Below are 127,738 nucleotides of genomic sequence, written 5' to 3' on the forward strand. Positions count from 1 at the left end.
GAGTTTGCAGGAGCTGCAAGTAGATGTGGTGGACTGAAAGCCATCAGACTAAAGTGAGTCACTAAGCAGCAGGTTTGAGAGCAGGAAATGTTAAAACAAACATTGTTGAATTGGCTAAAGACTGAAATCAAAGCTGAAGATTGTTTTCCTGTTCTTCAGGCCGAGCTATCATTTTTTTCAGTCCCATTTTCTGCCACTGTTATCGCTAGAGGAGTAGCTCCTGAAGGCAACTCGACTGGGATTGCATGAAGGGTGGGTTTGGATTAAATGTGAGGGAGAAATTCTTCCCTGTGAGAATGGTGAGGGTGACACAGGCTGCTAAGAGAAGCTGTGGCAGCCCCTGGGTCCCCGGCAGTGTCCAAGGCCAGGCTGGACGGGGCTTGGAGCACCCTGGGATAGCGGCAGGTGTGCCTGCCCATGGCAGGGGGGAGGAATGAGATGCACTCCAGCACTGCCCACAGCCGAAGCGCTCGGTCGCTGTGTGCCTGCCCCGGGCCCGGCGTGCGCGGGGCGGGGCCGGCGGGGGCCGGGCGAGCGGGGTCGGCGGGCCGGGCGCGGAGCGGCGGCGGCAGAGCGGCGGCAACGGCGGCGGCAGCGGCAGCATGGAGCGGGCACAGAGAATCTTCGAGGGACCCAAGGTGGGCTGGCGGCGCTGCCGGAGGCGCAGGGCCGGGAACGGGGCGTGCACCGGCACCGAGGCGCTGCGCACGGGAGCGGCGAACGCGGCGCGCTCGGGGCGGAGGTGCCGTGCCCGGGGCGGAGGTGCCGCGCTCCGGTCGTGCCCCGGGGCTGAGATGCCGTGCCCGGGGCGCAGGTGCCGTGCCCGGTGCGGAGGTGCCGTGCCCGGTGCAGAGGTGCCGTGCCCGGGGCGCAGGTGCCGTGCCCGGTGCAGAGGTGCCGTGCCCGGGGCGCAGGTGCCGTGCCCGGTGCAGAGGTGCCGTGCCCGGTGCAGAGGTGCCGTGCCCGGGGCGCAGGTGCCGTGCCCGGGGCGCAGGTGCCGTGCCCGGTGCAGAGGTGCCGTGCCCGGGGCGCAGGTGCCGTGCCCGGTGCAGAGGTGCCGTGCCCGGTGCAGAGGTGCCGTGCCCGGGGCGCAGGTGCCGTGCCCGGGGCGCAGGTGCCGTGCCCGGTGCAGAGGTGCCGTGCCCGGGGCGGAGGTGCCGCGCTCCGGTCGTGCCCCGCAGCCGAGCGGCCGCACCTGCTCTCCGCACCCCGGGGCTGCAGCCGGCTGGGAGCTGCGGCACGGCCGGGCCGCTCGCTGGGGATGTGTCCCCCGGGACAGCGCTCCGTGCGCGCTGTCACCCGGCCCGGTGCTCCCCGCAGGGACGGGCACGGGCTGTCCCGGGTGTCCGGCGTCCCGCACATCCCGCCGCCCGAGCGATGCGGGTCAGGCTCATCTCAGCGCCCGGCCGGGGACACGGCTCCGCCGAGCTGGGGATGCACAGGTGGCCTGGCTGGGGAAGGGGCAGGCTCTGAAGGGCCCTGCATCCCAACCACTATCGTAGTCTGCTAAAACAGATGTTTTTCTCTTGTGTTTTTTATTTTGTTTTGGGGGTTGATTTTGTTGGCTTTGGGTGCTTTTGTTTTTGTTTTGGGGGTTTTTTAGGGTTTTTTTTTTTTGGTTTTTTTTTTTTTTTTCTCTTACACATTTAGTTCAGTTATTCCTCAGATACCCATGACACCACTTTGGAGCACTCTCTGACAGCAGACACCAGTCTTTCACTCTCTCCACATCCTGTATACTACATCTCTAGCAGGACCATACGGTAATGTGTTTATTATCTAGACTGTAACCTAGGGGAGGAAGAAGATGAAACATCTGTGGTTAGCAATAGTCCTGTATCTGATGGAAGAGCCTGTGCTGAAGGATGGCTCAGCTCTCAGCTGTGGTCTGGGTAAGGTGCTGTACAGGGAGCAGGTCTGCCAGGTTGGGCTCTTGTGGGAAAGTAGGAGTCAAGGCAGAGGAGACCAAGAAAAGTGATGTGAGAGTTGTGGTTCTGTCCTGGGAGAATGAGTGGTGGCAACTGCTTGTGGCTTTTCCAGAGAAGAAGATTGTCTCCAAAAACATGGCAGGATTGGGAGATTTTGCTGCTGTTTGCATCCTCTTCCACTCCCAAACCGTTTATCTCTCAGTTATGTTTGCACCAGGAAGGTCTCACATACTCGGAAAGGGTGGTGTGCACAGGTCTGATTCCATCACTGTGGTTCCCTTTCTAGGAACCTGATCCATGCAATGGCAGGCAAACCTTGATACCAAAATCCAGGGAGCATTGGCAGCTGCTAATGGTTTAAAGCCTTTTTAAGTCCACTTCAGTTTTGGGAGATGGTGGTACTTCATCAGCTCCACTAAGAAAAAAGGCTGCTGATTCACTCCGGTGATTTTAAACTTTTGGTCGAGAGAAGCAACTTAAGTTCTTCTTTCATTTGTGCTTCCACTTTCCCAGTGTATGGGAGACTGGGATACCAAAGAGAAAAAGGATACCTTGGAAAAACTGCAGGGTTTGACTGCTAAGATCAGGCTTCTGTTGTCTGGCTATTGGCAATTATAGGACTGGTTTTCCTGACTCAGGCAGTCCCTTTCAGTCCTGTGAACCTGCTAAGTCAGGCTTGGGGAAAAAAATGGGCCTGAAGTCAGTTATTGAGCCCTATTCATTCCTCTGGATCCTCTGCCATTGGGAACGATCAGTTTTGTGTTTTAGAGATGTTTCTGGTAACTGGAGCAGGTTCTGCCCCAGCTGAATGTGGGGCTGGGGCTGCCTCTGCATTTTTCAGGAACTCGCTGACTCCCAGTGACTGCAGTGATGAACAGGGAGCTATGGCAGGACAACTTTGAACCCTGCTTATCATAGGCCATAAAAGAACAGAGAAGTTTGATGTTCCTTTGATGTCAACCTTTCTGTTCCACAGCCAGAGTAGAGACCGTGTCCTTGCTTACTGCCCTCTTATTGTAGGCCAGCCCCATGTTGGAGGCTTCAGGACATGTGGCTGTCTTCTCCTGCAGCTCCGTGTGCCATGTTGTGGAGAGCAGAATGGGATAGGGGTTTCTAGGGTCAGCCCACTCAATCCAACAACTGGTGTAGCTCGTTTAATAATCATCAGGTGGCAGGGGGAGGGTGTTCCTGCGGGGTACACTGTGTGTGTCACCTCTCACAGAAGAGTGGCTGCTGACCCAGCCTGGGTGGTACCAAAGGTGCCTGTGCTGGCTGTACACAGGGGGTCTGGGTGGACGTCCTGCCCCACTCCCTGTAGCACTGCAGACTCTCCCTGCCTATCATGGGGACTGCGAGAGCACGATGGTGTGTCAAGGATGATGCTGGATTTGGCTCGTCCACTTCTTGTGCACAGCCTGACCCCTGACTTGGCACGGTCAGAGCCTGGTGCTGCTGAGACTGCGCTGAGCTCAAGCCAAACCTTACACAATGGTACCTCGTGTGCTCAATTCTTTAATAATGGAGTACAGGGTTGCTTTTGGATAACCTTCCCAGATCCAGGTGGCAGTAAGAGGTTGTCTTGGTGCTGCACAAAGTGCCAGGACTCTGTTTACTGCTCTGAAGCGGTGCCTTGCTCCAGCCAGGAGTGGGTGTGAACTCTGTGATGGGTTGGTGGGCACATGGCCCTGCCACCCCATGGGAGCCATCACCTGTGATGACACACAGCCACCATCACCTATTAATGTCACCAGGAGATCACACTGAGGTCAGTGGTGTAGTTGGTGCTGGGAGTGGGGTACTAAAGGCTGCTCAGCACTGGAGCATCCTCCTCTTCTTCATCCACCAAACCCATCAATCATTGTCCAGATGCATAGAAAGCACAAATATTTCTTGCAGTGGAGCTCTGTGGGGCTTGTAGTCTCCCATGTTTCTCTTTTAAAGGCTCACCCGTTACAGCATGTGACAGGTACATCTCCCAAGTGCATTTGTGGTGTCCTCAGGTTTGAGGATAATGCTGTGCTACTTCCACTTCACAACTCTCTTGAGCTACTCTCATCTCTTGCTTCTAAATGAGCATTTGAGATGAACTTAGGATGAGGAACTCTTTGTTCCTAACAGCACACTTCCTTAAAACCAGACTTTGGGGAACATGGTTAATTGTTTTTTGCAGTGATTTGTCATGCTTATCAAATAATTGACAAATTACAGCTGTAATTACCCTAGTTTTCAGTCATTGAGATTAATAGAATAAGCCTAAATCATCACATTTCAAGAGGCTGATAAATAATCCTGGGCAAAATCACTGTTAAGGGTTTTAAAATGATGCAACTTTATCAGCTGCCTGATTATCTATTAACGTCTGCTGGAAACCTCACAATAAAAGGGGCAGACTGACTTTGGTCACTGTATATATTTTTAAAAAGACCCTAACACCACGTAATACAGAAAATCCTTCAAGTGCCTTAGCTTGAATGGCCCTTTTTATGCCATATAAAGGGCAAGCTGAGCAGGTAACTGCTCTGCCATGGTCCACTGATCAAACCATAATAGAGAAATTGTGTTGGGTCGTCTGTGGATGAAAATACTTTGAATGTTTGGCTAACTTTTCCCCCTTAATTTCACTAAAATGAAAATAATCAGACTTGATCTTGGACTGGAACATACTTGTTTGAGACCTTCATTTTGTGTTTGAATTTATTTTTGAAGCTTATTACATCTCAAAGAAAACATTACAATATTTCCAGAGAAGTCAAGCCAGAGCTCTTAAGACTTCTCCTTTTTAAAAATCTGAGCCAACTTGCTGATATCTGCACTAATGAGTCATGTGCCATGGTTAAGCAAAATTTTTTTTGCATAAAAGTGTAAATTGCTGGGTTTGCTCTGATGGCCTTGCTGGTGGCGGTCTGTGCTGAGGACACACAATTTACAGCCTTTTGAACGTTCTTTGAAACCCATCTGTCTGCCTTTCAACAAGTCTGGAGCAAAACTAAAAGTTTTATTGCATTACACTCTGGGTTTTTGATGTGCTGGTGGGAGGTCAGTGGAGGTGCAGGAGGGACTGAAGCTGGTCCTGAGGGTCCTCACTGTACGTGGGAGAAGAACAAAGCTCCTTCCTCAGGAAAGCGTTGGAGAGTTCTGCTGCTTTCTTGTTCTTCATCAGGGCAGGTGGTGCCACATCCAGCTGGGCTGTGAGAAGGGAACTTATCAATCTGGTCTAGTGGGTGGCATTTCTGCCCACGGCAAGGGGGCTTGGAACTAAATGACCTTTGAGCTCCTTTCCAGCCCAAACCTTTCTGTGATTCTATTATCAGTGGTCCTGGAATGGTTGAAGGCTGCTGCCCAGTGCTGATGCAGCCTGTGGTGCTGTTCATGTCCTTCACCAGGTGTTGAGATCCCAATATAATGTATGTGCTCATGCTTTCTCTACAAATAACTTGGAAGGTTTTGGGTGGGAGACCACATGCACTAAGGAGCAGAGAGCTCTGGAAGAAGCACTGGGCTGCTGCATTCACCTAATTTCTGCTTGTTCAGGCATTGTCCTCTGGAGCCACACTTCAGAGAAAACTCTTTCATCCTTATCTGGGTACTTTCCTTGGCTTAAGGCAAGGTCGTGTCACCCATTTGTATGTGGAAAAGACTTGTGCTTTGTTTACCCAAAACAAACACGCAGGAAGAGAGCTGAAATGTAATCTGCGCTGAGCAGCCTCCCACGGACCTGGAAGCCCTCAGGGTTTGCAAGCAAGGTGCCTGGAGCAGATGAGCTGCTGGGTTGTGCCTCTGCTGATTGCATCCTTATCTGGAGCCCTGTAGGCACACTTCCATCTTCTCTTGAATGTCCTTTGGCCATCTGAATAGCATAGAATAGTTCACAGCTGCAGAAAACCCTGCTCTCAAGCACAGGTCTTGGGGAAACCCAAAACTTTTTGGGTTGAACAGCATTGTACACGGGTTTCTTAGCACTTGGTTTAAGTGTCTCCAGACACAAAAAAAAAAAAAGGCTGGCAGGGGACACAGAGCCTGTTGCTGATATTGGAGAGGAACTCGCTGCTTTACAAGCATCTGACCTGCAGAAGAGGCAGGAGGAGGTGACTTACATAGATGAAGGATGCCATGGAATCTGCTTTCTCACTGATGGAAATGTCATGTTGGGATGTTCTTGCAGGAAACACTTGAAAAGTGAGGGAGAAGACCTCAACAGGTTGAGGTTGCTTTGTTTCTCAATCCAATGTAAGCAAATTTCAAGCTTGTAACTCCATCAGAAAGTCATGAGGGCTGTTGAATACCTCAAGGGGTGGATCTTGCATGGTTTTGAAATAAGAATTGGAGCTCAAAAGTGGAAAACATGCCAGGCATCCACATCTGGCATGCAGACCATGTTTGTATCCTGTTATTTTATTTGCTGCTTTGAAGGACATTAGTCCTCATAAGCAGGATTGCATAACTCAAGGAAGGGGGAAAGATCAGGTTTTGCCCTTCTTAAATCTTCCCCTCTGTAGATTCAGATGGTATCTTAAGGGTAGGAGCAGTGGCAGGGATGTGTTTTTACAATCTGCTATCAGTGGTGTCTGTGGCCGTATCCATGACCCCTGGGCCAGCTGATTGCCACCAGCCGTTTGATCTATCCTGAGCCTGCCCCACCTGCGTTTTGCATCCCACCAGTGTTTCAGTTGCAGCTTCTTGGCCATCACGTGGAGATGGCCTGAGCCCCAGCACTGTCCCTGCCCTGCCTTTTGCAGCAGGAGTGGCCAGTGAAAGCCCTGGCAGTGAATCAGGTGCCTCTGCCTGCAGGGCAGGTGTGCAGGGCTGTGTGTGGGGATGGGAGCGAGCTCCTGGGCATCAGTGCACGCCCCAGAGATGGGCACTGCCAGCCCTGTGCCAGGAGCTCACGTCACCTGCTCTTGGACACTTGCAGGCACTGCTTACTCAGTTTTCTCCCAGCTCCTCGTGGTTATTGTTTGATACATACCCTGACGCCAGAGGGTTTATGGGTTTTAATTAGTAACCCTGGGTAGTTTAGTTACCCATGCAAATATCCAGTCCTCTTCTGAATCCTGCTCCTTTCTTACCCTTGGCACCCTGCAGCTATCATCTATGCAGGAAAATGCATAGATGTTGTAACTAAATGTCCACGATGTTATAACTAAAAAGAACCTTGTGTATTAAGTTTCTAATCTACAGTTTCCTTTAAAAATACAATAAAATCAAATATGTATTTTGTAGACTATTCTGTTACTTAAAAGAAAACATTTCTGGAAAGATGGATATCTAACTGAAACATTTTACAGCTAATATTTTCCTTCCCAATTCGACTTCCAAATCACATTTGTCATGTTCCTCCAAAAGCCCCAGCTGGCTAATGGAAAAAGCTTGCTTTTGCTTTTCTGGCTCTCTTTCTCCAAAATCCAATGTTTCAGCAATAGTGGGGGAAATAGGGCTTCAGAGTGAAAAGACCTGAGTTACTGTCCCATTATTAATGAGTAAAAATTTAAGTGTTTTATTTTGAAACCTTGTTAGCTCTATGGGGCAACTTGTTATTATTATTTTTTTACAGCACCTTTGTGCTGTGGGACTGACCCCTTTTGTAGGATTAGAGAGCCTGTAAGCCCTGATAATACCATGTAATTAACAACCCATCAGGAGCTGATTCTTGGAAGTGAAGTCAAAGTTTTCGTGTAATGACTCTTAGCAAATTAATTAGGGTTTGGCTTCCTGTGATTTCAAGGAGGAAGCAAACGGAAAAGTCAAGGTGTTTGGAGTTTGCTTTTTTCACTCCTCCTGAACTCTAAATAAAGATAGGGCAGTTCTTCAAAATTACTGGAAACAGAATGAATTTCTAAAGATTCATTAAATGTGTGAGCTGCAGCAAAATACTTAGACAATACATAGATATTGAAAAATAAACTTTATAATTATTATATTTAAGAAACGTTTATGGGTCATGACTTTGTCCCTGTATTGGCTACATTTATACCCATATGAGCACCAGTTACTTCTCTCTGAATTATTGTTGCAGCTCAAGAGTACCTGACCCATTTCTCTTATTGCAGGTAGAGCTTCACGTCCACCTGGATGGAGCCATCAGACCAGAGACCATCTTGTACTTTGGCAAGTGAGTTGTGGGGTTAAATAAGCTCTGGGAGCTGCAGTACAAAGGCATCCTCCCTTCTGCTTCTCCAGGTCTGTGACAGAGGAGCTCCTGCAGGCAGCAAACCTGGCTGGTGCTGGTTCTGTCTCTGCCCAGACCTGGCTGCACAGTGTGAGGACACTGAGCACACCCCAAAAGACAGGGGGGGCTTCCCTGCTAGCCAGGAGTGTGACTGAGGTGGTCATGGGTTTGTGAGCAGGGCAAGTTCAGAGGAGCCACCATGAGAAAAGTCCAGAAGATGTCTCAATGAGCTGCCTGCCTTTGAAGTGTACCCAGGACACAGCAGAGGTGCTGTATTCTCATTTCTTTTTCCACATTCCTAATCGCAAAACCAAGTGGAATGGCAGCAGGCCAGGAGTGCTGTATTGGTGGTGGTGGTGCTGCTACACGGTTTGAGGGGAAAAACCAGCTTGGGTGCCCTTGCCTGCCCTGCTGCCATGTGCATTTGAATCCCAGGCTGTCTGCCTGGGGTCAGCAGGCAAGGGGTCACGCTGGTGTGGGGGTGACCCAGGGAAGCACTTGGCAGTGCTTTAGAGAGAGGTTGTTTCCTTGACAGAGCCCATGTGCATCTTCCTTCAGTGTAGATGGTGTGGGAAGCATGGGGTGAATGATTAACCTGTGCAAGGGCCTGGCTCCACAGTTGTAAGCAAAATAAACAAGATTTCTCCCAGCTGTCACTGATACCCTGACATCAAGAAGGTGGCAAGGGGTAGGGGTTTCGGGGAATGGCTTTTAAGCACAGCTCTGGTATTTTGGGGAGGAAGTCAGTTCTGAGGAGGATGGGAACTGGTTCTAGCATCCTGAGAGCCCAGCAGATTCCAAGGCAGTGCAGTCCTAGGGAGTAATATTCTTTCTGGAGTAGCTTTTTCTGCAGGGCCTGGCCATACTTTTTGCTGTGTAGTCAGAGAAAGGAGAGTGGGTCAGGGCTGTCCATCCCATGTTTTTGCTGGATGCTGGCATGGTGAGCTCAGGGTTCCTGCTGGTGGGCTGCAGGGCTATAATACAGGTCCAAAGGAACAGAAGAGTTGGTGCTGACTCCCTGAGGCTCTGCTGGGTCCCTCTGCCTGCAAACAGAAAATGCCAGTGTAGTCCCCTAGGAGAATTGTAGGAGCCCTGAAACCCAGGAGGCACTGGCTGTCTGGGGATCCTGTGCCAGGATCCTTTCTTAGGGCAGAAACCTTCATTGCCAGAGTGTGTGCTGAGTTCCCTCTTATTTTTAAACAGCCCTGGCATCCCCCTGGGCTGCCAGCCCTCGGTTGGAGCAAGGCTGTGCTATTCATGGCCTCTAAAACTTGCACTCACACACAAACCAGTGGGGCAGGGCAGAGGGCTGTAGGAGTCTGACTGCCTTAATAACCTCACCCTGGGCACAGAATACTGCTTGTGGTCTATTTTTAAAGTTAAACGCTGGAAATAATTTTGCTAGGTGGTGTTTGACTATGTAGACAGAGCCCCAAGCTGCTGGGATGCACAGCCCCCCTTGGGCAGTGCACTGATGAACTCAGCTGTTTTTAGAAACTGTGTCTCCAATTCTGTCAGGTCTGGGTCAGTCTTTGCATCATTCCTGCTCAGCCAAAGGGCTCAGAGGTGTGACAGACCCCTCAAGGGGACTGGGTGTCCCCAGGAGAGGTGCCCTTCTGTGGTGGGATGGTGTGCATGGTGCTGCCCGTGGCTGGAGGGAGCTCTGGGCAGGACACTGAGGTGGCAGTGAGGACAAACATGTTCCCCTCTGGCCACTTTGCTTCCAGAAGAATCCCACCTACAAGGAGGGTTGGGTGGGGCAGCAGCAGCTCCAACAGCCACACTGGCATGACCCACCAGATCTCCTCATCCAGAGGCGTGGTTCCAGTGGGGATCATCCCAAAGCACTGCCACTGATGCCTGCAGGAAGGCACTGCTTCAGGAAGCACATGAAAGAGGTCAGGGAAGTGGCTTTGCTGTAGGAAACTTTCCCGTGGCAGGTGGAGGAAGGTGCAAGTCGGTTCCTGGAGCAGAGACTGATGTGTCAGTGCCATGGAAAGGGCAAGGCAGGGAGGAAAACCGATGCCTTGGCAGCAATGAGTGTTCCCTGCTGAGTGCCAGCAACTTAATCTGTGCAGATTGTATGTGAGGGCTGAGCACGGGGCTGGTTTCCTTCCTGGCTGAGTGGGGAAGGAGCAATGTTTACCAAGCCCAGGAGCGGGGTCCTTTGGTCTGTGTCCCTGCATGGCTCGCTGGGATGGGTGCTGGCAGCACAGCACTAAAGCTGTCTGTGGTGTTTTGTCTCTATTAGCAGAGTTCTTCCATCAATCAGCTGTAATTCGTTGTGGCAGGAAAGAGGATTAAAAACAAATGTCTGGTTATTATTCCAAATTTGTTTTGGCCTGTGCAGGGTACCAGAGGGAGGGGGGTGGCAAAGCCTGCTCAGGAAGCTGCAGCACCCTTGGCTGGCAGCCTCCTCGATCTCAGCTGTCACCACCCCAGGAACACCTTCACCCACTCAGAATTCCAGCTGCTCCTGGGAAAGATGGCCTCTTCCCTCTTGGAAGCACTTATGTGGGCATTAGCGTGTCTGTCCCTTCGGTGAGAGCAGTGGCTGTCCTTTGTTCCTGTGTGGGAGGAGTTCCTGTCACAGGAGATGCCACCAGGATGCTGGGCTCAGGAAGCAGCTCGCTCGCAGGAGCTGCTGGCACCAAACCCATGAGCCACGACACTTCTGCCTGTGTGATCCCAGGCCTTGAAGCATCTCCTTGATTTTTTAGTCCTTTGTGCCTGCATAAGTGGAAATTAACTCTTCTAAAGAATTTTGGCAATTCTGCTGCTAGGTCTAGGAGGTGCCAAGAAATAATCCAGAGCCCCTTTAGACGAACTCCTTCTTAAGCTTAAAATGTGCCCTGGCTGTGTTCCTGCCGGGTCAGCCTGGGCTTGTGTTTTGGTTTGTTTGTGCTTAGCCTGTGTTTTGGATCGCCTTCCTCTCTGCTGAGATTCAGGGCTCCATCCGTGAGGAGATTTTGGAAGGACAGTGTGTGCTGTATCTTTCCTGTGAGGAAACGATGGTTGATGCTGTCAGCTTTGGATGCAATTGGTGTATAAAATGGACTGATTAAAAATGTGATAACCTTCCCTGTCAGTAACATGTGACTTCGTTTCCAGGAAAAGAGGCATCCCTCTCCCTGGGAATACTGTTGAGGAGCTCCTGAAGTATATCAGCTATGACACACCACTGTCACTTCCCGAGTTTCTAGAGAAATTTAATTACTACATGCCTGCCATTGCGTAAGTACCCTGCTTTTGCTTTTCCCCCCTCAACCCTTGGCAGGATCCCTTGGCTCAGCCTTGGAGGTCCCCTGTGGGCCCTCCATCCCTGAGGTCCCACTGCCATCCCTGCAGGGGTGACCGTGAGGCGGTGAAGAGAATTGCCTACGAGTTTGTGGAAACAAAAGCAAAGGAAGGAGTCACCTACGTGGAGGTCCGGTACAGCCCTCACTTACTGGCCAACTCTGGTGTGGCTCCCATCCCCTGGGGACAAACTGAGTGAGTGATCCTGCTGTGCTGGGGAGCTGGTGGGTGGCTGGTTGGGCATGGAGAAGGCATCCCCATGCCAGTCAGCCACCGTGCGTTCAAAGGCTGCTGTAACAAACCTCCTTTCTCCTCCCATGCAGTGAGAGCCAACATGCTTCCACCTCTCTCTCCCATCAATAGGGTTTTTCATCTTAAACACCTCTGTGTGCTGCAGTGTTTTAATGTCCCTTGCTCTGGGCACTGAGTTCTGCATGTGCAGAGCAGCTGTGCTCAACCTTCTGGCTGAAGCCCTTCCCTGTGAGAGGGAAAGAAATGTCCACATATGGACTGCCTGACCACAAAATGGGAGTTTGAGCTGGCAGAGGTGGTGGGTGGTGTTTGAGAGGGCTGGTGGTCTGATCCCTTCCTTTCATGTCATCCCCTCTGTGATATGTGCCTCTCATTAAATCAGTGCTGGGCTCTGGGGCCCCTCCCAGAGTGTGCTGTGGTAGGTGCTGAGCCCTGGGCTTGCCCCTGCCTGGCTGCAGAGAATTGTGTGCCCTAATGAGATGCTCTGGCAAAGAGGGGATTCCTCTGCTCAGGCAGGATGGGCACCCAGTTTCCCAAGGCCTTTCTGAATCTTGGTGCCATCTGTGCCTGCTTCAGTGCCTGGTACCTGGTAAATGTGGCCGTGGCATGGGTGTAAAAGGTGCTCTCGGGCTCTGCCTGGTCTCATTGGGCAAGTGGGGCCTGGGGCAGCCTGTCCTCCCGTGGGGATGCTGGGCTGGACCTGTGGCTCCTGCCTGTCTCCCTGGCAGTGTCTGGCCTCTTGCTGATGGCTTTTCTTCCCTGCAGGGGAGACCTCACTCCAGACGAAGTGGTTCAGCTCGTAAATCAGGGACTGAAGGAAGGAGAAAGGGATTTCCACATCAAAGCCAGGTCTATTCTATGCTGCATGCGCCATATGCCAAGTAATGTATTGCAGCTGCCCTGCTGCTCTGCTCCCTTCCCTGGGGCTGGGGGGACGTCCCTGGGGCTGGGGCCCTGCAGGAATGTGGGGACAGCCCCAGTCTGTGGGGCTGGTGCAGCACCAGACAGTGCTGAGGAGATTCTGGGGGTCCTCTGCTCCTTTCACTGTAGGGCAAAGATCTGCTGGATACAGGAGTGGGGGTCTGTGGGTACAACCAGTATCTGAAGGGTCTTGCTAGAGGCACAAAAGGGGAGCTTCTGTCCTCTCCTGGGGGAGCTGTGGTCTCTGCTCCCTGCACAAAGGCCAGAGCTCACCTTGGGCCAGTGAAAGCCATTGGCACAGTGAGCACTTGCATCTGCCACGAGTGACTGGAGCTCTGAGAGCAAATGGTTGTGGAAGGAGGACCAGGCATGACATCTCGCACTTCCCTGCTCATGGTCCTACAGCAGGATGTTCCTTCCTTAGCCTGGGTCATGGGGCAGCCAGAGAATCCACTGGCAGCAGCCAGTCTCTGCTGAGTTAAGCTGTAAACACAAGCCAGATATACTTGAGGTATAAATATAAGGTATATATAAAATGTTTTTTATAAAATCAGCAGCTCTGATGAAAAACTTTGTTGGTAACAGGTGCCGTGACCCAGAATAGGAAGAAAACCCAATTACCAGCACTTCAATGGGCTGCTGAGTTTCACAAGCATCTTCCTCTAGGGAAGGATGCAGCCAGCGAGAGGCTGTGTTACAGTAGCTATTTTATGTGAAGATTTTATTCTGAGTATCTTCATATCTCACACCAGATTTATTTAGGCTTAGTAGGGTAGATGGTGAAAAGATTTTTCCTAGTGAGTACATGATTAATTTGTGTCTAGAAATGTGAAAAATTATGTTCTTGGAAGCTGGTAGAATCTTGGTAGATTTGATAGTGGAGTTTTCTTTTTTTTTCCTGCTTGCACAGTCACCACCAAACAATACTTTGAAAACTTGATCCTTGTATTTCTGGTTTCTAGGGAAAAAATGTTTTTCTTTGTAGAAACTGGAGAGCTGTAAGGCACAGTCACAGTGATCTGCAGTTACAGTCCCTGCCAGTGCACAAGTGGTGAAGGCAGGAGCATCTGAGGGTGTGTGCAGCCTGCACTTCACTGCAGGAGGGATTGCTGGTGGCATTCTCATAGGGCACTAGCTGATACCCAGAGCCAATGGTGTGCTTGATAAAGAGTCTTTAGCAGTGCATTCAGGATGTGCTGCACAGTGAGAAGCCACCCTAATTGTAATTAATGAACTGTTGAGAGAAAGGAAGCGATACCAGCCAGAACTGTCTCATATTAAACTTGTGAATAAAATAATGACTCTAACCCAGCGAGCTGGAAAATTGTGGGAAAAAAAGAGATGATGAAGTTGCACACATCATTCTGGTGTGTTCATATGATTTGGGGATTTTCTGTACACAGAAGGTGCCTGTTAATTATTAACACAACTGTTTATCTCTGTTTCTTGGCTTTTCTGCTAGGGTTAAGTGCTATGTGAGCTGGTAGATGCAGTTTCTCTCTCAGAGGTTATCTGTCCTGATCTGAGAGAACTCTCAAGCAGTTGTTTGCCACTTGTTAGTCTCTTTTTCACTGATGGCAAATAGATAAAACTTCAGCTCCTTCCTGTCAGGAGTAGAATCCTTGGGAGAGTCAAGAATGCCCTACAACAGGCTGTAGTACAGGGGCCCCCCAGAGATCCCTCCCAGCCCAATCTCCTCCCTGACACAGCTCATCTGGTGAGGCAGTTTCTGCCTTTACCCTCACCTTGCCCAGCCAGGGAAGGGATGAAAGCTCAGGAGTTGAGGGATTTCTCCAACACATCACATTACAGCCCCAGGGCAGTGCAGTTCATCTTACCTAGAGCCAACTGCAGCAGTCACCACTGCTTGGAAGTTTTTAAATTAATTTTTTCCCCTGCTTGAAGTGAACAGAAGAACATGATGAGAGCAGTTTTATAGCTGGTGAATGCATTTGATTTCCCTTTCACTGATAACAGACTGGTCAGTTGACAGCTTTTATCTGTCTGAAGATCACAGAAATGACAGAGCTTTCTAGGAGTTTGCTAGCTTTCTTTTTAAGCATCAAATTTTGAGAAAGACTAAAGAAAATAGCTCTAGCCTTCTAGTTATAGGACCATGATTTGTTTAGAAAAATGCTGAAGGTGTGACCCTTATGAATGCTTCCTCCTGAATCCTGGTGCTGCCTCTTCCAGGCTGGTCTCCAGAGGTGGTGGAGCTCTGCAAGAAGTATCAAAATGACTCTGTGGTGGCTGTTGACCTGGCTGGAGATGAGACCCTGAAGGTGGAGGATTACTCTGAGCATAAGAAGGCTTATGAGGTTTGTGGAATAAGTTTTTAAGAAGAAATTACAAGAGGAATATATATCGAGGGGATGTGTTTGAAGGGACACCTTTCAAACTGCAAACAGCTGGGACAGCTTAAAAATTCGTTGCAGCTATTAAAAACAGTTAAATAGAAAAAGTATTTGTTTATATTTCCCAAATTATTAATGGCAGGCATCATTGCTAAAACATGGCCATAGAGCTGGGGCTTGGCACACTGTGGGTGTGACATGAGTGGCATGGAGCCCAAATCAACCCCCACCCCACTGCTGTTGGCTCCTGGGGCTTGGTGAAAGCACAGCCAAGGGTGGAAGAGACTGGCCATTCCAGTTCGGCAGAAATCACCCGAGGAGCAGAGCAGAAGCTGCACATTTGCAGGGCTTTTATCTGATCACCTCAAATGCAAACACTGGAATGGCTTCAGGAGCCTGATCCCAGGCTCTCACCGGACCTCAGCCTTTGCAGTGGCTCCAAGGGAAGGGAAAGCCTCACTCCTCTTTGCTGGTGGAAATTTGGGGTTGTTAGTTCGCACCATCAGTGGGGGAGAAGGTTGTGCACCATCACTAACAAAAAGGGTGGTGGTTTGCAAGCAGTGCTCAGGTCTGAAAGTACATGGGGCTTCCTTGGGGTCCTCACTCCGTCAGCGGGAGCTGATACAAGGCCGGTGTGCACTGCTGTGCTGAGTGAACGGGGTGATCGTAGACAATGACACGGGAACAGGGGTTCATTAACTCATGGGAAGGCAGTCTCATCCTGCCCTGGTGGGCCAGCAGTACCCAGGTCCAGCCTCCTCTGTCTGAAGGATGCAACACCCCCCTCCCATCCATATTAAGTAACTGGAAAACACTCCTGAGTGCAGAGCCCTGAAGGAACATCTGTGAAGAGCATCTGCTGCAAGATGGGGCTTGCAGCCTGTCTGCTGCTCCCAGCAGGGTGGCCCTTCTCCAGCAAAGCAGGAGCCAGGCTTCCCTCCAGGCTCCATGGCTTCCCAAAGCCCAGGTGGCCTGTGACCCCCGACAAAGAAATTTTCAGGATGATCATGGAGCTGCACCCAAAGCTGCATTCACAGGGTCCTTAGGGCTTGGCTGCTTCCACCCCCAGCCCCTTACAGTGTCAGAGCATTTCTTCATCTCTGCCCTGGGGTGCTTCAACACCTTCGCATATGGCTGCAGCTAGCCAAAAATGTAGAAGTTCCAAAGCATGGAACTGCTGCAAGTTTCATGCAGAAAGGCAGGTGGGTAGAAGAAGAGGAGCTTAGAGCTTCCTGCTGTCTGGAGAGGAGGCAGTGGTGAACTCACCCAGGGTTAAAAGCCTGTGAAGAGCCTGGCTGGGCTCCAGTGGAAGATAACCAGGATTTTTAAGTGTCTCTCTATGTGACATTACCGAGCTCTTGCTGCCCTTGGAGTGCAAGGCTCGTGATCTGTGGGCTCTTGGCACAGGAGCCTTGCTGTGCCCCCGAGAGCAGTGCCAGCCTCAGAGCTTGCTGTCCTTGCTGCAGGTGATGGGACAGGAGCACGTTCTCCCTTGTTTTGCAGGAAGCTGAGAGGTGTGGGATTCATCGCACCGTCCATGCTGGGGAGGCCGGCCCGGCTGCCATGGTCAAGGAGGTAGGAGGAGTTCCTGCCTCAGGGCAGAGAGGGACAGGGTGTGACGTGCCCTGCACCAGGCACAGAGGCATCCAAGTCCTCCCCATATCCATAGCAAAGTGACCCTGGGTACATGGGTGTGGGAAACCAGGGCACAGGGAATATTTCTCTATCTGCTCTGAGGGGTCCTGGCCCCCAGACAAGCACTGACTTTGACCCTCACTCCTGGAGAAAGCTTCCAAGACTTCAGGATAGACTAGAGTCCACAAAAGTATGAAATAGATTATAGAGAGTAGCATAGCATGTCACTTGGGTGAGAAATTTAGGTTTTGGGATTTTTAGTGTGTTCTAGATGGGAACAAGATGGAGGTTTTAGGGCAGAGGCAGGTGGTTCTTCTTCACCTTCTTCCTTCTTCATCATGGGTTTGGGTGATCTCTTGTAATTGGGCAGAAAAGTCTGCATTGCAGGCTTTGAGGGATCAGTTATTGGGTTAGAAGGGAAAATAATCTAGGTGTCATTTCTTAATTGGATAGTTTAGTCATAAAAGACCTTGTAACAAGAAATTGTTGGCCATTTTTGCGGTGCTTTTCCAGCACGCAGAGTCTGGTATAGACAGTGTGCAAAACTTCAGATAAGATAACAATAAACAAGAAGCTGAAGACCGAAAAAGCCCCGTGCATCTCCTTTTCCTGACACAGAACTGCTCCAGGAGAGTTTCCCCCAACCGGGGAACCCCCAGGGAGAGGCCCAACATGGGGCCAAGAAACAGATAATGGGCACAGATCCAACCTGATGGCTGGAAAAGGGCATCCCAGGAGCCAGCCCGGGGGTGTGGGCTGTACCTGCAGTGGGATGGGGGCAGGCAGGGCCTGAGCTGTGCTTGAGGCTCTGAGTGGTTTTCCTGTGCTCTCTAGGCAGTTTATGTCCTGAAGGCTGAGCGTGTTGGCCATGGATACCACGTCGTGGAGGACCCTGAGCTCTACAAGCAGCTGCTGAAAATAAAGATGCATTTTGAGGTAAGGATGTGTGGTGGGACTGTGACAGCCAGGTAGGTGCTGTCTCAGTGGAAAACAAGCCCTCACTCGGGCTGTGCTACAGCCAGGGACAGGACCTGACACCCAGGTGCTGACCATGTGTACAGCGATGTTGTGTTTATGCCAAAAGCTCCACAGGAAAAATGTTAGGGACCAACCTGTCTGTTCGCTGGGATGTGCTGCTGGGAGCACTGGTGCACACAGCAGCTTGTGGGAGGGATGTAGCAGAAAGAATGGATCCTTGTGTGACCAAGGATAAATTCTGGATTTATAAATTCACTGATTTATACACCTCAAGCCTGAAGGCTCATCCTTGCACAAATCAGGCTGCCGTACCAGAGCAAGTCTGCTTAGAGGGTGGAAATGCCTGGGAGTTACAGTGCATGTAGGGATTTCTTTTGCTTTTCCCCAGAATGGCCATATCCAACTAATAGAGGGAATATGTGCTTAATGCAAGTGGTTTTGTAACTGTGATTGGCACAGGGTTGGTGACTGACTGGCCATGGTCAACATCCCACGGCCCCTGTCACAGTCCTGTGGGCTCCTTGCATCCATATCCTGGGACACGCACTGTTCTGTCAGAGTAGTGCTGAGGGGCAGCTGTGAACAGAGCTCTAATCTGGTTTTACCAGTGTGCTGAGCTGTCTGTGTCCACAGCTGGGGTTCAGATCCATGTGATTGATTCTGGTTCTCATGCTTAACTCCCCCAAACAGGTCTGCCCTTGGTCCAGTTATCTCACTGGAGCATGTTCTCCGGACTTCACCAAACACCCCGTAATACAGTAAGACTTCTCAACTACATGCAATCTCAAATAACCAGGTTTTGGGTTGATTACAGCTGTTTTATTGCTTTACAAAGCTAAGGCACATCTAATTATGTAGGACAATGTGGCACATCCATGTACCTTGGCACGGGAGAACCTGGTGCAGCTGGAGGGGTGTGGGGGTCCCTTGGGGAGGCTGTCCTGTCCCTCCTGCCCAGCTCTGAGCTATGGGACATGAGAAGTACACCCCAGCTACTCCTGGCAGGTCAGTGCAGAGCCATGGGGGGACAAGCTGAGCCTTGTGCTTTTCTCCAGCAGTGCCAGCTGCAGAGACAGCCCTGAGGTCTTTGCTTTTGCTGCATTTCACCCTGAGAACTGCACAGTATCACACTCAGTGTTCTGCCCAGCAGTTCAACCCGATTTCCTTACAGATTTAAGAAGGATCGTGCCAACTATTCTCTAAATACGGATGACCCCCTCATCTTCAACTCCACCATTGACAAGGACTATGGCATCGTGAAGGAACACATGGGATTCACTGAAGAGGAGTTCAAGAGAGTTGTAAGTCAGCCTTGGCTGGGTGCTCTGCTGGTGTCTCAGTGAAGCCCAGAACAACATGCTATTTTTTCTTTATAAGCTGAAGAATTTTTAATAGAAACCAGAAAATTCTGCTCTGGCCTTGTAAGCAGGAAAGTAGGACCAGGCTCAAAGTACAAATCCCAGAAATTCCTGAGTATCTAAAGACCTTTGCTTTGTGCTTGTCTCATTTCTCCTGGGATTGCTGCTAGTGATGGACCAGAGCAGTTGGCATAAAATAAGGCCATGGAAATGAATCTGAGAGTGGAAATTTTACACTCTCCCTTGCCTGTTGCTGCTCAGAGCCAGGAGCTGGGATGTGCACAACTGTGTGTTCATGTCTGATGTGTCTTAATGTCCCTGTGTTCCCCCTCTGCCTCCTCAGAACATCAACGCAGCCCAGTCCAGCTTCTTACCTGAGAAGGAAAAGCAGGAGCTGCTCAACAAGCTGTACGAAGCCTATGGGATGGTCCCCAACGCATCGTGACCGTCCCTGGGAGCCAGCGTGGAGTAGGGCTCTCCTTCACCAGTGCCTGACTCTCCTCTGTGCCAGTGGGAGCACTGGCAGGAGGTGCCCAGAGTCAGTCTCTATTCCTGGCAGCCCTGTGTTGACCCTTACAGTGCTCATCAGAATCAGACTATCACACACCTACTTGTACCCCACAATCTCCCTCCTGAATGGATATCCAGCTTCCTGTCCTGCTGCTGTGCAAGCAGACTGGATCTGCCTGCTGGCCTGACTCCCTTCTCCATCTGCTGGCATTTCTGTACTGCAAATGCAAACAGAAGAACCTCCCTTATGGTTTTCACCCCCCTCTTTCCCTGTTTTACTTGTCCTGTCCCACTGACCTGCCTGGCCCTTGCCTGCAGTGCAGAAATAACCACTTTCAACTCTGGCTGTGGCCTGGGTTAATCTTCACCTTTCCAGGGAAGAGGTGTGCTAGTGCTGGCAGGGAGCAAGCAGCCCTTTCAGACACAGAGGCTTTATTCTTGTCCCTGTGTGTGGGAAGGTCTGGTCTCAGCTGTATTTACCCAGGGTTAGTCTTGTACTAACAAGACTGGAACAAGAACAAGCTGCAAGCTGGTGCCCCTGCCTGTGCACAAGTCTGAAGGGCATTTAAAACAAAATGCAATTTTTTTGGCGTCCTTTCTTGGAGAAGAACTCCCATGCATCAGGCCTCCCAATGTCACTGCTGCAGGAGTGCACACCTTGGGCTCAGGCCCCAGCTGTGCTCACAGCTGGCCATGACCATGCTCGCACATGCAGAGGAAGTTGGAACCTAATTTTACTGCTTCAGGCCAAAATCTGCCTTCTGGGATTTTTCCCACTTTTTTACTCATCTTGGAGAACTCCTGTGAACTGCAGTTTGATCTTCCTCTTACCTTTGTTTAGGATTTGGAGAAAATGTGACTGATTGCCTGGTTTAACAATTCTGCCCTCTTTCTGATTTGACACAATCATTAGGCACTCTTAAGGCTGAATAAGTAAATTAACTTGGACCCAATGTCGCACACTGACTCAGGTCCTGTCTGATTGCTTCTCTCACTCAATTATGACACTGGCTAGAAGTCAGATCTTCAGTTTGGTGTAGAATTTATACAGAGAAACTCACCAAAAATCCCTTAGTGATTTTATGGCATTATAGTGGTTTTACTCAATAAGCAATAGAGCTGTGCATCCAGAGATGAGACCATTGTTTTCTTACCTGAGTGTGTGGTGTGCTTTAGCATCCCAGGGCTCTGCCAAGATGCTCACTCCAAAGATACTGTACCAAAAAATTGCCTTTGAAAAGGGGCCATGGTCACCATTGCCACGGACAGACCATGGACTGGTCCAGCCTCAGCCAGCAGTGATGGTCTGCTGGGAGTATTTGCATTCTTTCTGGGCTTCCATATTGGTCTTCAGAGTAAAATACTCATCTCTGAAGTACGTGGTGCATATATACACATAGATAGGTAAATGAAGATGAGAGAGTGATTTTCTTACTTTTATAAAGCAAAAGATAAAGTATCACTTTTAAGGACATGATTGTGGTAAGAAACAGGTTTTGGGTAATTTTTCTCCAACAATTGTTTCTGAAGAAGAGTTGCTTGTTTGGATTCTGGACAGTTGATTGTTAATCCTGTTTAATAAAATAACAAATTTATATTAAAAGAGAAATCCTTGTGCCTTTCTGTTCAAGGGTGACTGTTAGGGACTGTGGCCTGTGGTCCTCAACCCCTGCTAGACCACAGGGGTTCATTGATAGGAGTGATGGGGGCTTTGGTAGCTTGATTGCTGCCTTCTCCTGTTGCCAGGTTGGAGCACTTTGGCAGCCAGAGGGAAGCCTGCTCCCTTGCCAAGCAGCCCAGTTGGATTTATGGATTTGTGGCTGCAGGTCGTTCCAACCTCCCCTGTCCTTTTCCCTTCTGTAATCCAAGGGGTGTGAACCATTGCTAGAGCAGCAATGCCATCACAGGGTACTCTCACCTTTCCAGGTGTTTATCAGAAGTAGTCACTTTTTTCCCTGTCTCCTGGGTTTTGCACAGTTGGTTGATGCTCAGAGCCAAAGAGGGGCAGTCTGGGCTGCTGGGCTACACTGTCAGTGTGGGCAGGGGAGTGTTTGCCCAAAGGTTTTTGGGTTATTTAGTGCTTGGTTAGGCTTTGACAGGTCTGGCATGTCCGTGTTCAGCTGAAAAGAAGGGCAGGGAGCATCCTTGTGCTCAGCAGCTTTGCAGATCAGGATGTGGCTGGATTAAGGCAGTGCCCTTGGTCTTTCTGCACAGTCAGTGACAGTGGCTGAGCTGGCTGTCACTTGCAGGGGGAACCTGATGCCTCTCACCCATCCCCTGAGAGGAGCTGGCCAACAGATCCTTTCTCTGCCTAAATATAATTCTGAAACAGATATTTTCTGACCAGGGAGAGCTAAGATTAGCCCACATTTGACTGTTGGAGGTCTATGTGGTGCTCAGTCCTTCTGCACTGCCTTTCAGCTCTGTGTGTGTCAGCATGAGCCAAAATTACTGTTCTGTGGTAAGGAGAGCTGCAAATGGGGCTTAAAGACACAGCTGTGCAGTCAGCCAGGCCCAGGAGCTACCTGCTGGTTTGCCCCTGGGCACGGGAAGTGGGAGCAGGCTCTTGGCTACTATCCAGGCATGGCTCTGCAATGACACCCAGCCAGTCCAGGAGCCCCTTGCCAAAGCAGCAGCCATGGCCCCTGCCTGGCTGCCAAATCCTCGTTTCCTGTGGGGGCTGGAGCTGTGGGCCCCTCTGTGCTCGCCCCATGGCCATCACTTCTCACAGGCAATTCTCCCTCTGTCTGGCAGCCACTTCTCTGCTGATTTATGGCCTTGTTTTTGGCTGATAAATATCAAACTTGTAACATTCAGTTCTTCTCCAGGCTGTCAGGGAGATGATTTGTCACCAGTGGAGAGTTTCCCAGGTCAGCTCTGCCCTGTCCCTGTGCTGGTGGTCAGTCCCAGTCAGGCAGCTCCACTGGGATCAGTGAAACACCAGCAATGTTCCTGTAGTTCTGTGCTGCAGAGGGAAAACACCTCTTCCCACTGCTACCAATCCTGCTGGTTCCTGGGCAGTAAACCTGGGAAAGTGGGGGCAGACTTTTATAATCTGTGCCCAACAACATCTGCCTCCATCTGTGTGCTGCAAACCCGTGGGGTTTCACAGACCCACACTCAGGGGACTCTCCTTGCACAGCTCCGTGTTTCCCTATGAAAGCACCCTGCAGCTGCAGGCAAAACAAAGGAAGAAGAAACATCCAGGCAGAAAAAAACACCTTCAGTACTTGAAGGCTGTGTCATTTATTCCAACAGCTTATGTAGTTTTATCAAACCATCTTTAACACAAAACATGTCTCCTTAAAGACAGAAGGGTGTGAGATCCTACCAGAGATCATCTCAGCTAACAGCTTGCAAAGTTAAGCCTGAATGTCAACAGTCAAACCAGCAAAAGGTTTCTCCCCTCCCCTTAATAACATCCTGAAGTGTTAAAACCTGAAGAAAAAGATGCCTGTGGCTGGTGCTGCTGGGTCTCCAGGTGGGGCTCCTTCCCACAGAGCTGTGCTTTGGTCCTTTCCTGATGCTAAGCAGCAGCAGCACAGGTGAGTGGTGTCGACATGAGGGCAGCAGGACAGGTTGGGTCCTTTCCCCACTGCCCACCCTGACGAGGGGCCATGTGGACAATCCAGAGGCCAGGTCTAACATGCAGATGAGGGTGAGGCTTAGAAAAACCAATAACCTTAATTTCTAATCTATGGAAACAGAATAAATAATAGTCTAAATCTGCAAAGGAGGAAGGTACCTTGGACAGAAAAATCTGGTGTGTCTATTATTACTGAAACTGTTTTTCCCCTAAGAGAAAATTGCAGCTAAGGCATCTCAAGAATGGCTCATATCACTACAACCATGGCAGTGTTGCTCTAAACCATTAGGGATGGAGGCAGAAGTCTTTAGGAGGTGCCAGTCCTTGCAAGTGTCTTGTGTTTCTCTACACAAGCACGGTTCCAGCAGAGGCATTTGACAGACAACTTGCTGTTCCAGGTTGGCTTTTGTCCACAGATGCAACAAATTCTTGTTTAATGTTCACAGCAAGGCCCTCCTCCTGCCCATCCCACACCCTTTTTGCTCTCATGGGGAGGGGCTGCTTTCTTGCCCCTTTGGTCTTGCTCCAGGGTCGCTGTCAGAAGAACTGGCATCTCTTTGGTTTTCTGCAGAAGGGAGGATTGGGAAGAAAGCACAGTTACACCCTGCTGAAGATACAAGCCATCAGTGATTGCTATAGCTGATTTCATCCAGAGAGACAAAAGATTTTTGCCTGAGGATCTATCACTCCCCTCCTGTGACCAGATACTTGGCTCCATCCATGGGAGTGCTCAAGGGCAGGCCAGGTCTAGTGGAAGGTGTCCCTGCCCATGGCAGGTGGTCTTTAAGGTCCTTTCCAAACCAAACCATTTTCTATGACTCTATGATTAAGAGTATTGGGTTCTCCCTCCACATTCCAGGAGTACAAACACCTCTCAACTCTCAACACACCTGACAATGCTGAGAGGGAGCCTCAAGGTAGGGATGTGCACTCACCCAACTTGCAAGTGCTCCAGAACTGTCTTCCTGACAGCCTGGCAGCTGCCTGAGCTGCTCTGGTAAAGCAGCTCCAATTTGTGCTTACTATGGACGGGTGGATAGACACATGCTGGTATGCTTGTGCTGAAAGAAGCACAGTTGGGGTAATGAATGTATTTTAAAGTGTTTTTATAGTTACAGGTTGTAGGCTAGAGGAGTAAGAAAGTAAGGGGGGAAACTGAGTTTCCCTTCTGCAATGATAGTCTATGTTTTGTTGCTTATTAGTGAAACAGAGTGGCAGCTTTGGACAGAGGATTCAAGCTCCTCACAGCAGACACTGAGCAGGGTGATGCTGCTGCCACATTTGGGCTGAAGGGGAGGGTTTGGAGATGGCTGCTGGAGTGAAAGTTATTTCTGTTGTTATTTGAAATACTGCAGAACTACTTAAAGGTTGATTTTTTCACAACCAACCAAAATAGAAGAAACAAACCACAGCCTGCCCAATGCATGATTTTTATAAAGCCTAAGGTATAGCTGATGTATAACTTGCTCTGGGAAGGGTCTTGGTCAGTGCATGCCTTGTTTAAGCACCAGTGAGCAAAGAGCCTGGGCTGGAGCGTGCAGTGCTCCTTTGCCAGGAACCAGGGATCATTCTGCTCACTGCAAGCACCCCTTGACCTGGAGAATCTCCCACCACATGAGCATGAAGGCACTGACTGAGCAGTGAGGAACGGGATATTCCTCCTGAGCATCAGTGTGATGCTCCTGGAGACAGCACTGCTCATTTGTGCTGCCATTTGGTGCCTGCTCTCCCAGCCTGTGCCAGGAGCTGCTGTGCCAGCTGCTGCTTACAGGTGTGTGTGCGTGGGGCAGCTCACCTGCTCCTTCAACGGCGAGGTCGCCCATGTCCTCGGTCAGCTTGCGCATGCTGATGGTGGTTGCCTCTCGCTGGATGTCATGGACAGCGTTCCTCCGGCCAGCCCGGTCGCAGGAGATGAAGTCGGTGTAGGTGCTGGACTCTACCTCCATTGCATCTCTATTCACGTGGAAAATGCTGTGGAGAAAACACAGCTGTGAGGCCCAGGATGCTCAGCATGGCTCCCTCCAGGTTAGGTTACACTGTGGGGTAGCATTACAGCGTGAGAGAACAGTCCCTGTAACTCTGCTCCAGTTCCTCTGACAGCAGGTACTGAAACGTCAGGTATCACCTCCCTCATGTGGGGCAATGTGTGGGGAAACCCACCATGCAGGGTGACCCACTGTGCCAGGTGAGGGCAGGAAGGCAGGAAGGATCCATCCCAGATGCCTGACTTGTTGTGCCTTCCCCCTGCAAAGGCAGACACGGTGTTTGTCTCTCCTTTGAGTGTCCAGCCTTCTCCTTTGGGCACACCAGGTCACTTGCAGCAGCTTTTCCCTGCAAAAAGCATTACAGAGAAAGCCCTGCTTCCTTCTCCGAATGCCACGGGAGCTTTTGAACACATGCCAAATTTGGCTCACTGCTTGGGGGATGGGGTGGTGATCCAACCTGAATTTGTAATGGGAAATGATGGATCCCCATTGGAAAGTTGGGGGAGCAGGGAGTATTTTATAGGTACGGGGCTTGGAACAGTATTGGCCTTCGCTGGCTGCTGGATGTCACTGAAGAAGCGTTGGGCTGGACTGCTGCGAGATAAACACTTTACCATGTGAAAATCAGCCCTTCTGCGAGACATTTGGATCTCTTCATTCCAGACTTGTGCCAGTGCCAAGTGCACACCATGAAGAAAGGCCTGGAGTGGCCACTTGTCACAATGCAAGTTCTGCTGTGAGCCAGCTCTGAGTGCAGCTTGATGAATCCTTAAGTTGCTGGGTTTTCATTTTGCCTGCTGGTTTCCCTTGCCAGCGCTTGCACAGCACACAGAGTGCAGGGACTGGGGATGGTGCTGTGAGCATCCTGGCTGTTGGGCACAGAGCTGGCAAGCACACAGTGCCTCTGCTTGGGAAACCTGGAGCTCTCAGTTCCTGCCCCTGTATACCCTGTTTGGCACTTAGCTTGTTTTACCGCGTGGAATCAAGAAATTAATTGCTGTCTTATCTGTGCCTCTGATCACTGTAAAATGTGCCTCTAGCCCTGCTGATTGCTGGCAGTGCTTGGAGCAGGCCCCGATTAGAAACGCTCGTGTGCAGTGAAAACAAATTCATGCACATTTAATGCACGTTCACTCGCTTTTGTGCCTTGGAGTTAATGACCCACAGAGGAGTTTGCTCAGCTTCCTTTACAAATCCTGCTTGATATTGATTTCCCTGCCAGGGAAATCTGTTGGCAGATTCAGGCACCAGTCTGAACAGGAATCACACTCCTCACTTTAATCCCTGGTGTTATGGCAATAGAAAGGATATGCAGGTGAAGATGGGATGAAAGAGGTTAGAGTCTCTCTGTTCCTGAGCTGAGCAGGGTGCAATAACCAAAAACCCACAGAAACCCGGCATGTTTTGGTAGCCCCAGGGACTCCTCTCCTAGAGTGGATGCCAACTCAGGGAGTGCTGGCCCCAGCTCACTGGTGGGATGTGGGGCTTGGCCCACCCAGATCTTGCAGGAGATCCTGTTTGCCCAAAGCTAACAATTCTTGTGAACACCTGCCTCCTCTACAGACTTGGCATCCATCTAGCTCCTGTTAAATGAGCCCTGGGAAAAGCTGCATCCTTTGCCCTAGGAAAAGATGCCCCAGATGTTTTTCCTCATCTTCTCTCCTTCCATCCTGGTGTGCCCTTCCCGGGATAAGGCACCTACTCTGGATGCAGCTCAGTGAGCAAAGTGCCTTTTCCCCAGGACAGGACAAGCATCCAGCATTCCCAGACAAGTTCTCACAGACTCTGCTGACCTTCTACAGCTGCCAGAGAGAACCCATAAGGACTCGGGAGGCTTCCCTAGAAGAGAGGCCGACAAGCCCACGTCCGTCTCCAAGCAGTGAGGCCGTTCCAGAGCTGATATGCTCCAGAGTCCTGCTGCCCTTGTACCAGGGGCAGGACCCCCAGGTCTCCCCGAACTGGGGAGCAGGAGCCAGTCCCAGGGATGCAGCATTTTCCCGGTGTCCCTTGATGTAGCTGCCAATGGTAGTGGCAGTGCTGTGCCAATAATTGTATCCCCTCACACGGGAAAAGGATGGGATCCTGATTAAAAGGAGAAGGCAGCAAGTGTGCAGCTCTGGGTCCCGACGTGGTGGCCGGGAGATGGCGCATGTGACTTATTTATTTCCGAGGCTGGGAGGGCTCCTGCCTTCGGCTCTCCATGCAAAGAGCTGGAGACAGGCAGATTTAACAGCGAAACTTTGATATTTGAACAATTCCCCCGGGATTTTCAAGGTGGGTGGCTCTCAAAACCCTTGCAGGCAGATCCCTCCCCGCTGGCAGAGAAATTCCAGCCTCCGCCTCCGGGAAGTTGTTGTGCTGAGAGGGTGATGGGAGCAGTTGCCTCGATTGTGATAGGAAAACCTGATTTTTCCAACAGCATTTCCATACTTCCAGGCACAGATCCCACAGTTCTGTGGGTTTGCACTCAGTAACTGCTTTTAAAATCTTTCAGGAACTGCAAAGGAACTACCTTCCCTTTTGCCTACAAAGTTCAGTGGAACCTGAGACTGTCACTGTGGACAGTCACTCGGGGGTGGCAGGGGGGGCAAAGGGAGGTGCATCACCTGCTGGCTCCCCACTTTTGGTTTTTCATTCTCCCGTGGACAGGAAGATGGGCCTGCTATTGCCAGCCATTGCAGGAATAATCCCATGGCACACATATACAACGTGCAAGGGTTTCCAGGGCTCTTCACAGAAGTGATTTAGCTTGTCCCTAGAGAGTCCTTTCCTGCCCTCCCTTTCCTCTCTGCTGCTGGTGGTAACACAAACAGTTCCCGTGCCCTCAGCACAGCATGCCAGCCTGCAGGGATGGGGCAGGGAAACTGGGATCTGCTGCCTGTTGCACATCCCACAAAAGTTTGCTACTTGGAGGGAGACTGTGTCCCCTCTGCCATGGGGACGTGGTGATGCCTGTCCTGGGGCAGCTGGCCACAAGTGAAGAAGCCCCTCACAAGCTGGCACTGACACCAGGTATGTCCCCAGAGCTGCCTCTGCTCCTGTGCCTGGTTCTGCCAAGCCTGCTCTTTGGTTTGGACTTATTTTTCTGTGGTGTCTTGTGAGTACTAAAAAATCTGAGCTGTAATAGTCTTGGTTTTGCTGGTGGGGACTTGGCTTCCTGAGTGGTTTTGCTGTTGGATTGCAACTGGGCTTGCTGGCATTTTCCAGGGAAATCACCCAGCAGCTGACAGAGCAGCTGGCTCAGCTCTGGGGGCTGAAGCTAAACCACTCCTAGTCATTCTGGGGCTGAGTTTTGCTCATTTAAAAGCTGGGTGCTAAGAAATTAAAGGGCTAAATGCTTATTCTGCCTTTTGGTAGAATAAACTGAGACATTTCTTTTGGTTCAGCTCCATGTCCCATTGGGTTCCACTGACAAGCCTGCATTTAATTCCTGTGTCCCTTTTGCCTCCTTCTCAGCATGGATGTCAGGGACTGCAGCAAACATTTTCTGCAAACAAGGTCAGAGTGGCAGAGAAGTGACCTGGGCACACCTGGCAGGTCACCCTCAGCCCGGGGCTCTGCCCAAAGCTCTGCCATCCCAGCAGTGTCCAGGGCTGATCCCTGGGATCAGGTGGATGCTGCAGTCACACCCAGCCCTGACTCCAGTTTCAAGGAAACCCTTCACACGATACTGCATCTGTCCCTTGTCTAGGTTCAACCTCTTGTGGCTAGGAAGGGCTATTTTTGGGTGCTGGTGCTGGCTATCAGCAGGCTGGGCTGAACTCAGCCATTTCCCCCTGCCAGCTTTATGCCTCCTGCTCTGCCCCTTAACCTCTCACCTTTCTCAGCGTTCTCACCTTGTTCTCTGCACAATCCATGAGCCATGTGGCAGCTTAGGCCCCTGCTGGGACACCCTTGTCCCTTCGGGCAGCCAGCACAGCTCTGCCCTCCGTGCTGTCCCCGGGACACCTGAGGCAGGGAGCCCTGTCCCTGAGCCCTCCCTGTGCCTGCTGCAGGCAGTTCCCAGCTTCAGGAGCCCTGGCACAGTCCCCTTCCGAGATGCTGCAGCCCAGCTTTGGCCTCGTGCTGTCCATTGCTGGTGGCAGCTGGGAGCAAGAGCTGCAGGTTTTGGTTGGAGACAGCTCCCTCATCCCACAGTCCAGCCCAGGACACGCTCTCCCTCCTGCTTGGTGGATTTATCACTATCCAAGCTTCTGGAGTTTTAAAGCTCTGAAGCTGAACAAAACCTTGCCAAGTTTCTGGGGTGAAATTCCAAAGTTCTGCTTGGGAACAGGGATCTGACCCCTTTTTCTGCTCAAGCATCACATCCCACCACCAAGGCATGAAGCGGTGCAGTCGCCTCGGAGCTCTGCACATTGTGCAGTGCCCCTTGCCCTTTCATTCCAGGGTACAGGGACTATTATTAGACCTCTCCTGCTGGGGCCGGATCCATAACAACAGCAAAACATACTCAAGAGCCCTGCTGGGCTTTTAAAATATTTACAGTGTAGGATGGTTTACTAAAGAGGGGGGCCTGGTAGAGCACAAAGACGGAAGCACCGGGATTTCTGTGCTCCCTGTGGGTTTGCTGTGAGGTCTCCTGCTGGGAGAGTCGCATCCAGCGAGGAGAAAAAAATATCCCATAGGGCTGAAGCCAGCACTTGAGGTCAGGGGGTTTCCACCAACTGTCTGACAATATCCAGCTGGAATTTCAGCAAATTTTCCACTGGGTCTTGTCTGGGAACATGCGTGAGGGGCTGTACATCAAAGAGGAAGGGCTCTGTAATGATGTTATTGGGGAATTTTGTGACTGTGCTCTAAAGGCCTTGTTATGTCTTATGATCCCTATGCACTAGAGCTCAGATCATATGGCCAGAAACTGAGCTGAAGATGCAGCTGAGGATGAAGATGCTCCTGTTGGGAGCCCAGTCTGGCTGCCACAAGCTGTGTAAGGCTGGTGACAGGGTCTGCACCAGACACAGAGCTCCCCTGCTTTCCCGTTGGCTCTGTGCTCTCCACAGTGCGGTGGTGATGGCTCTCACTGGCCAGAGCTGGTGTGCTCCAAACTGCTGAGCTCTGAGTTTCCTGGTTTGCTGAGAAAATAGGCAGGAGCAGGGCAGCAGCCTGATCTCCTACCAGGGCACATGTGTCCATCTCCTGTGCTGAGCAGCTTCTGTCCAGGCAAGAATAGCACAGAAAAGCCTCACCAGACTTGAGTGATGAAGAGACATCGAGTTGGGTCCAGCACATCCGTATTTATGGAAAGTTTTTGCTGTGGGATTCCTTGTAATAACTCTGTGCCCTCAGGCTCTTACACTAAATATGATAAATTCAGCCAGGACAGACATCACAGCTGCTCCAGCCACTGCAATGGTTTTGCAGGAACAGAGCTTCCAGCATTCTCTAGGACTTGCTGGAAAATTTTAATTCCTTCAGGAGGAGAGCAGATACAGCTGAGGTTCAGTGTCCACAAATAGATCCCTTTTCATTTGGCCTGGTTTTACAGTATAAAGATCATTTAATGCCTGTAGAACTGATAACCAATTGCTAAGCCCCGTGTTTAAGATTAGGCTTAGACTGACTCCTCTATGACTTCACAAACTTTGTATTTAGCTCTGCCAAGCTCCCCAAACTCCTTCCCCTCCCTCCCAGCCTTCAGCACATCCCCACAGCTCCCCACTGCAGAGTCCTCACTGTCCAAGGCACCTCCTGCTGTCCCACATCCTCACAGCCACCGCCTGGCTTCCCGCTGATGTAAGAAGTGGTCCAGCTGGATTTCAGAATCACAGCTGACCCCTGGCATGGGGCAGGGCGAGTCCTTGTGTGCTCTGCTCTGATCCCCAGGGGAGAGGGGAGCTTCAGGGAGGTAGCAGGGCAATGCTCAGCCCCAGTGGCCTCCTGTTAGCATCAGGACGTGTGGGTGATGGTGGGAGAGCTGCCTGTCCGTCCGTCCGTCCATCCATCCATCCATCCACCCACCAGGAAGGACCCCAGTGCCCAGCTCTGGCCGTGCAGTGCTGCCAGCCTGCATCCCCATGCCTGCAGCAGGCAGCATCCCTCTGTCAGTCCCCCTAATGCATGGGTGCTGAGAATCTGTTCCAAAAATCCTCCACCACAGGAAGAATCACTGTTTGATGGAGCCCCTCTGCTCCTCCTCCCCTCACTACCGAGCCTTGATGCAGCTTAAGCCTCTTCTGCAGCTTCTAGCTAAGTTGATTAATGGAAATAATTGGTCTCTTTGTGCATCTGGAGACAGTTGCCGTGACAGCAGTTGTATTTTTGTTTTGTTCCCAGGTCGAGCTTGTTTTTCCCATCTCTCAGCTTCAAGGTGCTAATGAATCTGGGCACTCTGGTTTACCCCCCCCCCCAAAAAGACACACATGCCTCTGAGGGATGGGTGACAGTGGGGACAAGGCATGCTGAGCCCCTGGCTGAGTCCTAAAGCCAGGCCTTTAGGACATGGCAGGCTGGCACCTTTCTCCCTGCCCATTTTCACCCCCTCAAGGCAGGCTTGTACTGGATGGACACAGCACTGTGGCTTTGGCATGGCAGAGAGAAGAGAGCCAAATCCCTCGTGCTCACCCAGAGCAGCCATGAGCACCCACAGGACCCTCTGGCTGCTGCAGGGACCCTCTCAAAGCTCTAGGGAGTCTGGGGCTTTGAATCCCTTCTGCATTACTTTTATTTTCTCACAATTTCTTACTTATTTGCCTTTATGTGTCAACGTATTTTTACACAAACAGTTGCATGGAAGATCTGCTCGTGCCTGAAGCTACAAAGCAGACAAACCACAAACCAGTGACCCTTCAGCTGCAGAAGTGCCACAGCTGCTGTGGCAGGCAGGTCCCATGTATCCCCCCCCTTGTGATATGCAGTCACCCTCTCACACCCAGGCCATGGGGTGAATTCCTGTGCAGTGGGGATCCCCTTCAGGCTTGGCTTCCCTGCCTTCCTCCAGACTGTTCGTGAAGAAAAGTCCCAACTGGATTCCACCTCAAAGGCTGGAGAATCCCCAGCAGTCCCACAGCTCAGAAGAGCTGATCACACTGAGGCATCGACCTCTGAGTGAACATCACCTTCCAAAACCCCACTTGAATTCCTGGCCCAGGGATGCTCCACCCCAGCACAAGCTCCCCAGTACCTTGCAGGCTTCCCTGGGTAAGGAGAAGTCAAACAAGTGCTGAGGAGATGCAGCTGGGGCTTTTTTCTAGCACAGCTGCCCTTGTCACAAAAAGAGGAAGGCAAAGCCACAGCAGCCTTGGAGGGTGTAGCTGTTTCTGGGCTGAGGGAGATCTCTCTACAGGGCAGAACTAAGGAAAGATGAGTCCTTATTTTTCTTCCTAAAATGAAGCATAGCTATGTAGTCTGGCTCTTCTTTGTGAGGAGCTGAGCTCTGCTGCTGAGGGAAAGCAGGGCTTGCATGACTGGGGAGGGGAGCTGAGCTTGGAAGAGGAGTTGTGAGGGCTGTAACTGGGCAGGTTTGGCTGCTGCTGCTTGGGGAAGCTCTGCTCAGCACAGGGTGCCTGAAGCTGAGCCACCTGCCTTGCCTCTGCCTCGGTGAGGCTTGCACAATCCCATAGGAATTTGCATCCAGCATCCAAAGAGTCCTCCTGACTCAGAGCAGTGTAAGGGGCTGAGAGAAAGGCTGCGAAGCCTCCTGGGGTGCGAGCCCTGGCAGCTCCCAGGTGCCTAAAAATAACCAGGGCACCTCTTAAGAGTGTCAGTACAGAATGAAGCTGATTAGCAAAACCAGGCTTAGCCCTGCTGCCTGGAGTTGGCTGCCCTGTGTGTCTGCTCCACTGCAAAGAAAGCCACTGCTGGGACCCTCCCCCTGGGACAGGACAGTGCTGGCTGTGAAAGGGGGATGGGGAGATCTGTCTTTGGTGGCTGGGATGGTGCTATTGGTGTTTGCCATACAACAAAAAAGTGTTGGGGTTCAGGACAGGCTGGCAGTGAGGGGTGGCTGAGGCTCCAGGTGGTTCCATGGCTTCTGCTGCCCAATGGAACCAGGGGCCCCTCTGGCTGTGCTGCCCTGCTGGGACCCCTGTCTGGGCAGCAGGCCTGCACACCTCCTTTGCTGAAGATTTCTCTGACAAATGCAACGTTTCCTAATAGCAGGAGACAGCAGCTCCTGATCCTTCCTGCAGGCAGGGTAAATCATTCTGCCTGAGTCCCCAGGGATGCGACATCTAAACCTGAGCTGAAGTCTCAGGAAAGGGAAAGCTCCCAATAAAATCAATTGCCAAGTATTTCATGGGCTGCTGAAGTGCAGCACAGCAGGACACACCTATGTCCCTCCCTACCACACGTAGGGAAGGTGCTGGGTGCAAGAGATGAACTGCTCTGAGGCACCTGCAGGAGGAGGGATGTCTGTGTGCACCGAAGAGTCCTGAGATCCTGCACTGCAGAGCTCACCCAAAACAGCCCTGGGAGCTCTGTGCAAGGGCCAGCACAGCACAGGACAAGGGAAAGCAGTGATCTGGGGACAGAGGGGATGCTCTGAGTGCAGGAGCCACAGGTGAAACCACAGAGAGGACTTGCCATCTATGCAGGAGCTGTGAAAGGTTAAACTTTAGGGGTTCCCTGGATCTTGCTGGGCTGACTCCACATCCAGAACAGAACTCACATCCTTATGGACAGGCAAACAACATTCCCCTGCAAAGCATGTGGGCAGCCTTTAGCAGGATTAGCACAGCACATCCCCATCGCTGGCAGGGAGAGGCCATGGAGCACAACTGGCACTGGGGCTGCTTGGGGTCAGAGCTGCAACGTGGCTTGGTACAAGGACATGGCTGTGAGGTGTGGATAATACAGCAGGAAAGTCATTATGGCAGAATTGCTGGTATTTTTTCTCCTCTTAGCAGCTTTCTAATGTATAGTAATTCAGAATACAGAGGGAGGTCAAGTGACTCAATGCTACAGGAAGGAAAAAACCCATTTCTGTTTGCAATATTTCCCTGTGGATAAAAGCTTTATGAGCCATAGTGTGAGTCCCTACCTGATCTAGAGGACTTTCCTTCTGGACATGACTTCAAACACGCTTCATGCACAGCAGGACAACAGCTTCTGGGAAAGAAGAAGAAAAAAAAGTAAGAAAACATTATCTATGCTTGTTTTGGGAAGCATAAAGCTCAGCTGCTCTTCCCACTCTCTGTGACCAGGATAGCAGAGGGGTGGCAGGGCTCTGCCCAGCACTCAGATGGAGCCTGGCTTGGTGGACACACCAGCCCAAGGGCTGTGGGATGTTGTGTTCATATGGCACCTCCTCAGGAGGGTTTGTGCTAATAGACTTGGACTGTTGTGTTAAAGCACATGGAAAGTCCAGCACAGAGAAGTCATCTTTGGTTTTGCTTCTTTCTTTGCCCTCCCACAGGTGCTGGGAGCACTGAGACAGCTCATGTCCTGACCTGCACTGCAGGGACCAGCAGCTGCCTCCAGACTATAAATGAATATTGGTTTGCAGCTCTGCTGCCCTTTAAAGAAGGGAAACTCCCATATCAGCTTCTCTGAGGTGAAAGGGGAAGTTTAATCTGGTTCTGGTCACTTTGCTGGGTCTGTGTTCAGCTCTTTGGTTATCTGCTCTTTCTGCACAGCTGATCCTCCTCCTGCTGTCCCCAGGCCCTGCTCAAAGACATTTCCTCTGTGGCCTCAACATCTGTGGGTGCTTTGCAATCCCCTGACCTGCAGAGCCCAGCCAACAGGACACTTGCTTATTTTAGCAGCTGTTTCAGCTTTCCGACTATTTTGGAACATCATGGACTGTGTTTTTCCCTTTGTACCAGGAACAAATGTTAGCAGAACAGAAATCAAGAGATGAGCCACTTAACCATATAAGCAGTAGCTCATCGAGCAATTCATCTGTCTGGTCCATCTGGGCTGAATACCACTCTAACTGGAACTATTTCCCATCATTTTCCAAACTGGGACAAATCTACAGTGTTTCTCTTTATTTTTTTGACCCACTTTCAAAACTTTGTAGTTGGAGCTGACTACTTGCTGGCTCTGGCCCTGCTTCAAGGACAGGGCACTTGCTGCTTTTATGTGTCAGTTTGCCCATCTGTTAAATGGAGCTATTAATACTCCCTCCCCCTGTTAGATGCTTCGAATATTTTAAAGCACTTTCAGCTCTGCAGATGACAGGCTTGCAGAAGTGGAAAATGCTAATTATGATCATGACAGGAGCTAAACAAAGACACAGGGATTTAACAATAAACTTTTGTTAGTCTTAACCCCATTTATAGCAAAGTGCTTACTGGAAACACTGGACCGGAAAAGAAACAGTATTCCCACAACTCTGGGAATATGCATTGCCCTTTTCAGGCACCAAACAAGCAAACAAAAGCAGGAAGGAAGAAATATAACTTTGGAAATCCACAAGTCTTTATTTTCCTCCTTTGCCTTCCTGCCCTGGCTTGTGTGTTAGCTGCCCAAACAGTTAAACCTCCAGCACTTCAGCAATGTTGCAAAATATCTCAAAACACGTGAACCTCTGCCAAGAGAGGCTTAAAGTAGACTGGAGCAATGATGCTCTGAAGTAGAAGTTATCACTGAGCAGTGCTGTTTGTGATGGGACATGATGGGAAACCCCCATTTTCTCTCCCAAAAACCAGCTGATTTTGAAGACAAATATTCTTTAGCAGCTGGTATTGGCTTTCCAACCCTGCAGGCCTGGCTCTACCTAGATGTTCCTTCCCCACAGCCCTTGCTTGGGCATCTGGAGTCTGCAGATTTGAAGCTGAGCCTCTTGCTCCATCCCCAAAGGCTCATCCTCTTCTGGCTCACCTGGTCCTGCTGCTCCCAGGGTGATGGGCAGAGCTCCAGAGGCCCTCAGCACAAAGGCCAGGCTGTTTGGAACTTTAATGGTGGCACATGGATTGGCTACAGTGAATTGTTAAAGAACACTTTGTTTTGTAGTTTAGTCCTGGAACACATCAAGGTACCATGGATTATTTCGAGACCCTAGTGGAAATGTTCACTGGCTAGATAGCATCCATACCCCATTAGAAATGAATTACAAGGGCATCAGCATAGAATTATACAATAATTTAGATTGAAAAATATATTTAAAGTCATCAAGTCCACCACTAAGACATGTCCCTAAGTGCCACATCCACGTATCTTTTTAATATCTCCCGGGATAGTGACTCCACTGCTTCCCTGGGCAGCCTGTTTCAGTGTTTGACAGCCCTTTTGGTGAAGAAATTTTTCCTAATAGTCAACCTAACCATCCCTGGTGCAACTTAAGACTGTTTTCTCTTGTCCTATTCAATGTGCACGATTGCACATGTTTGAGGTTCAGATTCCCTCCGAGGCGATCAGCTGTTACCCAAAACGAGCAAACACATGAAACAACCTTAGTTCTCTCAGCATTGCTTCAAAATGAATGCATGGTCAAAACAACCCACACCCCAGAATGTTTTTTTGGCAGAATTCAAGACTATTCTACACAACAGCTGTTGTGGTGCTGCTTTGATCCAGAGAGGAAATCCTTCCTGGTTGCAAGCAAGGTGACAGCAGCAGAGAGAAGGTTGTTCTTGTGTCTCCTGGCTGCTGGGTAAACAACAGGCTGCATGCATGGCTGAGCAGGGCAGCAGCCTGGTCCTCCCAGAACAGCCAGACTGCCTCATTTAGTGCCCTGTCTCCAGCAGCAGCTGGCATCCTCGTACAAGAAAACCTCTAATTGTAATGGAATGCTTTTCATAAGTCACTAATGACTCTGAACCAGGAGGTGTTACAATCCTTACAATGCAATATCCTCTTAATCATACCCAGGATTGTTTTGTTACCGAGATAACTACCTGATATCCATTAAAATGCCTTCGGAGCGCTTTGCTCCACCGGTAGCTCATGGCAATGAGCACCACAGATTAATTACACTTTGTGGGAATGGTAACTCCAGTAAAGTTGGTGACGCTCTGGTGGGGATATGTTTGGCTTATGACATCACTGCAAATATCAACAGAAATGGCATTTCGGTGCCGCCAGGGAGTTCCCCAGCAGGGTTTGTTACCAGCAATGTGCCTGCATGGAGGAGCTGTGCAAAGAGCACCCGGCCTCTCTGGGCTCTCCTGGGAGGGGAAGTGCTGGGGAACTCGCTGTGGAAACCAGAAATGAGTGGTGTAAAGTACATATTCCCTTAGGCTCGAAGAGAGTGAGAGTTTTGAAGTGGGGCCCAGGGCAGTTCATAGTCCAACTGCTGCTCTTCCTGCTTGTGCTGCAGGTTCCAGGCAAGGTCTGGAGCAAACTCAACCTCTCTAACCGCCACCATGAGGAGCCTGGGACAAGGCTCATGAACACATAAACCTTCCCTTCTCCTTGGCTGGTGCTGGCTGCTGGCAAGCCTGGGGAGCAGTTTCCCTTATGACTTGTCTTTTTCTAGTCATGAGCAGAAGACAACTAGAAGCAGTGGGCTTTTTCCCCTCTCATACTCCCTGAAATGGGTATTGTGATGGAAAACTTATTTTCCAGTTCAGTCCATATAAAAAGCTTTGGTGACATTAAAGAAACCCCTAAGGGTGTGGAGGAACAACTGGAATGTGAAAATGGGAGCGATCAGAACAGGGTGACACAGGCAAAGAAAAAGCCAGGTTGAAGCTTCTGCTGTTCCTTATGGCTTTGTAGATTCACCCCCCCGTTCTGCCACAGACCTGTGTGAGCCCAGGGAAATGATCTGCTTTGTATGAGGCCCATGTAAAACAGGAATGTTGCTGGTGCTTGGGTGCCCAGAAAGGCTGGAGGCATTAATGCACAGTAGTGTGCTGCAGGAACTGGATCTGAAATGTGGGAGATCAGGAAATGTTAGCAGATTGGAAAACGTCTTCCATAGTTATTTTGGGTGGCAAGGTTGTGTGCCTGTGGGTATTCGTCTGAGTGGGATAAAAAGTACATTGATTTTTCTTTGGAATGAGAGGAAAAAGCAAGACTCCCCATCCTAGCTCGTCATGAGCCCCTCAGAATCAGCCTTGGTGCAGAAGTGCCAGGTGGTTGGAAGATGCACAGCTCTAAACATTCCTGGGTTTCACCTCTTTGTGACCAAGCTGCCTGTGTACTGTAAGTAATGGTCTCCAGTTCTCTGAAGCATCGAAGTTTACACTCTGTGGAAAGTGTCCCCCAGAACGATGGCATGGGGTGCTCACATCCCTGTGGAACTCTGTCTGAAGGACTCAATGCTTTGTTCTGTGCCCAAGGTACATTAGGCTCTTTTGGTATATCCATGTTTATAAATGGCCATTTAACCTACATCTGTATTATAAACAAATAAAGCCATTGAGGATCTCTTCATGGATCCTTCTTTCTTAAACACCATCACTCACAAGAGCTGAAAGGTGGCAAGTTCTTAGCTGGGTGGCCACACATTAGCGGGATGGCTCTTTCAGCCAAGAGTCTCTGAAGCCAAGCACTGCCCCACACCGACCGAGCCAGGCACGCCAAACAAACAGCCCAGAGCTCGAGGGGCTGTCACCATCGGAGAGTCTCAGCCACCCAGTCAAGCCATACCCACCCCACAATGTCCCGTCACCCTCGCACTGCAGCAGCATCCCCACTGCGGCTGCTTCGTGCTCACTGACCCCAGCCTGTCCTCCTCCCGGGTTGAGTCACAGCACAGCCACTCAGGGCATCGCCTCTGGGTTCACAGCTATACTTGGCTCTCGATCTGCAGAACCATTTACCCCTTCCAAGCAAAGGGAAATTTCCCAAACACGCCTTTGGGGCCAAGGCATTACATGCATGTGAAAGCTCCCCACCACGGCTCGCTACCAGCTGCTTAGGGGAATCCAGAGAGAGGAAAGACACACAGCTTCGAGGTGGAGGAATTTGCAAAGCCTCCTGAGAATACCACCACACAGCAGTTCTTTTTTTATCCCAAGTCTTTGCCTTTTCAAACATTTGCTTGGAAAGCCGGATGCCAGCAAGTCTCCGAGCCTGCTCCTGCTGCCACGCTCCGAAAGCTCTGCTCGTGCCCGCAGTTGCGAGGGGAGTCCCGGGCAGCCCCACGGCTCCTGACATCCCGAGGGATGGATTCCCAGCACGGCTCCGCGCTGCCGGCCCGCCGGGTGCCTGTCCCATTCCCGTGCGAGCACAGAGCAGCCCCCGGGCTGGAAGGGATTCCCTCCGGCAAACCGCTCAGAATAAACAGACACGTGTTGGAAATGAGGCCAGAATTCCCCACGGGGGTCACTGATCCACGGTGCTCTGTGATTTCTATCCTCTGAGTCTGTTCTCCCTGCTAGCCCTTCGCGGCGAGCGCTGAACCGCGTTATTTCCCGAGCGAAACAGCAGCCACCTCCCTGCCATCAGCCTGCGAGAGGCTTCTCCCTCCCAACAGCAGAAAAGCCGGGATGCAGCTCTGCTTTTTGAGCCCACGGTTTGCCGGCAGCAAACCCCTCGCTGTTCGCAGTCGGGCGGGTAAAAGTTCACCGTATCTCCGAACAAACCCCGCTCGTGGCGCGGCCGTGGGCAGGAGAAGAGCTCCTGGCTGCACTCCCGGGCAGGTGTCCTCGTCACCCACCGCCCCAGCCCCTCGCCCCCAGCGCAGCGAGCACAGCCCTACTCACAGCCCCGGCTCCCGCCGCTTCCAGCTGCCGAGCCCCGCGGTCCCGTCGCCGAGGAAGGGATCGCGGCTGGATTCCACCCTCCTGCCGTCCCTGCCCGCTGTGGCGACCAGCCGAGCCGGCCAGGAGCCTCGCAGCCAGTTCCAGACTTGCAGTTTCCTTCTGCTGGGAGCTGCTAAATGAAGTTGCACTTGTGGGGCCAAGGGGCGTGTTCTCCTCCCCTCGAGTCAGTCCCTGCCTGCTGTAATCCAATGCTCTGCCCGATGATGTCAAGCAGCTCCCGCTCGGCTCCTACCTTACAGTCGGCAGGAGGGATCCGTTTCCTTTTCACAGCGATCTTTGTTTAGCTTCGGCTTGTAACCCCATCCCCCGGCAGCTGCATGTGCCCGAGCATCCTCCCTTCGATGCTCAGCGCTGGGGCTTCTGCTGCCGGGCGCTCCCTCCTGCCTGCTTCTCCCCCAGGTTTCCCACCTGCATCCCACCCTTTATCCTCTCCACCAGGGCCTGGCCAGAGACACCATCACACCCCGTGCAGCCTGAGCTATCCCACCAGGTGTAGCACGGTGAAAGTGCCTCCCAAGATAAACCCAGCTTTGTGTTCTTTTGGAGTGCTTCTTGCTCCACTGCCTCCCATGGAGTAAAACCCAGGAGTACTTCAGCTCATCTGCCCCTGAGTGCCAGCTGTTTTCGGGGCTGAAGTGCAGAGCTGGCTGGTGACAGCACCTGGATTTAAGGGGGAAGGTGCAAAGGCAGTACCCCATTTAAAACACACGCCTTTGTAGCCACCCTGCTGTGTGAAGCACGCCCTGGGAGCTCTCAGGGAGCTCGAGGTCACTACAGAAGAAGAGGAAATTTTGGACGCTCCTGGTACCACATAGACTGAGGAATGTCCCTCTAGCTGTCATCACCTCCTGGTGTCAAATCAGCCTTGCAGACCTCACCAGGTGCCTGAAACCAAACAATCAAGATGGTTGCAGTCATCCTCTGGGCCCGAGCTCCTGCCTGGCCCCAGCAGTGTGGAGGGAAGGTGTGTGAGCACACAGGAATGTGCACAGTGCTGCCTGCTCCTGCCTGAACGTTGGCTGGAACAGGGCTCGTTACTGCTAACAGCTTTGCTGAGAGAGTGGAAGATTTGCTCCATCCCTGCTGTAAGAACACTCAGGTCCTTGCAACTCAACTGGGGAGCACAAAGGGTGTTTGCCAAGGAATGGATCCAGTCCCACTCAAGCTAGGCGAGTTTTTGTTTCAGGTTGCATGAAAAATGAGTGGTGTGAGCCAGGAGCACTTTCCCAACTCACTGTCTCACTGAGCACCAGACAGGCACAGAAGCTGCATCTCTGCATTCCTGCAGCTCTCCCATGACAGATGGGACCCAGAGCCACTCAGTGCCAGGTGAAAAGCATCAGCCTCTCCTCCCACCTCGGCACCACCCTGTGCAGTTGGACCTTTTCCACCTCTGCTGCCATCACCACCTCCAGCCAGAATCTGTGTGTGGTCAAAAACGTGGTGGTTGCTGTGAAAGATACCCACAGGATCAGAGGAAGAGATAAAACCACCAACAGCAGCAAGCAGCACAGGAAACACCCTGATGGCAATACTGCGGCACAGATGAAGGGGAGCGGACCTCAACAGAGCAAAACACACCCATGCTCTGTGCATCCCTAAATCGACCTTGTGCAGCCTCCTGACTCAACTCAGTTTTAGGTCAAAAGCAGCCCCAGGAAGCCCACTTGATTTCCTGAGGTGCATTGCTTGGCAGAACTCATCTCTCTCCAGCCGTTTTGAGTCACACATGGCTGCTACTCACCCAAAAGTAGCAGTAAGGGATTCACCACAATGCCCTGCCTGTCTTCATGAGATGCCCGGGAGGGAGGAGTGCTCTGCTGTGCCAAGGGCCAGCACAGCCTCAGGAGACTGCTCTGCTGGTCTGGCCGAGGCTGCAGTTTTCCCTTTACTCCAGCTTACATTTGAAAAGGATCCAGAAGGTTAGAGCTTCACACTAACACTTGGACCACAGGGTTTGGAGGCCAAGTCTGGTAAGAATGCAAGTGCTACACCAGTTACCCAGGCATTTCCTTGGCAGAATGTGGTCAGTACCATTACAGAACAGACAACAAAGAACAATGGCTACAGCCAAGTCCTTTGGAAAGCCAGGAGCTCAGTGCATATACTTCTAAATTAAGACATGTCTTGTCTTGCTAAAAGCTCCCAATCCTATGTGTGGTCCTGGAAACAAGCCCCTCAAAGCATCTACCACAAAGTCCATCCTTTTCTGTACACACTTGTGTGTCCTTACAGGGACTTTCTTATCTAACACCATCCCCTGCAGGGACTAGTCAAACATTTTCCATCAAAACATTTTTAAGTAAAAAAATGCAGTTTCAGTTCTTCTACAGACTGTATTTTTTTTTCCCACAAGTGGGAGAAGGGGTGGAAGTCCCATGATGCCAAAAAGTTTGCCTGAAATCCTAACCTCTTAGAATAAAAATGCATGGCTTTCAGTGTATTCAGACTTCCTGTTCTTAAGCAAAAGCTGACATTTTACAACAATGCACCCTAACTTCTAGCTGATGCTCGTGCTCACCATCTCTTGTCCTGTTGCTTTGTCCACCATAAGACATTCAGCCCGGGGTGATGGGCAGATGTTAGAGCTGCCTGGCGTGGCTCGCCCTGTGTGATGGGTGGTGTCACAGCCTTGAGCTGACTGACTCAGCTGCAGCCACAATTTAGTGGCCCTTGCTTTACTCACATGTTTGTTTTGGTGAGGCTGTTGTATCCATCTGCCTCATACTGTGCTGTCCTGCGTAGCCCAGGATCGATGGTGATGCCATTACCATTCTGGACAACTGGAGATTTGGTTCTGCTGCTTTTGACCTTGCAATTGGTCTGCAGTGAACCGTGAATTTTTTAGTTGTGTGCCACAGAGTGGGATGTAGAGAGCAATGCCCCAGGGAAAAGATGGTCTTCTGCTGGCTGGCAGCCCATGCTGTGGGTGCCACCTTTGCTACTCTGGTGCCACATGGGATGGGAGAGCATGGCTCAGGGAAGAGCAAGAGGCTGCCCTGCAGGTTGACTGCCAACCTTTAGCTGGAAGAGGGACAAAACCGAAGCAATCTTAGAGGACAAATGTCAAAATGAGGTGAGAGTACCCCCAAGGGTGCAAAGTAAAGAAGCCCAGCCCGAAGCAGCACTGCTGTGCTGGACTGCACGCTGCCTGCCCCGGCAAGGAAAACCACCAGCACAAAGGACACTCCGGGAAGCTCTGGAGCCCAAGGAGACAGGCTGTCACTTCAGAAGGATCTGACCTGCCTCTGACCCGAATGTTTTTGCAGCCTAAGCCTCGCTTCCCCGAGAAGCCCGTGCTGCCAGGGTTAGAGCAGCGCGGTGGCAGACGCTAGTGTAGCACGCAGCCTCCTCACGTAAGAGCAGCTTCCCGCTGCATTTCCCAGGCATTGAGGTCTTTGTGTCACTTGATGTCATCAAGATTGCAAGGAAATGTGGAATGGCACAAGATACGCATGGAAAAAATGGGACAACCTGTTTTTTTTCCAGACTTCCTCCCATAAAATAAATACGCTAAATAAACTATTTTTGATTAAAAAAAACCCCACAGAACATATTTCACTGATGTGCTGGGCTCCTCGAGGCAAGAGTGGATATCTTAAGCCATCAAATAACAGATTCACTTGGAGATTCATGAGAAGAGAAAACAACAAGTAAAAGCAGCTTTAGTGACAAGCCACTCTTTTTGCTGTCAAGGGAGGGACAGAGTTTGCTGTTGATTAGGGAAGAGAGGGTAGATGTTGGGATGTCTGAATGAATTACCCAGTGTTCAGACCCATTTTGTTTTTATAGAAGTTGCTCATCCAGAAAGGTTCAACAAGTGAAACACATAAAAGCTTATAATGAGGCTAAACTCATTAGTGACCGCCCTCCAGGGCCCCCCATATTAACGGGCAGTGTTGAGGAGTTGAGCAGGGCTGTGGGGAGCCCCTCTGGGCACTGGGACCGTGGGGACACGGTTGTGGCTGCTGGCATGGTGGCTCTGTGCGGGGCTGGCATTCCAGCAGGGCAGAGCACACTCAGAAAACTGTTTACTTTGAGCTGAAGCTATTTTTAGCTGCACTAATCTGTGCAGAGATGATAAAGCTTTTCATTGCGAAGTGAGTGGCTGTGCTTTGCTTCTGGGCAATTTCACTCCACGAGCTCATCCCTTCCCCCTTCCCGGCCACTTCTTTCCACTGACCTTATCTCCTCTGCCTCTGTGCCAAACACCTCCAAAATTTTGTCCCAGCTAGATATGTGGGAGTCTCAGCCCACAACTTTTTTTTTTTTTTCATTTTTCCCTAGGGAACCGCTTCAGTTTAGAAAATAAATGAATTTTGTGTTCCAAGGCTTTGGTGGAAGGCATCATGGACATGCACCTTCTCATCTTTCATTTCTGCAAAATCCCTTCTGTCCAAAGGCTCTTGCAAAAGAAGTCACTTGACAGCAAAAGAAAGAAGTCACTTGACAATTACCTCTTTGCAGCTGCAACAAATACAAGCAGATCTCCAGCTCAGATCTCATTGCAAGCCAGAGTCCCCAGGCAGTGAGAGACTGCCTACACCACGTTTTTCCCAAGGGGTCCCACAGCTCATTCCAAAGTCCCTCTGACACTCTCTATAAGAAGCACTTTACCTGCTGCTGACAGGAGCAAGCACGGTGGCTGGTTCAGGGCACAAAGGCTACAAAACATGCATAAATCCTGCTTGGTCAGGGCTTTGTTTGTCTAAAGGACTCCAGAAGCTTCTCCAGTGTAAACCCACAAAGGTCACACATCAAGCACATGCTTCATCAAAAAATCATCCCTTGTGGTAAAAGCTTTCTTGTCTGGGACACAGCGTGAATAATGTCTCTGTCGGCTCCGTGTGTGTTCAGAGGGGGGAAGAACATGCAAGTATTAATTAAATAGGTTCATCCTGCTTGCTAGGAAGGGTCAGATATACAGAAAAAGCTAAAAATGATTGTCAGGATGAGAAGGTGCAGTAGGAGAGGTATTGCTTAAGCTGATCGTGACTGACTCGTCAGGTGTTACTGACAGGTAAGCAGGAGATGTCCTGAGGTCCACAAACAGGTACTTCTTCCCTTTGTCCCTCTGATTCTGACAGAGAATGTAGCTGAAGAAATCAAGGAGCAGGCTGAGTTGGCAGCTGTGCTTCTCCCTTTTGAAGAGCAAAGGGGTTTGCTGATAAATGAGAAGCAAATAGTCATCTCTGTCAGTGTTTAAACACATGCCAGAGCCACCCTGCCAACAGCTGACTGTTCACCGGTGGTTGGCAACCAGACAAGGATTCCTGTTGCCCATGTGCAGCAGACAAGTAAATATTTTGATTCCAACTTGTGCTCTCAATTAAATGGGCTTTTATATGACTTTATTCCACAAAGTCTGCGAAGAGGACTCCTGCTCTGGAATAGTGAGGGATCCAACTTGTGTCACTCTGTGTGAATTGAAGGACTGCAACCTTCAGAGTTCCCCATATACACTCACACTCTACCTATGGCTGGGAAAAAATTCAGCCTAACCTCTTGTCAAGTTTCCTTGCTTTCCATGTTGGGGAGCACATGTAACCAGATGCCTTCTTGTGAAGCAGCTGACCCCTGCAACAGGCAGGATGAGCCCAGCAAGGCTGCTCCTGTGTCCTGTGCTCTCCCATGCCCTCAGACATGGTGCCATTTATCTATTCTAGCTCTTCCCGAGGCCACAGACCCTGAGGTCAGGGAGGTGCAGCATCACTGTGACTTTGTCTTGAGTGCAGCAGGAATTCGCAGTGCTCCATGAGAAGAGCTCCGTGTTCTGGTCAGAGAACAAAATATTCTGTTTGTGCCAACAGTGTACATCAAACAAAAACAGGGTTTGGCTGGTGACCTGGGAGCATTTCAGTCGGGCCCTGCACACAGCCCTCTGCTCCCAGCACCGTACTGGCAACATGCCCTGGGTTTCAGGTGTTGCCCAGGTGTGCAGGGGATGACACAGGGAGGTGTAAGATGTGGTGACAGGGCTGCCCTGCATATTGGGTGTCCCAGAGAAGGGTTCTGCCACCCCACTGGCTGAGCCCTGTTCTTCCTTACCAGCTGTGGGCAGAGTAGAGTGCTGGCTCCTGGGAGGAATGCAGGATGCTGTGGGACATGGGATTTGTCAGGAGGCAGAGCCATCAGTTCTCAGTGAGTTACAGCAGTGTCTCAATCTGAGATCCCTGCTCCTTCCTTACTGAAGTAGTAGATCCTAAGGCATAGTCCCAGCCTCAGAAATCTTATTTCTTTAAATAGCCAAGACAGGCAAAATTAAAGCAAAAGAGGTACCTGCATGATCATCTCTTTTTGGCAGGTGCTGGTGGAAGGACAGAAGGCTAAATGACCACTACAGGACCGATTTTCACTCAGCCCAGAACATCAACCATGTCTGCTCTGTTACTGGAGATCCTCCATGGCCATCACAGATGGATGGCCTGATGCTCTCGTGCATTTGTGCCAGCAGACAGACCTTCCTCACCTAATCATGGCCAATCTCACTCCCTGCTGCTTTGAGAAGTATTTTGTGTACTGCTGTTTATGTCATGACTATTCTCTTATAGTTATTCCAGGATTTCCAGTTTTCAAAGGGTTCTTCTTACTCTCTTAGTTCACCATATTTGTTTCAGATTCTTACTTTTTTCCAAAGCTGTGCTGGGTTTTCCTGGATAGGTGTTAAATTTTCACTTTTATGCAGGATTATGGCTTTTTGGAGACAGAGTTAAAAGTTTTCATACAGACCCCTGTTGCCACTCACTTTTGTGGATTAAATAATTTATTTGTACAAAATCTCTCAAGCAATTGTTCTCAGCTTTGTAAAACTTGGCCTGATAAAGTATCAAGGGTCTTTATTCAGATTATCCATTGCAAGAATAATCTAGCAATAGCATTTAAATAGACATCAGCTTTCTGGAGCTACAAGCTACGTCCCAAATTAGATGTCTCACAGGAAGGTCTTGCAGAAGACCCTTTAATAAAAGCCACTATCCAGGCTCTCTTGGGCCAGAAACTTTCATTCATATTTGATCTAAAAGTCTGTGTTTGGGGCTGGTTCCTTGCCCTCTGAGTGAGAAGTAAATGCCAGTCACCACCCAAAGTACCCTTTGCCCAAAGTGCTGTGGTGCCCAAAGGCTCCTCACTCACACAGCAGTGGTGGCAGTGATGTGACCTGTCAGGTATGCAGCAAGCCACCAGTGTGACAGTTGTGCTGTTATTTCTGTATGGACAGACACATTTCTCTGTCTGAACCCACTTTGATGTGCTGCCCATCCTGCTGAGGCGTGTGCCAGGGAGAAGCCTCTACAACACACTGGACACCCGCACGTGTCCCGTGCCAGCGCTGAGCTGCTGACAAGGGGGACGTGGTACCAAAGAGGCGTTTGCAGTGCAGAATTGTTACACAAAAGGGCCTCAGCTCTCCATCTCTATGGCAACCAGCAGGAGATCTTGCAGGTCAGACAAGAGGTGTGTGCTCCACTGTAGCATTACCTGCTTTCCTGCAGGAGCGAGGGCTCAAACTGAGTGACCAGGAGGGAAAAGCCACTTTATTTGGGCTATGAGTTATGATTTATCCAAGTCTCCAGGCACTGTAATTTATCATTAATAATATAATCAAACCTCATCTGTCTTCAAGGATGAGTTGAACAAGAATGTAGCCAGCTAGGCACCTGGAAGCATTCTTTTATGCCTCTTCATTGCAGGGGAAGTTCATCCCTATCTCTCCAAGAGCTCCACCAAACACACCACTTCTTTGTTGAAGACAAAAAGTCACCAGCTTTTCAGTATCTAAACTAATTTGGGAAGCAAGTCTGCTAGATGTTGTGTTACTGGTTAGCAAGAAATTGTATGAAACTGAGAACTAGAATTAATAGAATAACTGACCTGCTTTTCCCATCCTTATTTGCACAAGAGAGAAAAACAGACTCTTTAATCTACTGGTTTATTAGATAAAATTAAGATGCAGAATTAGAGAAACCTGATCAATTTGATATTGAAATGTTGGATGTTGGAGGGAGAAGTGTGTGATCCCATGTGCATGACAATTACTATTTTAGAGTAAGCCACTACATGATAGGGTTCTTTACCCTAAGAAACAATATGGAGGGGTTTGTGTGCTCTTCTGTGAATTTCATCCCAATTTGCTGCATGCTGACTTCCTCGTGTAAGCAGGTCATTTTTGGCAAGGCTTGTGGAATATTTACCACTATTTGTTCCACGGTGCTTCCAACAGGGACACCACCACAGTCCAAACAACTGAGCTGTGCCTGCTGGCCATGGATCCAGCCCAGCAACACCCAGGAGCTGGCACTGTCAGTGATGGTATCCACACAAGCCACATTTGGGAAGCAGTTTGGAGTCATCTTTAATCATTCAGCACTTTCTCTTGGGTTCGTTTAGTTCCAAGCCGGGTAATTACAGCCTCATTATTTTTCTTTTTACAATGAAGACAAGGCTGCAAGCCAGGCAGAATAATTTCTTCTGCTACCGTTGCCAAGATATGATAGCACATCTATGCTGTAAGGAATTTGTCATGGTATCAGTTTTATTAATGGTAAATAATGACTCTTCAGTTAAGCAACATCTTCACATCAGCTGGTGCCTAACCATAAAACACTAAGCAAATCTGAAAACCTACAGACAGGTAATTGAGTTGAGATTCCCAGTGCCCAGCATGTTTCTTGCTGACCAGTATGTGTCAGGTTTTCCACGTTATTTTTTTCACTGAAATTAATACCTAGCTACATTCAGACTTTAAAACCACAAAAGCTCATCTAAAAATAAGACATCAAAGTTCCCGTGACAGTAAAGAGAGGCCAGGACTAAGGGAATGGTGGTAGATCAGGTATCAGGGAGAAATTCATCCTGTCTGTCCACTTTCACTGGCTGGAGGGAGAGCTCAGTTCTTGCAGGGACTATTTCTCAGCCAGAACTCACTGTTAGGGTGACATACACTGAAACACACAGGGGCATTGCTGTGATGCATCTTGCATCAAATCGTTTGAAGACTGTAATGATACAAAGTACATGTTTGAAAAAAACAGCTTTGAAAAGAAAATATCCACTGGAATTGTACTGTGGGCCTGTCCAGGCATTGGGTTCTGCACAAGCCCTGAAATACAAGGTAGGAAATATAGTTATACCAGCACATCTTTTAATTAAAAATTTTAAGTCGTCCTGTAGAGTCTGAAGAAATTTCTGCCATTATCTCAAAAAAACAACAAATTCAGAACTGAGCTATTATTTGTAACAGGGGAAAATGACTCTGCTTCTGCCACTGAAACACCTGTGTACGTCATGCTGAGCACTGTGACCTGCTTTGGTTTCCTATGGACACGCTCAGGTTCGCAGGAACACGACACACTTAACGTGTGCTTTGAAACGACTGCGTGCATTTGCAGCTCTGTTTTCTCAAGTGTGTTCTGCAGCAGGAAGCTGGTTGTAAGATCTCCTGATAAACCAACACTCAGCCCTCAGTTCTTCCCCTTCCTTCCCTTCCAGGATTAAGATTGTGGCTGTTTCTGCCCCCAGTGCACGTGGATGCTGTGAATGCTGAGCCTTGCCAGCTCTTGCCTTGCGCTGCCTTCTGCAAAGCACTTGATTTACACCCTCGTGGGCAACAACTCTATTGAACCCAGAGATGTGACTAGCATGGCATTGTATTATTAGACTTCCCCAGTGCACTTTTACTTCTAAATCATCCAGGATGGGAAAAACAGTTAGATAAAGGAGAATGTCATGACTCATTCCCCAATGCCACAGAGGTTCAGAACAACCAGAAAAGAGTTAACAGCACAGCCACCCCCCGGTAGTATTTCAGAGTTTCTAAATACAGAGTTCCTTTCTGAGCTGGATGCCCATTTTGGTTATCTTAAAAGTATTTCTGGAACTCTTGGCCAACTTTAAACAAACAAACAGGGAGAAATATTTGTGAAGATAACATGGCTGAGGGTGTTTGGTTACTGAGTCTTTCTAAGTTATAGTTTTTAGACTATTTCTTTAAAGCTTGTGAATAGGAGAAAAAAAGTGCTCTGGAGATGTTAAATCACACAACCATCCCAGCTATGGCTTTGGAATAACAATCATTCAACTTAGCAAATATCAAACGTGGGAAGGGATTTATCTGACGCATCTATATGATCATGTGAACTCCTTTCTCAAGGAGAAACAGTCTCTGCTGGAGACACAAGAGGAAGGAACTGTTTTGCCTTCTTTAAAAAAATATAACAACATAAGCAACTGTAACATGCTCAAAGCTTCCTGGCACAAATGCAAAAATGCAACATCTGAAATGTCAGCTGGGAGGATATACATGATTTAAAAGATTTATGAGAAAGAACTATTTCACTGGCTTCAGAGCATCTTGGAAAGCAGCAGTGGGGGGGAGCAATGGAAAAGAAGGGGAAAAAAATCTCCAGCTAAGAGAAATTATCATGGCCAGTATCGTGCTGTATTGCTCTTTTTAGTGCAAGAAAAAAAATGGGTCAGGCACTCATAGGATCTTAAGCTGCATTTAAAGATGAATGAACGGACTCTGCCATGACTCTGAGATATGCCCATTTTCTCATATTGCATTTTGACTCACATAGTCCTGTTGCTCACCTAAAGCCACACAACTCATTGCTGCTCAAGGCAGGATGAAATCAAGAAATTCCTGACTTTTCCTCCCACTCTTGTTTCACTTGAAGCTGTTTTGCTGATACACAAAGGCTGGCCAGCTGGATTTCAGTGCAGGCTCTCAGGGGAGAGATGGGGGCACAGAGACAGGGGAAATAAATCCTGCCTTAATAAAAAGATAATATATCAAGCAAGGAAAAGGCATGAAACCATTTGAAACTATAAACTCTGCAAGATTTATAAGTGTGCTTTGGCAATGCTCAGATGGAAGATTGGCTTGCTTTGTGGCTACCCACTCTTGAAATGGGTACTTAAAAGCATGGTCCTCAATGCCCTGCACAGCCTGAGGTGCTCCAGCACCAAAGGTGAGCCCAGCTCAGCTCTGCCAGGGGAACAGGGGTTGATGCTGGCTCTGCTGTGCTGGGATGGAGGAAGGTGCCAGCTCCAGCAATGCCTCTGGCTCCAAGGCTCCTCCTGGGACAGGTACAAGCAGCTCACATCAGCACAGGGCTGGGGCTGATGCAACGATGCCAGCCCCTTCTGGGTCAGATCCTGCACCCCTGGGGGCCCTGTCTCAGCACCCTGTGCTGTTTGCAGGGTACCACATTCACCTATCATGAAACTGTTCACTTCCTCCTCCTGTTTACCAGCCATCTGTTGCTAGTGCCTTCCATGTTCATTCACAGATGTCACTGCAGATCTCAGTTTATATTTTATTGTTATGGGTTTTTTTTATATAAAAGCTTTTATTTAATTTTATTTAAATACTTTTCGATACATTTAAGTTTCACAAATGCTTCCATGAATAATGAGATGAAAGAGCTCAGTAATATCATTCCAGTGTATTAGATTAAGGTGAACATTTTTCTCCATCTGTTTCACCAATAACCTGAACTAATGCAGTTTCCAGACCAGAGCACATGATCTTAAGTGAACTGAAGACAGTGAAAAGGTCCCTGGTGACATATAAAGACTTAGAGGAGACTGAACAAAGGTGTCCTATAAAATAGATTTCTGGCCAAACAGAACTGGAAAGACACAGAGATTACAATTCCTCTATCATAACAGCAGTGACTCATCCAGTTGCATAGTCACTTGGGGTGAAAAAGAAAACAGTTACTCAATCTCTCAGGGATTTAGACACAGAAGAATATATTATGCAAGTTTTAGCTGCATTACTAATGGCCTTGAAGCACACAACTCTACTATGAGTCTCACTCAGCTCAGATCACAAATAAGATGACTCACGTATCCATGACATGATAGGAAAATAGAGAGCCTAAGAAGTGCAGAGGCAGGTGCTAATACAGTCACAGAGCACGCAGTCAAGGGAAGAAGAGATTTATAAAATCATGAGCAAAGGACTGCAGAGAAATCAGCTTGTGTATTTGGAGACTCGAGGGCATGGATTAGGTTGATTTTTCCTGGTGTCACCTCAGGAGGTCGTGAGCGTGAAGCCGGGCTGTGTGCAGAGATGAGCCAGGCCCCTGGCACCACTCACCTGCCCAGGGTGTCCCCAGGGTGTCCCCAGGGAATGGCAGCAGAGCTGGCCTTGGTCTCTGCATGGCAGCGCTGAGCGAGCCCCTGTGTGCACAGCACACGGTGAGATCACACACCACTGAAAGTCACCCACAAACTTAACAATATTTATACTTGGCAGGACTTCCTGCCCTGCTGGTACATCGTGATTTTGTAGAAGCTGTTAACTCGGATTGTTTAAAGACTAATTAAAGCTGCTGGTGGTGCCAGCCATAGCAGTATTTTGCCCATTATCTCATGACTTACCTCCTCATGGATGAGGGCTTTCACAGCTGTTCTCAAAGCACTGGTTAAAATCTGAATGGTTGGGCAGAGCTCAACTCAAATTCTGGACTAAACAGCTGGAAAATCAGTTGTTCCAAGAAAACTGCAATTCTTTATGCTCTGGAGCTCAAATCAAAGCACAGATGTAAATGTAGCTTAAAGCTAAACAGAAGTCAAATAATTAGGAGGATTATATTAGAAAGGTGATGCCAATACATCTAAATTTGGAAGTTTATGCAGGCCAGAGCACAGTAAGATGTTTAGACGTGAATATGAGTCAAGCCAATGCTACTGTAAAAACACAGACAATGTCTGATTATAATTTTTTAGCTTTTACAGCCTGTAAACTGTAAACTTTACAGTTTGGCACAGCCATTCCAATTTGCAGTTCCCATTACCTGACTGAAAGATTCTGGATGGTCAAAGGATTATTCAATTATAACGTGTCTGTGTGATCTATTACCTGTAAAAAACCAGCCCGTGCAAAGCAGGAACCCTCATGTACTCAGGGGAACATCAGGAAAAATTCTGCGTTTTTGTTATCACAGAAAGGAGACCCTTGAGAGTAACAAGAATAGCACTAACGCACAAGCTTGAGTGACAATTTTTTATGAATTCAGTTACACAAAGGAACTGCGGAGAACTGCTTTCAAATGACTAAATCTGACACATTTCCTTTAAATATTACCTAATTCCAAGGGGTTTATTCTAGGCATTTCAACTCACATATGTATGGGATATAATGTATAGATACAGAAGGGATGCACCATTTCTTTCTGCTGTCAGAGCTGATTTACAAACCAGAGCAGGGTATTTTTGCACAAACCAGGATAACCTCCTGCCATATCCTGTCTTGTTCCCAGAGCTGACAGTCCTTAGGCTGACTTCATCCTTATCTCCTGTTAAACATGTAGGGGTTTAGGTGATGTAATGCAGAATCAGAGGGGATTTGTGCTGGGAAGTAAAATGAGCACTTGGAAATCTCTTGTTACGTGGACAGTGGAAGGAAAAAGCTTTTTATCTGCATCCCTTGTCTCTGCCCAGCATAACCCAGTGGAGGATCACCAGCACTTAACAAAACTGTCTCGTAAATTTCCTGAGAAGAAAACACTTGCAGGTTCAAGATTTACATGAGTTTCATCACTGCATTACTAATACACAATATTCCAATGTATTTGAATTATTTGCCCAGGATTACTGGGAACACAGGATTTGTGATTGTGCCTTTATTCTGCATATATTCACTGGAACAAACAGTGAAGGAGCAGGGATATGGCAAACGCTTTCTTACAGATCCAGCTGGTGCAACCAGAAGGGTAATAAAAATACATTAGCAATAAATAAAGGCTCATCTATTATCTGAAAGAAGCACAGTTCCAATGATTTATGGAGTGACCTTTTTCTGAAAGAAGCCTGGATGTCCTCATGAATAAGGCTGATTGCAAGAGATGATACTGTTAACATAGCGTTCGTATATTCTGAGTGTTAAAACTGCTGTGGAAAATAAGTGGCAGGTTTACTGGATGCTCTTTGTCATTTCTTGGCAATTTTAGATGGCAGTAAAGCTGTCATTCTGATTATTAATGCCTTTCTCTGATGGAAGCAGGTTTTTTGGACAGGGACTGTGTGAAGGGTCTGACGGAGTGCAAAGTGATGTGCAATAGCTGGAACTGCTAGAGCCAGAAAATATGCTGTAAACCCAGCTGGTCAGTTCTGCCCCTGCCCTCTGATATTGTGCAACACTATGCCAATTAAAACCAATGCAAACTGCTTTCCTAAACCTCTGTCCAAACTTTTGTCAAATCCTTGTGCTGTTACATCATCACTGCCAACTCTCATCCATTTCATTTGCTCCCAGACTTTTGTGAGGAGGAGTGAAATCACCCAGCTGTCCCTCTCCAACACCTCCAGGCTGCAGCCTGTGCAGTGTGCTGGGAATCCAGACCCAGGGAGGCCCCTGTGCTCTGGGCAGCTGCAAAACAGCTGTCACAGCTCCTCCACCTTCCTCTTCTTCCATGTTAAAGGAGCCCACTTGTAGCTTTTGCAGCTGTGCACCTTCCAAGTATGAACTGAGCCTGGTGTGAACTGCAGCAGAAGTGTCTCCTTGAGAAACTCCACCTCTGAAAAGCTCCTGAGCTTTCCCACTTCCACCCAGAGCTCTGTTTAACACTACAGGCCAAAATTCATGGACACCCTTCAATGCTCAGCAAGTCATAAAGGAAAAGAGGGGCAGCAAAGTGGTATTAGGAAAAGGTTCTTCATCCAAAAGGACAGGCTGGGACAGGGTCCCCAAGGGCAGGGTCACGGCCCCAAGCCTGCCAGAGCTCAAGGAGTGTTCGGACAACACTCTCGGGCACACGGTGGGATTCCCGGGCCTGTCCAGGCACGGCTGTGAGCTGGACTCCACGATCCTGACTGATCCGTCCCAGCCTGGAGCCTTCTGTGTGATGTGAGCCTGGGGCACAGGCGCTTGTCTGTTATCACGATGGCTCCAGAGTGCGAATGAGTTACAGATTCTGCCACGGCCAAACAGCTCCAAGAGGCTGAGCAGGGCCGCGGCCCTCCGGCAGGGCAGGTGACAGCAGTGTCGCCAGCCCCTGGGCCACGGCCATGGCTCGCACCACGATCCATACAGGCTCGACACGAAGCGCCAGACGGCTTCCCCGTCGCTTCTTCCGGCATCCCGGTTGTGGCGGTGGCGCCGGTGAGGTCACGGTGACGCGGGTGTCGCTCACACGGCCGTGACGCCTGTCACCGCGCCGGGTGCGCCCCGTGGGGCCCGAGGGCTCAGAGTTACCCGGGGCACGAGCCGCGCCAAGGCGCCCTGCGGGTTGCTGGTGCCCAGGGGAAGGGGAAGGCGGTGTGCTGTGTCACAGTGCCGGGCGGGGCGGTGCCGGTGCCGGCCCGGTGGCGGCCCGGTGCCGGCCCGGTGCCCGCCCGTGCCCGCCACCCGCGCTGCTGCCATGGCAACGGCTGCGCGCCCCGGCACCGCCGAGCGCCCCCAGCGGCCGCGGGCAGCTATGGAACGGCCGCCGGGCCGCCCAGCGGCCTCACTCATTGGCTACCACGCTGTAGGAACCGCCCACTCACTGACGTTTTGACCAATCAGCGTCCTCCCTTCCCCTCGGCGGAGGCGGAAGAAGTGTTGATAAACAACATCGCCCCGCCCCTGCTCTCGCCGACCTTCCCGCTCCTCCCACTGGCGCGCGGCTGCATCGCGCCTTCTCATTGGCGGGCGGCCTCCTCCGCGCTGGGAAACAGCCAATGAGCGGCGGCGGCGGCTCGGGGCGGAGCGCGGCTGGCGCCGAGGCCGCGGGCTGTGGGCGGGAGCCGGAAGCGGGCGGAGGGCGGCGGCGCCATGGGGGCCGTGCTGGGGGTCTGCTCGCTGGCCAGCTGGGTGAGTGCGGGGCTCCGCTCCCACCCCAAACCTGCCCCTTCACACCCCGGACCTCCCCTTCCATCCCGGGGAGCGCGGCCGGCCCGGAGCGGTGCCTTCGCTGGCGGCCCGGGTCGGGCCAGGGGTGGGGACCGCGCTGAGTCCCCGCGGGCGCAGTCCCGGAGCCGGGGCGGCTCCAGCCCCTGGGAGCAGAGCGGTGTCCGGCTGGAGCCACCCCTGACCTTGTCGGGGGCCCGCCTGGCGGGAGCGGGTGGCTGGCGGATGGGGCCCGCCCTGGCGAGGCCCCAGGGGCAGCCCAGGCCGATAAACCCGGTTATCTCCGGGGTATTCGCAAACACGCTGTCAGAAACGCCGATTAGCGGTTCATCTGTGCGGTCCGGGAGTGGAGTGTCGCTAAACGGGTTCGGGTTTTCCCCTCGGTGTCAGCCACGAGGGGAATGCCCTTACTATTCCTGTCTCTGCCCTTCAGATTCCCTGTCTGTGCAGCGGTGCCTCGTGTTTGCTGTGCCGATGTTGTCCCAACGGCAAGAATTCCACAGTGACACGTCTTATCTATGCCTTCCTCCTCCTCCTCAGCACTGCACTCGCCTGCATTATGCTGGCACCAGGCATGGAAGAGCAGCTGAAAAAGGTATGGAGGAGGAAAGCCCTCTTTTCTGACTGTTTTAAATGCCATTACTCGTGCCAGTGACTATTGGTTTTCTTTACTTGGAATGGATTATGTGTGACACACAAACACCCAAGTGCCCTTGTTCCTGAGGTAAGAGGCTGCGTGTACTGAATGGCTTCTGGCTGAAACAGCAGATTCAGTGAACGTTCCTTTTTTAGTGCATGCCTGGTCTCTGAAATCTCACCAGACCTGGAGGCGGTCAGTTGTTATCAGAGGCCTGCTGCTGTGGTATCTTAATCTTCCTGGGTGAAAAGTGTTGACATGGGGAGAGAGAAATGATAATAAGGTCTTTTTTTCTCTGATCTTTCAGAAGTTTGTTGACTGAAAGCTTTGGCTGTTTCAGGACTTAGAAAATGTAATTGCAAATGCAGACATAAACTCACAATGAAATGTCTTTACGCAGATACCTGGATTTTGTGACGAAGGGCTTCACACTCACATCCCCCACTTGGATGGGTTTGTCAGCTGTGATGTGTTTGTGGGGTACAGAGCTGTCTATCGTGTCAGCTTTGCCATGGCTGTGTTCTTCTTCCTGCTCTCTCTGCTCATGATAGAAGTGAAAACAAGTAACGACCCGAGAGCTTCCATACACAATGGGTATGTGTGAGCCAGCTGGCTGCCCTTCCAGCTGGTTTCCTCCTTCCAGCTTCTCTGCTGAACACAGTGGAAATTCCTTTATGCATACACAGACAGCTTCAGGTTTCTTTTGGACCCAGTACAGGGTTGTGCTTTGGTCTCCTTAAAAGCTTCCTATTTATGTGAGATGTTCAGTGTCCTGGTTGAGGGTGCCACTCTGAGGTGGGGTAACCAAAAGGGCAGTGCTCTGTGTCTTCATAGAGATGTCAGATTGCAGCTAGTTTATATTTCCGACCTTGTGCTGCCACTGGCACTCATTGGGTCATTCTCAAGGCCAGTCTGACTCAGCCAGCAGAAACTGGCTTCTGATTTCCAGTTCCCTGATTTAACTGAGTTAGTTTTGGGCTAGATGACTGAATCATCGAGTCATTTAATTGGAAAGGGACCTTTGGAGAGCATAGGATCAGAGAATTACAGAATGGTTTGAACTGGAAGAGACCTTAAGACCATCCACCTCCAACCCCCTGCCGTGGGCAGGGACACCTTCCACTAGACCAGGTTGCTCAGAGCCCCATCCAGGCCTGGCCTTGAACACTTCCAGGGATGGGAAGTCCTCAACCTCCCTGGTCAACAGGATCATATGATCCAAAGCCCTGGCTGGAGCAGGACCAAGCTGCTTACAGATCACGTAGCACGTGACTGCTGTGTGTGAAGAAAGACCAATATTTATGACTTCTCTCTTCTTTTACAGGTTCTGGTTCTTCAAGATAGCTGCCATTGTGGCTATCATGGTTGGAGCGTTTTATATCCCTGAAGGGCCTTTCACAAGAGGTACAGTTCATGTTCATCATGGAATTCTGTCTTGTGTAAGCTCAAAACTTTTCACAGATTAACAGGCAGTACTGAGAGTTCTTTGTAGAAGATGCAGTTTCTGCCCATCTTTGTTGGAGTACCTTGGTCCATCCAGTATTTTGGTGAAGTTATGGCCATAAGAAATCCCTTTTCAACCTAATAGGTTTTGGTTACTAATAATTTTCTACTTCATGGGACAGTCATATTGAGCTGAGTCTTCTGACACTAGACTGGGGTAACTTGGGACACTGACAAGTGTTAAATACTTCCTAAAGTCTCTGAAAAATATGTGTGGGAAACCTCTACTGTCTGGTCACATCAGAGGAACTTGAAAGGGTTGTTGACCCTCAAAGAAGTGTGGCGTGATGGCACTCAGGTACACAAAGATACCAGATGTTAGATGTTGCCTTCATTCTGAAAATGTGTTGGGCTAAACAGTCCCATGCTCAGCTTGACCAGCTTTGGCTTCATCCCTGAATAGCTGGGACTCCTTCCACGCTCCTGCCAGATTGAGGCCAAAGTGATTAACAGCATCTACATTTCTGATTACAGTTTCAGTTTTTTTCATTATTTGTCTGCAGTATAATCAGGGCCTTTTTTGTTTTTAAGCAGAGGTAGCATGCACATGATAAAAGCTAACCTTTTTTTTTTCTTTCACCCTTTTCTAGCTTGGTTTTGGATTGGTGTTTCTGGAGCCTTCTGCTTCATTCTTATCCAGTTGGTTCTACTTGTGGATTTTGCTCACTCTTGGAATGAGAGCTGGGTTGAGAAAATGGAAGAGGGGAATTCCAAATGCTGGTATGCAGGTAAGAATCTTAACCTGTAAGGGATTTGTTTGTACTGGGCAGTACCCTGCAGAATATAATTTAGTGATCTGCAGACATACCTAGAGTTAAACTGCACAGTGTTCCTGAGTCACTGCTGTAAATACCTGAAATTAATAGCAGCAGTGTTTCCTTTTTCTTGTTCAATAAAATGCAAAATATTTTAGGCTTGTGAGTAGCACATCTGACAGTCCTAAAAAATCACCCTTGCCTGGTTTGCAGGGCATGTGCAGAGCTCAGAGCCTGGTTCTCTTCAAACCTGAGCTTTGCTCTGCCCCTCCCCTGCTGTGTCCCCAGGAGCTGAGTTGTGTCTGTGACAGTGGCTGCAGTACCACACTGAGTGTGCCTTGGTGCCTGCTCCCCAGCTGGCCACTAATTACAAAGTGCTAATTGTGTGGTTCTTAGCTCATAGCTAAGAATGCTGCAACAGCATTTGGTAGCTTCTTACAAAGAACAGAGTGGAAACAAAAATGGGTGATCTCAAGCACAGGAATCCAGGGCAGGTAAATGTCCATGAGAAGTGTGCAAAAAGCACTCTCTCATTATGCCACTGTGGCCTGATAGCAGTTAAACTAATTAAACTGCTGCTGAAAGGCAAGTCCTGTTTCCCTGATGGCAGCACTGGCCTTTCTCTGAGCTATGCTGCTTAGTGAGCCCAAGCAGAAATTTAGCCATACCTTGCAAAAATGTCTGGTTTTGTGACCCAGACTGCCAGGTGAGAAAGAAAGACTGTCCTATTGCAGTGTTAGCTGGACATTAAGCCATTTTTGATGTACTATTAAAACTATATGTGTAATCTAAATTTTTTTTCCTCCAGTTCTGCTGTCCTGTACAAGCTTGTTCTATGCCTTGTCCCTGGTTTTTGTTGTTCTCTTCTACGTTTTCTACACGAAGCCTGATGACTGCACTGAGAACAAATTCTTCATAAGCTTTAACATGATCCTGTGCATTGCTGTCTCCATTGTTTCTATCCTTCCAAAAGTTCAGGTATTTTCTCTCCTGACACACAGAGCAGGGAATTGAGAAGGATGTAATAGCAGTTCAGTCAGACATAAGAACTTTAAACTTGGCTAACATAGCTATGCTAGTTAGGAACTTAAAAAAAAATCTTGTTTTGAAACCATGGTACTACATAGTGACACATTTTCTGAAGAGAGGCTTTTTGAACATGGTTTTGGACTTTGTTTCCGTGTGGGGGACTGCTGGCATGGTTTTAGTGGTGAAGGCTCTGGCAGAACAGAGAAATCTGTTGGGGAGTAGCAAAATAGCTGGAGATTTATTTCCTTAATACTGTGGCTTTGAAATTAGGAGTAAACTTGTTTTAGAGGAAAGTTTATGTTACTCTGTTCTGAACTGGTATTGCTCAAATCACATGCTAGAGTCACATCTACAAAATTGCTTGAAAAGGTTGAGATGAACTCAGTACAGGGCTCTACTGAGTTAATAGCCCTGAGATTAACTCAGTAACTGAGTCTTGGTCACAAAAAAAAAGGATTTGGTTTGTTTATTCCTTCTCTATTTGAGTTGCTTTTTGCATAAATTATATAACTCTAAGGAGTTTCTTCCAGTCTTTTGAACATAGAACAAAGCCCTGTGCATTTCTACAGCAGCAATAGTTTCATCTGTGGCAGTGGGGTAAAACTGTCCAACTCTAGGTAAAACTTGTCCTTTTGACCTTGGCATGCTCTTCTGCTTTGGAATAGGAACATCAGCCTCGCTCTGGCCTCCTCCAGTCCTCTGTCATCACACTCTACACCATGTACCTCACTTGGGCAGCCATGTCCAATGAGCCTGGTAAGCAACTGGCTGTCTTGAGTCATATTTTGGTGTGAAAGCAGAAGTTGATGGTTATTACAGATCACTCTGTGGGAATTGCTGATCTGTTCAGATCAAATCCAGTGAGGCTGAAAACCTGACTTGACTGAAACCATCAAATAGCCTCTTTGCAGAACTAAACTGGGGAGTTGTAAGGGGGGAAAAAAGAAACAGTGTCAGGGAATTCTGATGTTATTTATTTATTATACCCTTGTCTAGCTCACAGGCAGGAAAAATATTGCAGACAATTTCTGTCTCTGGAGAATCGAAGAGATCAGCAGTTAAAGAGAATGAAAAATTGCAAGCTTACCTGTCATCTTTTCTTAGGTAAATGCTGGCAAAGCTCATTCCTCTAATCTGCCTTGAAATTCCTTTCAGAAAGAAACTGTAACCCAAGTCTGCTGAACATCATCACCCAGTTAGCTGCACCCACAGCTGTTCCAGCCAATGCCACTGTCCCACCTGCCACTCCTGCTCCACCCAAGTCCCTGCAGTGGTGGGATGCCCAGAGTGTTGTTGGACTGATTATCTTTGTCCTTTGCCTCTTGTATTCCAGGTAGGATCTGCACTGCTAGCCAGTGATAAAGAATTGGGGTTTGCCTCCTTTGCTTGAATCTGGGTCTAGTACAAAATGTACCTGCATTTATTCACATCCAGCTGCAGTCTCAGGCCCAAGGCCAATGTGGCTCATAAACCTGTGCTTTGCTTTGTGCATGAGGGTAAGCCTTGTAAACCCAATCCAGATAACAGAAGGACATGTGTTACAAGATGATTGGAGGGATGGAGTACCTCTCCTGTGAGGAAAGGCTGGGAGAACTGGGTTTGTTCAGCCTGGAGAAAGGAAAGCTTTGGGGTGACCTAATTGGCTTTCCAGTGTCTGAAGGGAGCCTACAAGGAACATAGAGAGAGACTTTTACAAGGACATGGATTAAAACTGGAAGAGTAAGTTTAGATTAGATATTAGGAAAAAAATCTTCACTGTGAGGGTGATAAGGCACTGGAATGGGTGTCCAGAGAAGTTATGGATGCTCCATCCCTGGAAGTGTTCAAGGCCAGGCTGGATGGAGCTCTGAGCAACTTGGTCTAGGTGTAATGTGTCCCTGCCCACAGCAGTTAGATTGGAATGAGATAATCTTTAGGGTTCCTTCCAAACCACACCTTTCTGTGATCTGGGACTAGGATTGCTGTTTAATTAAGTTACAAAAGCTTGGATGAAAAAGGAGGAATATCCTTATGCTTCCAAATGGATTTCAAAAAATACTATTTGCTAGTCCCAGACATTCATTGTGGTCCATTGCTTCCTTGATTAGCAAACACAGCTGACTATGAAAGAAGTTGTTAACCAGGTCTCTCTTTGGGTTACACTGCAGCATCCGCTCTTCAAGTAACAGCCAGGTGAACAAGCTGACCCTGTCTGGCAGTGACACTGCCATCCTGGAGGAGACCGTGGGGACAGGCAGCGGGGCAGCCGAGGAGGGAGAGGTGCGCCGTGTCACGGACAATGAGAAGGACGGGGTTCAGTACAGCTACACCTTCTTCCACTTCATGCTCTTCCTTGCCTCTCTTTACATCATGATGACACTCACCAACTGGTACAGGTAAGAGCCAGAGGGGAGGTGATGGTTCTGTGTGCCAGTGTTTCCATGGGGATAGGAGACTCCTACTCCTGCCAAGCTGGTGAAGGTGCTGTCCCTGTGCCAGTTGCACTAGAGCTGTGCCTTCTCAATTTAGGGTTACTGAATTAAGATGTGAGAAGGCAGCACAGCACAATCAGCAGCTGTGGTTCCAGGGCACTACTTCGGAGCTGCAAGGGCAGAAAGTGTGGCTGCAGTTCTTCAGCTGGAGGAGTAGCAAGAAGGATAGACATGGAATTGGTTTCAGGTGGCCTCCTGCAAAGTTTGTTAGAAGCCAGCCTGCTCTTCATCCTGGCAAAGATGTGCAGGGACAGCTATATGTGCTGCTTATCAGAGATGTGATTTCCTATATCTGTTGGAAACACTTGGACATAGCCTCTGCTGCTGCAGCTCAGAACCACTGCTCCCAGGACATTGTATGAATTAGCAAATACTTCCTTGAATAGCAGCATATCAGCATGGTCAAGCAGGCTTGAAAACTGGATTCCAAGAACAGCCTGTGATGGAGCCCCAGGAAACTGCTGGCTTAGTTCTCACTGTGTTCTCACAAAGGGTCTTGCATTGGAGTGCCCCAAAGGATTGCCCTCACTTCAGATTCATATGAGAGGTACCAAGGAACAGGGGGAGGTGCTTTCTGTGTCTACTAATGGACTTCTTTACTTTTTAGCCCTGATGCAGATTTCAAAACCATGACGAGTAAGTGGCCAGCCGTGTGGGTGAAGATAACCTCCAGCTGGGTTTGCCTGCTTCTCTATCTTTGGACCTTAGTGGCTCCTCTTGTCCTTACTAATAGAGACTTCAGTTAAGTTCCTGCACCTGTCTGAGCTTACAAAAGTGGGGAACTCTTTGCTGACAGCCAAAATGTTCATTTATTGCTTTAGTTACTGTTTCTTATGTTGGTATTAAAATGCAGTTGGATAGACATTTATATATTGCATAATGCTTGATGCAGCATTAAAATTATCAGTTATCTTTCTATTTTAACCTTTACCAGGGTTACCTTATTACTGCATTTTTAAAATTCACTACAGATATGTTGTCAAAGCACAAAAGAAATTATCTATTCTGTCCAAAAGCCACAACCTTCTACTGAATAGAAGTTAACATTTAGTTAAATATGAAATAATATATTTTAAAGGACAATTATACTCAGCATAATGCACTACTATGCTCATGCTTCAGTTTCTGGAAGTGTAAGCCATGCTGCTTGATTTCTACATTCCACTGCTAAAGTTTATTTACAGGAAAAGTTTATTTAAATTACTTAACTTTGTGTTGTGGCAAAAAGCACCCTTTTTCCTCACCAAAAGAACAACTCTGAAGTTGAAAAACTGGTTAACTCTTAATTCTTTTTAAGACAAACTTGCCCTTTTTAAGAGGCAATTTCTATGGTAACTTCTTTTTTAGGATGTTTGCCAAATAGAGTGGTTAAGTGTATGATGATTATGATGACTTTATGATTATGTTGGAAAATAGAGCTTATTGATTGATTTCAGTTGTCCAATATGCTTAATAAAAGTAACAAAAATGGAATTATTATTATTATTGGCTCTAAGGCATTTGCACTGTAAACTCATTTGAATAAAGCAAACTAACTACTGAAAGTGGCCCAGCTCTGTTGAAGTGTTAAGAAGCAGCAGTTCCTTCTCCAGTGGAAAATACCACATGCAGTGCTCAGCTGCTGCAGTGTCCAGGTGGATGTGACTGGGGGTTTTCTCTGTGCAGTAAATGCTAAGTGACATATTTCTTTTGAAACAAACAATATCTTCCATGTGAGTCTGTGAGTAGCAGATCCTGTTCCTTGAAGTTGCTTAGTTCAAGTAAACTTTTGTTTCCAGCAGAAAGCAACATCTTTTGCTAATGCAATGCTGTGGTGATTGTGTAGTAGCAGCTGTGTGTAAATGTGGAATTTGTGTGTTATTGACATGTACAGTAAAAGATCCCAACATGACACAAGACAAATGTATTGAAAATATCAAATGAGCAGCTGTTACAATGTGTTTAATCACCCAGTCATGCATCATAAACTTACACATTTTTGACAACTTTGTTTTATAAAATGCAATATAAAAATAAATTGTATCAAAATAAGATGTACACTTAACCACCCAACACCTCTAGGCTCACATATAACAGAAAGCAAAATTAATATTTGAATAACACTATGATTAACTCATGCAAAAATGAGATTTAACAAAAATGATACTTCAGCTAGTTCCTGAAAATACCTCAGGGCATGTAACACCCATTTACAAGAGTATAAATTCAAGTACTTTTATGTACAGTTTGCAGCTACCTTTTGTGCCACCTAATGCCAATGCAGTTCAAGTATCCTTCCTTATTATGTGTTGGATTTGGCAGGGATGGCTTATGCACTGGAAAAGGCATATATAACCATGGAAAACAAAGTTATTTCAAGTGGAAAGAAGGAAAAAAGTGGTTGTGCTGTAAAAACTAAAAAAAACCAAACAAACCAACCCCCAAGCAAAAAAACCACCCCCTCCTGTAAGCTTTGCCTAGCTATTCTCTTTACTTGCAGATGCTATGTATGACACACATTTTTATTTTCCAAATTTCCCAAAAATCCTGGGAACAAACTGATGTCTTTGCTACTGAGTGCTAAAGCTTAAAGAACATTCTCAGCTCTGTAGCCAGCCACACATAAGCCAGAGCTGTGCTTTCTATAAGACAGGCCAAGCAATGGTCAGAGAGACTTCAGGGCTAGAGACAACAGCTCAGTGAAGCTGCAATTCCTGCCTCAGTTCTAAAGCCAAGGAACAGCAAATTAGAAATAAAAGATGCCTGATAAAGCCTGGATTAATTCAGCATCCTGACATCCACTGCCCAGAAGCCAGCTTTAAGAAAAAGAAGTTCTGGAGGCACAAGACTGGGACTTTTCAACATTGGCAGCTGTGGTGGTTTAACCCCAGCCAGCACCAACTCCTGTGAAGAAAATTCTACGCCAGCCAAACCCAGCACAACCCTATAACCTCATTTATTACGTTTAAATCATATTCTTTATTCTTAGTGAGCAGAGGAAAGAAGAGGGTGGGGTGGATCTAGTCTGCCTACTATTTCAGGCGTGCAAGAAAGTATAAAAGCCTGAAAGTGTGAGTTTTGTAGAGGTTCCTCAGCCTTCTGCTGAACTCCACTAGATTTATTTCTTTTTGAAGGACACTAAACTGAATTTTGAATATCCAACTTCCCTCTCTAGTAGTTACATAAGGAGATGAAAGGAGCTGTTCCTACAGTCACTATACCCCCACTTCTAACCCTGCAACACAGTTAAGGAAAGACTATCAGTGAGGCCTTCATCTCTAGGTAAAATGGTCTGTTCTGGTTTTTTCAGTTGTACATTGTGACTGGAATTAAGAGGCACTGAAACAACAGAGGCACCACTCTGTTCTAGCAGTTCAACAGTGTGGGCAGCCACTGATCTCTCCAAGTCCTGGTGCTGTGTGCTACTGGCTTCCAGGTGGCAAAAAACTGAATTGATTTCTGCAAAACAGCATATTCTGGTCACAAAGGAGGAGCTGCCTAGCAGTACTCTTTTACCTTACTTTAAGTAGATGAAAAGCATAGTTGGTTTTTTCCCTGCACTAAAGGTAATAGTTATCAAAGAGGAGTTACAATTAACTTCTAAAGGTAAGGAAAACAAAATGCTTTCACTGAGGAAAGTTAATCTCTTCCCACCTTTAACCTAAAACTGTTCATGTGATGAGTTTTCTGCTCCTACAGATTCTGAAATGCCACACAGAAAAGAAAAAAAATCTTCATGGTTTTACCCCTCTTCAGAACCCAGTCTCTTTTTATCTCAGGATGACACCCCTTAGCTCCAGGATGAGGTCTGCTGCCAGGTCAGGAAGTCATTAGTCCTAGAGGAGTCTCCTTTTGGCAGTGCAGTCATGCTGCAAGGGGGCTAAGAGGAAGAAAGACATTCAAAACAGAGTTTGGCACTTTGGAAACTGAATGTCTGAGATCCTCAAGATAATTTAGTTTTATATTTACAGAAATGTAACTGGTGCCTATAATCACATTTGGCACTAAATCAAGATTTCATCCAGAGAAAGTGCTCTAGTGATAAGTTCCCAATTAGAAGGGATGTTCTTTTCCACCAAACAGTGAATTATTTCATCTTGAAGTAACAGACTGTGCTTTCCTCATCCTCATGAGGTTTCCCATCTCCACACCATTATAGTGCAGAAAAACGTGTGCAAAGAGTGTGCTGAAATTAAGTCAAGACCATTAAATAAAATGAACTTGGGGAGTGGGAACAGCTTATTCAAGACACAGGTATCTTACCCTGGTTTGACATCAATGTTAGTTCTGTCTCTAGACAAAGACCTAGAAGCACAGGCATACAAATTATGGGTAAATATCACAGAGATGATTCAAGTCTAACTTCATACAGGAACATGAAAACCAAAGACAAAAGAGGTCAACAAAGTTAAAAATCAAGTTGTAACATTTCACAGAAGAGCTGACAAGCACAGTGAACAAAATGCTACAATATCAGGAAATTTAAGAATGTGCTTTTAAAAAGCTTGTCTGCATTTGGTTTCACAGACTTAAAACTCAAATTCAGCCCAAAGTAACAAGCTAAAGCAGCACCTTTCTGTCTTACATGAAGTATTGCCTTCTATACATCACATGCCAACTGCTACAAAACCTCCTCACACATCCTGGGTATGAGATACTTACCCAAGTCTTTATCTCAACCAGAAAAGAACTGTCAATGTGGGAGAGTGGCTGACACAGCTTTCTTTTATTTGGTCCTGAACTTCATTATTTGAGGCTGCTGTCCAATCAAAAGCCTCAGTAAATTATCAGAAAAACTTGATTTTTTTTTCTGAAAATGAAGATTGCATCTGCTGTATAATCCTTGGTTTAGATGTTACGGTAGTTAATCCATCAGTCACAGTTCCTCCAACTGTGAGGAAGTTTAAGAGATGATCTCCATACAAGTATTAATGAGTAAATTTTTTTCTGTATTAATTTGAAAGAAATATTTCAGAAACACCAACTCACAATCTGAACCACATGACAGAGGACAGGCCAAATTAGACTTCTACGGTTTTAAGCAATCTTCACTACAGAATTATATTTTGCAGGGTTCAAAAGCCATTTTCTTTCTTTCACCAGTCTTTCATTACTGGTGTTTGCAAAAGGGGAAGGGACCAGATAATCACAAAGCTTGTAAATCATCCTCACTCTTCACCTGTGTGGGGTGGGGACAAGAAATTGTCAAGCTTACCTATCTGCAATATTTTTTTCCTTTATTCCTTTTATTAGAATTTCCTTTATTCCTTTATTAGAATGAATAGGCCAGTTTGCACTATTCACACAGAGGTTGATGAGCCTCAAGTCTTCTACCTAACTTTGCTCCTTGCTTTTACCCTCCCCGAACTCTGCCCTGCCCCTGTTGTGCCCTCTCCAGCTTCCTTTGGTTCTACAGTGTAAAGTGCCTCAGCAGTCTGTCCCTAAACTGCAGGTTTAGGAGTAAGGCAGAGTTCACAACATCACCTAGCAGAGCAGATCTTAACTGTGCTGGAAAAGTTCCCTGCAGTGCTTTGTTAGTAACAGTAATAGAGCTGAGGTTTCATCCCTCGCAGGGAATCATCACACTGCTTTTCATCAGCATCCCCACTCACTAGCAGGTCGTGGGGAGAGCTGTCACAGGGGAGCACCAGCTCTGAGAAATCATGCAGGAAATCCTCTTCAGAGGCCAGCAGCAGCTCGTTCCAGGCAGAGATGTCCAGCTTGCCTGCAGTACCACCGTACTCTTCAGGAAGGATCACTGGAGGAATGTTTTGGTGAAGGGAATTCAGATCACAGCCATGAAGAAAAAACTGAAGGAGAAAGCAAAAAGAGCTTTAAAAGTGCACATCAAACACTTTGCAGCAAACTGCTGGAACAGTCAGCTAACGAGCTTATTTTGAGCTAAAGAACAACTTTAAGAAGTGATGTATTCATGGGCAAGTGGCAGCACAGAACAGTGAGCAGGTGCAGTCAGACACACCAGTGAGAGAAGTCTTGAGACAAAATCCACACCTTGTGCATACTAAATCCCAGCAAGAGAGACTTGACAAGTGCCTGGGCTGAGGTTCCAGATTCAGTTCATCCCCAAGTTTGCTCATGGGATTTAAAGTACATATCCTTGTGGACAAAAAAAATCATCCTTAGCAACCACAGTCCTGTGGAGAGGACACTTGTGCTACATAAGACCTTTGCAAAAGGGAAAAGAACAAGGAAGGGGCAACACAGTTTTCCTGTGACCACTTCTTGAACTAAGTGCTACTGGCCCAAATAATCCAACCACAGGGATAATGTCCTGGATACAGAGCATATGTACTAAAGTTCCATATTAATATTTTGCCAGTATTGACTTCCTTGAAGTTTCTGTCTCACAGAGAATTTTCGCAACAGGCATATTTTTAAAAATTAAAGCAGTAAGTAAAATGGCACCAACATTTTTCTAACTGTCAAGTATTATAATTTTTCTTTTTATTTTTATTTTACTTAAGTGTAGCCAAGCAAGGAACTTACAACCATTAATATTAATGTTAAAATCACATAGATCCTTACCCTGTTTGCAATCTTTTCCTTCAGAAAAGGCTTGATGATTGCAAAAATGCCTTTGAATATACGAGGCTCATTTATTATGTTAACAGCCTTTATTCGAATGGGGAATCCATCCTGAAGGGTAAAGAAGATTTTTATGATGCAGTTTAAAAAACATTTGCCATCTTTCTCTTTTTAAAGTTTTCTGAGACTGCCAGCACAACCCACTGGCTCCCCAACTTTAATCGGAGGTACCAACATAAACCAATCCAACAGAAATTCAACTTGTTACAGAGGGCAGTCCTAGGATGATATCTGTGAGCATAAAAACAAAATCAAGGGACAAGAAAACCATCAAAAAATACACTGCTGTCAGTAAATCCTCATTTCTAATGTTGATGTTTATCTCCCTTGACAAAAACACTTAAAAAACCCCTGTCCTTTGGGTATTGCCAGCCTTGATAAGGATGCAGTCACAAAGTGATGTCTGCAGCTCCTGAGGAGTGCACCACACTCAGCGCCAGAGCAGGCTGCTTCTAACAGTGCGTCCAACAAGATCTGGTGCCCAAGACACTCTAAAATGTGTTTTTATGTGAAGAAGTAATCTAATATCACAAGGAAACACTGTTTCCCATACAGGCCAGTTGAAAACAACAGCTTATTATGGGATTTTTGCTGCAGAAACTTACTTGCAGAAATATTTTTCATAGGCAGAAGCTCATGATCAGCACTTAAGGACTCAGTGAGGTTTCTTTCCCCTATAATGAGCCCTACATATACAAATAAGTCAGTGCTTGGAGTGAAAAGCAGATAGGAAGCACTGCTGGAGTATTTTTCTCCATAGGAACGTCAGTGAATTACCTCATCTTTACAGGAGCTGCAGCTCAGCAAGGTTGATGCAACACATTTATATTCCACCATACCTTAATGTCCTTCCCCAAGTCCAGCTATTGTTTTGTGGATATCTTCCAGTAGGAACAGCAGGACGCCCATGGCTTTATTTGTAGAAAAATGTTTGCAGCACTTTTTGCTTCACTTGCCCCATGATTGGCTCCATCTTGGCTGACAGGAACCATTTAAATATCAGGCCATTTCCTCACTGTCTCATCCCTAACTGTAATTCTCTGCTCCCTTCCTTCCTTACCACTACCTAGCAAAACTGCTTTTGTCTGTTCCAAGTCAAAGTCTGCATTTCTAATGCAAATTTAGTTTTAGGTATGCAAAAGTCAAAAAAAGGGACAAGTGGGGTAAGTTGGCTGCAAGGTTGTGAGAAACTGGCTGGGCAGAGACTTGTTTAACTCTGCTAGTGAAAGCCAAAATTATGACATTTGTGGTGACACAGTTAAGAACTCTACACACAGAAGCAGTCATTTACAATGCACAAGCTTATTTTCCCACCAGTTCAGGTCTTACCTGAAGAATTCCAATCACTTTTTTGGCTACAAAAGGACCAAAATGAGACGCCTTAGATAAGCTGACTCCTTTGTAGTCTGCCAGGATTACAATTCCATTCACCTGGGTCTCTTCGGACTGAATGAGTTTTTCTAAGGTTAAGTATATGGCACGAATGTTCTCAGTAATCGGATAATTACTGGGTGTCCATCTGTCTGAGGTTACAAGACAGGGATGGTAAGTCGGAAAGTGAAGATAAGCTAACAATACACATTCCAAAAAACTGCTTTTCTGTTTTCCTGGGCTCAAAAGTTAGTCTGTATAGACACAGTTCTAGTTCAGAGCAGCCTTTCTTAAGCAAGAGGTAAATGGCAACTCATGTTTACTTCAGGGAGCAAAGGCAATGGTTTTAAGAACCCCGTTCTCCACCCAGCACAGCTCATTAATAGCAATTTCAGCTCAGAAAGAAGGCAGGTAAATGGAAGAGAGGAGAATGAATGAAGAGAAATTTACAGCAAGCCTGGCAGCACCAAAAGCACAAGAAAGGGTCTGATTATTTACACAGGAGTCAGAGCTATAGGCTTCTCTCTCTGCTTATTGTAAAAACAAATTATGAGCTTCTAAGTAAGGGTAGGCCAGCAGCCCTGTTTCAATCTGAGTGACTGCATAATAATTTTCCTTGAATTGCCTAATATTTCATCGACCCACCTCACTGCATTTTCATTTTGGCATGACCACACTTATTGCTGACAGAGGAAAAGGAACTGGAATAATGCTGGCTAAGGACCAGCATGTCCCTTCCCCAGTCAGCTTTTCAAATTTGAGAGAGCCCACATACTCTGTGCAAGTCACCACTGTTCACAGCAGAGCAGGGAACAGGCTTTTGGCCCAGACACGCCTCGAGGACGGGGAACAGAGACACTCAGGACTGAGTACCTGGGCGGATGCAGACGACGTGACGGCCCTGCGGGTCCCGGTGAGGCAGCACAGTGACAAAGCCTGACTCCAGGACAGGCTTTATTGCAGATGGCTTCAGGTTACTGAACACCTCCGGCCAGGTCCTCCTGCAGGTGTGGTAGTTCACCAGGAGCTGAAGAGCTCGATCGTAATCGAACTTCCTGGCTCGGAGGAACCTCAGCAAAAAAGCATCGTCCAGGCACGTCCCCAGGGAGGGATAGTCCTTGCACACCATATCCCGGAGTGCCTGCACGTCACGGAGCCTCCATTCAGGCTTCTCCTGGAGCTCCTCCCGGGCTTTGGTAACGAGATCAGGAGACAGGGTACAAACATACTTTGGCCTGTCTGGCAGGAGCTCATTGTCTGATGGAGACCCTGCTGACGGACTTGTCCTGGTGCAGTCGCTCTCTCCTGACATAATGCAGCAGGAATCTGCCAAAAAACAAGTGCTGCATGTGACAAACAAACCCACAGACTTACAACCACAGTGACTGTTTACATATTTATTATCTTCTGTGTCCCTCTGTTTCCTAACTGTAGACACTGCCTTTCCAAGAACCAATGCTACAGTCAAGGCACACTGTTCACTTTAATTCTCCTACCAGGATTAGAAAGTGCAAGTTACTCTAATCTCTTTATCCTACCTAGCAGGTAGAATGCTACCTTGGATGAAACCTAACCAATTAAAGTTCAAATACAGAATTACAGAGCTTCATTGCAAAACATAGAATTTAATTTGCTTTAACGTTTATTTTCTATTTCCAGTTGAAAACTAAAGCAAAGCAAACATCCCAGTTTGTCATGATTCTCACATTTGGTCGAATTACACCCCCTTCTGAGAAGCTACCCCATCTAAACCCAGACAGCCAGGCGTTTTCCTTAACTTCTCTGGCAAACACATGCACTTACCAACACCTCTGCCCAGGGGAATGTTTTGAGCAATTCAGGAGGAACAGCACTCAGGAATATAAGAAATGGCTGCAGTGCACAGACCGGATGAGCAGGTAAGAAAATTGCAGACTCTTATGCCAGCACTGTGTGGATATTGAGGCTAGCTTAATCTAGATTAAACTTTTCAGTGTGATGTCAATATATCTGACATGGGAGCTGAAATTCCAAATCCAATCACAGGTGACCAAAGATGAGTAAAAATTAGAAAATAATTCCTCTAGCTGGACCTGGGGTTGGCAGGGAAACGTGGCTTTATTTTGCTGAGCTGTTCGCACTCACTCACAGCACATCCCACCGCTCCTGGCTATCACACGGAACCGCCTGCCACAGGGACACTTGTCACGCACAGCCCCTTCCTCCTGCGGTGGCGGAGCCCTCAATGCCCCGCGCCCACCTCACCCTCCCCAGCTGCTCGGGACGGCCCCCGGGACGCGTTTCACCGGGGCACAGCCTGGGCTGGGCAGCACCCAGAGCCGAGCGCGGAGCGCCCGCCCAGGCACAGGGGCGAGGACGCTGCCGGGGACCGCCCGGCCCCGAGCAGCTCCCGGGCCCGCAGCCCGCCCGTACCGGAGCTCCCGGGCCCACAGCCCCCGGCCCCGCAGCCCGCCCGTACCGGAGCTCCCGGGCCCGCAGCCCGCCCGTACCGGAGCTCCCGGGCCCACAGCCCCCGGCCCCGCAGCCCGCCCGCACCGGAGCTCCCGGGCCCACAGCCCGCCCGTACCGGAGCTCCCGGGCCCACAGCCCCCGGCCCCGCAGCCCGCCCGCACCGGAGCTCCCGGGCCCGCAGCCCGCCCGTACCGGAGCTCCCGGGCCCGCAGCCCGCCCGTACCGGAGCTCCCGGGCCCACAGCCCCCGGCCCCGCAGCCCGCCCGCACCGGAGCTCCCGGGCCCACAGCCCCCGGCCCCGCAGCCCGCCCGCACCGGAGCTCCCGGGCCCACAGCCCGCCCGCACCGGAGCTCCCGGGCCCACAGCCCCCGGGCCCGCAGCCCGCCCGTACCGAGGCTCCCGGGCCCGCAGCCCGCCCGCACCGGAGCTCCCGGGCCCGCAGCCCGCCCGCACCGGAGCTCCCGGGCCCGCAGCCCCCGGGCCCGCAGCCCGCCCGTACCGGAGCTCCCGGCCCCGCAGCCCGCCCGCACCGGAGCTCCCGGGCCCGCAGCCCGCCCGTACCGGAGCCCCCGGGCCCGCAGCCCGCCCGTACCGGAGCTCCCGGGCCCGCAGCCCGCCCGTACCGGAGCTCCCGCGGAGCAGCCGCGTCCCGGCCCCGCCGCCCCGGAACGGCCCCGGCCGCTCGGAAGTGACGCGCCCGCCGCGCCTGCGCCATGGGCCGGGCCGGGCTCGCGGCCTCGGGAGGGTCCCCGAGCGTGCGGCGGGATCAGCGCCCCGGCGGCTCGGGCCGGGCCCGCGGCTGTGCCTGGCATCTGCTCCGTGCAGCGAGAGGGAGGCCCGGGAACGCTCCCCGAAGAGACACCTGTCCTTCAGTTCCACCCCATCCTCTGTGACAACGGCAGGCCACGAAGGCAGAATTTTATATATATACACACACATGTACATATATACACATACCTGCACTCACATATATGTAATAATACGTATATTTTATAAAAAAATATTTTAAAAATACATTACTCTTGCAGAAATACATTTTATATGTATAGAATGTATTATGTATAAAATATATTTTTATTATGCATATAAATGTGTATGTATATACACATATGTGTGTGTATATGCATATGTATACATATGCTTTTAAATATACTTATGTGTACACTTATGTGTACATATGGATATATGTATGGTATGTGTGTATATAATACATAATATTGCTATGTAATAGATGTAATTATATAACATACAGAAAGTATATTTACATATATAATCTATAGAATACATACTAATTATATATAATATATAATCGCATATATAAAAATATATTTTATTTTTACATATACACACACACACATATATAAAACCAAATATACCCTGTATATCCTATATATTTTACATACAAATATCTACAGCTCTCCCTGCCAGCCTGAGCTGGTGTGGGACCACTGACCACAGCTAGGGCAGCCTCAAAGCAGGCTCCAGGCAAACATACATATATATATATATATATAAAACATATATATATAACATATATATATTACATATATAAATGTTAATAAAAGGAGAATTTTGGGGTGGTTTGGCTTCGGTCTGGTTTTTGACAGACACAAAACCGTATTATCCCACAGGAGGTCAGGTGGTGATGCCTGGGCTGTCTGCACGGAATTTGTAATGAAAAAGATGGTCTCTCCCAGGTTTGCTGCATTAGAAAAGGGTTCGCCGGGGAGGGGGACGTGCCACATGTAACCCCGCAGGTGAAGGGACGCAGAGGTTGATTGCGAACGCCTCAGCATCCTGCAGGGCTGTCCCTAGGGCGCGGTGGTTTCTCTCATCTCTCGCTGTAAGCCGTGTTCTCGGCCAGGAGAGGGAGTCGAGGATAGTTGGACAAAGAGTGGGAATCCCAGGAGCCTACAGTGGGAATCGGGGCCCTTCTGCAGCACACAAGGTTCAGCTCTGATTTGCTGCTCTGCCAAGGGTTCACCCTTCCAAAGCAGAGGATGTTTCAGTGGCGCTGTACCTGGTAAGAGAGATGCCAGCATGGAAACAGATGGAGTGTGTCACAGCTGTCCACCTGCAGAGAGCTGTTCCAGGGAAGGGGAATACATTCATTCCAGCCTGTGCTCATGGTCAAGCCCAGACCTGGGTGCAACCTGGCAAGCTGGTGCCTGAAGCTGGGTCCAGTTTGGATCTGAGTAAACTGGGCCTGTTTGTGATGCTGCTCGTGCCCTTTCCAGTGCATTTGTGGGATAAATGAGGTTGGAAGGGACCTCAGGAGGACAAGAGATTTTACATTGCTCCCATTTCCATTCATACAGCTCCTGGGCACAGAGATCTGCTCCTCCTGCAGAGAGACAAGTGTGGCAGAAGCAGCCAGGTGGGACCTGGAGTCCCAGGTGTGTGCTGTGGACATGGATCTGTGGCTTCCCAGCTGAAGGGATGACAGAATTTCCTGGATCACCTGATCCACCTAATTGCTGATTTGAGAAAAGGCTTCAAAATACCAAACAGCTGGGAAGTACTGGAGCTGCAAACAGGAATTTATGCTAAAGGTTGCAAAATCTGCTTGGAATTTTCACCTCTCAAACAAGGGAGGAAAATTTAGCAGGGAGGTGACAGTTCCAGTCCTAACTGGTTAATGGTTGCTGTAACAGGGAGTGAGCAGGGATGTTTGAAAGGAGTGGCATGTGAATGAGGCTTTGCTTTGGGAACAAGAAGGGCAGGAAATAAGGGAGAATCAGTAACAATTGAGAGAGATGGACAATGAAATTAGAATAAGAACAAGAGCCTTAGGCAGGTGAGAGAGACTGATGAAGGAAAGTAAAGTGAGGGTACTGCACAGTGAGGAAGAGCTGGGAGTGGAACATAACCTGGGGATGGCCCCCAATGAAGTGACTGCATTACCTCAGCTTTTTTTTTAATGTGGAGAATGTTGAACTCATGGAGAGCAGTGGGTGGTGAATGGAAGTGAGGGGGTTCAAGCATCAAGCCAAGTTGTTGGGGGAGTTTGAAAATACTGGCACAGGAAATCACAGGAACTGTAGCAAGAGCTTCTGCAATTTACTCTTCCTGGTGTTGGCATCCTGTGACTAGAAACCAGTAAAGGCAGAACATGTCTATAAGGAAGTAAAAGCTAAAAGCTGAAAACAAACATCCAGGAACTGTCAATCCCAGGAGACGTGATAGCTGTAGCCTGAAATGAAATTCTCCTTCCTAGGAAGGAGAGCTTTGTCTTTGTCCACTGCATCAGAAGGGAGAAGGACATGCTGCACCACATGCCCACAACCCTCCCTAGCTGAGAGGAGATGAACCCCACCAACTCTGCCACTCCATCAGGTCCAAACCTACAGTCTTTGCAGGAGTTGTCAGGAGTTGTGTTGTGACCTTGGGAACCACACCCGGAGCCCCGTGGGGAATCCAGCCCTTCTCATGTTGGTCTCTCCTATCACATGTGATTCATACCTTTCTCAGCTCCACTCCTGGGTGCTCCCATGCTCTGCCGTTGTGTTATAAATGAGTGGCTGTTGGTGTTGGTTGATATTTAATGAAGTCCATGTAATACTCTGCACTTATTTACTTATCCGATCCCAGTCTTAATATCCAGCCTGGGAAAGTTATCTTGGCTTCTTTAAGCTTTTCCACCATTAGCAATAAACGTTTTACAGTCTTGGCAAGCTGAGGCTGAAAAGCGAGAGCATGACTTCAAACAGCACTGCTCACAGAGAAGGCTTTAAACTGATATTAAATCACTAAACTGTGCAAACGTAACAGTCCTGTAATAAAGATAATCTGTGAGCAGTTCAGTCCAGGAGGGGCTCTGGCCCTTGGGTTGCAGGTGGAACCTCTGGGCCCCACAAACTAAAGAACCCTTTTGGGCAACTCAGCGTCAGAGCAGAGAGCCACTCATGCTGCAGTGCTGGACAAGGTCTGCTTGAGTGTGAGGGCTTCCATCTCAGACCTGAGCTGCTTCTCCTACTAATCACCCAGGCAGGGCCATACCAGGCTCCAGACATGGTGCCTGGCTGTGATACAATCCAACAGCTCTGCTCTGTGCTCAGAGGATGAAGAGACTAAGAAAATGTGCCCTAAATGACCATAAATATTCCACTCAAAGCCTGGAAGTGTGCATCCTCCAGGACAAGCTTCTGTGCCTGTTGTCATCTTGCGTGTGGTGGTGTGAGGAGGGGATCTCACAGATGGGAGCCTCAGCTGGGAGAGCACACCCTGGCTGCAGGGGACCATCCCTGCTCTGCTCATGCCCTCCCCACGCACAGATGGCACGCCAGACCCACCCACACAGCTATGGAAACAGGCACTAATGTGCAAATGCACACAATCTGTAACATCTGCTGCCAGAGCAGCTGTACACAGGCAGGCACCACCACCCAGGTACATAAAGCTGTGCTAAGGTGCTGATAGACCCCCAGAAAGCCCAGTGTGTGGTGGGACACAGACACACAGCCTTACCCAGCCCAGGCTTTGAGGGAAGACTTCCCCTCTCTTTGGCTTTACCAGCTTCAAGATGAGCAGTGTTTTTGCAAAAGCTTGGTGAGGAATGTGCTTGGCAGGACCTCTGAATGTTTTAAATATTACAGGATTTCTGCAGTTTAATTTTATAGAATCACAGAATAGCTTATGTTGGAAGGAGCCTTTGAAGATCATCTAGTCCAACACCCAGTTTGCTCTGAACTGAGCATTTCCGTCCACTGCGTTTCACGATGCTCTCTGGAAGGAGAGCAGCTGTCTCTGAGGCAGGATGGGTCCCTGGCAGGATTAACCCTGGAAAGGGGCTGTGATGGGACTGCCCTGGGACCTTGGCAGCTGCTCCTTGCAGCCCCTCCATGGCACAGGCTGCAGCTGTCAGAAATGCTCAGGTTTGCTCCTGCAAGAAACCAGTTGGTAAATGGTGGAGGATACTTTCCAGGGGCAGAATGAGGGAAGCATTGCTGGGTTGGACTGGGTGCTCCAGCTCTTGTGGCTTTCATTCTGGGGATATCAGAAGCCCATATATCAGTGGGAAGGAGTGAAGCAGGGCTGGGTTTTAGAGTAACCCCTGAGTGATATCTTTGCACATCCTTGGGGTGAAGGAGTCCAGCTGCATGGTGGACTGTGAGGGGAGGAGCTGCATGCAAGAAATAGCAGGATTTCAAAAGAAAATTAAGAGCCTGGGATGCTGGAGCTGTCTCCACTGCCTCCTCAATGGGTATGCAGCACAGCAGGTTTTCCATGTGCTCTCCCAGGTAAGAAAGTGGCACTCTAATCCCACACCTTAGAATATGTTTAAGAGAGGGCTAAAACCCACTCAGAAGCGAGGATCCCAATGGTTTTGCTTTATCTGTGCTGGAAGTGCTGTAGGTCTGAGTCAGGCATTCTGGGTTTGGCACTAAGGTTTCTCTTTGTTGCTTCTGCCTCAAGATTTTTTCTCAGTGGCTTGTCCCTGAAAATCAGCTCTGAGTGGATTTCAGGATATGCTTGTGCTCCATGCCAGTGGTTAATGGTAAGTAACCCATCAGCAGGAATAATTAGAAATTGTTTTTAAGGCACAGTGGTGTTTTGGAGAGTCCTGGAAAGGAGCAGAGTATTATGAGTTACTTTATTGTAATGACTTTCCCGGTCAGTGAGGGGAACATGTCCTGTTCCAGCCAGTGCTGACACCTGGCTTGGCAGCAGCCGAGAGGAATTCCTGTCTGACTTGGGATGCTTTCTGTGGTGGGTGTCTATCCAGGCGTTCCCTCAGGCAGCTCTTGTGCTGTTTCTTGCACCCAGAGCAGTTTCTAGGAGGAGCTGGGGAATCACAACAGCTCCGCCAGACCCCTCATGTGGTGTGGGATCCTCCAGGCTCACAAGGGGTCCCTGGTCTTTGTGAGTCCATGGGGTCCCAAGGGACTGCAGGTTCCAGCCAGGCAGAGCCACCAGATGGGAGGGGCTGGAGTGGAGCCTGGCAGCAGAGCCCAGGGCTTTGTGTAACCCATGACTAAACTCCAGGTTAGGGGTGCCCTCAGGCCTCTGGAAGACTTTGGTCACGATCAAGCAAGCCTGGCATCACTCCAGATCCAAAGCCAGAGTAAGCCTAGGAAATACAGTACCCAAAACACCTTCTTTCCCAGACCTGGGTGAGACTCAGAGCTCTGCTTCCCCTGGGTTTGAACGGGGTGCAGTCTGTTGGTCCCAGCAGCCTCTTCTCTCTCACAGGACACTGAACTACAGGTCGTGACTGCAGGGTTGTTTGTGCCAAGCTCTCCTGCTCGCTCTCACATAATGAAGCTGACAATATATTGCCATTTTTATTGGCCTGGCTGGCAATTTTTCAGGTGCTAGGTGTGTTTATGATTGCCAGGGTCACACCTCAGTTGGGAATGGGGAGAGGGATTTTAGACATACCCACGCCTTACCATTCCTCCTCCAGCCTCTCTGAGTGGAAAGGACTTGTGCAGTGTGTGGCCTGAGTTCCCCAGCTGGTTGGTGATATCTGCATTAAGCCCAGAGGGAACTGGCCAGCCTGGCACATGGAATTGCCTGGCTCAGCAGTGCCACGTTGCTGAGCTGTCCCTGCTGCCTCTTGGTGTTCATGACTATCTGTGCCTGTGTGTGCACTTGTAAGTTTAATAGCAGCAATAGTTGCTTTTGACAGAGATGATATGCAGGCTATAAAACTTGTTTGCCTTTTTTTCCCCCCTCCCACTAAGATATGAAAGCTGTGGAAAAGGCTCCAAAGCCTGCTGGCTTTTTCAGATGGAAGTTATATAAGGAATATGAAAAGAATGCATTTCATAGTGGCCAAAGGACCTAAAAATACCACTTTTACAGATCTTTGCTTGGACGTGATGAAAAGATTCCGCAGCCGGAGATGGTGCTCTCCAGGAAATCATCCCTGGGCTGAGCTGCAGGCACAGGAAGCTCTTGTGTTCAAAAGCAATGTAAGGGAAGTTGTGTGTCAAAGGCCAATCCTCAGAGCCATCTCCTGTGACATGGGACATGGCCTGTAGGCTCCAGGCAACCCAGCAGGATAAAACACAGCCCACAAGTGGCAAGACTAATGTTATAGGGTGATTCCAGACTGGAGTGACAAAAGAGGTGAGAGTTGGGATCGAGGACACCAGCTAAGGACAAGGTTGCTTCTGGGACAGTTCATGCATTTTTTTTTTTCCAAGTGAGCTGAATCCAGCAATAAGAAATCTCCTGTAGCCTGTAGGAACTGCACTGATTTAAGATTAACCAGGTGAAGGGCAACCTTGATAAAGCAGTTCATGGGAAGGAGTCCAGGAGAATTTATTGCTTCAAAGATTTGATACTACATATATGGAGTTTTTAGGGCATATACCCAGGTAAAACCAACCATGAATCACAGCAGAGGAGTCCCAGGGTTTTTTTTGTTTTGTGTTTTTTTTTTGTTTTGTGGTTTTTTTTTTTTTTTTTTTTTTTTTTTTTTTTTTTTATTCCACATTAAAAAGAATGAATGAAGTCCTTTTCCTTCTCTTGACTGGACTAACCACTCAGTCCTGTGTGTGCTGGGATAACATGTCCTGTGACTGCCTTTGGTTCCCTTGTTCAGCAGTGGTGCTGGGGCTCTGGATCATCACAGGTGCACAGGTAGTAAGGGCAGGTTATTTGAGATTTGTCCTGTTCTCCCAGGTCCTTGACTCACAGTGGAGACAGGCTCTAAATGCTGTCTCCACATAGTCCTCAAACACAGTTTGGATCTCATCTCTGCATCTCATCCCTGCTGACAGTTTTCACCAGCATGACTGTCACTGGGATGCCACTGGATGTGCTAATGGGATGGAAAATCAGGCTGCTTCTCATCCCTTGAACCTAGGATGAGACTGCCCACCTCGATTCTCATCAGAGGCAGGAGATGGGGGAACATGAGGGCCAGCTCCTGCAGACCAGAGCTGAAAATGCTGATGTTGTTCCTTCCCAGAGACCTAATCTTTACAGCCATCTACACCTCTCTCCTCTCTTCCTGTTCTCTTCCTGGACATGCTACAGCTGAGCACAGGCTCCCGTGGTCAGAAAAGCAGGTCATTAAGAGCCTTCTCTAATTGCCAGTGTATTTCTTCACCTTTACAGCCAGTGATAAATTGATTTTCACTTGATCATCTTGCTGTGCCCCATAGGCTCAGTCTGGTTCCCACCTGCTGCCAGCAGTAGGGTGGCTGTGCTTGAAACAAATGACAATCACCCACCCCGAAGTGATCAGAAATTACCTTTGAAGTACAAGAGGGACATAAAATGAACATGTTTGAAATGTGAATAATATATTTTAGCTTCCTTTGCTTGGCTTTCAGAATGTGGTTACTTCAAGCCTTTAAGCTCCCTGGAATCATGAAAGCAAATATTTATTCTTCATGTTTGTTTTTCTTTTAATGAAAATTTGGATTGTCATTCAATCTTATGATTCCAGCACACGTGGCTTCAGGACAGACACATTGGGCTTGCCAGGAAATAGTGACAGCTGGCAACAGCATCAAACACTTGTTTGGGCTTTTTTCTCCATACACATATGCTTTGTGCTCAGACCAACAGGGAGGTTAGCCCCTTGATTTAAAATAAATCCTCCCAGAAGAAAGAAATCTATCTGTCTGGGAAAAGTTAGAAAATCTTTTTACATTTATTTTTCTTTTTTTTTTTTTCTTTTTTGAATGAATACAAACTCTTGTGAAGAAATATTCTTCTGTTTCCATTGGAAGGCAGAAACCAGCAAAAATTAATGTACAATACCGAGGAATACTTGGTGCAAGTGGACCAAAAAGGATTCCCCACAAAGTATGTCTACATAGAGGAAAAAGGTTGCTGCAGTTGGAAAAGACAGCTTGGTTATTACAGGGTTGGGGGGTTTGCATTTAATCTCCCAATTATAAATAATCAATGTGATTTACAAAATAATTTACAGAAAATGATTGGATTCATCATTGCAATAAATTACTTGGTACGATGCCACCAGCATTGAGACCATACAATACCTCTGACACCGCCAGCACGAGGTGTTTCATTTTTGCATTGGAAATCAGGGACAGACCTGAAGCTCCTCTGGCTGAGCTGGCTCAGATTTGTCCCCACCAGAGACCTCTTGGCAGCCGTGGGGCCACCATCCTCATCCTCCTGAGAGGCCAGCAGTGGCTCAGGCCTGCCGTGGTGCAGGGCTCTGGGAGCTCCAGCCCTGCTGGCACCTGGAGCAGGCGCTGGGTGCAGGAGGGTTCCCTTCCTGCTTTCAGCTGTAAACCAAAGGTCAGATCCACAGGGTTTTGGCACAGGCAGGCACAGAGGAACAGGGACAGGGGCAGGAGGGAGCGCAGCAGGGTGGGCAGACCCAAGGCTGGGGCAGACCCAAGGGGCTTGGGTGAGACAGGGTTATTGCTTGACCTCTGTTGCTTTTGTCTGCAGGACCCAAGGAATTGTATTTTTGAGGCTGGTGCTCTCAAACACTGTGGGGCCTGAAGGAATCATAACGAATTCTTATCATGTTATGAAGACCCATAAATCTGTGATCAGCCACTCTCTAAGCTGAAGGAGTGGCACTGCACTAGAGAAGTAGATTGTGTGGTATATCTTAGCATTAAAGTTGGGTCTGAACTGAGATCCTGGGTCCCAACGCTCCCAGCACTTAGAAAGCCCAAGACCTTGGTCCAGTCTGTGAGGCTCAAGCTCCTCTCACCCCACAGGTCTTTCCCCTTCCTACATATTTCCCCCACTTCCTTCCAAACAGACATCCAGTGGTCTTCTGACTGCTGACAAGCAGTAGTTGGGCCAGTGATATTTGGGCAGTGTTGCCAGCCTGTAAAGGGGTGACCCCATCCCATTAGCTGAAATCTCTGGAATCCCAAGATTCCTCTGATTGCCAGGAGGCAGTGAGTGGTGCAAGGGAAGGGCTTGGCAGTGATTGCCTCTCCGAGCATTGTGGTGAGAGGGCAGGCATGGAACGGAAATATCAAAACCCCTCAAAATGCAGAGGGATCCAAATAGTGGAGTATCTTGGTGGGCCAGACTTTGCCCCAGCATCAGCTGAAAAGATTTGTTAGGTCTGGCTGGGGGGCTTAGTGTGATGGTGGGTGACACCACGCAAAGACCTGGGACTAGCCAAGGCTGAGGAGCAGTTCTGGCAGTGCTGCCTGGGCAAACCCCATGTGCTTCACCTGCTGTCATGCTCCTGGGGGAGCTTCCATCTCCACCAAGTCTGGCTGGACTGGGGACTGTCAGGGGGGCTGTCACGGCTGTGAGAGGGAAGCCCTCCATTCCCACAGCACAGGGAATTGCTCGTTCACAGGGTCTGCTGTGTGCTGAACCAATGCTGAGGTGGCAGTGGGCCAACAGCTTGTCCCCAGCCAGTCACTGCCACCTCCCCACTGAGGGAGGCAGGAATCTGGCCCTCCTTACAAGGACTGAGGGTTTCGGCAAGGCTTCAGCCTTAGTTCTGGGACTCTGGGGCTGCCCGTGGCATATGCTGTCCGTAGCTGCAGGAAGACACCTTCTGGTGGTGGTCAGTCCAATAAGCAAGTCCGTGTGTCTGTACCCAGGGACCTCTGGATGGCTTCTCTTCTCACAGTGGCAGAGTCAGTTTGGGCTTTTCTCCCACACGGTGTTGCGAAGGAGGCTGGCTGGTGTGGGCTTGCTAGATGACCTCCTGTTTTGTGATGGCAGGCTGTGGGATGGACGTGGGCTGCTTTGCCACGGTTGCAATGGCCCCAGGGAGCAGCTTGTACTGCTCTGATCCTGAGCCCGCGGGTGGAGAAGGCTGTGGAGTTTCTGGAGTAGCTGAAGAGAGAGAAACCGAATTAAAAGAGGGCCTCACAAACCTGACAGCACTGGGATCTGTCCTCAGTCATGCAGGGTTCAGATGTCAGCACAGCAGAGTCTCTTAAGGGCTTGTGTGTTTGCTGTAGGGCTGCCCAGACACGCAGGCATGGCTTGATGCCCCAGGAGAACCACAATAACCAACATCAAATACGGGGAGCTGCTGCCGTTTTGACCTGTACTGACCACATTTTTGGTCAGCCAAGGTCATCTCAGCACAAGGTCCCCAGTGATGGCCCCATGGGTGGGCTAGATCCTCCTGTGTTTTTAAAGAGGGCAAACTGAAGTGTGTCTGAGCCACTCAAGGGAAGGGGAGCCTTTCCACTGATTTCACTAAGCTCTGGATAGGATCATTCATCCCTTAAGGGCCATGTAAAAGTTGCAGTCTGCCAAGGAGTATCTTGTTGAATCAGTTAGTCTGGCCTAATCTAATCTAACCCACCTCTCTGTTTGTCTTTCCCTCCTTTCTGCATAGGAATTTCTCACACGCTTATTACCCGAGACTCTGTCTTGCTTGCAGATTTCCATGCAAGGTAGAAACTACCTCCACAGGCACACTGGAAAGCTCCTGGTTTCTCCCAGGAGCTCTCTGTCTCTCTGGATATACTCACACATCTGCCCGTTGTGCATCTGAGGAGGCATTGTGTTGGCCACAATGACGTTTGTTCCCAGGTTCTCCTGGATCAGATGGGGGTGCAGGTGGTGGTGGGTGTGCGGCGTTTCACTTGAAGAGCCTAAGAACATGCACAAGACATCAATTGTCACAATGGCAGAAAGAGACAGTTCAGATGGGCAGACCCACTGCACCCAAATGTCCAAGGCTGTGTGCACCATCCGCTTGTGCACAGGTGACTGGAACACACCCTTCCCTTTTTCCTCCACGCATGCCTTGAACTAACCCCTGCCTGCTGCCTGCATGTCCTCTCATACAGGGTTATATTCTTTAGTCACACCTCCACGTGCAGAATAGCACAGTAGGAACTTCTCATTTTGTTTTGTCCCATTGGATGTTTCCACTAGAAAATCTAGGATGTTCTTTCAACCTGAGCTTTCAGACCTTTTTGTTTTGATGAGTCCCTTCTGAGAGAGGAGGATTGGTGAAATGGCTGCCAGGTAGGAGTCCGGGAGGTGCACAGCAAAGCTTGTCTGTGTGCAGAGGGCTGGGGATGCCTCTCTGTAAACAGAGGCACAGATTATGCATCTCTTTAGATGAGAAGTTGAGGACCCTTGGTTATCCCTGTCAAGGACAGGGAGATGATTTTGTGTGAGTCAAGGGCTGACCTGCAGACTGGCTGTCTCTAACTTTTCAAGATAGGGAGCAGTGACTAAGGAGGGTCTCAAGGGGACACCAGTCAGGGAACGCCGAGAGGCCTCTTGTCAGACCCTCAAGTACTCACCTCCCAGCAGCATCTCCTGCAGCAGGTTGTCAATCTTAGCCATGCCGAAGAGCTTGACAAACTGGATCTGCTCTATCATCTGCCAGGTGATGCTCTGCAGCACGGGCAGCAGCAGCAGGAGCTCCCCGAAGCGGCCCCGCGAGTCGTACTGCCGGTCGTTGATGTAATCCTCCAGGCTCACCTGCACCTGGTACCGCATCCGCTTGATCTTGGACGGGTCACTCAGCCCCTTGGCATCTGCAACGACCCACACAGCAAACCCTCCCAGCTGCTGCCCTGGGAGCTGCCTGTCAGTGACGGCATGAAGTCTGGGCACGGCCTGAGGTGAGCTGCCTCTGATTCCCTGTCGTCTGCTGCAATGGACAATTTCTCTTTTCTTAGACTGATTTCTCTCCTCCCTCTCTAAGAACTGTTTGGCCCAGACAGGAGACCAGGCAGCTTTTCCACCACTCAGAACCAGTGTTAGTCAGCATAATCCAGACAAGGCCCCTCTGAAGGTAGTAACCCTCACCAAGCTGGGGCATACCTGGGTCAAAGAAGATGATGGCTTTCAAGCAGGCATATTCGTTGTCATCTATCTGCAGCTCCTGGAAGGGCAGGACCAGCTCGTCCAGGATGCGAATGGCCACACGGTTCACCTCCACCAGCTCGGGGCAGTTCCGTGGGATGATGTGATCATTCCCTTCAGACAAGCAGCACAGAGACCATCACTTTGTCATTGCTCAAGACTTAGCTGGGGTGACAAGGAGTTAAAAATTGAGGTAACTAATGCTGAGATAATTTTGGGAATGGAGGAATTAAGAAGTTCCTCCTTCAGCCCCTACCCTGTCTCAGAACACCAGAAATTTTGATCTGTGTTGCCAGAGCAGCTTCTCATTACACAGGAGCCACTCAAGTGAGGAAAAGCTGACCAAGGAGTGAGAGCTTTTTTCTCAATTCCACCACAGCCTGCTTACACAAACCTGGGGGTGCACCATGAATGCTCCCACAGTCCCCAACTTTGCCACACCTCATGGCCTTGATGTCAATGTCAGCCAAGCCTAGCTGCACCCAAAGGTTGTGCTGGACTTGCTAAAATACAGAACAGCTCAAGCCACCACCCTGCAAAAAGGATGTCCACAAACACTGAACCACCCTCTCCTTCACCCCAGCAGGGAAGCCTCACAGAAGCAAACGGGCTGGGAGAAGTGCAATTTTTACCTAGAAGCAAGACATCCTTGAACACCATGGACCTCTTGGCTGCTCCCAGTAACAGATGCTCCCCTGCGTGTGCACGTAGCAGTGCTACCTGCAAGGGCAAGGAAAAGTTATTTGGGTGATGCAGAGACTGGGAAAAAGCTGTGATTTTATGTAAGCAAGAGGGAAAGCTCAGCATTCCTGTACTGCACTCAAGGATGGGAGTGAGGGCCCCTCTTCAGTCACAGGTAGAGAGAGAGATTAAGTAATGGTCTGTGCTAAACCAGTTATAAATCCAGCAGAACCAGCAGGTAGTAGACAGCACCTGAAATATCCCATATTCAGGACACATGTCATGAGCAGGACCATGCTAGACTGTCCCAGGACCTCCCACCAGTGTGGGCTGTTTGCAGACAACTCCTACCAAGTGCAGAACCAGGGACCACACTCCATCCTGGGAAGAGGGGAGAAGTACAATCCCCTGCTGTTGGACAGCTGCTGTCCCTCTGGGCTGTGCCTACCTCCCACTGCAGTCACACCCATGGGGACCCATGTCTGGCTGGCCGGTGGGGTCAGCCCCTGGCCATTCATCCCCTCCACAGCCACAGGAACCGGGGACAGGGGAGCCAAAGGGATGTTTTTCTCCCCTGATGTTAATGATTGAAGTGTTTCACTTTACACCCTCCAGTGGCTCCTGAGAATGTTCTGAATCTTTTGCCCTCCTTCAGTTAAAAATTTCAGAGATTTAGGCAGAAAGAGAAGTTAACAATTGGACATCCTGACACAGAGACTTCTTAATGTCCAGCCAGGACCTTCTGCTGGAGAAAACAATCATTAAATATTAATAGAGAAATGCTGAAAAGTATGTCCTGATGGGAATGGTCCCCTTTTCCAGTGTGTTATTCCCTGCATCTGTCAAAGCCAAGAGAAGTCTTACCCTACCAGGAATGCAAGGAGATTGTATCATCCATAGAAGAGAGCTCTAGTTAGGAAAGCTGCTGATGTCTAGGAGAGGTTTGGTTTTTTTTGGGGTTTTTTTTTTGTGGGGTTTTTTTTTTTGGTTTTGTTTTTTTTTTTTTTTTTTTTTTTTTTTGTAATACCCCAGATGGTAAAATAGGTTATGCAAAATAAATAGAGATCCTTGCAAAAAGACGGTGATACTGTGATATCACACATGATACTGGGGAATCTTTATCTAGATGCCAAAATCTAGCCTCTCTATCGCAGTCCAAACATGGGTGGATATGTTAGCTGAGCTGTTGGAATTACCAGAGCTGCACAAAACTGAGCTTTCCTACCTGACAAAACGTTGACAAGGAAAAAACAGTCCCAGGGGAGAGTGAAGCTTTCACCTAAAAAATTTCCTGCCTATTGCAAATTCAAGAAGGTTCAGTTTGTGACCACCTTTTTTGTGTCCATAGACTTTCCTTGTTTGAGCAGGATTAAAGTGAATTACTTCAAGACAGCCAAACCATCTCATTTGATATTTGTTCTTGCAGTGATGAACCTGAGATTCATCATCCCATTGTGAACTAGGATAAATATACAGTTGTAACACAAAAAAGCAGAACTTGCACTTTGAGTTGAAACATCTTTGCCTCACCAAACATGGCAGTTTTGACATTTTGGTGCAGAAGGAGAATGAGGGGTTGGGTATGATCTTTTCTACAAAAGGAGACCTAAGTCATGGAGAAGCCTCTCCCTTGTGGGAAGGCAGGGTTCAAACTGTGCCATCTTTAGGCTTTGTTTTCTCCTTTGAGGAATTTTGCAGCCCCCCAGCTGTAAAATGAGCTCATATGGAAGTTGCTGTAGTTTGCAGAGTTATTGGCCAGGTTTAGGCCCTCTGTTCCAAATGGCACGAGGATGTGATGGGCTGTGCAGAGCTGCCCCAGGTCTGTGCTGGGCTGCAGCCTGTTTGCTGTGTAAATGGCATTTGCTAATGGAGTCCATTGTGGTTTCCATAAATTATGAATTGTATTTTCCTTAGCAATTTAACAGATTTCTTATAATTTTAAACAATTTAGCACTTGCACACAATAGAAAAGAAGGAAACATGCTCCCATTTTAAGAGCACTGAATTCCCCAGAACTCTGGGTGCTGCTGGGGGGGCTAATAAAAGAGCTCAGATTTAGGATTTAGGGGGTTTTGATCATCTGGATACTCTTAAGTGGATATCCTTTTTCTTCATTATATAAAAATTACCTCTAGGTCAATAGGGCTGGAGACTGGTCCTAGCTGAAGAGAACACATGCTGGTTTTGTGACTGTACACTGGACAGACTGGAAATACTTTCCTACCTGTGACAGGGCCTGTGCTGGCCCTGCCAGAAGTGCTGTCCCAGCCACATGTGCTGCTCAAGGCTGGGTACACACCATGTCCTTCAACACCTGTTTCAGACCTCTGAAATTTAGACATCCACAGGAGGCCTCTCCTTGTACCTCTTTGAGGCTGCCTGAGGTCCTGCAGTGCTACAGAGGACACCAAACCCACTGTGCTTATCTTCATTAGGGAACCCACAAATGCCATTTTAGTAATTTCTGTTAAATGCAAATATATCCTTGCTTTTTAATCTTGGAAAAAGATTTTCTACTGCCTTGGGAGCAAACTAGTGTATAGCTTCAAAACTCCACTCTGGGAGCATGGATACAAACATACCCCTAGGCAGGAAGCAGCAAGAGACAGGCTGATTTTAGGGTTTGGGCAGACCTTAGGCCAGAAATCTCTCCTGCTAATTCTGATTATCCCAAGCATTTGTATATCACTTCAGGTTTTCAAAGTGCTACACAAACCATAATTAATAAATGACTCGCTGACCCCAAAATGCTCATCTGATAACGACCTAATTCAAGCTCAGTGTTATCTGGCTGTGCTCATGGGCTGATTAGCAGCACATGCAAGTGGCCCGTGCTGCCATTGTATGGATGCCTGACCCGGGCTGGCATTGTATGGATGCTGCTCCCAATCAGCTGCAGCAGTCAGGATAAGAGAGTGCACAATGAGCATTTTCTCTGAAGGTCTCAGCTGGCTTTGGCTCCTAGCTGCCTTTTCCAGGGCAGAGCGAGGTGGGGTGGATGGGGGGACTTGCCTGGTCATCCAGGGGCAGCTCACAGAAGGGGGGGATGTACTTGGCCCACTCCACCAGCACCAGCAGCTGCTGCTTCATGGACTCACACACGTCAGAAATATTGGCAATCTTCTTCCCTCGGATGTCTCCGTTGAGCACAGGAACCGGGGATGATATCTGGAAGGAGAGAAGACATCCTTCAGCTTTCAGTGCCACAGAGGAACCACAGAGAGGAAAATCCCCAGCCCATGGGTTGTGTTGATGCAGACTCCAGAAATTACAATTACATTTTTCTGTTGCACACACCCAGCTCCCAGAACAGGTGACCCAGCAAGACTCATTTAAACTCAGATCAGCTTGGGGTCTGTGAGCTTGAAACGCTGCAGAGCAGAAGCTGGGGATCATCTTGGTAAACTGTAATGCCTTGAATAGACTGGAAAGCATAGAAGAAACATTCCTAAAGCCAGGATCTTCCTCCCACTGAACAAGTGTGCTCAGTCAAGATCCAGGAGGGAACAGAGGGTCTTGTGTGGCAGTCAGCCTCACCAGTAGAAAAGACACGTCCACCCAGTGCTGCTGCACAAGCTACTTGGTCCCACCAAAGTGCAGAGAGCTGCTCCCCCTTCCAGCCTGCTCCAGAGGCAGTGCTTGGCCAGAGCTGCCGTGTCTGCTTTCCACAGGGGGCAAGCAGGCTCTGCTCCTCTCCTGAGTCATCATGAGCTCACCAGGCCACAGCTTTCTAGGTCTGACATTGCTTTCTGTAAGCACCAGGTCATTAACATTTGACATCATCCACTCTGAATAGCTAAGGACAGACTAAGATAACAGTCTCCCACCTCCCATTGGGTTTTAGGTCCTTTTGGCAAAACTGGGCAAGTTCAAACATGCCCACAACACATGTGGCATTTGTTACATGGCAAATCATTTGTGATTGCCACTTCATTTAAAAAGGACAACCCCGACAACTCTGCAAGTACTGTCACACAGAGCTGGACAGAACATCTCCCCCAAACCAGGCACCCAGCCTCCTGCCTGGTTCTTATGCATAGCTGCTCACCCAGGTCATCTAAAAATTTGCCCTTAGTCACTACTTTATCCTCATGCTTCTGTAAGCAATTAACTCAACCCCATCACTGCCCTCTGCCTGCCCTCTCTGTGCTCTTGTACAACATCAACTCTTCCTGTCCTATTCCTGCCAGCATTTTCAGCTCAGACCCTGCTGGCCTCCCCAAGGAAATGGAATTCAAATGCCACCTGCATTTTTTTTTCAGGTTGCATTACCTGGAGGCTTTCCAGCTCACCACCTATTATTGAATAAATAAGATTGTAAAAATCTCACCATGTATTACCCTAATCAGAGGGCCCGGAAGGCTTAGCAAATAAATAAAGACCTCTGGGTGAGTGACCCTAGATCTTGGAGAAAGCAGCTCCTCAGCAGTATCTTGTTCTAATTAGCAAGGCACATAAAAGTTACCAATTACCGTGCTGGAGCCTGCCTTGTTTAATGAATCTCTCTGTGCTCTGTGGGAGAGCAGGAGCTCCCCTGGATTTGTCGATAGTTGTAGTTTTTATCAGCAGACCCTGCTTTCATGTGATGGCACTGCAGGACTCTGAGCCCCAGAAATGCCCTTCCCTTGAAGATTTGGTGACTCAAGACCCCATTATCTCACATTTCAGGGAGCAGCATCAGTCTTATTTTTATAGGGTATATAAATATATTGGGGCCTGCATAGGACAAGGTGAGATGTGGGATGAGGTTGGATGTGCTTTTCATGTACAAGGTTGGCCCTTGGCCATTCTGGCATATCCCCTCCTTGAGGAAGTGGACCTTACAGCCTGAGCCTAATGTGGAGCCCAGAGCACAGCACATCCTGTCCTGGAGCATCTCCCAGGGCAGCCTTCAGGGCAGTGTGACCCTTGAAGCAGCGTGGACTGCCAACTCAGCCCCCTGTTCATCTTCCCCAGGACACAGAGTTCTGTTCTCCTCAGCTCCCATGAAGAGTGGCAGCTCCTGCCTCCAGCACAGCTCCATCCTCATCACTGGTTCTCACAGACAAACCCTCCCTGCAGGCTGTGTGTGCCCATCCCGTCCTGTGTCCTCCCAGAGAGGGCTGAGCTGTGTACACCATTTGCAGTATCCAGCCTCTTAAATCAGTCATCTTTTTAATGTGAACACTCTAGGAAACGAATCTTGGCAGTATGTGAGTGGAAACAGGGAATTTCAAGCAAGCACTGGAAAAGGTATCTGCATGAAACAAGCAGGAAACCGATTCCTCGTGAAACTGTGCAGGAATCCAAAGTTCCTAACAGCTCATGGGGAAGGGAGGCTGCTCATGCAAGGCCAGCCCCCCGTGGGCTTAGGCAGCCACAGCTCTTTGGATTGCAATGATTCTACCCTACTTTCTTCCATCAGGCTCTCCAGCCTTACTGTGTCCCATTAAAGCAGAACAAATCATTGCATATTGTTGCAACTGACTTCTGGACTAAGGAGATTTAAAGGGATGGTTTCAGGTAACAAATGCTTTTTGAAAAATCAGTGTTGAATTGGCAGATAAGCCACTTAGAAAAGAGGTAATAATTTGAAGACTTGGCTATTAAATACTCAACTGGCTCTACATGACAGGAAGTGCCTGATGCTTTTGTATTTGATAAAGAAGGAAGAAGAGGTACCTGCTGTGCCAGGGCTTCTGCGTGCAGGAGGGCATTGATGGAGGGCAGGCTGCTGTCCTCGTAACTTGATCTGCGGGTGCTGATTCGGTCCCGTTCATTTTGTACAGCTGCAAGAGAGGATTTTGGCTGAGCTGCAGGTCGTTCATGGCAATGCACACTGAAAACTAGCACAGACTTTTGGCGTTCCCCTTCCTTAGCTGCAGTTTCCCAGCTTCCCTGCCAGGCAGGGCGGAGGTGCAGCTGTGTCCGGCTTGGGAAGGATGCCACCAAGAGCTGACTGCATTTGGTGGATCTGACTTCTTATTTGCTTTATTAGACTTTCTAGGGATGGGGTTTATTCAGAACCCAAACACCTGTAGAGTTCAGTGGGGAAAATTTCCTGGCAAAGGATCTGAGTTTTTTGATTTCATGATATGGGGTTTGAAATGGTGGCCATGCTCATGTATGCAGCCCAAAGCTGATGTGTGAAATGGAGGAGTATCTGCAAGGTTTCCTTGCCCACATGACTCCTGTGAGCTCCATTCAGAAAAGCTGTTGCACTGGGTAGGTGTAGTTGGAAAACTTCTTTCTCAACTACAATAAGGAAGTGCAGAACTGCTCCTGCTTATCCATCCAGAGCAAAAGAGCTCTCTCATACCTTATTGTAAAAGCATCCCAGGACAGGTTTGACCCCAGTGTGCCTCCCTGTTTGGTCTAGTCTTGAGGGCTTTGACGGGGGGAGGATTTGCCTGCTCTGTCTGTCACGAGGCCTGGGCTGGCCGTAACTCACCCTGGCCACGCCACTCAAAGCCATCTGCTCAAATAAGCTATTGATCCATGGCAGGGGAAACAGCACAGTCCCTGCCTTGGGCTGGTGGCTCTCTGGATTGATACGTTCTCGATGCATAAATCCACCTGATAAAAAGCAATAATGAGGCTGGGCCAGGAGAAAAGCCCTGCAGTCAGCGGCTGTAAATAGGAGCTCTCAAGGTTATGCTGCTTGTTATCAGTAGCAGGCCCCTGAGTTCAGTCATGCCATGATGTTTTCCAAATGTTTGCTCAGTATTAGCTGGTCATGCACCTAATGTAACTTCTATTGAATATTAACAGACAACAGCACAGCTCCGGGCAGGGGATGAGCTGCATGGAGAGGAGGATTCCTATATTCTTCAGGAAAAGTCAAGAAAAGTTGCTTGTGATACCTCATCTCCTTTTACAGGGGATAAATGTTCCTGCTCAGAGGTCTTCCTGCAGCCACCAATGTACCACTGGTACTTCCCTGTTGTCTTCAAGGACCCTTTTACTCCAAAGTTTCTCCTTGAGGTGGTGTGAACGGGGAGGAGCATGGGGTTTAATTTCCCTGCATGGAATAACAGGGCCAAATGCCTCCCAGTTGTCCCTTTGCAGACATGAGCGGGGTGAGCTCTGTGGGATGCCTCTGCTCCTGGCAGTTTGTCCCTCCACTAACAGGAGCACTATCAAGGCCACCAGGTTCTCCTACCCCTTCTCAAAACGAGGCTAAACAAGGAAAACAAGGAGAATCCTGCCATGGGGATCTGTAAGGGCTGCAGAGACAGGGAGGTAGGGGAGCTGAGGGGGTGAGCATGGGCCATGCAGGGATATCTCTACACTTTTCGTACAGTTAAATAGCAAAAATGCTCCACTTTACTCTGGATCCTTTCTGCTGTGGCTGAGAATAAACTAAACTCACTGCCTCTGTGCAGAGGGTCAGCAAGAACCTATATATCTATCAGGAAGAAAAGGTGCAAAATGTCAGTGTGACTTTTGCTGGACTCACCTAGCCAGTTGTGGGTTTTGTGGCCATTCTGGGATAACAGCACTAGGAACAGTTTTACCAAAGTATTTCCAAATTCCCAGGCCTTCTTTGAAGTTTCTGCTCCTCAGTGATGTGGAGGAGCATTCCCAAACCCCTCCAATGGACTGGCAGTGCAGGAGCCCAGGTGCTGTGTGTGTCAGTGTGAGCAAGAGTGAGCTGAAGAGCCCTGGGTGTGATTTGTGTGCACAAGCACAGGCAGTTCTGAGACACAGGCATGGACCCTCCCTGAATCCCCTGTGCTGGGGGTCAGAATCTGTGCCCAGGAGAGAACAGTGCAGGGAACACAGGGCTTGGGTGGCTGGGCAAGTGTGCACCTGGCAGGGACCAGCCTTGGCTGCAAGGGCTTCCTCAAACATACACAGGCAGCGTGAGGGACTGCTGCTGGGGGAAGGCAGAGTCACCCACCTTCCTTCTTCATTCCTGCTCGGAAGCACTTCTTAAGCCTGCAGTACCGGCACTGGTTTCTTTTGTCTTTGTCTACCACACACTGCCTGTTAAACCTGGGAAGGAAGGAAGAAAGAAAGATGTGAGACCACCAAGACTGAGCCTGAAGGCAGGACAAGACAGAGCCCTAAGCTCCAAGATGTGCTCAGAGAAGGTTTCCAGGGGCTCACCCTGAGAAAGGAGCCCCAGTCTGTGATTTTTCCACTCTTGCTTTAGCCTGTGGTTTCATTTTTGCACCGAAATCTCAGCTCTCCCCTCTGCCTCTGGATGGTCAATAAGGACAGACTAGAACTGAGTCACATGCAGGAGCTCAGGCTGCTGGTCCTGCTTGTTAACCATTAGGGACAGGTTGTCTATAGTGGACTGACAAACCCCAGGGAAGTTAAAAGTGTGATCTAGGAGGGTCAGAGCCAACTTGGAACTTGGTGTTGTAAGTTATATCCCAGTAGAATGGAAGAAAGAATGCCTTTATTGTGAATTTTAAAAGGAGGTGGAAGGTTGTAGTAGCCCATTTTTGAGGTTAAGAAGTTGGTTTAAGTCCCTGCATCTCTCCAGGGCTGTGTCTGGGATTCTCAGAGTTTTTTTCTGACCTCTGGACAGCATTGCTGCTCTGCAAACTGCTCTGCTGCCACTTGCACTTCAGAGAAGACTTGGGAAGGAACCAGCTCCTTCCCTCCAGGCTTGTGTCACCAAATCCCCTGCACATGGTGGGGAAAACTGATCTCCCACGTGTGTGACTTATGAGCCTGGTGGCCACTTGCAGCATGAATTTCACTTGTAAATTTGCTTTAATTTACAGCAGATTGATGCAGTTTGCAGAGTAAAGACAAAGGAGTACAAAGCTGGAGAAGGGCTCCCAGCCATGCTGAATTCTGTAGTTTTTGAAAAGGCTTCCTTCTACTGTGCTATTTTAAGCCTCCAAGCTATGATTTGCCCAAATGGATGCCTGAAAGCAGCTCTTAAAATATTCCTGTAGTGCATATAAAAGCCTCAGCTTCCAAAGAACTGGGCACCTTGGCTTTTCTGATAGAGTTGTGGGGAGGGAGCTCCCTGGGCAGCCACCTTAAATAACCCTGGGGTGCAAATGATGGTGTGCTTCACAGGCACTCATAAACCTGGGGCTTCCTTCTGTCACTCAGATTTTAGAGTCATGTCGCTCTTCATGCTCTCCAAGTGGCTGTCAGGCCATCAGGAGTAACTGACTCAAAAAGCCCAAGGGATTTAGACACTGTGAACTGAGGATTCTTCAGTTTCCTTTGTGACTTTCTACATGTGAGTTGCTCAAAGCCAGCAGCAGGCAGGTCACAGCTGCTGATGGCACAGGAGGGCCATGGGCTACCCCCAATGGCACGAGGTGCAGTGCATGAATTTCAGGAGCAACACAAGTGCCTCATCCTCAGAAAAGTGCATGTTATGCTGCCCCTCATGGTGCTCCCTGGGTATTCTTGTGTCATGTAACAAGCAGTGACAGCATTGTAGCTCGATGGCAGGCACACATCCATCTGGTGATGGAGAAGGATTGCCCCCAGGGAGAGCAGGGTTTGTGCTGCACTGAGTAGTGAGCTGCTAAGTCCCTGAAATGAGCCTTCTCCCCTGGCATCTTGCTGCTTGCTGGCCACATCCAGCATTTGCAAGGACACGTGCTTGGCCCCTAAAGGATGGGGCAAGACCTCCCAGGGTCTTTCCCCAGGGATCAGTGGAGGGCAGTCCCAAAGTCAGGGCACTCACTGACCCCTCCCAGCTGAGGGCTTAGCTCAGGGAAAGTGGAGGAGGATGCAGGGAGGATGAAGAGGATGAAGGGCCGTGCTGCTGCACTTTGAGGGCTTTGCCATTGAGCTGTGAGGGGCTGTCCTGTCTGAGCCATGGGTCTCTGTGCTCTCTGTCCTCACCTGCAGGAGTACATGTGGTTCTTCCTGACGCTTCTCCTGAAGAAGCCTTTGCAGCCATCGCAGCTGGAGGCCCCGTAGTGCTTCCCGGTGGCGCGGTCCCCACAGATGGCACACAGCGTGCTCACCCCAATGCTGCTGGAGCTGCTGAGGTTGGCTGCTTCTGACGGAGACGTGTCTGCTTGGGGAAGGACACAGCAAGAAGAAGACAGTGAGACAGCCAGCCAACATTTGCTAACTCAGCTACCAGTCAGATTCTCTTGGAGAAACCAGGCAGCTGCAGGCTGGCTGTGTGGCAGGGGCCAGTCAGAGAGGTGTGTAAAGAGAGAGTGTGTAAGCTCTCAGTGATTAAGTGATTGCATTTTGGGTGCACTAAAACTCCCTGTATTCCACGGTGAGACCTCTCTTCCCAAAGGCCTGGCTGCAGCAATGCCTTCAGATAAAGTGGAAGCCCATTTGCAGGAGTCACAGGGCAGAGCCAAAATTCCTTGGGGACTTGCAGACACTTTGGGCTGCAGTGGTATGGCTAGAGAAAAAGCTGATGCAGAGTTAAAGCTGAGGTATTACAGCTCAGGGTAAGCAGCTGATTTGTTAGGGAGGTGTTTGTGTTATAGCACTGAAAGAGCCCAAGACAGCCCTGAGCAGATGAGGTGAACAGTTCCCTTGTCCAGGCATGGAGCTCCAGCCTGCACAGCCCTTCTTTAGGAAAACAAGATTTTAGGTAAATAGCAAACTCAAATGACTTCAGCTGGAAAACTCATGTGGGCAAAGGCTACCCCTGCAAGGAAGGACTGATTAAAGAAAAAAGGTGGCACTCTGGCATGGAGAAGGCTGTAGGCTGGCCATCTTCCAGAGTCCTGTAGGATCACAGTGGAAATTGATTTGTCTTGCGGTCCTTGCAGACCAAGGGGGACTGGGGCTTGCAGGGCTTTTTTGGAGGATAGGGAATTGCAGCAGCCTCTGGAGGAAAGGACATCTGAAAGGATAAAAACCATACAAGGGCTACACTAAACCCCTCCAGCAAGCCAAACAAACCTCAAGGCTGAAGGGATCAGCCCTTGATTCAGTTGATCTAATTGTCCCCTCCCCTGTATGTCTTTCTGTGTCAGCACAGGCACATCCCCCTCCCTCAGTGGAAATGCCAGTCACAAATCATACCCAGGATCTACAAAGCCATAGAAACCTGCTGGGATTTTTAATGCTTGAGCCTATTGGCCCCTGATTTCTGGGTTTTTCTAGGGACTCAGTTAAGGCTTACCCTGGAAGGACCACAGCTGTTCCCACCTGGCACCCAGCAGAAGGGCTGGTCCCAGCTGGGTTCCCCATGGTAGCCCAGCTGTGGTGCTGGGTGGGGGGGGGCAAGGCAAGTCTGGCTGGGGCAGGACTGCATTTTTAGCTTCTATTTTGCAGAGAAAGGGGAATTTCAGCAGGTGCTGCACATCCTGCTCATGCCACCCCTCAGAAGGAGTAACTGGCACAGAACCAGCAGTGAGCCAGCACAGGGATTCTTGAGCATTCCCTACTTCTGGCAGCACCTTCCATTTCCCTGCCTGCTTTCTGTCTTTCCAATTCCTTGTGTCCTCCCTGTATTTCTTTGTGAGTCACTTTGCTGCTTCTCTGTGTCCCTGCCTGGCACACCCTGTCACGCAGCTCCAGCAGCACCAGTGCAAAGCTCCTGTCTCCACTCCCAGAGCTCTGAGCTTTCCCAAGGCTATCCTGGCTGTCTCTTGTTCCTGTGAGCAGCTTGAAAAGAACCTTCCTCCATGTATATCCTGAGGGCTCAGCTAAATGCAGCTCACTCCAGAAGGAAAGTCAAATTCTCAGTTCCAGCTAAACATAGGACTTAGATGTGAGAGGAAGAGCTGATCTGCCTGTAATCCCATTACTTGTATATCTGTGGCAGCCCAGATAAATCCCTTCTTAGCAATCTATCAGGTTGTAATCAGATGAACATAGAGCAGGAAAAACTGGCACTCTTATCAAAGAAATTGCAACATCTCAGTCTAATAGTCAGCAACAATGAAATTATTGCCTAATGGATAACTTTCCAATTAAGTTTATTCTGCCAAATATGTGCCAAAAATGTGGGCTCTGACTGCTACAATCAAGTGGTTGGAGTTAAGGTAAATGGAAGAAAGAAAAAATCTGACTTTGAGACCTCGCAGCTGAGCCTTGTGTTAGGACAGGAGCTGCTCAAGAGGTCCCTGAGCCTGTCTGAGCAGAGGATGCGTTTTGCTTGTGAGAAGCAAACTTGGTTCCTGCTGATCAGCAGCCCTGGGGCTGAGCTGCAGAGCTGTGGCAGGCAGTGGCTGGGCTCTGGGCAGTCCTTTGCCAGAAAAAGAGGCACAGGTTCTGCAGGTGGAGGTCCTGCGGGAGGTGTGTCCTCCAGGGCAGCTGCTGCAGTGCCAAAACAGCCCTGGAAGCAAGGGCTGTCCCTGGCCTGGAGCTGGGCCCAGGAGGAGAGGAGTTGGTGCTGCCTGCCCCAGCTGACTCATCCACCTCGGGAGTGTCACAGCACACTGGATCTTGTCACAGGAAATTATCCTGTCCCTCTGCTCCATGGAGCCCTGGGACTGGGGCGAACAAATCACAGCCCCTTGTGCAGATGCTTGCTGGATGGGAGAGGGGCACAGGGAGGGAGCAGGGCCTGAGCTTGTCCCAGAGCGTCCAGGTGGATATCAGCAGAGCCAAAGGGGGTGACTTTTGGCCCTAAGGCACATGCAGGGGTAGGACCAGCCCCCAGGAGTGGAGGAGGGGCTGGGACCCAGAGCGGTGGGGGGTTATTGCACACCAGAGCCACTTTGGCACTGCGGTGTTCCATCCCTGACAGAGCAGAGCCATAACCCAGGGAAGACACACACAGGCTGTGATGGAAGAGTCCATACAGCCAGCACAGTCCTTCTGGGACAGAGGTGCCCAGCAGTCCTGGGCTGGAAGGAAAGGGCTCGGAGGGCCAATTTCTGTGGCTTTGTTTAGTCATTAACCTCATATTTAGAGAGACTTTAGGGGGGACTTGGAGAGGAATCTCTTGTTATCTCTGAGCATTTAATCACCAAAACTCTTTGGTCCTCAAATGGGTAGGCCAGCATTGTGAATTCTGGAGGGTTAGGTGTGATGCTACCCTCCTGAAGGGATGGGAACATTTGTCTATCCTCTCAAGGTCCCCTTGTCCCTCTTACTGGGGGCTGAGGCAGGAAAGGACATGCCACCCCACACCCCAGAGCTGCACTGGGGAAGGGCTGTAGCTCACAGCAGCTGCAGCGGCAGTGCCTAAATCACTTCTGATGGTGATTTTCACCCTTACCAGGTGCTAAATGCCTTTCTGCTCTAGGGACTGGCTCTCAGCTCTGGAGACACGGGGTCACCTGTCTGTCTGAACCATCAACAGCACTTCACGAAGAAACTTTTGGCTGGGGTCTGGGAGACCCTCACCAGTTCAGCTCCAGCCCCATTGCCTGGGCAGAATGTCTGGAGGGGACCTCTCATTCCAGCCAGCTGCTGGTGTGTGCCTGCTGCCAGGGGCTCTGGGCTGCAGGACACCATCCCGCCTGTACCAAACACAGCTCTGCTCTCTCCCCTCTGTTTTCCTCTGGGGAAACAGAACCCCCCCCCCCCAGGGAGCTCCCCATCTGACACCCCTTCCCTCCCTGGGAACATTTTTGTGGCCACCCCAAGGACTTCTCCTCCTGCAGCCCCCAGCTCATCCCACCCAGCAGAGGGGAGAAGGTGGAGGAGACTCACCATTGCCCATAGCCAGCACCTGCATGTTCTCAAACTCCAGGGTGGTGTATGCCGGGTCTAGCGCTGCGCTGTAATCTGCCATCTCCATGTCTATGAGGGCTTTGGAAAGGCGCATTATCCTCGGCAAACACGGGCCAGATTGTACCGATTCCCTTGTCCCAGGCTATTGGCCCTCCTGCCTCCCTCTGCCTTCACTGCGTCCCCTACCTGTTGTCTTTTAATTCAGATATTTCTCTGAAAGGATTTGCTGAGCCCCAAGGCCTATACTCCCAGAGGGGTGGAGGCAGGAGGCAGGGGGTTAATCTTTAATCATCTCACCCATTGCCGAATACTGCTAAGCTTTTTTTTTTTTTTTTTTTTTTTTTTGTGGAGCAGCAGTGATTCTTGTTGACTGTTTATTATTGAATCTCAAGGCGTTTCTGATCCTGCCTCCTGGGTGCAAGCAGCACCACAGGAGCAGGCACTCGCCAAGGGCTATTGACCTTGATGCTGAGCTGCTGGTGTTGCTCTTAATTATACCTGCGGTGGAAAACTTGGGAAAAACCCTACCAAGAGTACAAGGTTCTTCGCCACTTCTGTCATTGTCTTTCTCTCCTCAGCACTGATTGCCTACACCCCTGTTTTTCCCTTCTCTTGCTCCCTCCATCCCTTCCACTCCTTCTCCTTTTCTCTCCCTCATGGTCAGAGAAGGTCAGCTCCTGCCTGGAAATTTACACGTTGCTATGTAAAGTGAAATGTATGACTCCTTTTACTTCCCTATAAACCAAGTTTTACAGGGGTCTGGATGCCCTATAAACAGATCCCATTCTGCAGCCATGCCCAAACAGCGAGCGGGGCCAAGGGGTGGCACAGACACCCTGGGAATGGGCAGGGTGGCTCCTGTCCCACAGCTGACACCACTCGGTGCTGGACACCCCCAGCCCCGGGTACTGGCTGATCTGCTGTAAAAGTTTCATGAGACAGGTTACAACAGAGCAGCAGGAGCTTTCCTTCTGAGGGTGCACTGTCTGCTGTCAGCACCAGCAGAGGTTCTGTGCCTCGCCCAGACCTGGGGTCTGACCCCACTGGTGCTGGGCAGTGGGGCCAGAGCTGCCTGTGCTCTCCTCCCTCCCCGGCTGCCCCGTGGGACATCACTCCTCACTTCAGCCAGAACTGAGACTTTTCAGTGCAATTGCGAGATCATTGAGTGGGAATTTAATCGATCTCTGAATGGCACTGGCTCATGGTGCAAGAGAATCAGCAATTAATGATTTGGTATCAGTTTGTTCTGCATTGAAAACAGCCCCATGGTTTCGCAACCAGCAGCGACTGAGTCCACATGCTGCTGATCTGGGCTCCCAGTGCCTTGTGTTTGTTCTTCCCAGGCACCCCAATGCAGCCCCAACCCCACTGGCACCACAAGCTGCCCTGGCTACAGTGCCATCACTGCCACAGCATGAATCCAAGGACTCTGGCTCCACACCAGTACATGCCTTTGGGCAGTTGTGCTAGTGATGATTTTCTGTTCACATTTTAGGAGCACACGGAATTGTTCAAGCAGCCCTTTGCCCCCCAAAACCATGACCTACATAGCACTTCTAAACAGCTCTTCTACCCTGAGGCTGCAGTTCTACCGGAGTGAATCTGAGCACAGGGGAGAGCCCCTGCTTTCTCACTTGGCAATGGTGACAAATGGTCCTTTGCTGCAGGGGAAACAGTCATTCTGTCAGTGCTCCAGAGGGACAGGCCAGAGCTCATGTGCTGGTGGCTCTTCCTTTAGGCAGATACAGTCCTTGCCAAAAAATGGTTTTATGATGTGCAGACTGGGATGGAGATGCAAGAGTAGAGCATAGCCCCCTCCATAGCCTCATCCCAGGGACCTCAGTCTCAATCCTGGCCAGGCCAGGGTGATCCCTTTGATTAGATAAATGGTACAGACACCAGGTCAAATATGTGCAGGATTTGCCGCAGCGTCTAGTAAAATATCGTAAAAACAGGGCCCGTTCTGCTCTGCTCAGCAAAACAAACCTTTTGCTTCAATAGCCTGCTGAGCAAGGGGGCTGCAAAAGCCATTTACTTCCCAGGCAGGAAGGATTAGAAGGGCCAGGAATAGAAATCAGAGGGGCAGCGTGTGCAGGAGAGCGGCAGATAAGGAGTGGGGAAGTTTGGAGAGCATTAGGTGGCTCACGAGGCTGGAGCTGTCAATGGGACGTGGTGTTTTCCACCCAGGACTGTGTTGACTGTTGTTTTCTCACTGTCAGTGTCCTCTGTGGGTCACCAGTTGCCCCTCCCAAATCCCTCATGTTGGTGTGGAGGTCGACGACCAGACCAGCCAAGGACACCACGCACTTCCTTTGCCCTGGAGATGGGCTCTGGTGGAAGCATTGGCTGCTCCCTGGGCACTGTTGCTGGAGATGATGTCTCCCCTGGTGTCTTCTGCCTGGGAAGTCCATGTTTCCCCCTGGCATCCTCATGTGGTGAGTTTTGGGACAGCTAACTTGTACAGTCTTGTACTGGCCAACAGGACCCCACAGCTCTGTGGCTGTTTTAGCTGGGAGATGTTCGAGTCAGCAGCTGCTTGTGGGGCTGCTTCAAGCACTTCTGGCTACAGAAGACGTTTTGCCATTTTTATTCCACACAGAGAGACATCTCATAGCTGGAAGACCCCCACTGATAGGTGAAGGTTCAGCTCCAAGATCTGCTCCTCTCTCCTGTCCTCATTGTCTGTATGCTCCACCCACTGTTTTCTGTGTCAGGATGTGGTTGCAGAGGAGACCATGACAGCTCTGGGGTTTGACCTGTTCTGTGCCAAGTGATTATTTAATTTTTATCTGTTGAGCAGTAAATCCTTTCCCACACTGGCACATCATGGCACTAATTCTGCCTTATCTATATATCCCCATCTGGCAAATTTATGCAAACCTAAAGGGGATTCCCTGAAAATTAGATCTGTGCTTCTCAATAGGTGAGGATTGGGAACAGAGTATTTAATAGGGCATTTTTGGAAAGGATGCCGTCACCTACTGTGCTTGCCAACTCTGCATGTCCAGCAGGTGAGCAGGCTCCTCTCAAGGGTGCTTCTTGAGCAGGGTGTTGTAGGATCAGAGGATAGTTGATGTTGGAAGGGACCTCAGAGTCTCTGCCCCAGGCTCCTGCTGGGAGCAGGGCCAACTGTGAGAGCAGCATGGGCTCCCTGCAGCTTTATCTAGTTGGGTCTTGAACACCTCCAAGGATGGAGAGCAGCCTCAGCTGCCAGCTGGTGCTTGACTGTCCTCATGGTTAGACACTGGCTGAACCTCTCTCCAGTTTTTATGCCCCTTGATCTCCAGCCATGCAGCCTGGGAGGAGCCTGGGCCCATCTTTTTGATGCCCCTGTGTGTGCTATGCTCCTGCAGTTCCTGCTGGCGCATCTCTCCCCGCTGCTGCAGGACACAGCCCTGCCTGCCAGTGGATCGACCAGGCACCCCAGTCTGGGGTTGCCTGCAGACTTCCTGAGCATGGACCATGACCAGGGGCCCTCCTGCCCTTTGCTTTTCTTTCTCACAGCTCTGCACTCTTAAGAAGCGCCCGGCAGAAAAGCCAGTGCCCAGGGCCAGCAGGACCCCCTCAGCTGTCATCGGCAATGCCATCGCTGGCCTGGCAGCGCTGACTCCAGAGCTCTGCTCCCTGCCACTCGCAACTCCAAGGCCACTGCAGAGCTGGAATATTTCACATGGCCTTTTTTTTCCCCACATGCACACGAAGCAGAGATGGGCTCAGGCGTGACACCTCTGCAAAGCAGCCAAGCACTGAGCACGGTCAGGGCCCTGCTCGGCCTGTCGCCATTTCATGAACGAGCTGTGGGGAAGCAGGAAGCCCAGGTACAAGACAAAGAACAAAAGTCCCAGGGGAACGTCACCAGCGTAGTCATCTCCGCACATGCAAAGGTCCCTTCTGCCTTTTTTTTTTTTCCCCTTTGAAATTTCAAATTCCAGTTTGTGGACAAAGTCCTGCCTATCTGAGAATATAGATCTCCGACCACTGACCAAACTCCACTTCAAGCAGTCCCAAGGACTGCTCTTCCCCCTGCCCACGGACGTGTCTGCTCAGCCCTTGGATCTCCCAGGATCATGCCGAAAATTTTGCACTGGAGCACAGCACTGGTACTTGCACAAAGTGGATTTTGCACTTAATGTCAGCAGCTTCCTTTCTGGGAAGAACCTCGGGAATAACCAGGTAGGAGCCTTATCACCTACAATTCATTTGGCCAACCATTGCAGGGAGAAAAGGAGAAGGAGAAACAAGGGCTTCCATTGTGCTTGTACCAGCAATTTTAGCTCATCATTTAAGTAAGGGAAGGGGGAAAAAAAAGCAGCTTCAGAGGGGATGATAAACTAGAGGAACATGAGCTTGTGAAGGCAGAGCTACTCTGTATAGTTAACTGATAACTCCAACTTGCCTCTTCCCTCTCATCTTTTCTGATTCTCTCAATTAAGCTCAACTTATTCTCATGCTAATCATTTCTTGACCTGTTTATTCTGCATTAAAAAATTAACAGAGAGCAGTTTACTGCATGACTTGCTCACACAGAACTGCTACAGATTAGCAGGCATGCTTTAAGCCCCTACCCTGATTCTTTTGGGTCTTGCAGCCAGTCTGCACAGCTCGAGGATGAGCTTTTTTTCCTGTTTTTAAAGAACAGCTTTTTCTAAAGTCAATATAAACCCCCCTCTTTTCATGCCTTGAGTATATTTGCTCGGTGACTATTTCCAAATGGGAAAGATAAAGCCAAGGGCTTGTGTTTTGTCAGACTTTTTGTAAACAGGGGTATTTAGGCCATACTGTCGAACCCTCCTGCCTTCTACCTCGGCGTGCTGTGACTCCAGAGCAGAGTTGTCAGTGTGTTAATAAGCAGCTCCAAGGAATTTTTTGGGGCTGGAAGGCTGCAGGTCAGTGCAGCTGCACAAGCCCCCAGCTGATGGGGTAGATCTTTGCCTCTGCTGCCTCTGATTGGGGCAATCATATGACAGACACACAGATGGGGGTCTGCTCCCATGTCCCTCTCCAGAACATCCCCAGAAGCTGTGAGAAGCCTCCAGGAAAATAGATGATTCAGCAGAGGTTGTTTAGGGTCTGTTTGCCCCTTGCCAGCTGCACAGTGCACGTTCCTGCCTGAGCAAAACACTTTGTAGAGGTGAAAATGAGCCACCAGCTCCATCCAGGGAGGTGGATCAGAAAGATCCAGCAATGAGAGGCAGAAGGAGACCACAGCCATGTGCCAGACCTTGCCTGGGGAAGATGCAATCAATTTTATCATCCTGTTCCACAGCAATCACTCTTGGTGATTTACTTTCCCAAGGGCTGAAGCGCCTGTCACTGGGGCTGGGGCAGATTTGCTGTTTGGAGCTGGGAGCAATGGCCAGGACAGACAAAGCCTGGGCAGACCCCAGACACGCTGTCACTGATCAGCATGTGACATGTGCTGGCACCCCAGGCTCCCCAGCACAGCTCAGGGTGACAGAGGCAGCTTCATTGCAACCTTAGGCTGTTTCTGAACAGTTATCAAAAAGTAGCCAAACCAACCAATACTGTCCTGGTCCCCAGACCACAAAATCCCCACATGGAGAATCGAGGCAGCTTTTGGGCATGAAGAAGAGTTACTTTAAAGAAGGTATAAGACTCTGCCTGTACTCCTCTCCAAAAGCAACATGTGCATTTCAGCCGAAGCTGGGATGATGTTGGGCCTGGAGGCAATTATTGGAACTAAAATAAGTAGCTGCTCTGCAAAAGTGGTAGGGAAAGAACTGCAAACATGGGGACAGACAGACCATTTCAGCATATACTGCTCTGGTGATAACACTGTGCTTGCCTTTCATCCCAGGACTGGAGAGGAGTTTATTATCCTGCCTAACAAGGGCTCTGAACTCTTGAGGAAGTAATTATTATTTCTCCTGGGAGCTGTTATTATGCAAGAACAGTAAATTTGAGCTGTTCCCAGAAGGGTGGCTGTACTTGAAAATGCCAGGGCATTTGCTGATGTGTATTTGCTATCACTCTGCCTGCCCTGCAGTCCCTGAAAGCAGCATCTCGCTCTAGGGCCTGCAGTTTTGCAGTTGTGACTCTGGAAATCTGTCTGCTCTGTTTTTATATAAAATCATGCAATGAGCCTGAGCCCAAGGGAGAAAGGGGAATAGATTCATCTTCTTCCATTACACCACAGGCTGCAACTTGGCCCAAGCTACAGCTCCCACCACTGATCCCTTTTGCCCCCTTCAAACCCTACACCACAGGCACTGCACTCCATCCAAACCCCAACCCAGCAGAGACCCGGACACTTTCCTGCTAAACACTCTCCTGCCAATTTGGGAAGAGGTTCAGAAAAGCTCTGACTTTGCCATGTGCTGTTCCAGGTTCACTGACTACACTGGCAAAAGCTTGGCTGAAATCCAGTGGTTTAAGCCCCACTGAAATGGGGGAGCAGGAGCCTCAGGGAAGCAGCAGCACTGGAGAGAGAATTTGCTGCCAGCAACAGGCACCTATTGCTGTCTGTGCCTTGCCAGCTCACACATTTTAGTGTGGCAGGGATCTCAGCAGCCTGCTCTGGACCTGGGGAGAACTTGTTTAGCAGGTGGATATGATTCCTTTGGGCCTGAAGTAATCCTGAAGCTTCCAAGGAAAAGGATCCCTACTGAGCTCACAGTCTGGCAGGCAAGTGAGTCTCTCCCTTCAGCCCTGCCAGCTGTTTGCAGGCCTTTTATGTTTCATTGACTTTATACATTCACTGTACACACATGTAACAGCCCCTGAATCGTTTCAGCTGTGGAGCAATAGGTGGAGGAGAACAGCCAAAATCAACAGTGGTTACACATCAAGTTTTGCCTTTTTTTTTTTTTTTAATATCTTTTTGCAAAGCTAGGTTCATCAGCAAGCCACACCTGGAAGTGGCTTCTGGGGCTCTTGGGATCAACCCTCCCTCAAAATAAGGCAAAAGACTGCAATGCTGCTCAGGGGTGGAGGAAGAGCTGCAGCAGGACAAGGGTGTCAGGGGACAGTCTGAGCCCATGGCCCTGGAGGAGGGCAAGTCAAGACCACCTCAGGGGCAAAAAGCATCTTCTTGGACTCAAAAGCTCCAGCTGCCCTCCTGCCCCGGGCTGGTGGCAAAGTCAGCCCCAGCTGGGGAGCTGGACCTGGGGGAACATCTGAGGACAGGACCATGTGTGCCTGATGGGAGGAAGCACGAGGAAGGAGGGAGGCTGCTGCAGGTGGGAGCACTGGCAGGTCTGAATCAAGAAAGGTAGGCTGGGCATGGGAAAAAAAAAAACACACAAGGGGTGGTGAGTTAAAATTTGGGAGATTCTAGTTTCTGAAGACAGAAGGAAACAAGTTAGTGCAAAATGCTTTTTCTCTGCAGAAGCCTGCAGAGTGCCTGAGTAACCTGTCATGTCCCCAGTGTCCTCAATCAGCACAGCAAGGGGTGAGTGAGAACCAGACAACACTCAGGAGCTCCATGTCCACAGCAGCTGCACGCCCCCCACACACCCTCCTGTGTGACACAACCCTCCTGTCCACTGCCAGAGAAACAAAAACACAGCAGAAAGCAAGGTATGGGAACACAGGAAGGGCAGGGGATCACATGTCCCTACAGTTCCAGAAACCCACAGCCAGGACACTGCAGGGACAACTGCCTGGCTCCCAGCTAACAAACATGGGAACTGCTGATCAGCCTGTGAGTATCCAGCCTAGGTAACATTTGACTGGATAACACTATTGTTTGTCCTTTTACATTCCTGCAAGTCCCGGTGCCATTGGCCTCTTGTATCATAAAGAAATTAAAATATATTATGACCATAAACGACATCATTTGAGGAAATGAACCACTTCTAGTAAACGTATCATGGGACGCTGAAGCCATGAACTCTCCTAAATTGATTTTGAACTGATAAAGAGCTCAGGTACTACTGGGAGCAGCCCCCAGCATGTGACTCCCCACTGGCATGGGGAGCTTGTCCTGTGGGATGGTGACTGGGGGCGCAGGCTACCCCAGATAGTACAAAACCCCACCACCAGCACAAACCCTGCTTGGGAGGAATTGCTCAAGCAAGAAGAGCAGCTCAATTTTTGCTGAGTCCCGGAGTGGAATGGAGGCTTTTGAGGTGTTTTGGGGATGAGGTTGTGTGAGGCACAGGGGTTCAGGGCTCAGGAGGCACCAAACATTGTCCAAGCTCCTCACAGTGCTGGCAGTAATTTGCAAGAACTTGGACATGTTTGGTGCATTCTAAGCCCACCCAGCCTCCTGGCCTCCACACCAAGGTCCCCATGGGTGTTGGGGCAGAGGGGCTGAGCACAGAGCTGGCTGGAGGGGACCACAGAGGGGAACCCTAAAAACCTTACTGGTAAGGACTCTGTGCAACCAGTAAAGTTTGCACTGGGAGTGTTTTTCTCTTAGTTGATTCTGAGGGCTGGGAAGTCCTGCTGCAGATCTGGCTCAGGAGAAGACGCGGTGCTGCGAGTGGCAGGATCTGTCCCCAGGCCAGCCCAGGGCAGTAATGCCAGGCACTGGGAAGTGGCCTGACAATGACTGAATCATTTCCCAGGCAGCACAGGCAATCACTGGGGTATCCATGGGGTGCCAGCCTGACGCTACCACCTCTTCCCGCGGGAATAACAGCACCCACCATGCTGCCCATGTTGGGATATCTCTCTCTCATGTCCCCAGCTTGGGGACATGAGCCATCACCACCCACAAAGCTGGTATGTACACCCTGCACGAAGCAAAACAGTAACCAGAGACATGGGGGTCCCATCCTCTGGGGACCAGCAATACCAGTGGGAATGAGCCTATTTCAGCAGCTCCAAATCCACACTGGAGACCCTGTCAATCCCTTCGTTCACATAAACTCTGCAGCTGCTTCTCTCCCTGCTGCAAGTGCTGGGGGAGCAGGGGGGGTACCTGGTGTTTCCTGGAACAGGTGGTATCTGCTGCCATTCATCTTCCAGGGGCACTCAGCTCCGTGGGCAGAGCTAGGGAAGTCTCGCCCCTGGATGGGGCTGTGCAGCCGGCGAGTCCCCCGCGGGCAGCGGGGCACGAGCCATGCCCAGGAGCTGCTTGTGGCTCAGAGGCAGGGACAGGCTAATCCCTTAATGCTGGTCACAATGAGATTTGATGGGGAGCAGGAGTTTGTGCTGCAGAGTTGCAGGTTTTAAAGGGTTCTGGCCACTACCCGGAGGAAAATTATAAGGTGGCTCTGGGTCTGCGCCCCGCTGCCAGTGCCCGCAGCAATGCCCGCTGCTTTCTGGGCCACCTTTCTGAGGTCCCTCAGCCTGCCCTCTGGCCTGCCACTGGGTTTCTTTAGGGCAGGGGTGCCTGACAATAGGTGCAGCCCTGGAGGTTCATCCAGAAAATGTGCCTGGGTGTGTCTAACAGCAGGAGTGGGTCTGGCTCCTCAGGGAGAAGCTGACTGCTTTTGCTTTAAAGTGTTTCTATATAAATAACCAGAACACCACATCCTTGAGCAACAACCTCGGTCTCCCCTCCCAGCTAACATCACAGCACAGGATGACTCAGTCCAGAGGGGAGCAGGGAGGCTGCTGAGCACCCAGAGTTTTCTTCTCTGCAGGAAGTGTGTTCTGGCAAGTGTGGCCTGTTTATAATGGAGGAGGAAAATCGTGTGAGAGAATAGAGTGGCACTTCACTAGGGTTTCACAGGCACTGAGTGACTGGATTGCTGAAAGGGAGACCAGGGCACCTCTGAATTCAGCCTTGGGCTGCATGGCTGTGACCCGGCTAGGGCCAGGTCTCATCAGCCTCTGTGTCAAGAAGAAGCAACTCAGGGACAAACCCACCTGAAATACCCATTTTCCTGCATTTTCCTTCCTCCTCGGATGACTCCTCCTGCCAAGCCCACCTCTGCTTTTGCTGTGCCAAGGAAAAGAGAGCTCATTCCTGTCCTCCAAACATCGGGCCCCAAGCAGCACCTCGAAGGCACTAGTCTAATGGAGCAAAAGCATTCCTAAACCATTCCTGTCCTGTCGCCACTTCTTCTGCTTCCACTCAGGCCTGCCTGAGGTATATTTGGGTTAATTTGGAGTGCCCACAGTCAGCAGCTTCCAGAATGCTCCTGGTGGGTCAGGAATGGGGAGTGAGCAGCAACTCTGTCCCTCAGCTCTGTGGCCAGGGAGGGGTGTGCTGGCAACAGGGGCTGGTGCCCAACATTCCCATGTGGAGCAGGGAGCAGCATCAAGGGCAGGGCAGGGACTGAACTGTGTGTAACCCCGTGACACCTCCCTGCACCCTTGTGTTGCCACACAGGTTTTAGTGGCTGTAACAGGGAAACACACCCAAGTCAACAGACATTTCTCCCAGACAATGGCAGTCTCCAGGCACACACCCATGGATGAGCCACAGGCAGCACTCGGCTCTGCTTCCACCACCTCGGTCCCACCACCTTGGTGGCAGCAGACTCTAGGCAGGGGAGTAGCAGGGCTGTGGATCTGAAGTCTGGCTGCTTGTCCCCTTGTCCCTCCTGCCTCCTTATTCCACTCTTCATTTCCTGTTGCAGCCTTTGGCCTGCCAACAACGAAACTCTGCATGAGCTGGTTCCCTCAGGCATCCATCAGTGCTTTGTTCTTTCTTCCCTGCTGGGCCACCTCCACCTCAGCATGCCTGTCCCTGGCACAGGACCTGCTCAAGCAGCAGCCTCTTACCATGGGGTATGAAGGTTTTGGGGACTGTGTGGCAAAATGATCAGCATCCCTTGGGAACAGAGGGGGAGAGAAGTGGCTGAGTGGGGCAGGAGGAGCTGGGCTCTGCCTCCATGAAGGGCACTGGGCCATAAACCTGGCCCGGTGGCTGAGGTTTGTGTGTTGGCAAACATGTTGAGTGAGCTCGACTGTTGATTCTGACCATATAAACCAGTGTTGTGGCACTTGTTCAGGTTTGTGCAGGTTTTACAGCTCTTGTTCTGAGAAGTGCCCATGTATTTGGTTTTGCTCCTTCCTTCAGGTCTATCTGTTGACATTGGCTCTCCTAAGCAGAGCGTTGGGCCATGCCAGGAAGCTGAGTGTGTGTCTCTCCTTGTGTTTCCCACTTTCCCAGGAGTTATCACCTATAAAATCTCACACACACCCATGGCTGGGACAGGTTTCTGGTGCAGAGGCAGGTGAAAGGTGTCTGCTGGTCCCCACCACTGGTTGGGGGGTTTGGCTTCCCTGTGCTCAGTGACAGGAGATGAGCCACCCACCTTGACAGATGGATGAGCAAAGCTGCAGGGAAGGTGCTGCCCTGGGAATTCTTGAGTGGAGTAAGCAAGGTCTGAGGTCTGTAGGGCTGTGATGAAAATCAGACTGTCAAACCAACTTGGAGGTGCAGAGAAGGAGAAGATGCTCCCAGAGCACTGTCACAGAGGACATGGGCTATGCCTGGTCACCTATGAAGGAGGCACACACTATCACCCATTCCCTACCTCCAATCCTCTTCCCAGCAGGAGCTGCCAGCAGCAGTTGTCCCTCAGGGACACCTTGGTGTTGGAGGCTTAGAGGGCTCGAGCTCACAGTGATGGTCCCCATCTGTCTCTCAGCACCTGAGCTCCATTACCCTGGGGATGCAGCTGGAATCCCTCTGGTGACTACAGGATTTTGGGATAGAAAGTCTGGTCCAGCCTTGCAGAGCCAGAGTCTATTTGCTCCTTGACTGCTGGTGCATTTTCACAGCCACTTGCTCTGCCCGAGCTGCTCCTCCCACCCCTTTGGTGCAGCATCCTGAGCCTCCCTTTATTTTTTGAGACTTGTATTTCCTGAAGGGATTTGCTGAGTAATCTCTGTTGATGCTCAGGCTGAAGCTTGGACAGGAGCTGTTCCTGGGAGTAATTGCTTCTGGGACCCAGCTTTGCTCAGCAGCCCCAGTGCCTCTGCCCAGGACAGGAGAGCAGAGCCCTGAGCCCTGGGTTCACTGTACAACCGCTACCTTGAAATTCGCCTTCCGTGAAAATTCTGCAACATTTGCCATTTCCACATACATTTCTGCCAGGAACCTTGTTTGCTTGAATATTTGAGGAAAGCAAACAAAGAAGGAGCCTGAACACAAACAGTCACGGATGTTTTTTTGCAGTCTTTGCCCTGTTCTAACCCCAAGCCTGCCAGCAGAGATACTTGCAGGCATCCCCTGATGTTCCCTTTGGCTCTGCCCTGTGTGCTGGCCCCCAGTGCTGGCCCTGGTCGTGCTGCAAATACTGCTGTATGTAAAAGAAACTCACCCAGCCTTTGCTGTCTGTGGGACCACCATCACTCACCACCCCTTTGCACTCATGCTAAGTAAACATTTTTTAATGCCATTTAAGAAATGTCAGCAGGTGACTAACAGAGTATGACTGGCAGACCTACACCAGCCCTGCTGAGCTCAGAACATTTCATAGGCACTTCTCAGGCACTTCCTGAGTCTCTTGCTGCTCACCTTCCAGAGCTGGAGCTCATTTCCTGCTAACAGCAGCCCTCTGGGCTCACTCCCCCTATAAAAATACCGCTGTGTTTCAAGCAAAGCCGAAGTTGAGGGTGTGCTGCTGGCCCCATAAATGGCTGGAATGAGGTGGGAGAAGTCCCAGCCCTGTGGGTAAGTGCAGACACCCTGTGACACTGAGCAGCATCCCCAGCTCTTCCCCAGGGAAACCTTCACCAAGCACCAGCAAACAGCTCTTGGGAGCAGGCCAAGGTGCTAACTCAGTGATTGTCCCTTTTGCATCCCAGCAAATACCTGTGCTTATTCCTGGCTGCACCAATACCCTGCTCAGGCACTGGAAAGTGCTGCTCTTGCCAGCACCAGTGTTACAGCCACCCCAACATCCAGCAGGGATGGCCTGAGTGGGGACAAGGAAGGGGGCTGTGCCAGGTGTCCTAAGACCCATTGGTCCCTGATGGCTGCCAGGCCTTGGACACAGGGACCAAGGAGTAAATAGAGGTATTAAAGAGCAGCTGACAGGAGCAGTCGAGGAGGGAAAGCACAGTTCAGGTCATATCTAGAGGAAACCTATTAAAAATTCAATACATTTGGCAGTGAAAATTAAAAATACTCAGAAAATTGGCCGCCTCTTATGTTTCTCAGTTGAAACTATTCCCCACATCTGACCAGAGCTCCTGAGCAGCAATGACGTCTGGCATTTTTCAGCTGTTTTCCAAAGCTGCTTTACTGATCAGGGCCAGCCCTGATCAAGCACTGGTCCCTGTTGTAACCACCAGCCCTGGGGATCCCTGGCTCTGAGAAGATCCAAAATATGAAGGGGTGGTGCTGCCTGCACTGGGATTGAGACCAATTGCCCAGATTGTGCCCAAGTCTCAGTGGGAGGATAAAGGTGGATCAAGGGGCTCATCCCTTCCTCGCTGCCCAGGAGGAGATGTTCCCCTTGTCCCTTCTCTGTCCTCCACCTTCTCACACACCTATTTGCAGCTTCCTGCAGGGATTTAGCACCAGTGGAGCCCTTCCCAGCTCACAGCCTGTCCTCAGCAGGTGCTGGTGAGGATTTCAAATGTGCCTCCACGTCTCTCCAGAGCTGCAGCATCACTCCCTTCTCCCCCAGGTACCCACCCAGGGTGCTGGGGACAGGCCGGATTTGTCACTGCCTGGCAGGGCGTCCTCCAAGTCCTTTACACAAGGCACAGGTCTGATGGGAGGGAAATAAGTGCCCCCAAGGTGTCGTTTAGGGAAAATGCTGGTGACAGTCTGGAGCAGGGATGGATGGGGGAGGGTTGCAGTAACTGCAGTGGGGGATGGTCTTACTTATGCCACCACTGCCAAGAGAGGGCCAGACCTGCTGGCTGTCCCAAGGCTGAATGCCAGTGCCAAGCTTCCCCATTTGAATGTATCCCTGGCTTCAGATGGATGCTGAAATCCTGAAGCTCCTAAGATGGATGGGGAGAAGGGAAAATCAGAAAAATCCTTCCATCTATCAAAAGAAACTGAAAATAACTCTGTGACCCACTCCAAGGCTGAAGGCTCCTCTGGAGGACCCAGGTGTGCCTCCATCAGGCATGCCAGCTCCATGGCCTGTCCTGCTGAGGGCTGGCAGCTGCTGGCTGCAAGGGCATCACTATGGGCAGGGCTGTGGCTCAGCACCACCACTGCTGTGTGAGCTCCCCCACTGCTTTGCAAGGGAATAAACTTCCCAATAACCCTGGGAAGGGTTTGGCCACCACTTTGCCGTCTGCAGGATGCTGCATCCCGGCTGCTCTGCCCACTCTGCTGCCCAACCCCAAACTAACCCTACAGAGCTGCTGGGGAAGCCAGGCACTGCCCAGTCCCCATCCCACCAAACCTTCCTCACCTCTATTTGGATAACTTTTTCACCCATTTTACTTATGAGGACTCCCCTCCTTCTGCCAACACTCTGAGTTTCCTCTCACTTCAGTCTGGGAGGCCCATCTCTCTTTTTTATTCTTATTATTTCTCTCTCCCCCTTGCCTGGCCCCAGGCTTGCGGCGGGTGCTGGCCAGAGCCTGCTTTTGTTCAGCCACGGGAGCAGATGGGGAGAGCGGCCGCAGGTGGGATGGGCAGTGATTCCTCCCCATCCACCCGACAGCACCTGGCTCTGCCTGCACTTGCCCAAGCTCAGCATGTAGCTCAGTTACTGATGCTCAGAGTGAAAAATTAAAACAAAAACAACTTTAAAATCGTAATTAATAAAAATAATTAAAAAAAAAAATTCAGGAGAAAATTACTGTCAGAAATATTTACCTGCCTGTGTTTAAGGTCACTGATGTGCCAGGGCTGGCAAGTGGCTGCTCACATTAGAGCCAGCTGCAAATGGGCAGAATAACTTCATCCCAAGAGACTAAAGAGCTTGTTCAGCTCTTCGTGCTACATGTGTCAGGCAAAGCTGGTTGCTTACTGCAGAAATGAGATTGGCTTTGCATCCTGGGGCAAAGCTGGATGCAGGCATCCTGGATGTGGGGACAGCCAGACCTGGCCACCCTGCACCACCAGGTCTCCCAGGCTGATGGGAACGTCCCTTGTACCTCCCCTTCTGCAAATGAGGTGCAAGTCAGTCCCTGTGAGCTGGGTGGGTCAGGAGCTGTCTCCCACCAGCAGCAGGGGCTTCAGCCTGGAGGATGCCCAGCACTGGCTCCTCCTGGGCCAGTTCCTGCTCCAGGATCCAACCCTCTGCACATCTCAGAGGTATCAATCCTTTGTTTCACCAGCTCGCATGTGTGCTTCACCATGTGGCTCCTTGCACTTTGTCCAAGCAGCACCAGCTGGGCACAAAGACACAACCTGTACTAAACAGACCAAAACCTGGACAGTTTTCTGGGCATTTTCCTGCTGCTGGCTCCTGCAGCTCAGAGGCAGGGGTGAACGGAGCTCCTCCAGATACCTGGCTCCTGCGGGCTGGGGATGCACAATCTGATAAAAGCAGGCTAAAACTTGGCATTCTGTAACTGCGTGATCACAACTGCCTGCTCCAGCGAGACTACAGAAGATCCTATAGAATTCCTACACGTTTCCATTGCCATAAGGCCATGGACCCACTGAAATGCTGACATGCCCTTTGTCTGGCCATGGCTCACCATGGGGTGATGTGACCTGAAATAAAATGATCTGCAGGGTACTCCAGTGCTGGGGGCTGGGGCAAAGAGACACAAGGCAGCATGAATGCCACAACAGAAGTGGGTTAGGGCTGGAGGTGATACCCGTGTGAGGCTGCAGGCCTGGATCAAGGGAAGCAACCATCTAAAGAGAGGCCATGAGCAAAGTGCAAGAGGGTGCTCTGGGAGTCCCACAAGCCCTCCTGGGGCCTGGGTTTGCACACATAGTACCTGGAAGGTGGGCTGGGCAGGGGCTGCATGCTTATAAAAGAGAAGAGGAGCAGGACATGAAAAATAGAGGGAGGAAAGCAAGGTAGTATGATGGGAAGCCCCATGGGGTGTGATGAGAAGCAATGGAGAGCCCTTGAGAATGATGGAGTGCCATGAGGATCTGATGGAGAGCCACAAGGAAGTGCTGGAGAGCCACAAGGATGTGAAGGAGGACCTCGTAACTGTGAGACCTCAGCTGCTGGGATCTCACTCAACAACGCGGCCAAGCCCAGGGAACCAGGGCTCCCAAAACACACAGGACCCAACCAGCTGTGTGGGGATGCTGCAACACAGTCACAGCTGTCCCATCCTGAGGATAACCATGGGCCGATGTCAGCCTGGGCAAGGGCATCTGTCCCCTGGTGTCCACGTGCATTTCTTGGCAGCTGGCATCTGTCACAGCCAAGGAGCACAACACAGGGCTGCTCCAGGCTGGTGCCCACTGTGCCACGCCGGGAGCACGGACACAGGCCTGGCAGGCATCTCACCGTGGCCAGGTGACCAGGCGGCATTGTGCCACCTGATGCTGTGCCCCGCAGAGGCTGGAGGCTGCTGCTTGTCCAGGCACTACACTCCATACTGGGAAACCTGCCCAGCCGTAACACCAGCCCTCGGCAGGAGTGTGGCGCTGGCAGGCGCCCGCTGTGCCCACTCACACAGCCCGGGCATGCCACGGGCCACCTGCAGCCTGTGCATTGGGGCTGGCTGTGTGTCCTAGGGCAGCACTTCACCTCCTCTAAACTGCTGCCACTTCTGCTGCGAGCCTGGCAGCAGCAGCAGCCCCTCTGCCAGCACGTGGGGCCGCTCTGCTCCCTCAGGCACGTGCCTTCCTCTTTGGGTCAAGCAGAGTGAAAGAGAGAAAACACACATACAGGATTTGCATCATATCAAAATCAACCAGAACCCTTCTCCTGCCTCCACCTCCAGCCGTTGCAGATGCCTGAGGCGGGGGGAGCGCGGCGGGGCTGGGCCGTGGGGCTGGGGGCTGCTGGCCGCTGCCAGCCCCGCTTCCCGCAAGCGACGCCAGGCCGGCAGCGCGGGCGGTGGGAACGCTGTACTCACCATATGGAGCCTCCATCTTAGCGCTTAGCTGGGTGCTTACATTGACCATGTCTCGCCGGCTACTGCTATGGGGACTTGGGGCGAAAACCAGAGGAAGTAGAGGAATAAAAAAGAAATCTAAATAAATAAATAAAAATGTCTCTCACTAAGGAACTAGGTGAAGGCAGGAGGGAGCGCGGAGAGGCAGGGCAAGGAAACCTGCCTCTCCTGTTATCTTATTGATTCGCTTAATCAGGGCTAATGTGGGTGGAGATGTTAAATAGTAACCAAGCTCTTATGGAAACCAATCTGCAAGGTGCCGTTGCTGTAGCTATAGTAACTGCTGCCAAGCTAGAAACTCAAACACGGCTTTTACTGGACTCTTTTGGGGCTCCCGCTTCCAGATGGTGTCAAGGCTGGGGCAGCCGCCGGGCTGGGGTTCACCCCTGGCCACGGGGAGTCGGGGCAGCCGGATCCAGCTCTGCAGTGCCCCAGGTGCTGCTGAGGTTATTGCCATCGCCCACCCAAGATGGGAAAACCAGGTCTGAGCCTGTGTACTACGAAGGGCAAGCACAGCATGGGGGGCCAGGGGCTATGGGATAATGTAGGGACTGGCAAGGGCAGAGCAGAGCCTGGCTGAGGCACAAGGGGCAAAATGCCCAGGCCACAAGTCGGGGCTTGTCCGCCTGGTGCCAAACCAGAGAGGTTGCTTGGGGATGCTGTGGTGGGATGCAGGGTGATACCCTGAGCCCAGGACTGGGCACAGGGGGCTTGCAGCTCCTCCTTGTCTCTCTCTTTTCCCCAAATCGGGGGTACTCATGAGGTGCCACAGCCACTTATGGTCATCTGTGCTCCCTCTGGGACTGTTGCATCCAGGACCTCACGGCAGCAGATGTGCAGGTGGGCTCCCCATGAGGCTGTGGCAGCCCCTGTGCCGCTGGGGGCTCCATGACAGGAGCAGTCTGGGCTGCCAGGGGCTGTGCTGAGGCCAGCAGGGCCATGTGCAAGAAGTTTTGGAGAGAGGACACAAAGTACGTGGGGAATCCAGAGCTGAAGCTGAAAAAATTATTATCCATCAGCACAGAGCCTTCCATATCTCCGTACATCTCAGGAAGAGGCCAGGCTGGAGGAGGCACAGAGAGGTCCTTGCCAGTCTCAGGATCCTCCCAACATCTCAGCTATCGGAACCCTGCAGCCCTGAGGGTGCCAAATTAAGGATATCTGCTCCTCTGGAATGGAAAAGCACATCCCAAGGGAACATGCACTGGGGAGAGTGCTGCTGGATGCAGAGGGCTGCAGCACAGGAATCCACAGCTTGATGCTCAAATCCAAGGACTTGTAATTCAGGAATCCCTGAGTTTGCTGAGTGCTGAGAGGTTCTAGAGAGGGAGGGCACGTGGATAATGGGGTGCTCAGTGGCACTCGGGGCGAGGTAGAGCGGTGGGATGGTGTGGGACAGCATGGGCGGGACGGTGAGTTTGTGGCCCTTCAGCGTCATCATCACCCCGTGTCCCAGCAGTGCTGGCTTCTCCCACACGATGGAGCAAAGCACCCAGGCATCTCCTGTGCCCTTAGCCCGTGGCCCCACTGAGGGCTTCTGCACCCGCTTTTGCTGCTTACACCCAAAACCAGAGCAAAGGCACTGGCTCGGTGTTACCCCGAGGCTTCAGGCTGCAAGTGAGGGAGAACCAACACAACCATGGGGGTCTCCAGGCTGCTTTATTGGGGGGCTCAGAGCTGGGGGCCCCACAGTCAGAGGGGCTGCTGTGAAGCAAGAGCATGCTCGAGGCTCTCCACTTATCCAGCTGCTCACCACGAGGGGAACATCTTGGTATTCACTTACACCTGCCTCTGCCTTAGCACCAGGGGGGACAGTGGGGAAAGCCCCCCAAATCTGCAGAGCAGCGACCATGCCAGCCGGCCCCATTCCTTCCTTGCACCCCTAAACCATCCCCATTTCAGAAAATAGGGACCTGGACTGTCCGTAGTTCCCCCAAAGTGGGAAGCAGCCAGACAACACTGCTGGAGACGTGTGTTAGAAAAGCATTTTCCTACGTGGCATTAGGATGAAGCAGATTGGACAGCCAGGCTGCCAGGGGGTCAGTGTTATAAATAATTCTTGTTCACCCCATCTCCATTCCCAGGGCTCCTCCTGGGGCTGCAGCCCTAGAACCAGCTGACTTGGTTGGATTTGACTCCGCTGAAGCACATGTTGTTGGAGCAGCCCCCGCCGTAGGAGGGGGGGCAGGCTGAGCACGGCCGCCCCACCTTGTAGGGGGCTTCTCCCAGCCAGTTGCCCCTAAAAAAGAGAGGAGGGCGTCACCTCTGAGCATCATCGGCCCGCTGCTGACACTGCTGTGGGGAGGGAGGATGGCACAGGGGCTCTCCCCCAGTCACTTACTTGATGGCGTAGTTGCAGACAAGGAGGATGGCGTGACGCCACGTGCTGCCCCACACCCGCACGTTGGCACAGCTGCCCAGGGCACAGCCCAGCCGGCTCGAGGTTGCCCACACCATCTGTCCCAGGACAGAGAACAGACACTGTTGTTGTCCATCCACCCAGACATCCCACAAATGATAGCTCCAGGATGCCAGTACAGGCTCTGTGCCCCCAGGGAATTTCATCCCAGCTGCCCCAATCTCTTTGGCTGGATACTGTCCCATCACAGGCAGTGCTTTGTTACCAGAGGGTGACTTTTTGCTCTCCCTCTCCTACCTGCAACCTGCACTGCCCTGCACAGGATTGCCTTGCCAAGCTCACATCCATAAGCAGCAGAGTCTGGGTCACTGCTCCGGTTTACCCAAATTAGCTCCTAAACCTCACACTGAATCATGGCCAGCAGCTTACCCTGCACACAGGGAGGTCGAGCAAAGACAAAAGCTCCTCCTAAAGCCTGTCCGGGTTAAATCTCTTCCATAAAAAGTGTGTATTGCCCTTTTGCAACCGAGAGCATCCCTGAGTATCCTCATGTATGAGCCACATGGGAATGCAGATGCTCAGGTAAAGGTTGGAGCCGTGAAGAAGAGGTAACTGGGGGTTGGCACAGCTCTGCTGCCAGGCAGAGAAACAGAGTTTTCCACCTTGTGCTGGCCAGTCTGTATGGGCATGTGCCAGGGGATGAAGGGGCTGCATTCCCAGGGAGCCAGAAACAGCTGGGTGCTATGAAGCTGTTCCATCACAGAGGAGAGGATTCATGATTGGCAAAAGTACAAAGCAGCTTTTTTTTTTTTTTTTTCCTCTTCACCACCTTTAAGTTTTCAGAGATGCAGTGAGGAGAGAAAGGACAAAGGAGGGGAAAAAAGCTTTTTTAAAAATGGAAACCTCCTTGTTAACTAGCCAGAAGGTCCCAGCTGCTCCTCTAGTGGGTTGTGAACCTCTGGGACCTTCCTGCAACAGCCCAAATGCTGGAAAAGCCCAGGGTGGGAGGGCATTGCAGGCATCCCTCCAGCAGACACACTGCCAGCTGTCAGGACTGCTGCCTGATCTGAAGCTGGCAGCCGCCAGGGTTTGACCCTGGGTCCCATCTGCTGCTGGGAGAAGAGCTGTGAGCTGCACAAAGCCCCCCTTTGCATCTGGATCCCAGGGGGCTGCAGCTCTCACCTGCGTGTAGTGGCTGCAGACGGAGCCGCTGCATTTGGAGGGGCAGCGAGGGTTGCACTCGCGAGGGTGGGGGAAGGAGTAGTGCTGCTTCTCCTGGTGCCAGGATTTCACCATGTCCATGACAGAGCGGTACCTGCAACAATGCTACAGGTAAGGTGGATCTCCTCCACATCAGAGGTCATGGGTGAAAGTAAGGAAAGGAAAGCTCCACACTGAGGAAGTGGAGGAGAGAAATGGTTTGGAGCCAGGTCCCATTGGGAACAAGCATTCCTGGGGAAAAGGGGGTAAGGACATCCTTGTGCCAAGCCCACTTGTGCTCAAGGCCAGAAGACCAGAGACACCAGAGCGCTCAGCCACGTGGAGGAGATCCAGGACCCATATCCCCCTGATCCAGGTGCCTGGCAGAGAGGGGAATAATGGCAAGCTTCCCAAATGAGCCGCAGGTACCTCTGCTTTCCTGTATTTACCCATCTGCAAGAGCTGGGCCCTCCTCCTCCACCCTGGGTTCCTTGATGTGCCTCTCAGCTCTAGCTCACTCCCATACAATGCCAGCTCAGAGCCCCTGTGCTCCTTGGCTGAGGGGCTGCTGCTGCTCCTCCTGCAGCACTGTGGGGTGTGGGGGTTTCTCAGGAGCTCACTCTGCCTGCAGGGCACTCACCTGCCCGATTGGATGGAGAGGTTCTGTCCCACATACTTCATCAGCTCGGGGGGGCCGTGGTCCCACAGGCAGCGCGCAGCCCACGCCTCCGCTGCCCTGGCCAGCCGCTCATCCCACACCTGGCCACGGGAGAGGAAAAGGGCAGGCAGGAGTTTTGGCTTCCCAGAGGAGGGAAGAGGAGAAACCTGCTCCCTTGTGCTATGTGGGCTTTCTGAGCACCCCTGAGTGTCCAAAAACTACTGACTCATGCATGAAGCTAGAAAATGCCCCCAGGGGAAGGAAACACAGCAGCATGTCCAGGAGGAATGGACCTCCCCAGCTGCTGCCACAGCTCTGGACACACGGTGTAGCAGAGCAGGGATGCCCTGCAGCGCTGCAAGCCCTGTGTGTGTGTGATTCCCTGCAGGAATGAGCTTCTGCACAAGGTGGAGCTGAGCACAGGGGTGAAACCCTGCAGCCCTGTGCTGCTGCTGCAGCTCACAGCTGTCCCAGCCCTCAGTGCAGCCCTGGCCACAGCCTGACCGGTGAGCACAGCTGGTTCCTTCATGCATTATTTAAAGCTTCCTCACCCATCCTGAACGCCTTTGGGGAGATGCCTGTGTGAGTTACTTTGGAAGGCAGGAATTTAGGCCAAGCAAGAAGCAGTGCAGGATGCTCCCGGGCATGTCTGACCTGCTCTGGTACCCAGCAAGCTGGGCTGCTCTGTTCTTCTCCAAACCACATCCAGGGACCACCCAGATGCTCCCTCAGAGCTGGTCCCTTTCCTGGGAACAGAGCAGCATGTGGCACCTCCTGCCCTGAGGGTCCTGCCCTGTGAAGGCTGGAAATAGCTTCTCTTGGAGGACCTATAGGGCTGGGTTTGGAGCTCCAAGCAGGGTGGACAGAACGTGGGGACAGCTCTGCCCAGGGTGATCCTCATCTGGAGTTGCCCAGCCTGTCAAGGCTGCGCATCCCCTCCTTGACTCACTCCTGCATGTTTCTTCTTCTGGGAGCTGGCGTCACTTGGAACACTCAAAAGGGACCCTGGAGATTGTGATGGGATCATCCCTCAAAGATGCAATCATGGGAGAGGCTCCTACCTGGACTTTGGGTTGGGACCTGAGCTTTTCATGCTTGTAGCCACCTCCCAGATGTCCCAGACACAGGCCCACAGATCCTAAATCTGCCCTCATGGGGAACTGTCTCTGTGCTGGGACTCCATCCCTTCTGCACAGAGGCTGCATGGGTCTGCTTAGCCCCTGGGACACAAAAAATCCCCCAGGACACGTGTTCAGCCAGGAATCTGGCCAGCACCCTGACATCCCTCCTCGGCTGGGGCTTCCCACATCAGAAGTGAGCCCCTTGAGCCCACCAGAGCTGTGGACCCAAAACTCCCCTACCACAGCCCAACTCACCATGTATTCCATATTGGCAGCAGGAGGGGACACCTGTGCCCGCACTTGGTTGTGATAATCCAGAATCACACTCATGTCATGGGGGGAGAGGTATCGCTTCCGCCGGCCCCGCGGGAGCCCCTCGCCCCACAGCAGCCCCGCGGCCGTGCCCTCGGGCGGGGACAGCAGCTCGGTGGCGTTGGGCAGCAGGAAGGAGCTGGACAGCTGTGTCACCCAGCAGCCCAAGGCTGTGAGGTACAGGTGCAAGTGGAGCACAGCCATGCCAGCCCGCCCGGTGGGATCAGCCGGCAGATGTCTGCTGCTGCACGGAGTTAAGCAAGGACAAGGGGGATTGCTGGTCCCTGCTGCTGGTGTGCAGGTCTAGGAGAGAAAAAACAACACAGGCACCACTCAGGATTGCAAACACCATGCAAGCACCATTTCCCAAAATAAGGGGGAAACAAATTTTCTTTTTTTTTTTCCTATTAATAATAGTAGTTTTCCCCTATTAAAAATAGTAATGTTATAAAATTAATCTCTTTAATAACCTTATTTATCAGAACAAATTCCCCAGGACTGTCAGGGATATGCCTGGGGAATTGATTTTCTTGTTTGTTTTAAAAAAAGATAAAATCAGTAGAAAGTCTCCCCCATTTTTTCACTTATGGCACATACCTGTGGCACAGGGGATAGTTAGGAGTATGCTGAGAGTCAATGCAGCCGCCTGCCCTGTAACTTCCTAGGAGTTTGGCTTGTTGAATAAATCCCCAGCACAAACAGAAACCTCACACAGATAAAGAAACTCACGGCAAGACTTAAAAGCATGGTCGAGAAATCCTAATGACTCGTTAGGATTTAGGTGGAAAAGAAAAACTGGCACTGCAAAAGCCGAGTATTTTATTTTTTTGAAAAAGGGGAAACGCTGGAATATCCCCTCATCCGTCAGCCGATGCACCTCCTAGCATCCCTGCCAGGCTTTCCCGGAGCAGCGGGAGGATGTCCCCGCGACCACGTACCGTGAGCGCTGAGCTGGGAGCGGCGGAGCCCGGCGGCGGCGGCGGCGGCGGCGGCGGGATTGACCTGCGGGAACAACCTGCTGGGGCAGATGCGGGAGGCTCGGCTTAGCCCCGGCGGGCAGCCCGCTGCGGCCGCTGACGCACAAGCTGCATCTTAACTCTTCCCCCGGGGAGCGTCCTGAAGTTTGGAAAGAGCCCTGCCAGGAGATTTATAGGCTGGTGAATGCCTCCGCGCACACAGGCTCACGCAGGCACACGGAGCCCGCGCGGGGCCGGGGGGAGCGAGCAGAGCACGGCTCGGTGCCGCGGCGGGCGGAGGGGCTGCTCCTCGCTGCTGGCTGGGGTTTTGTTCAGGCTACCTACAGGCAGAGATTCCCAGTCATCTCCTTCCTGTTCGTTCCCTAGCCGGGATCTTGCTGGAAGCAGTGGGCAGAGAAGCGGATCCAGGTGGTGAGGGATGCAGAAGGGGTTTTGCCGCGGTAAGGGAGCAGCAGGGCTGGGACTCGCCAGGAGCCCCAGGGTCACCCCACTTTGGTGCAAGCTTAGCAGGTGGCAGAGATGCCCCTTATGGGGTGGCTGGGAGGGGACCTGGTGGCCACACACGTACCTGGGTCAGCAGCTCTCCCCGTTATAGATGAAGCCACTTGCTGGGCTGGGCGTTGCCACCTGTGTGTAACCCAAGGACAGGCTTGTCACAGCCCACAGGGACTCTGCCCATGGCCCCAGCACTGACCTGAGCTGGCAGCGCCCAACCAGGGTCATCTTAGGGGAAAGCAGTGGGCTGTGCTCCCTCCGCTGTGCCCATGTGTCTGTCCCCAGGGAGGGGAAATGGCTGTAGCATCTGAAAGCCATATCCTGCAGCATCAAGTGTGTTTCCTTACAACATCCCACATAGTCACGATGCCAGGGGACAACTGAGTTATTGCAGGTCACAGAGACACCTGGCCAGCTGGAGGGGCTGCTTGCAATGCCTGACACATCTTCCTCCCACCATGCTCAGAGCCAGGACGGGTGGCCATGTGTGACCTGCAGCAGGGCTCGCTGCTGTCATCCCCCCATGCTACAGTGGCCCAGGTAAGCAAGGTGCTGGTCCCCCTGTGCCTCACCAGGTTTGGGTTCACCACAGACAGCTTTGGAACCAGGATCTGGCTCTTTAGTTGCATGAAGAGGAGCACCAAGGCCAAACTCCCACTCCTGAGCTGGCAAGGGGCACAAAGATGTTGTACAGGGAGGAGAAGGCAGTCCACAGCAGCAGCAGGTCACTGCTTCTCATGCCCACAGCTCTGACTGACAAGAACTGAGGATCCCAGACCCACAACTCCTGCCTGTGCAGGGACTGAAATCATGTCCCAGAGCCTGGCTGGCTGCACCCAGCTGGCCCAGAGACCTGCTGTGCAGCAGAAGCTGACCAGGAGCTCAGGGAGGCACAGACCTGAGCATGGAGCAGGAATAACACCCAGGTGCTGAGCTGATGTGCTGTGTCAATACAGCCTCACCCTACTGTGAGCCTCCAACAAAAGAGACCCCTTTGTACATTTTTCCTGGCATTGTCTCTCTCATAAAGCTACTCAAGATGCTGTGGGCCCTGGGGAGCTGCTGAGAGGTGTGCCAGAGGGGTATTTCCATCCACTCCCCACCCAGCAGGTGGGATGATGGTTGTGCCAGCAAGGAGACAGGGAAAATGCAGCTGGGGCATCTCTGGCCCCACTGCAGCACTGCAGGAAGGGATCCCTCAGTGCAGAGAGCAGCAGCACCCCGTGAACCAGCAGGGCTGGGTATCCTGTGGGGGGCTGTGCTGTGGATGGGACTGGGAATGCCAGGGTGTCAGGGTGGCTCCCATAGCCCTCTGATTTTCCAAGCTGCCTGTTGTAGGGGTCTAACCAGCACAGCCTCACCTTCCAGCACCAGATCACCCCAAAACACCAGCCACCTCTCCGCAGGTGCTGGGCAAAGTGCCATCCCCAGTTTGCCAGCCCTGCAGACACCCCTGTTTCATGTTCATCTATGGAGACAGGTATGTCAGCCCCAGGGACCAGTGGCAGGACAGCACATTGTGCTGCACCAGGGGGGCAGGCACTGGTGCTGCCTCCCTCTGCTCAAACCCACGTATCAGATCTCTCATTAGTGATGCTGGTAAAGGCAGTTTCATTCCCAGCAGATTAAAAAGGCAGATGGGGACATGCAGCAGTGATCTTAACTGGGCAGACTAGGAGGTGCAGCTGCTGCCAAGTGCACACTGAGGTAAGGACACTGGGGCTGTGGAGAGGGTGGTTTTTAATGGTCTATTATTTCACAGAAGACAGAGCCCTGAACAGCAAATATTCATCCAACACTGTGAACTGCAAAGCTTTTAATTTGGGAATTTTTTTGGAGTTTTTATCTCCCTGGGAGCTCGGGGAGATTGAACCCACCACAGCTCCCTCTGCCACGCAGCAGCTGAGCCTCTGTGCAGAGGCAAGGCGAGGGTTTTGTCTTGGGTGCAGATTGAAAGCACTGCTTAATCAGCACTCCACAAGACAATCCAAATTCCAGGAACTGGAAGGGGTTTGTGTCCCTGCCAGGCGTAATATCCTGCAGCCCAGACTGGCCCGGCTGCCAAAGCACACGGTATCTGCAGCGAGGACCTTGCTGGGAGCCAAGAAGCACATGCATTCAGCTGGATACAGCCACAGCTGGCAAATTCCCATTTTAATGAGCAGCAGGGGGAACAAAAAAGATAAATCACTGCGTTCAAGCGCTCTCTTGGCAGAGACAGCCTCTGATGCTTTTGTGACCAACAGACAGCAGCTTGCTCCAGAATAAGACATAATGGGACTTGCAGGATTTCTCTGTCATGTTTATTTCTCCCATCTGTTGGCTTTGGGCATCTCCCATCACCCACATTCCAAGGTGGCAGACGGTGACACGAGCCCATCCAGGACTGAGCAGGGCTTTGCCCTTTGCTGACGTCAGGATCTGCTGTGCTCCCTGAGCGTTCTGATGCCTGGAGCAGGTTGATGTGGATTTCCATAGCAGGAGCCTTCTCTTTATTGGGGTAAAATACAATGAAAGCAGGGTCCTGTCTGAACAAAACTTTCCCCAGGCAATGCACAAACTCTGTTGCTCGAGTTAAATATTCCCCTCCTATCAACTGACAGAAAGGCTCATTTTCCATCTTTGCTGAAAGATGTTCCTTTCCCCCAGTCCCACCCCAAAACATCAACAAGAGAACGAGCTGCCTTGGTGCCCACCTTAGAAGGGAAGGAAAGTGCTGCTTTTGGTGGATGTTTGTATTTCTGGACCCCTGTAGATGTCCAGCATGTCCAGAGCTTGGTTCCTCCTAACACATCATGAAGGGAGATCTTTCTGATTTGGAGGTTGGCAGATTTGATCTCCACATCTTGTGACCTGAGTAAACCCAGGCTGAGCTCCTCTATGTTATTTTGTGATCTTCCAGGAGTGAAACACCCATTGAGGTGTAACACAACTGAGATCAGTCCTGAAGTCTGAAGACTCCAAAGTCATCCTTCTTCCTATTTAGGAGCAGTTCCTTGTAAATGCTGAATCCCATACTGAGCTAAGCTGAACCTTGGAGGAAGAGCTACTGTCAGACCTCACACTGAAGAGGTGACCATCAACAGGGACAGGAGTTCTCCTGGAGCCTTTCATACAATGCCCAGCATATCCCTCTGCTTCAGATGCAATGTCCTCTTATAACCCACAGTTCCTGCTTGTCTATTTGCTAAGGTGAAAAAACCCTTTCCTATTTTATATGTAGTGATGGTGTAGGGAGCCAGCAGTCAAGAGTGTGGGCAGGAGCCTGCACGTGTGGGTCTGACCACCCAGGCTGGGCTCAGTAGGGTAGCACAGAGCAGCCTTGCCCTCAGTCTGGCTCCTGACCCCTCTCCAAAAGTGACCTGGGCACTGCAATTAGCTCCTTTTAGTGGTGCAGCTGGCCAGGACTAATGCTTTTGAGTCCTGAAGTAAAAACCACTTGTTTTGGGGTATTAACTAAGGTGTCCCTCCAGGCTGACATGATCCTCCATGAGCTCCTTGGTGAAGAGGTGGGTGTCAGCCCCCCACCTCTCCCCACAACATCTGTGGCACTGTCACAGCCGTGGCCCCACCATCAGCCTGTGACTGCCTGTGAGGAAACTCTGATGGCCAATGGCTCCAGCCAGCACCATGATATATTTGGAACCTTTGAAAGGTGAGAAATTTTTCCACTAGCTCTAGAAATAAACATCTCTGAAGTCAAGCTCTGTGGACAGTAGTTGCTCGCAAAGGTATTTTTTACAGTAACTGGGCTAAGTTTAGAAATTCACTTAAATAACACGGAAGCTCCTCTCAGCACAATTTGGATGATATTAATTTGCTGCTTGCTAACAAATGGTTGTTTAGCCGGGTGCTGTGGGTGTGTGATGGTCTCACTGCACACTGCCAAGGTGAGAAGAAACTCTCAGCTCAGTGGGAAGAGGGACCCATCACACCTTGAGTCAGCTGAGACCAAGACAGACCCAAACCTTGGAGCTGAACATCAGCTGTGAGCTCCTCACCAGCTGCAACCAGGCTGGGGCCTGAGACCCCCTGCCCCACAGAATTGCTGTGCCCACCCCCCATCCCCACTGCACACCCACAGCTGTGCCCACGGACACGTGCCAGAACCAACAGCCCTGGAAACACGGTGCTGGTGGGGTTTTTACTCTGCTGCTGCCAGATTTCTGCGTGATTGTTTTCCAGGCTCAGTGGTGGGAAACCCATCACTCACACCCAGGAGTCCTGGTGGGAATTTCCCATCTCACCAGCCTGCACAAAATTCATCATCTGGGGTGAGCTGAGATCATGTCTTTCCTCATCATCTGACACAACCACTGTGTAGTGGTTGGGAGTGGTCCAGCAAAGGGCTGGATCAGCTGCTGGATGGGGGCTAGTGGATCCCAGCCCCGAAAGCCCAGACCCAGGGAAGTGAAGTCAGGACACCCTGGCAGCCTCACCATGTAATTTTCTTGCTTGGACGGGGGTGTGCCACAGTTTGACTGCAGCCCCTGTGTATTCACTCCATTCCCTCTTTTTCCAAGACCAAAA

At 50.2% G+C, this 127,738-nt stretch overlaps 6 protein-coding genes and 1 long non-coding RNA gene across 18 annotated transcripts; 3 read left to right on the top strand and 4 right to left on the bottom strand.

Annotated features, from left to right (window-relative positions):
• The first annotated feature begins 564 nt into the window (after window positions 1-564).
• On the top strand, window positions 565-21,008 carry ADA (adenosine deaminase). The gene is made up of 11 exons (XM_068207571.1): window positions 565-638; window positions 7,976-8,037; window positions 11,206-11,328; window positions 11,443-11,586; window positions 12,409-12,524; window positions 14,758-14,882; window positions 16,422-16,493; window positions 17,388-17,489; window positions 18,222-18,289; window positions 18,703-18,832; window positions 19,233-21,008. Exons 1-11 carry the CDS (start codon window positions 603-605, stop codon window positions 19,332-19,334), a joined length of 1,080 nt encoding a protein of 359 aa, XP_068063672.1. The 5' UTR covers window positions 565-602; the 3' UTR covers window positions 19,335-21,008.
• Window positions 21,009-22,626: 1,618 nt separating this feature from the next.
• On the bottom strand, window positions 22,627-39,829 carry PKIG (cAMP-dependent protein kinase inhibitor gamma). 2 transcript variants are annotated; one of them, XM_068207575.1, is made up of 4 exons: window positions 39,797-39,829; window positions 33,948-34,015; window positions 24,781-24,956; window positions 22,627-23,550 (listed from the first exon to the last, which is right to left on the bottom strand). In XM_068207575.1, the coding sequence occupies exons 3-4, from the start codon at window positions 24,929-24,931 to the stop codon at window positions 23,471-23,473; spliced, it is 231 nt and encodes a 76-aa protein (XP_068063676.1). In that variant the 5' UTR covers window positions 24,932-24,956; window positions 33,948-34,015; window positions 39,797-39,829; the 3' UTR covers window positions 22,627-23,470. The 2 variants fall into 2 exon arrangements, with proteins under 2 accessions (XP_068063676.1, XP_068063675.1); XM_068207574.1 differs by lacking the exon at window positions 39,797-39,829 and adding an exon at window positions 39,505-39,523.
• A 15,401-nt stretch (window positions 39,830-55,230) lies between these two features.
• Window positions 55,231-63,341, top strand: SERINC3 (serine incorporator 3). Its single transcript, XM_068207576.1, has 10 exons — window positions 55,231-55,366; window positions 55,836-55,997; window positions 56,440-56,633; window positions 57,364-57,443; window positions 58,133-58,270; window positions 59,106-59,275; window positions 59,992-60,082; window positions 60,482-60,659; window positions 61,474-61,701; window positions 62,405-63,341. The coding sequence occupies exons 1-10, from the start codon at window positions 55,328-55,330 to the stop codon at window positions 62,541-62,543; spliced, it is 1,419 nt and encodes a 472-aa protein (XP_068063677.1). The 5' UTR covers window positions 55,231-55,327; the 3' UTR covers window positions 62,544-63,341.
• A 381-nt stretch (window positions 63,342-63,722) lies between these two features.
• Window positions 63,723-72,940, bottom strand: TTPAL (alpha tocopherol transfer protein like). 7 transcript variants are annotated; one of them, XM_068207583.1, is made up of 7 exons: window positions 72,829-72,940; window positions 70,627-71,079; window positions 69,712-69,905; window positions 68,323-68,433; window positions 67,389-67,586; window positions 66,040-66,081; window positions 63,723-65,656 (listed from the first exon to the last, which is right to left on the bottom strand). In XM_068207583.1, exons 2-6 carry the CDS (start codon window positions 71,063-71,065, stop codon window positions 66,070-66,072), a joined length of 954 nt encoding a protein of 317 aa, XP_068063684.1. In that variant the 5' UTR covers window positions 71,066-71,079; window positions 72,829-72,940; the 3' UTR covers window positions 63,723-65,656; window positions 66,040-66,069. The 7 variants fall into 7 exon arrangements, 6 of the variants coding, with proteins under 6 accessions (XP_068063684.1, XP_068063682.1, XP_068063678.1 ...); XR_011004726.1 differs by having other exon boundaries at window positions 66,040-67,586; window positions 72,829-72,937; XM_068207581.1 differs by having other exon boundaries at window positions 63,723-66,081.
• An 8,101-nt stretch (window positions 72,941-81,041) lies between these two features.
• On the bottom strand, window positions 81,042-116,276 carry HNF4A (hepatocyte nuclear factor 4 alpha). 4 transcript variants are annotated; one of them, XM_068207587.1, is made up of 10 exons: window positions 116,048-116,276; window positions 95,453-95,627; window positions 93,525-93,619; window positions 91,304-91,410; window positions 88,651-88,810; window positions 85,594-85,677; window positions 84,920-85,075; window positions 84,394-84,630; window positions 83,608-83,730; window positions 81,042-82,957 (listed from the first exon to the last, which is right to left on the bottom strand). In XM_068207587.1, exons 1-10 carry the CDS (start codon window positions 116,094-116,096, stop codon window positions 82,815-82,817), a joined length of 1,329 nt encoding a protein of 442 aa, XP_068063688.1. In that variant the 5' UTR covers window positions 116,097-116,276; the 3' UTR covers window positions 81,042-82,814. The 4 variants fall into 4 exon arrangements, with proteins under 4 accessions (XP_068063688.1, XP_068063687.1, XP_068063685.1 ...); XM_068207586.1 differs by having other exon boundaries at window positions 95,453-95,630; XM_068207584.1 differs by lacking the exon at window positions 116,048-116,276 and adding an exon at window positions 99,191-100,186 and having other exon boundaries at window positions 95,453-95,630.
• Window positions 102,710-122,710, top strand: LOC137484048 (uncharacterized). 2 transcript variants are annotated; one of them, XR_011004728.1, is made up of 3 exons: window positions 102,774-103,384; window positions 106,560-106,874; window positions 122,573-122,710. It is a non-coding gene; the product is annotated as an uncharacterized lncRNA (long non-coding RNA). The 2 variants fall into 2 exon arrangements; XR_011004727.1 differs by lacking the exon at window positions 122,573-122,710 and having other exon boundaries at window positions 102,710-103,384; window positions 106,560-107,005.
• Window positions 117,760-122,075, bottom strand: R3HDML (R3H domain containing like). The gene is made up of 5 exons (XM_068207588.1): window positions 121,680-122,075; window positions 120,286-120,404; window positions 119,628-119,760; window positions 118,428-118,543; window positions 117,760-118,325 (listed from the first exon to the last, which is right to left on the bottom strand). Exons 1-5 carry the CDS (start codon window positions 121,938-121,940, stop codon window positions 118,193-118,195), a joined length of 762 nt encoding a protein of 253 aa, XP_068063689.1. The 5' UTR covers window positions 121,941-122,075; the 3' UTR covers window positions 117,760-118,192.
• Window positions 122,711-127,738: the final 5,028 nt, after the last annotated feature.

This window comes from Anomalospiza imberbis, chromosome 17, assembly GCF_031753505.1.
Source record: "Anomalospiza imberbis isolate Cuckoo-Finch-1a 21T00152 chromosome 17, ASM3175350v1, whole genome shotgun sequence".
NCBI lineage: Eukaryota > Metazoa > Chordata > Aves > Passeriformes > Viduidae > Anomalospiza > Anomalospiza imberbis.

What these genes read in the sequence shown, in the direction of transcription:
- ADA (XM_068207571.1), top strand. Translation starts at nt 603, where the DNA reads ATGGAGCGGGCACAGAGAATCTTCGAGGGACCCAAG. An exon ending in AGCATAAGAAGGCTTATGAG is followed by an intron (nt 14,883 to 16,421) that starts GTTTGTGGAATA and finishes CTTGTTTTGCAG; the next exon opens with GAAGCTGAGAGGTGTGGGAT. An exon ending in ACCAAACACCCCGTAATACA is followed by an intron (nt 18,290 to 18,702) that starts GTAAGACTTCTC and finishes ATTTCCTTACAG; the next exon opens with ATTTAAGAAGGATCGTGCCA.
- PKIG (XM_068207575.1), bottom strand. Translation starts at nt 24,931, where the DNA reads ATGGAGGTAGAGTCCAGCACCTACACCGACTTCATCTCCTGCGACCGG. An exon ending in CCTCGCCGTTGAAGGAGCAG is followed by an intron (nt 23,551 to 24,780) that starts GTGAGCTGCCCC and finishes TCCCTTCTGCAG; the next exon opens with AAAACCAAAGAGATGCCAGT.
- SERINC3 (XM_068207576.1), top strand. Translation starts at nt 55,328, where the DNA reads ATGGGGGCCGTGCTGGGGGTCTGCTCGCTGGCCAGCTGG. An exon ending in AGCCATGTCCAATGAGCCTG is followed by an intron (nt 60,083 to 60,481) that starts GTAAGCAACTGG and finishes AATTCCTTTCAG; the next exon opens with AAAGAAACTGTAACCCAAGT. An exon ending in CTTTGCCTCTTGTATTCCAG is followed by an intron (nt 60,660 to 61,473) that starts GTAGGATCTGCA and finishes GTTACACTGCAG; the next exon opens with CATCCGCTCTTCAAGTAACA.
- TTPAL (XM_068207577.1), bottom strand. Translation starts at nt 71,065, where the DNA reads ATGTCAGGAGAGAGCGACTGCACCAGGACAAGTCCGTCAGCAGGGTCT. An exon ending in CGTCGTCTGCATCCGCCCAG is followed by an intron (nt 69,906 to 70,626) that starts GTACTCAGTCCT and finishes TTGTAACCTCAG; the next exon opens with ACAGATGGACACCCAGTAAT. An exon ending in AAGTGATTGGAATTCTTCAG is followed by an intron (nt 68,434 to 69,711) that starts GTAAGACCTGAA and finishes TTTACCCTTCAG; the next exon opens with GATGGATTCCCCATTCGAAT.
- HNF4A (XM_068207584.1), bottom strand. Translation starts at nt 99,305, where the DNA reads ATGCGCCTTTCCAAAGCCCTCATAGACATGGAGATGGCAGATTACAGC. An exon ending in GGTGCTGGCTATGGGCAATG is followed by an intron (nt 95,631 to 99,190) that starts GTGAGTCTCCTC and finishes TCCTTCCCCAAG; the next exon opens with CAGACACGTCTCCGTCAGAA. An exon ending in CATCATCTTCTTTGACCCAG is followed by an intron (nt 84,631 to 84,919) that starts GTATGCCCCAGC and finishes GGGTCGTTGCAG; the next exon opens with ATGCCAAGGGGCTGAGTGAC.
- R3HDML (XM_068207588.1), bottom strand. Translation starts at nt 121,940, where the DNA reads ATGGCTGTGCTCCACTTGCACCTGTACCTCACAGCCTTGGGCTGCTGG. An exon ending in CTGCCAATATGGAATACATG is followed by an intron (nt 120,405 to 121,679) that starts GTGAGTTGGGCT and finishes TCCCGTGGCCAG; the next exon opens with GTGTGGGATGAGCGGCTGGC. An exon ending in TCTGCAGCCACTACACGCAG is followed by an intron (nt 118,544 to 119,627) that starts GTGAGAGCTGCA and finishes GTCCTGGGACAG; the next exon opens with ATGGTGTGGGCAACCTCGAG.